The 111,835-nt window shown below is 53.1% G+C and overlaps 1 protein-coding gene across 1 annotated transcript; it reads left to right on the forward strand.

Moving 5' to 3' along the window:
- The first annotated feature begins 13,279 nt into the window (after nucleotides 1-13,279).
- LOC121277393 (complement component C6-like) lies at nucleotides 13,280-91,631 on the forward strand. The gene is made up of 17 exons (XM_041186805.1): nucleotides 13,280-13,471; nucleotides 13,953-14,112; nucleotides 16,280-16,424; nucleotides 28,129-28,270; nucleotides 30,644-30,776; nucleotides 31,128-31,328; nucleotides 32,506-32,746; nucleotides 33,796-33,918; nucleotides 37,342-37,505; nucleotides 41,264-41,489; nucleotides 44,916-45,087; nucleotides 50,030-50,153; nucleotides 67,493-67,625; nucleotides 72,221-72,412; nucleotides 78,653-78,734; nucleotides 86,576-86,817; nucleotides 91,213-91,631. The coding sequence occupies exons 1-17, from the start codon at nucleotides 13,326-13,328 to the stop codon at nucleotides 91,368-91,370; spliced, it is 2,784 nt and encodes a 927-aa protein (XP_041042739.1). The 5' UTR covers nucleotides 13,280-13,325; the 3' UTR covers nucleotides 91,371-91,631.
- Nucleotides 91,632-111,835: the final 20,204 nt, after the last annotated feature.

Consider the following 111,835-nt stretch of genomic DNA (forward strand, 5'->3'; position numbering starts at 1 on the left):
TCAGTACTGATCCTCTGACACTGCAGCACTCTCTCAGTACTGACCCTCTGACAGTGCAGCACTCCCTCATTACTGACCCTCTGCCCGTGCAGCACTCCCTCACTACTGACCCTCTGACAGTGCAGCACTCCTTCAGTACTGACTCTCTGACAGTGCAGCACTCCCTCAGTACAGACTCTCCGACACTGCTGACTCCCTCAGTACTGAACCTCTGACACTGCAGCACTCTCTCAGTACTGTCCCCTGACAGTGCAGCACTGCCTCAGTACTGCCGCTCTGACACTGCAGCACTCCCTCAGTACTGACCCTCTGACAGTGCAGCACTCCCTCAATACTGACTCTCCGACAGTGCAGCACTCCCTCTGTACTGACCCTCTGACAGTGCAGCACTCCCTCAGTATTGACCCTTTGACAATTCAGCACTCCCTCAGTACTGACCCTCCGACAGTGCAGCGCTCCCTCAGTACTGACCCTCCGACAGTGCAGCTCTCCCTCAGTACTGACCCTTTGACAGTGCAGCCCTTCCTCAGTACTGGCCCTCTGACACTGCAGCACTCCCGCAGTACTGTCCCTCTGACATTGGAGCACTCCCTCAGTACTGACCCTCTGACACTGCAGCACTCCCCTAGTACTGCCCCTCTGACACTGCAGCACTCCCTCAGTACTGACCATCTGACACTGCAGCCCTCTCTCAGTACTGACCCTCTGACACTGCTGCCCACCCTCAGTACTGACCATCTCACACTGCAGCACTGCCTCAGTACTGACCCTATAACACTGCAGCGCTCCCTCAGTACTGACCCTCTGACTGTGCAGCTCTCCTTCAGTACTGACCCTCTGACACTGCAGCACTCCCCCAGTACTGACCCTCTGACATTGCTGCACTCCCTGAGTACTGACCATCTGACAGTGCAGCTTTCCCTCAGTTCTGACCATCTGACACTGCAGCCCTGTCTCAGTACTGACCGTCTGACTCTGCTGGACTCCCTCAGTACTGACCCTCTGACAGTGCAGCTCTCCCTCAGGACTGACCCTCTGACAGTGCAGCACTCCCTCAGTTCAGACCATGTGACAGTGCAGCACTCCCTCAGTACTGACCCTCTGACACTGCGGCACTGCCTCAGTACAGACGTTGTGACAGTGCAGCACTCCCTCAGTACAGACCCTCCGACACTGCTGACTCCCTCAGTACTGAACCTCTGACACTGCAGCACTCTCTCAGTACTGTCCCCTGACAGTGCAGCACTCCCTCAGTACTGACCCTCTGACAGTGCAGCCCTCCCTCAATACTGACTCTCCGACAGTGCAGCACTCCCTCTGTACTGACCCTCTGACAGTGCAGCACTCCCTCAGTACTGACCCTCTGACAATGCAGCACTCCCTCAGTACTGATCCTCTGACAGTGCTGCTCTCCCTCAGTACTGACCCTCTGACACTGCAGCACTCCCGCAGTACTGTCCCTCTGACATTGGAGCACTCCCTCAGTACTGACCCTCTGACACTGCAGCACTCCCCTAGTACTACCCCTCTGACACTGCAGCATTCCCTCAGTACTGACCATCTGACACTGCAGCCCTCTCTCAGTACTGACCCTCTGACACTGCTGCCCTCCCTCAGTACTGACCGTCTGACACTGCAGCACTCCCTCAGTACTGACCCTCTGACTGTGCAGCACTCCCTCAGTACTGACCCTCTGACAGTGCAGCTCTCCCTCAGTACTGTCCCTCTGACACTGCAGCACTCCCTCAGTACTGACCCTCTGACAGTGCAGCTCTCTCTCAGTTCTTACCTTCTGATTCTGCAGCCCTCTCTCAGTAATGACCCTCTGACACTGCTGGACTCCCTCAGTACTGACCCTCTGACAGTGCATCTCTCCCTCAGGACTGACCCTCTGACAGTGCACCACTCCCTCAGTACAGACCATGTGACAGTGCAGCACTCCCTCAGTACTGATCCTCTGATACTGCGGCACTGCCTCAGTACAGACCTTGTGACAGTGCAGCACTCCCTCAGTACTGACCCTCTGATACTGCAGCACTGCCTCAGTACTGACCCTCTGACAGTGCAGCAAACCCTCAGTACTGACCCTCTGACAGTGCTGCACACCCTCAGTACTGACCCTCTGACACTGCTGCACTCCCTCAGCACTGACCGTCTGACACTGCAGCATTTCCTCAGTACTGACCCTATGACACTGCAGCACTCCCTCAGTATTGACCCTCTGACAGTGCCGCACTCCCTCAGTACTGACCCTCTGACAGTGCAGCAATCCCTCAGTACTGGCCCTCTGACAGTGCAGCACTCCTTCAGTACTGATCCTCTGACCGTGCAGCACTCCCTCAGTACTGACCCTCTGACTGTGCAGCACTCCCTCAGTACTGACCCTCTGACACTGCGGCACTGCCTCAGTACAGCCCTTGTGACAGTGCAGCACTCCCGCAGTACTGACCCTCTGATACTGCAGCACTGCCTCAGTACTGAACCTCTGACGCTGCAGCACTCTCTCAGTACTGTCCCCTGACAGTGCAGAACTGCCTCAGTACTGCCCCTCTGACACTGCAAAACTCCCTCGGTACTGACTCTCTGACAGTGCTGCACTCCCTCTGTACTGACCCTCTGACTGTGCAGCACTCCCTCAGTACTGACCCTCTGAAAGTGTAGCACTCCCTCAGTACTGATCCTCCGACAGTGCAGCACTCCCTCAGTACTGACCCTTTGACAGTGCAGCACTCCCTCATTCCTGACCCTCTGACACTGCAGCAGTCCCACAGTACTGTCCCTCTGACATTGAAGCACTCCCTCAGTACTGAGCGTCTGACACTGCAGCACTCACTCAGTACTGCCCCTCTGACACTGCAGCACTGCCTCAGTCCTGACCCTCTGACAGTGCAGCACTCCCTCAGTACTGAACCTCTGACAGTGCATCACTCCCTCAGTACTGATCCTCTGACACTGCAGCACTCTCTCAGTACTGACCCTCTGACAGTGCAGCACTCCCTCATTACTGACCCTCTGACCGTGCAGCACTCCCTCACTACTGACCCTCTGACAGTGCAGCACTCCCTCAGTACTGACTCTCTGACAGTGCAGCACTCCCTCAGTACAGACTCTCCGACACTGCTGACTCCCTCAGTACTGACCCTCTGACTGTGCAGCTCTCCTTCAGTACTGACCCTCTGACACTGCAGCACTCCCCCAGTACTGACCCTCTGACATTGCTGCACTCCCTGAGTACTGACCATCTGACAGTGCAGCTTTCCCTCAGTTCTGACCATCTGACACTGCAGCCCTCTCTCAGTACTGACCCTCTGACTCTGCTGGACTCCCTCAGTACTGACCCTCTGACAGTGCAGCACTCCCTCAGTTCAGACCATGTGACAGTGCAGCACTCCCTCAGTACTGACCCTCTGACACTGCGGCACTGCCTCAGTTCAGACCATGTGACAGTGCAGCACTCCCTCAGTACTGACCCTCTGACACTGCGGCACTGCCTCAGTACAGACGTTGTGACAGTGCAGCACTCCCTCAGTACAGACCCTCCGACACTGCTGACTCCCTCAGTACTGAACCTCTGACACTGCAGCACTCTCTCAGTACTGTCCACTGACAGTGCAGCACTGCCTCAGTACTGCCCCTCTGACACTGCAGCACTCCCTCAGTACTGACCCTCTGACAGTGCAGCCCTCCCTCAATACTGACTCTCCGACAGTGCAGCACTCCCTCTGTACTGACCCTCTGACAGTGCAGCACTCCCTCAGTACTGACCCTCTGACAATGCAGCACTCCCTCAGTACTGATCCTCTGACAGTGCTGCTCTCCCTCAGTACTGACCCTCTGACACTGCAGCACTCCCGCAGTACAGTCCCTCTGACATTGGAGCACTCCCTCAGTACTGACCCTCTGACACTGCAGCCCTCTCTCAGTACTGACCCTCTGACACTGCTGCCCTCCCTCAGTACTGACCGTCTGACACTGCAGCACTGCCTCAGTACTGACCCTATGACACTGCAGCACTCCCTCAGTACTGACCCTCTGACTGTGCAGCACTCCCTCAGTACTGACCCTCTGACAGTGCAGCTCTCCCTCAGTACTGTCCCTCTGACACTGCAGCAATCCCCCAGTACTGACCCTCTGATACTGCAGCACTCCCTCAGTACTGTCCCTCTGACAGTGCAGCTCTCTCTCAGTTCTTACCTTCTGATTCTGCAGCCCTCTCTCAGTACTGACCCTCTGACACTGCTGGACTCCCTCAGTACTGACCCTCTGACAGTGCATCTCTCCCTCAGGACTGACCCTCTGACAGTGCAGCACTCCCTCAGTACTGACCCTCTGACAGTGCAGCACTCCCTCAGTACTGATCCTCTGATACTGCAGCACTGCCTCAGTACTGACCCTCTGACAGTGCAGCAAACCCTCAGTACTGACCCTCTGACAGTGCTGCACACCCTCAGTACTGACCCTCTGACACTGCTGCACTCCCTCAGCACTGACCGTCTGACACTGCAGCATTTCCTCAGTACTGACCCTATGACACTGCAGCACTCCCTCAGTATTGACCCTCTGACAGTGCCGCACTCCCTCAGTACTGACCCTCTGACAGTGCAGCAATCCCTCAGTACTGACCCTCTGACAGTGCAGCACTCCCTCAGTACTGATCCTCTGACCGTGCAGCACTCCCTCAGTACTGACCCTCTGACTGTGCAGCACTCCCTCAGTACTGACCCTCTGACACTGCGGCACTGCCTCAGTACAGCCCTTGTGACAGTGCAGCTCTCCCTCAGTACTGACCCTCTGATACTGCAGCACTGCCTCAGTACTGAACATCTGACGCTGCAGCACTCTCTCAGTACTGTCCCCTGACAGTGCAGAACTGCCTCAGTACTGCCCCTCTGACACTGCAAAACTCCCTCGGTACTGACTCTCTGACAGTGCAGCACTCCCTCTGTACTGACCCTCTGACAGTGCAGCACTCCCTCATTCCTGACCCTCTGACACTGCAGCACACCCACAGTCCTGTCCCTCTGACATTGAAGCACTCCCTCAGTACTGAGCCTCTGACACTGCAGCACTCCCTCAGTACTGACCCTATGACACTGCAGCACTCCCTCAGTACTGACCCTCTGACTGTGCAGCACTCCCTCAGTACTGACCCTCTGACAGTGCAGCACTCCCTCAGTACTGTCCCTCTGACACTGCAGCAATCCCCCAGTACTAACCCTCTGATACTGCAGCACTCCCTCAGTACTGACCCTCTGACAGTGCAGCTCTCTCTCAGTTCTTACCTTCTGATTCTGCAGTCCTCTCTCAGTACTGACCCTCTGACACTGCTGGACTCCCTCAGTACTGACCCTCTGACAGTGCATCTCTCCCTCAGGACTGACCCTCTGACAGTGCAGCACTCCCTCAGTACAGACCATGTGACAGTGCAGCACTCCCTCAGTACTGATCCTCTGATACTGCGGCACTGCCTCAGTACAGACCTTGTGACAGTGCAGCACTCCCTCAGTACTGACCCTCTGATACTGCAGCACTGCCTCAGTACTGACCCTCTGACAGTGCAGCAAACCCTCAGTACTGACCCTCTGACAGTGCTGCACACCCTCAGTACTGACCCTCTGACACTGCTGCACTCCCTCAGCACTGACCGTCTGACACTGCAGCATTTCCTCAGTACTGACCCTATGACACTGCAGCACTCCCTCAGTATTGACCCTCTGACAGTGCCGCACTCCCTCAGTACTGACCATCTGACCGTGCAGCACTCCCTCAGTACTGACCCTCTGACAGTGCAGCTCTCCCTCAGTACTGCCCCTCTGACACTGCAGCACTGCCTCAGTCCTAACCCTCTGACAGTGCAGCACTCCCTCAGTACTGACCCTCTGACAGTGCAGCACTCCCTCATTACTGACCCTCTGACAGTGCAGCTCTCCCTCAGTACTGACCCACTGACACTGCAGCACTCCCTCAGTACTGATCCTCTGACACTGCAGCACTCTCTCAGTACTGACCCTCTGACAGTGCAGCACTCCCTCAGTACTGACCCTCTGACAGTGCAGCACTCCCTCAATACTGACTCTCCGACAGTGCAGCACTCCCTCTGTACTGACCCTCTGACAGTGCAGCCCTCCCTCAATACTGACTCTCCGACAGTGCAGCACTCCCTCTGTACTGACCCTCTGACAGTGCAGCACTCCCTCAGTACTGACCGTCTGACAGTGCAGCAATCCCTCAGTACTGACCTTCCGACAGTGCAGCACTCCCTCAGTACTGACCCTTTGACAGTGCAGCACTCCCTCAGTACTGACCCTCTGACACTGCAGCACTGCCTCAGTTCTGACCCTCTGACAGTGCAGCACTCCCTCAGTACTGACCCTCTGACAGTGCTGCACACCCTCAGTACTCACCTTCTGACCATGCAGCACTCCCTCAGTACTGACCCTCTGACAGTGCTGCACTCCCTCTGTACTGATCCTCTGACCGTGCAGCACTCCCTCAAAACTGACACTCCGACAGTGCAGCACTCCCTCCGTACTGGCCCTCTGACAGTGCAGTACTCCTTCAGTATAGACCCTCCAACAGTGCGTATCTCCCTCAGTACTGACACTTCGACAGTGCAGCACTCCCTCAGTACTGACCCTCTGACACTGCAGCACTCCCTCAGTACTTACCCTGTGACAGTGCAGCACTCCCTCAGTACTGACCCTCTGACAATGCAGCACTCCCTCAGTACTGACACTCCGACAGTGCAGCACTCCCTCAGTACTGTCCCCTGACAGTGCAGAATTGCCTCAGTACTGCCCCTCTGACACTGCAGCACTCCCTCGGTAATGACTCTCTGACAGTGCAGCTCTCCCTCAAAACTGACACTCCGACAGTGCAGCACTTCCTCTGTACTGACCCTCTGACAGTGCAGCACTCCCTCAGTACTGACCCTCTGACAGTGCAGCACTCCCTCAGTACTGCCCCTCCGACAGTGCAGCACTCCCTCAGTACTGACCCTTTAACAGTGCAGCTTTCCCTCAGTACTGACCCTCTGACACTGCAGCACTCCCTCAGTACTGTCCCTCTGACATTGAAGCACTCCCTCAGTACTGAGCCTCTGTCACTGCAGCACTCCCTCAGTGCTGCCCCTCTGACACTGCAGCACTCCCTCAGTACTGACCCTCTGACATTGCAGCACTCCCTCTGTACTGACCCTCTGACAGTGCAGCACTCCCTCAGTACTGACCCTCTGACAGTGCAGCAATCCCTCAGTACTGACCTTCCGACAGTGCAGCACTCCCTCAGTACTGACCCTTTGACAGTGCAGCACTCCCTCAGTACTGACCCTCTGACACTGCAGCACTCCCGCAGTACTGTCCCTCTGACATTGGAGCAGTCCCTCAGTATTGACCGTCTGACACTGCAGCATTTCCTCAGTACTGACCCTATGACACTGCAGCACTCCCTCAGTATTGACCCTCTGACAGTGCCGCACTCCCTCAGTACTGACCCTCTGACAGTGCAGCAATCCCTCAGTACTGACCCTCTGACAGTGCAGCACTCCCTCAGTACTGATCCTCTGACCGTGCAGCACTCCCTCAGTACTGACCCTCTGACTGTGCAGCACTCCCTCAGTACTGACCCTCTGACACTGCGGCACTGCCTCAGTACAGCCCTTGTGACAGTGCAGCTCTCCCTCAGTACTGACCCTCTGATACTGCAGCACTGCCTCAGTACTGAACATCTGACGCTGCAGCACTCTCTCAGTACTGTCCCCTGACAGTGCAGAACTGCCTCAGTACTGCCCCTCTGACACTGCAAAACTCCCTCGGTACTGACTCTCTGACAGTGCAGCACTCCCTCTGTACTGACCCTCTGACAGTGCAGCACTCCCTCATTCCTGACCCTCTGACACTGCAGCACACCCACAGTCCTGTCCCTCTGACATTGAAGCACTCCCTCAGTACTGAGCCTCTGACACTGCAGCACTCCCTCAGTACTGACCCTATGACACTGCAGCACTCCCTCAGTACTGACCCTCTGACTGTGCAGCACTCCCTCAGTACTGACCCTCTGACAGTGCAGCACTCCCTCAGTACTGTCCCTCTGACACTGCAGCAATCCCCCAGTACTAACCCTCTGATACTGCAGCACTCCCTCAGTACTGACCCTCTGACAGTGCAGCTCTCTCTCAGTTCTTACCTTCTGATTCTGCAGTCCTCTCTCAGTACTGACCCTCTGACACTGCTGGACTCCCTCAGTACTGACCCTCTGACAGTGCATCTCTCCCTCAGGACTGACCCTCTGACAGTGCAGCACTCCCTCAGTACAGACCATGTGACAGTGCAGCACTCCCTCAGTACTGATCCTCTGATACTGCGGCACTGCCTCAGTACAGACCTTGTGACAGTGCAGCACTCCCTCAGTACTGACCCTCTGATACTGCAGCACTGCCTCAGTACTGACCCTCTGACAGTGCAGCAAACCCTCAGTACTGACCCTCTGACAGTGCTGCACACCCTCAGTACTGACCCTCTGACACTGCTGCACTCCCTCAGCACTGACCGTCTGACACTGCAGCATTTCCTCAGTACTGACCCTATGACACTGCAGCACTCCCTCAGTATTGACCCTCTGACAGTGCCGCACTCCCTCAGTACTGACCATCTGACCGTGCAGCACTCCCTCAGTACTGACCCTCTGACAGTGCAGCTCTCCCTCAGTACTGCCCCTCTGACACTGCAGCACTGCCTCAGTCCTAACCCTCTGACAGTGCAGCACTCCCTCAGTACTGACCCTCTGACAGTGCAGCACTCCCTCATTACTGACCCTCTGACAGTGCAGCTCTCCCTCAGTACTGACCCACTGACACTGCAGCACTCCCTCAGTACTGATCCTCTGACACTGCAGCACTCTCTCAGTACTGACCCTCTGACAGTGCAGCACTCCCTCAGTACTGACCCTCTGACAGTGCAGCACTCCCTCAATACTGACTCTCCGACAGTGCAGCACTCCCTCTGTACTGACCCTCTGACAGTGCAGCCCTCCCTCAATACTGACTCTCCGACAGTGCAGCACTCCCTCTGTACTGACCCTCTGACAGTGCAGCACTCCCTCAGTACTGACCGTCTGACAGTGCAGCAATCCCTCAGTACTGACCTTCCGACAGTGCAGCACTCCCTCAGTACTGACCCTTTGACAGTGCAGCACTCCCTCAGTACTGACCCTCTGACACTGCAGCACTGCCTCAGTTCTGACCCTCTGACAGTGCAGCACTCCCTCAGTACTGACCCTCTGACAGTGCTGCACACCCTCAGTACTCACCTTCTGACCATGCAGCACTCCCTCAGTACTGACCCTCTGACAGTGCTGCACTCCCTCTGTACTGATCCTCTGACCGTGCAGCACTCCCTCAAAACTGACACTCCGACAGTGCAGCACTCCCTCCGTACTGGCCCTCTGACAGTGCAGTACTCCTTCAGTATAGACCCTCCAACAGTGCGTATCTCCCTCAGTACTGACACTTCGACAGTGCAGCACTCCCTCAGTACTGACCCTCTGACACTGCAGCACTCCCTCAGTACTTACCCTGTGACAGTGCAGCACTCCCTCAGTACTGACCCTCTGACAATGCAGCACTCCCTCAGTACTGACACTCCGACAGTGCAGCACTCCCTCAGTACTGTCCCCTGACAGTGCAGAATTGCCTCAGTACTGCCCCTCTGACACTGCAGCACTCCCTCGGTAATGACTCTCTGACAGTGCAGCTCTCCCTCAAAACTGACACTCCGACAGTGCAGCACTTCCTCTGTACTGACCCTCTGACAGTGCAGCACTCCCTCAGTACTGACCCTCTGACAGTGCAGCACTCCCTCAGTACTGCCCCTCCGACAGTGCAGCACTCCCTCAGTACTGACCCTTTGACAGTGCAGCTTTCCCTCAGTACTGACCCTCTGACACTGCAGCACTCCCTCAGTACTGTCCCTCTGACATTGAAGCACTCCCTCAGTACTGAGCCTCTGTCACTGCAGCACTCCCTCAGTGCTGCCCCTCTGACACTGCAGCACTCCCTCAGTACTGACCCTCTGACATTGCAGCACTCCCTCTGTACTGACCCTCTGACAGTGCAGCACTCCCTCAGTACTGACCCTCTGACAGTGCAGCAATCCCTCAGTACTGACCTTCCGACAGTGCAGCACTCCCTCAGTACTGACCCTTTGACAGTGCAGCACTCCCTCAGTACTGACCCTCTGACACTGCAGCACTCCCGCAGTACTGTCCCTCTGACATTGGAGCAGTCCCTCAGTATTGACCCTCTGACCGTGTAGCACTCCCTCAGTACTGACCCTCTGACAGTTCAGCACTCCCTCAGTACTGACCCTCTGACAGTGCAGCACTCCCTCAGTACTGACCCTCTGACAGTGCAGCACTCCCTCAGAACTGACCCTCCGACAGTGCAGCACTCCCTCAGTACTGGCCCTCTGACAGTGCAGCACTCCCTCAGTACTGACCCTCCGACAGTGCAGCACTCCCTCAGTACTGACCCTCTGACACTGCAGCTCTCCCGCAGTACTGTCCCTCTTACATTGGAGCACTCCCTCAGTACAGACCCTCTGACCGTGCAGCACTCCCTCAGTACTGACCCTCTGACAGTGCAGCACTCCCTCAGTACAGACCCTCCGACACTGCTGACTCCCTTACGACTGAACCTCTGACACTGCAGCACTCTCTCAATGCTGTCCCCTGACAGTGCAGCACTGCCTCAGTACTTACCCTCTGACACTGCAGCACTCCCTCAGTACTGACCCTCTGACAATGCAGCACTCCCTCAGTACTGACCCTCTGACACTGCAGCGCTCCCGCAGTACTGTCGCCCTGACATTGGTGCACTCCCTCAGTACTGACCCTCTGACACTGCAGCACTCCCCTAGTACTGCCCTTCTGACACTGCAGCCCTCTGTCAGTACTGACCCTCTGACACTGCTGCCCTACATCAGTACTGACCGTCTGACACTGCAGCACTGCCTCAGTACTGACCCTATGACACTGCAGCACTCCCTCAGTACTGACCCTCTGACTTTGCAGCACTCCCTCAGTACTGACCCTCTGACAGTGCAGCTCTCCCTCAGTACTGACCCTCTGACACTGCAGCACTCCCCCCGTACTGACCCTCTGACACTGCTGCACTCCCTCAGTACTGACCCTCTGACAGTGCAGCTCTCCCTCAGTTCTGACCATCTGACACTGCAGCCCTCTCTCAGTACAGACCCTCTGACACTGCTGGACTCCCTCAGTACTGACCCTCTGACACTGCTGGACTCCCTCAGTACTGACCCTCTGACAGTGCAGCTCTCCCTCAGGACTGACCCTCTGACAGTGCAGCACTCCTTCAGTACAGACCATGTGACAGTGCAGCACACCCTCAGTACTGACCCTCTGACACTGCGGCACTGCCTCAGTACAGACCTTGTGACATTGCAGCACTCCCTCAGTACTGACCCTCTGACAGTGCTGCACTCCCTCAGTACTGACCCTCTGACAGTGCAGCACTCCCTCAGTACTGACCCTCTGACAGTGCTGCACTCCCTCAGTACTGACCCTCTGACACTGCAGCACTGCCTCAGTACTGACCCTCTGACAGTGCAGCACTCCCTCAGTACTGACCCTCTGACAGTGCTGCTCACCCTCAGTACTGACCCTCTGACAGTGCTGCACTCCCTCAGCACTGACCGTCTGACACTGCAGCACTTCCTCAGTACTGACCCTATGACACTGCAGCACTCCCTCAGTATTGACCCTCTGACAGTGCCGCACTCCCTCAGTACTGACCCTCTGACAGTGCAGCTCTCCCTCATTACTGACCCTCTGACACTGCAGCACTCCCTCTGTACTGATCCTCTGACACTGCAGCACTCTCTCAGTACTGACCCTCTGACACTGCAGCACTCCCTCAGTACTGACCCTCTGACAGTGCAGCACTCCCTCAGTACTGACCCTTTGACAGTGCAGCACTCCCTCAGTACTTACCCTCTGACACTGCAGCACTCCCTCAGTACTGTCCCTCTGACATTGAAGCATCCCTCAGTACTGAGCCTCTGACACTGCAGCACTCCCTCAGTACTGCCCCTCTGACACTGCAACACTCCCTCAGTACTGACCCTCTGACAGTGCAGCTCTCCCTCAGGACTGACCCTCTGACAGTGCAGCACTCCCTCAGTACGTACCATGTGACAGTGACGCACTCCCTCAGTACTGACCCTCTGACACTGCGGCACTGCCTCAGCACAGACCTTGTGACAGTGCAGCACTCCCTCAGTACTGACCCTCTGACACTGCAGCACTGCCTCAGTTCTGTCCCTTTGACAGTGCAGCACTCCCTCAGTAATGACCCTCTGACAGTGCAGAACTGCCTCAGTACTGCCCCTCTGAGACTGCAAATCTCCCTCCGTACTGATTCTCTGACAGTGCAGCACTCCCTCAAAACTGACACTCCGACAGTGCAGCACTCCCTCTGTACTGGCCCTCTGACAGTGCAGTACTCCTTCAGTATAGACCCTCCAACAGTGCGTCTCTCCCTCAGTACTGACACTTCGACAGTGCAGCACTCCCTCAGTACTGACCCTCTGACACTGCAGCACTCCCTCAGTACTTACCCTGTGACAGTGCAGCACTCCCTCAGTACTGACCCTCTGACAATGCAGCACTCCCTCAGTACTGCCCCTCTGACAGTGCAGCACTCCCTCAGTACTGACCCTCTGACAGTGCAGCACTCCCTCAGTACTGACCCTCTGACAGTGCAGCACTCCCTCAGTACTGACCCTCCGACAGTGCAGCGCTCCACAGTCCTGACCCTCGACAGTGCAGTACTCCCTCAGTAGTGACCCTCCAACAGTGTAGCACTCCCTCATTACTGACCCTCCGACAGTGCAGCACTCCCTCAGTACTGACCCTCCGACAGTGTAGCATTCCCTTTGTACTGAACCTTTTAGCAATGCAGCTCTCCCTCAGATCTTAACCTCTCACAGTGCTGCACTCCCTCAATAGCAATCCTCTGACAGTGCAGAACTCCCTCAGTACTGACCCTCTGATGTTGCAGCACTCCCTCAGTACTGACCCTCTGACGGTGCAGCACCTCCTCAGGATTGCGCCGCATTGAGTTTCTCTCCTCAGTTCCCTGGACTGTGATTTGACTTCTCGATTTTCTGACTCGGCGCTGAGATTATTGCGCACTGGGTTCTCACCTTTCACCTTCTGATGCGATGCTCTGTGTTTAATCTCTGCCCACTTGTATTTCAGAATTCCTTGGAGGAAGTCAGCCTATCTCCAGCTCCTTCCACCAGACGATGGGCCCTCATCGACATGTTCTCACTCTGTATCTCCTCTGCCTCTCCATAGCCATGAGCCTGGCCTGTTTCTGTGAGAAGTATCCATGGTCTCAATGGTCAACCTGTTCCCTGACCTGCGGGGGGGGCCAAACCCGTCGGTACAGGTTAGTGCCCCATCGGAATTTGACATCGGTTTGGAAAACTCTCCATCTTGGATAGGGCGAGTGTTAGGGTGCAGAGTGGACTGGTAAGAGGGGTGAGAGAGAGTGATGTGGGAGGGGAAGGAAGGAAAGGGGGGTGTAGGAGGGAGAAGGGAGGGGAGGGAGGGAGGAGAGAAGATGGGGACGGTTGGTGTGGGGTTGAGTAAGGGTGAGGTAGGGGTTGAGGGGTGTGGGCAGAGTGTTGTGAGAGGAGGGGTGGGAGGTCAGGGATGTGGTAGCAGAATGCAGGGGTTCCGGGGGTTTGGGACAGTGTGATTTTGGCGGGGGCGGCGCGGACTTGGAGGGAGGGTTGGGAGGGGAGGTGATGCGGAAGTGCAGGGGGAGAATGGGGGACAGTTGCTGTGAGGGGTAATTGTGGGGGGAAGGGGTGGGAGAGCCGCAGTAATCCGATTAATAACCCAGTCTCTCACCTTGTTTCGCTCAGAAAGTTTAATATGGACGAATATTACCACAAGTTTAACTGCGAAAACATCTGCACTCCCCGTGTGCAACAGGAGGAGTGTAACACCCAGGGGTGCAGCACCCCCTGTCAGATCGGCGACTGGTCAAGCTGGTCAACATGTGACCCCTGTGTCAAGAAACAGGTACACCCAGACTTTTCGAAACCCTGTTTTCCTCTTATCAGGTGGGGGGAAGAGGAGAGGGGAGGGAGAGAGGCAGTGGGGAGGGAGGGTGGGGTCTAGACGCAGGGTGATTAGAGGGGGGGTGGTGGATGAAGAGGGATGGCCTAGAGTAGAAGGAACTTAGGGGCATCGGGAGGTGAGGGGAGAATGGGGGAGAAGGGTAAGGGAGGGGCAGAGGAAGGTGAGGGGGAGAGAGAGAAGGGGTGTGGACGACTGCATGGGTGTGTTGAAGGGAGAGGCAGTGAGAGGGGCAGCAGAGTGAGAGGAGGGGGGATGGAGTCGAGGAGGCACTGTGGAGCGGTCAGGAGGCAGAGGGGAGGTTGGGGGCTGGGGTGAGGGGGGCAGGAGAGATTGGGGGAGGGCGAGGGGTGAGAGGCGACAACAGTTCTCAGTGTGTCTGGACTGGTCAAGGACTCTGGTTTCCTTGAAAGCAGGATCGAGTGACACTGAGAGGACAGCCGAGAGAGAACCTGCTATACTGCCAGCGGTAGAATAGTGCTTGATATAAAAGCCAATTCAGTTCGAGTCACTGTCTTGAGAAGGGAGCCAATAGGAACACAATGCTCAGGAATTAAGACCTTCTGGAGTGCAGGTCATACCCCAGGATTGGAACCCCCAGAAATGGCCACTGCCTCCCCCTGCCCTAGTATTCCATCTCTCCCAGCCTCTCCCATGCCAGGGGCTCAAGGGGTTTCCTGGTACTAGAGCTCCATAACCCCCTCTGGCATTGCTGGACTCCATATGGGAAGGCTGCAGAGCGATACTGACCCTCTGACACTGCAGCACTCCCTCAGTACTGACCCTCTGACAGTGCAGCAAACCCTCAGTACTGACCCTCTGACAGTGCAGCACTCCCTCAGTACTGACCCTCCGACAGTGCAGCACTCCCTCAGTACTGACCCTCTGACACTGCAGCACTCCCTCAGTACTGACCCTCTGACAGTGCAGCACTGCCTCAGTACTGACCCTCTGACACTGCAGCACTCCCTCAGTACTGACCCTCTGACAGTGCAGCACTCCCTCAGTACTGACTCTCTGACAGTGCAGCACTCCCTCAGTACTGACCCTCTGACAGTGCAGCACTCCCTCAGTACTGACCCTCTGACAGTGCAGCACTCCCACTGACCCTCTGACAGAGCCACTCTCCCTCAGTACTGCCGCTCTGATAGTGCAGCACTCCCTCAGTACTGACCCCCTGACAGTGCAGCACTCCCTCAGTACTGACCCCCTGACAGTGCAGCACTCCCACAGTACTGACCCCCTGACAGTGCAGCACTCCCTCAGTACTGACCCTCTGACAGTGCAGCACTCCCACAGTACTGACCCCCTGACAGTGCAGCACTCCCTCAGTACTGACCCTCTGACAGTGCAGCACTCCCTCAATACCGACCCTCTGACAGTGCAGCACTCCCTCAGTACTGACCCTCTGACACTGCAGCACTCCCTCAGTACTGACCCTCTGACAGTGCAGCACTCCCTCAGTACTGACCCTCTGACAGTGCAGCACTCCTTCAGTGCTGACCCTTCGACAGAGCAGCACTCCCTTAGTACTGACCCTCTGACAGTGCAGCACTCCCTCAGTACTGACCCTCTGACAGTGCTGCACTCCCTCAGTACTGACCCTCTGACAGTGCAGCACTGCCTCAGTACTGACCCTCTGACAGTGCAGCACTCCCTCAGTACTGCTCTGGGAATGTCAGTCTATATTAGTGCTCAAGTTCTGATGTAGGATTTGGACCCTTGGTGTTCTGACTGGTGGGTAGCTGTGGTCCCTCTGAGTCCTTACTGACATTACACTTAAGTAGATAGACTGTCACTTTGTTTTTAGAGGTCCCAGATGCCCTGTTGGCCCCGTTGAGCTGTTATCAGCCCACTCTGCCACAACGGTGATGCAAAACCTTTTAAAACCTCAATGGGCCAAGAGCAGTTGTAATGGGTGTACAAGCAGGGAGCTGGCTGGATCCAGCAGTATCTGTGCCTGAGTGAATTGAAGGACTGTAAGGTCTCTCTATGGGTTTGCCTCCTGTGAATTGCAACCAGCATGGAGTTGAGGGGCTGAATAGCCTCCGTCTGTGCTATAATGATTCTACTGACTGCTCTGTAACTGTCCTTCCCCGGGGATCTTTAGTTTCGTTACAGGGCTCTGCTGAAGCCAGCCCAGTTCGGAGGCCGATGTGAGGAAACAGAGATGACCAGTGACAGGCCGTGTCTACCCAACAAACTCTGCAACATTCGGCAAGCAGACTGCGTCAATATGTTCCGCTGTCAGAATGGTAAAAATATCCTCATTCAGCAATACTTCACATAGCACAGAAAGTTGCTATTGGCCTATTCTCTCCATGCTGGTTCTTTGAAAGAGCTACCCAGTTAATCCTGATGTCTACCATTTCTTTCTTTATTCATTCATGGGATGTGGGCTTCACTGGCTGGGCCAGCATTTATTGCCCATCCCTAGTAGCCCTTGAGAAGGTGGTGATGAGCTGCCTTCTTGAACTGCTGCAGTCCATGTGGTGTAGGTACACCCACAGTGCTGTTAGGGAGGGAGTTCCAGGATTTTGACCCAGCGACAGTGAAGGAACAGCGATATATTTCCAAGTCAGGATGGTGAGTGACTTGGAGGGGAACTTCCAGGTAGTGGTGTTCCCATCTATCTGCTGCCCTTGTCCTTCTAGATGGTAGTGGTCATGGGTTTGGAAGGTGCTGTCTAAGGAGCCTTGGTGAGTTCCTGCAGCACATCTTGTAGATGGTACACACTGCTGCTACTGTGCGTCGGTGGTAGAGGGAGTGAATGTTTGTGGATGTCAAGCTTCTTGAGTGTTGTGGGAGCTGCACTCATCCAGACAAGTGGGGAGTCTCATAGGACAAGGGCAACAGATAGATGGGAACACCACCGCCTGGAAGTTCTCCTCCAAGCCACTCCCCATCCAGACTAGGAAATACATGCCATTCCTTTACTGTCACTGACTTGTGCCTTGTAAGATGGTGGACAGGCTTTGGGGAGTCAGGCGTGAGTTACTCACCGCAAGATTCCTCTGACCTGTCTTGTAGCCACAGTATTTATATGTCTAGTCCAGTTCAGTTTCTAGTCAATGGTAACCCCCATTCGGGTCCCCTAAGGGACATATCTGCTAGACTGGGTCTGAGGTGAGGAACCAACAAGAGGGAAAAACATACGTGACCTCATCCTCACCAACCTGCCTGCTGCAGATGCATCTCCCCATGACAGTATGGGCATGAATGACCACCGCACGGTCATTGTGGAGATGAGGTCCCGCCTTCACATTGAGGATACCCTCCATCGTGTTGTGTGGCACTACCACCGTGCTAAATTTTGAACATATCTAGCAATTCAAGATGGGCATCCATGAGGCTCTGTGGGCCATCAGCAGAAGCAGAACTGTACTCAAACACAATCTAACCTCATGGTCCGGCATATGCCCCACTCTACCATTACCATAGAAACATAGAAAATAGGAACAGGAGTAGGCCATTCGGCTCTTCGATCATCCAACTCAATAGCCTGCTCCCGCTTTCTCCCCATATCCCTTGGTCCCTTTCACCCCAAGAACTATATCTAACTCCTTCTTGAAAACATACAATGTTTTGGTTTCAACCACTTTCTGTGGTAGTGAATTCCACTGGCTCACCACTCTCTGGGTGAAGAAATTTCTCCTCATCTCAGTCCTAAATGGTCTACCCCATATCCTCAGACTGTGACCCCTGGTTCTGGACTCCCCCACCATCAGGAACATCCTTCCTGCATCTACCCTGTCTAGCCCTGTTAGAATTTTATAGGTTTCTATGAGATCCCCCCTCATTCTTCTGAATTCCAGCGAATATAATCCTAACCGACTCAATCTCTCCTCATATGTCAGTCCTGCCATCTCAGGAATCAGTCGGGTAAACCTTCGCTGCACTCCCTCTATAGCAAGTACATCCTTCCTCAGATAAGGAATATTCCAAGTGTGGTCTCACCAAGCCCCTGTACAATTGCAGCAAGACATCCCTGTTCCTGTACTCGAATCCTCTCGCTATGAAGGCCAACATACCATTTGCCTTCTTTACCGCCTGCTGCACCTGCATGCTTACCTTCAGCGACTGGTGTACAAGGACACCCAGGTCTCGTTGCACATTCCCCATCTCAATTTATAGCCACTCAGATAATAATCTGCCTTCCTGTTTTTGCTACCAAAGTGGATAACCTCACATTTATCCACATTATACTGTATCTGCCATGCATTTGCCCACTCACTCAGCTTGTCCAAATCACACTGAAGCATCTCTGCATCCTCCTCACATCTCACCCTCCCACCCAGCTTTGTCTCATCTGTAAATCTGGCGATATTACATTTAGCTCCCTCACCTAAATCATTAATATACACTGTGAATGGCTGGGGTCCCAGTACCAATCCCTGCAGTACCCCAATAGTGACTGCCTGCCATTCGGAAAAAGACCCATTTATTCCTACTCTTTGTTTCCTGTCTGCCAACCAGTTTTCTATCCATCTCAATACACTACCCCCAATCCCATGTGCTTTCATTTTACACGCTAATCTCTTATGTGGGACTTTGTCGAAAACCTTCTGAAAGTCCAAATAAACAACATCCACTGGCTCCCCCTCATCAACTCTACTAATTACATCCTTGAAAATTTCCAGTAGATTTGTCAAGCATGATTTCCCTTTCGTAAATCCATGCTGACTCTGTCTGATTCTGCCTCTGTTTTCCATGTGCTCAGCTATTAAATCTTTTATAATGGACTCTAGAATTTTCCCCACTACCGACGTCAGGCTGACTGGTCTATAATTCCCTGTTTTCTCTCTACCTCCCTTTTTAAATAGTGGGGTTACATTAGCTACCTTCCAATCTGTAGGAACTGTTCTATAGTCTATAGAATCTCGGAAGATGACCACCAATGCATCCACTATTTCTAGGGCCACTTCCTTAAATGCTCTGGGATGTAGATTATCAGGCCCTGGGGATTTATCTGCCTTCAATCCCATCAATTTCCCCAACACCATTACCCTACTAACACTGATTTCTTTCAGTTCCTCCCTCTCCCTAAATCCTGTGTTCCCCAACATTTCTGGTATGTTATTAGTGTCCTCCTTTGTGAAAACAGAACCAAAGTATGTACTAACTATTGCAGAGAAGGTTGTTGAAGGGTCATTCGGACTCAAAACGTTAACTGTGTCCCTCTTCGCAGATGCTGCCAGACCTGCTGAGTTTTTCCAGGTATTTTTGTTTTCGTTTTGGATTTCCAGCATCCTCATATTTTTGCTTTTACCAGAATATGTATCTAGTTGGTCAGCCATTTCTTTGTTCCCCATTATAAATTCCCCTGTTTCTGACTGTAAGGGACCTACATTTGTCTTCACCAATCTTTTTCCCTTCACATACCTATAGAAACTTTTACCGTCAGTTTTTATGTTCCCTGCAAGCTTACTCTCGTACCCCATTTTCCCCTTCTTAATCAATCCCTTGGTCCTCCTTTGCTGAATTCTAAACTGTTTCCAATCCTCAGGTCTGTTGTTTTTTCCGGCCAATTAGTATGCCTATTCCTTGGATCTAATACTATCTCTAATTTCCCTTGTAAGCCATGGTTTGGCCACCTTTCCTGTTTTACTTTTGCACCAGACAGGAATAAACAATTGTTGCAGTTCACCCATGCGCTCTTTGAATGTTTGCCATTGCCTATCCACCGTCATCTCTTTAAGTAACGTTTCCCAATCCATCATAGCCAACTCGCGCCTCATACCATCGTAGTTTCCTTTATTAAGATTCAGGACCCAAGTCTCAGAATCAACTACGTCACTCTCCATCTTGATGAAGAATTCTATCATATTATGGTCGCTCATCCCCAAGGGGCCTCGCACAACTAGATTGTCAATTATTCCTTTCTCATTACACAATACCCAGTCTAGGATGGCCTATTCTCAAGTTGGTTCCTCAATGTATTGGTCCAGAAAACCATCCCGTATACACTCCAGGAATTCCTCCACTATGGTATTGTTATTAATTTGATTTGCCCAATCTATATGCAGATTAAAGTCACCCATAATTACAGATATTCCTTTATTGCATGCGTCTCTAATTTCCTGTTTAGTGCCATTCCCAACATCACCACTACAGTTTGGGGGTCTATAGACAACCCCCACTAACGTTTTTTGCCCCTTAGTGTTTTTCAGCTCTACCCGTACAGATTCCACATCATCGGAGCTAATATCTTTCCTCACTGTTATGTTAATTTCCTCTTTAACCAGCAATGCAACTCCACCAACTTTTCCTTTTTGTCTGTCCTTCCTAAATACTCAATACCCCTGGATGGTCAGTTGGGATCCCTGGTCACTCTACAGCCATGTCTCCGTAATCCTGACTATATCATACCTGTTCACACTTATTTGCGCGGTTAATTCATCCACTTTATTGTGAATGCTCCTCACGTTAAGGCACAATGCCTTAAGGCTTGTCTTTTTAACATTACTTGTCCTGTTCCCACTATTTTTCACTGAGGCCCTGTTTGATTCTTGCCCTTGATTTCTCTGCTTATCACTTTTCTTATTCCCCTTTCTGTCTTTTGTTCTTGTCTTTGATTACCCTCCTCTGACTCCTCGCATAGGTTCCCACTCCACTGCCATTTTAGTTTAAACCCTCCCCAGTCACTCTTGCAAATGTTCCCCTAGGACATCAGTCCCAGTCCTGCCCAGGTGTAACCCGTCCAGTTTGTATTGGTCCAACCTCCCCCAGAACCGGTCCTAATGTTCCAGGAATCTGAAACCCTCCCCTTCACACCATCTCTTCAGCCACGTATTCATCTGATATATCCTGCTATTTCCACTCTGACTGGCGCGTGGCACTGGTAGTAATCCTGAGATCACTACCTTTGAGGTCCTACTTTTCAGCTTACTTCCTAACGTCCTATATTCTGCTTTTAGGACCTCATTCCTTTTTTTACCTATGTCATTTGTTCCAATGTGTACCGCAACCACTGGCTGTTCACCCTTTTCCTTCAGAATGTCCGCTAGCTGCTCTGAAACACCTTTGACTCGCAGCAGGGAGGCAACATACCATCCTGGAGTCTCAGTTGCAGCCACAGAAACGCCTATCAATCCCCCTTACAATTGAATCCCTTATAACTATTGCATTCCCACACATTTTACTCCCCCCCTTTGCAGCAGAGCCAACTGTAGTGCAATGAATTTAGTTGTTAATGCTTTCCCCTGTGAGGCCATTCCCCCAACAGTATCCAAAGCGGTATATCTGTTTTGCAGGGGAATATCCACAAGAGATTTCTGCACTGCCTGCCTGGTCCTCTTGCTCTGCCTGGTGGTCACCCATTCCCTTCCTGCCTGTGGACTCAGCCTGCAGTGTGACCACCTCTCTCTACATGCTATCCATGATACTCTCCACCTCGTGGATGCTCTACAGTGTCCCCAGCCGCCTCTCCAACTCCGAAACACGGGCTTCCAGGAGCTGCAGCTAGAGACACTTCCCAAACACATGCTGGCCCTGGGCGCTGGAAATGTTCCCTTCTTCCCACATAGAGCAGGAGGAGCATACCACGGCTTTGAGCTCTCCTGCCATGACTCACCCCTTTAAATTAAATTAAACCTTTTAGAAGATACTTAATATCAAATAATATCAGTTACTCTAGGGCCCTTCTTCCCTGCTCCTCATTGTTACAGAATATAGCCCTTACAAACAATGAACCACAAAATAAGACTTTAAAAACTATAAGTGATAAAAGTGGTAAATACTTACCCGACCATACTCACAGTACTCAAAGGATCACCCTGTTTCCTCCTCACCAAACTCCCTCAGTCACCAAATTCCAACTTAAACATTCTACTACAGCCCAAAGCAGCACTCCAGTGCAGACAAAGTCAGCACTATAAGAAGGCCTGTTTTTGTGTTCTCTGAAAACCTGTTTAAGCCAGTTATCTAATTAACCATCAAGCCAAGGGATCAACCCTGGTTTAATGAAGAGTGCAGGAGGACATGCCAGGAGCAGCACCAGCCATACCTAAAAATGAGGTGTCAAGCTGGTGAAGCTATAACACAGGACTACTCGCGTGCCAAACAGCATAAGCAGCAAGTGATTAGACAGAGCTAAGTGATCTCACAACCAATAGATCAGATCTAAACTCTGCAGTGCTGTCACATCCAGTCATGAAAGGTGGTGGACAATTCAACAACTCACTGAAGGAGGGTTCTCCACAAATATCCCCATTCTCAATGATGTAGGAGCCCAGCACATCAGTGCAAAAGATAAGGCTGAAGCATTTGCTACAATCTTCAGCCAGAAGTGCCAAGTGGATGATCGAACTCGGCCTCCTCCAGAGGTTCCCAGCATCACAGGTGCCAGTCTTCAGCCAATTCGATTTACTCCATGTGATATCAAGAAACAGCTGAAGGGAATGGATACTGCAAAGGCTATGGGCCCTGACAATATTCCAGCAATAGTACTGAAGACTTGTGCTCCAGAACTTGCCGCACCCCTAGCCAAGCTGTTCCAGTACAGCTACAACACTGGCATCCACCCGGCTATGTGGAAAATTGCCCAGGTATGTCCTGTACACAAAAAGCAGGACAAATCCAACCCAACCAATTACCGCCCCATCAGTCTACTCTCGATCATCAGTAAAGTAATGGAAGAGGCCATCAATAGTGCAATTAGCAGGACTTGTTTAGCAATAACCTATTCACTGATGCCCAGTTTGGGTTCTGCAGGGGTCACTCAGCTCCTGACCTCATTACAGCCTTGGTTCAAACATGGATGAAAGAGCTGAACTCCCGGGGTGAGGTGAGAGTGACTGCCCTTGACATCAAGGCAGCATTTGACTGAGTGTGGCATCAAGGAGCCCTAGCACAACTGGAGTGAATAGGAATCAGGGGGAAAACTCTCCACTGGTTAGAATCATAACTAGCACAAAGGAAGATGATTGTGGTTGTTGGAGGTCGGTCATCTTAGCTCCAGGACATCACTGCAGGAGTTCCTCAGGGTAGTGTCCTAGGCCCAACCATCTTCAGCTGCTTCATCAATGACCTTCCTTCCATCATTAGGTTAGAAGTGGGCATGTTCGCTGATGATTGCATAATGTTCAGCACCATTCATGACTCCTCAGATACTGAAGCAGTCCATGTTCAAATACAGCAAGACCTGGACAATATCCAGACTTGGGCTGACAAGTGGCAAGTAACATTCACACCACACAAGTGTCAGGCAATGACCATCTCCAACAAGAGAGAATCCAACCATCGCCCCTTGATGTTCAATGGCATTACCATCACTGAATCCACTACTATTAACATTCTGGGGTTTAGCATTAACTGGAAACTGAACTGGACTAGCCATATAAATACTGTGGCTACAAGAGCAGGTCAGAGGCTGGGAATCCTGTGATGAGTAACTCACCTCCTGACTCCCCAAAGCCTGTCCACCATCTACAAGGCACAAGTCAGGAGTGTGATGGAATACTCCCCACTTGCCTAGATGAGTGCAGCTCCCACAGCATTCAAGAAGCTTGACACCATCCAGGACAAAGCAGCCCCACTTGATTGACTCCCCATCCACAAACATTCACTCCCTCCACCACTGACACACAGTAGCAGCAGTGTGTGTACCATCTACAAGATGCACTGCAGGAACTCACCAAGACTCCTTGGACAGAACCTTCCAAACCCATGACCACTACCATTTAGAAGGACAAGGGCAGCAGAAAGATGGGAACACCACCACCTGGAAGTTCCCCTCCAAGCCTCTCACCATTCTGAATTGGAAATATATTGTCATTCCTTCACTGTCACTGGGTCAAAATCCTGGAACTCCCTCCCTAACAGCACTGTGGGTGTACCCGCACCACATGGACTGCAGCGGTTCAAGAAGGCAGCTCACCACCACCTTCTCAAGGGCAATTAGGGATGGGTAATAAATGCTGGTCCAGCCAGCGACACCCATGTTCCCTTAAGGAATTTTTTAAAATCAAATGTTCGTATGAACAAATAATAAAAAACTCAAAACCATCTCCTCTGAGCAGGATGTGTTGTTCACAAGCCTGACCACCAGATTCACCCTTGCCCATGCTTTAGTGCCAGTCTTGTGCTTGCCTTTGCCTGTCCTTGTGCCTCTAGTTGCTGGAGGAGCACTGACGTTCGCTGGTGGAGACTGCAGATGGACTGTACCAACTGAGGATAGGCAGCAGCTGGCTGGTTGACAGACTCGTCTTCTTAGGCAGGCCCTCTGCATTGAGGATGACTACTCCGATTCATTGTGCTCTGAGATGGTGCTAAGTCCAGTGTGTGATCTGCAGTCTCTTGTCATGTGTGGAACAGGTTGTGCTTGAAGGGTTGGTAGCTGGGTTCTGTGGAGCTTTGAGGGCTCCCTCCAAAGCCTTGACTTCACCTCTGCACATTCCCAATAAAGTCTCTCGATGTGTCTCCCCAAATGGACCTTCACCATTTTGGCCGGTCACAAGCCAGGTTCTCCCATGGGGAGTTCTCTCAGTTCTCTCAGTTCCTTTGCCTCCGTCGCATCTGTTCTGATGATGCCGCTTTCCAAACTGGCACTTCTGACATGTCTTCCTTCTCCCTTAACCGAGCTTTCCCCCCACTGTGGTTGACAGGGCCCTCAGCTGTGTCTGGCCCGTCTCCCCTCACACCTTCCCCTCCCTCCCAGAACCATGTTAGGGTCCCCCTTGTCCTCACTTTTCACCCCACCAGCCTCCGCATTCAAAGGATCATCCACCGCCATTTCCGCCAACCTCAGCATGATGCCACCACCAAACACATCTTCCCTTCACCCCCAACTGTCAACATTCCATAGGGACCATTCCCTCCTGGACACCCTGGTCCACTCCTCCATCACCCACAACACCTCATCCCCCTCTCACGGTACCTTCCCATGTAACCACAGAAGGTGCAACACCTGCCCCTTTACCTCTACCCCCCACCACCACCCCCCCCCCCCACTGCCCCCATCTCCCCACTGTCCAAGGGCCCAGACACTCCTTTCAAGTGAAGCAGCATTTCACTTGCACTTCCCTCAACTTAGTCTACTGCATTCGCTGCTCCCAATGCAGTTTCCTCTACATTAGAGAGACCAAACACAGACTGGGCGACCGCTTTGCGGAACACCTTCGGTCTGTCCGCAAGAATGACCCAGACCTCCCTGTCGCTTGCCATTTCAACACTCCACCCTGCTCTCTTACCCACATGTCTGTCCTTGGCCTGCTGCATTGTTCCAGTGAAGCTCAACGCAAACTGGAGGAACAACACCTCATCTTCCGACTAGGCACTTTACAGCCTTCCGGACTGAATATTGAATTCAATAATTTTAGATCATGAACTCCCTCCTCCATCCCCACCCCCTTTTTTAATCCCCTTTCTTCTACATTCATTTTTATTTTTTATCCACTTAATTTTATCTTTATTTTTATTCATTTATCTGTGGTTTTATCCCCTTTTTATCCCATTTTTATCCTTTTTTTACCTTAGTTCACAACATCTTTGTCAATCCCTCCTTTGTCCCCACCAATTGTTGGCCTTCTATCCAGCTCCACTGGCCCCACCCTCCCCTAAACAGTATAAATTTCATCGCATTTCTACTTCTCTTCAGCTCTGAAGAAGGGTCATATGGACATGAGATGTTAACTTTGTTTCTCTCTCCACAGATGCTGTCAGACCTGCAGAGTTTTGCCAGCATTTTCTGTTTTTGTTTCAGATTTCCAGCATCTGCGGTATTTTGCTTTTATCTCCCATGGGGATGTTTGACCTCCTCAGGGATGCTTTAAGGACTTTCCTAAAGTGTTTGTGCTATCCTCCAGGGAGTCTGCTACTGCGATTGAGTTCCAGTTAGAGCAGTTGCCTCAGGAGATGTTGGATATGTCCGTCACACCCATGAAGAGTGATCCCCTGACATGGAAATTCAATGCGACTGATTGTACGGCCAATGAAACGCTGTCCCTGCCTCTGGCATTTCTCCAGCTGGAGGTACAAAGTGCAAACCCATAGGGGTGGGTAGGGTCTTCTGTGGAGATACTTACTCCAGCTCCCCCTCCCTCTGCATGGGATTCACCAAGCCCCTGTCTGCAGCCTCTCATTAGTTATGGTGCAGACCCAGGGACAGTGCAGCCGCAGCCCCTGTACCTCTTGGAGAGTTGAGTGACCCAGCCCTCTGCACCTTTGGGATGGGTGCACCAGCTCACATCAATAAACACTCCACAGCGGGAGTGATTCTGAAAGCAGTGCCTCTGCAAACTGGAAGGATGGCCCTTTAAATATCGCTGGCGGAGGGAGCTGGGGCTCCCTTGGGCATATTCAGTGGCGAGTGATTTGCAGAGGTGTTCATTGAAGCTGTGCAGTGAAAGTTATGAAAACCTTATGCCAAAAGAGCTGGAATGGCAGACTGATGTCACTACCTGAGGGCTCCTGAAAGTCTCAGACACACCCACACTCACTCCCTTACCCTTTGTGAAGATCCAACAACTCCTCACCCGTTACCACTCATATCTGAGCCTAGGTAGGCTCTCTGCAGACAATTCTGCCTTGGCCGATTACACCGGTCCCGATCTCACCCATTTTGCTGCGTAGATTGTGCCCAGGATCGCGAACCAGTGGGCATGGATTTACAGTAATTGGCAAAAGAAGCAAAAGCAATGAGGAAAAACATTTTCACGCAGTGAGTGATTGGGATCTGGAAGGTGCTGTCTAAGGAGCCTCGGTGAATTTCTGCAGTGCTCTTGTAGATGGTACACACTGCTGCTACTGTGTGTCGGTGGTGGAGGGAGTAGATGTTTGTGGATGTGGTGCTAATCAAGCGGGCCTGCTTTGTCCTGAATGGTGTCCAGCTTCTTGAGTGTTGTGGGAGCTGCACTCATCCAGGCAATTGAGGAGTATTCCATCACACTCCTGACTTGTGCCTTGTAGGGGAGTCATGAATGGTGCTGAACATTGTGCAATCATCAGCGATCATCCCCACTTCTGACCTTATGATGGAAGGAAGGTCATTGATGAAGCAGCTGAAGATGGTTGGGCCGAGGACACTACCCTGAGGAACTCCTGCAGTGATGTCCTGGAGCTGAGATGACTGACCTCCAACAACCACAACCATCTTCCTTTGTATGACTCCAACCAGTGGATGGTCTTCCCCCTGATTACCATTGACTCCAGTTTTGCTAGGGCTCCTTGATGCCACACTCAGTCAAATGACACCTTGATGTCAAGGGCAGTCACTCTCACCTCATCTCTGCTGTTAAGCTCTTTTGGGACATGGAATGCGCTGCCTGAGAGTGTGGTGGAGGCAGATTCAATTGAAGCATTCAGAAGGGAATTAGACTGTTATCTGTAAAGGAAGAACATGCAGGGTTACAGGGAGAAGGTGGGGGAATGGAACGAAGTGAATTGCTCATTTGGAGGGCTGTTGCAGGCATGATGGACCTTCTGTGCTGTAAGAATTCTCTGATTCTGTGATTCTGGTTGGGGGCAGTGACCCTGTTTGATTATTCCCTAAACCTTCACCCCAGAATATCGCTTATTGGGAGCAGCTAAATCAACCTGATAGCTACACTTTCCAGAGTCAAACTCTTTCACACTCTCCCCTCCTCCCTTCTCCAAATCCTTCTTCCTCTCCCCTCTACCCTCTACCTGTCCTCCAATCCTTCCTCCTCTACCTTCCACCCTCTGGTCTTCCCCTCCTCCCTCTACTCTCCCTCCACCCCTTCTGCCCACACTCCCCGTCCTCCACCCTCCATCTCCCTCTCTGATCTCTACCCTCTCCTGCCCCTACCATCCTCCCTTCCCCTTCACCCAACCCTATCTCCCCTCCCACCATTCCACCCCACCCTCTACATACACCCACCCTCCTCCTTCTTCCCTGCCCTCCTCCACCCCCCTCCTTATCCCCTCCCCTCTCCACCACCCTCTGCCCATCCCCAACCCCCTCCAATCCCCCTCCTTCTCCCATCCCCCACTGTATTTCAGGACGCTGTATCGCCCATGATCTGGAATGTAATGGGGAGCACGATTGTGGAGATGGTTCGGATGAGGAAGGATGTAGGAAGCAGGATTTGCCATGCCCCCGTGAGATTGAACCCCTCCCTGGAGCCCACCTCATCGGCAGCGGGTAGGAAAGAGTCAGGGGTCGGGATTGGCTTGGGTCAGAGATTGGGTGTGAGAGTGGTTCTGGGGTCAAGGGTGGGCATGGATCTGTGGTTGAGGTTGGACGTGGGTCAGGGACTGGGTGTGAGAATGGTTCAGGGGTCAAGGATGGGCGTGGGTCAGGAGTCGAGGGTGGGCGTGAGTCAGGGATTGGATGTGGGAGTGGGTCCAGGGTTAAGGGTTTGTGAGTGAGGCATTGGGGGCTTGGGTCAGTGGTTGGGACAAGTGGTTCAGGGGGTTAAGGGCAGGAATTGGTCAATGGTCAAGGGAGCATGGGTCTGGTTGGGAGTGGGAGTGGGTCGGGATAGGAGTGGGCCGAAGTCAAGGTCGATGTGGTTTATCAGATTGAGGAGCTTAGGCTCAGGGGCAGTCAGTGGGATGCAGGGTGTTGATGGTGGCTGGCATGGGTGGTGCCAGGTGCTGCCACCTTGGGCTGTAGCAGTAATGGGAATCCTCCAAACAGCAGGGGTTTGAGGGGGAACGTCCGTTTTACTTGGCAGCATGGAGAGAGTGTCCCCCTGCGTGGGGCGGAACAGTGGGAGAATCTGCCCAGGCTTCGAGCTGGGTTCAACAGGAGTCGGCATGAATGATGGAGAGAAAGAGGGAGAGAGAAAGAGAGGACGGAGGGACTGCGGTTGGGGAAGTAGGAGGGGGAGGGAAAAGGGGGATGGCGAAGGATGAGGTGGTGTGGGTGAAGGGTTGAGGGGGAGGGTTGTGGGGTGGGATCTGTGCACGGGCAAGGGGAGGAGGTAGATGTGGGGGATGGCGTGTATTTAGGGCAGGGGTTGAGTGCAAGTCGATGTGGCTGGCGGAGTTGGGAGGGGGAATGATGTGAGGCAAGTGGTGAGGGGGAGGGGTTGGCATGGGGTCAGGTGCGGCACATGGGGAGAGGGAATGGGAGAGGAGTTGATGATAAGATGGGTGTGGTTGTTGGTGGGGGAAGGGATAGGTGCAGGGAGTGGGTATTGTGGGTGTGGGAGTGAGTGGTGTGGGAGAGGGGTTGGGTGTGGAGGAGAGTCAGAGTGTGGGGGGAGTGGAGGGTTTGGGTGAAGGGGAGGGGTGGGTGTGGGGAAGGTGAATTTGGGTAAGGGGGAGAGGTGGGTGTGGGGAGTGGGTGGTGTGCGGAGGGGTGGATGGGGGGGGGCAAGTGAGGGTGTGGGGGAGAGTAAGCGTGTGGGTGAAGAATAGGGTGTGGCTGAGGAGTGAGGGATGGAGGATTGGCAGGCCCGCTGATGGATGGACCCTGGGCCAGTGTCCAGTCAGTCCTGGGGAGTGAAAAGGGAAGATGGTGGCGTAGTGATAATGCCACTGAGGACAGGGGTTCAAATCTCACCACAGCAGCTGGTCTCAGTAATGGTGACCATGAAACTATTGTTGATTCATGTCAAGGATTGTTGCAAAAACCCACAAATGCCTTTTTGGAGAAAGGAAATGTGCTGTCCTTAGCTGGTCTGCCCTACGTCTGACTCTAGACCCACAGCAATGTGGCTGACTCCTAACTGCCCTCTGGAATGGCCCAGCAAGCCACTCAGTTCAAGGGCATTTAGAGATGGACAACAAATACTGGCCTTGCCAGTGACGCCCACATCCTGTGAATGAATAAAGAGAGAGAATGGTGACCTGGGCAGTGAGCGACCTCAGGATATTGTGCTGAGTGAGGAAGTTAGCTAATGTTTATTGACAATGTGACAGTGGCCAGAATCGCTACTCCCTCAGCTGTCAATATACAGGTTTCCACCCTTTGGGCCCTTGATTCTGGAGAAGGCTCGCTGCTGGTTATTTAGGTTTCGTGTTGTTGCTGAACTTTAGCGGGGTTTTACTATTATTGTGTCCTCTCGTCTTACTATTACCTTGATGAGGCTCTGCTTCCCTATAACAGACTTGAGATAATCAGTATAGTTTAACTTGAAACCATTTATTTAGAACTATTTACAAGGAGCTCGGGGGTCACAGCCTATTCTGGGCGTAGCTCTCTCAGAGCCTTCAGGTCACCTGACTCCTGATGTCACTTGTACATCATTGATATCATCGTGGTCTCATTAAAACGACCATTAACCCATTGCTCTACAATGTAAATGCCAGTTAGATACTTAATATACGGGACTCCCCTAAAGGAAGAGACACGGGGGGGGGGGGTCTTGCTGGCTGTCCAGCAGTGAGTGAGACTGCCTCCTGGGATAAATTCTGCCCAATATTTCAGGTTAATGACAATTCATCACAGCTGATAACCGTATCCAGAACTGGAACAGTGAGCATTACCATAACTGACATAAGCCTAGATATAAAACCTCCAGGTAAGCAGCAATGCAGTAATCAGCCATGTCTCTCTACTCTGCAGGTACAATGTGTTGGCAGGGGAGATGGGAGGTGAAGTCCTCAACAACACACACTATGGTAGAGACTGCAGGACCATATCAAACATTTTCAAACGCTACCGAGTCTCCAGCAACCTGGAGAACATCACCTTAGAGGTACAAAACCCCAGGAATGGTGCCTATGTTAAACCGGGATAGATCCTGACTGAGGGATTGGAATTGGAGTCTCCATTCTCCATTAATTTGGGATAAATTCTAACCGAGGGATTGGAATTGAATTTTCCCTCCCTCTCCATTAATTTGGGATCAATCCTAACCAAGAGATTGGAGTTTGAGTCTCCCGATCTCCATTAATCTGGGATGGCTACTGGCTGAGGGATTGGAATTGGAGTCTCCCTCCCTCTCCATTAATTTGGGATCAATCCAAACTGAGGGATTGGAATTGAAGCCTCCCAGTCCCCAGCAATTTGGGATCAATCTTAACTGTGGGATTTCTTTTCCACTCAGGTGACTAATTTGGAAGACGATGTCACTGAGAATTTCTATCCTGATGCCTCAGACTATGAATCAAAGGTCTCATCCTCATCAAAACATTACAGTGATCACACGAGTTCCTTTAACATCCCGATCCTCTTTGGACGCAAAAAATCAAAGAAATCTGTACGGACATCCAGCTTCAGGGAGGTGATCAAGGCATCAACACAGAAGGTACCTTGGGAATACAACCAGAGAAAATTACCCAACTAGAGAACAGAATCTGTTCAGTATCTAACCCCGTGCTGTTCCTGTCCTGGGAGTGTTTGATGGGGATGGTGTAGAGGGAGATTTACTCTGTATCTAACCCCGTGCTGTACCTGTCCTGGGAGTGTTTGATGGAGACAGTGTAGAGGGAGCTTTACTCTGTATCTAACCCCGTGCTGTACCTGCCCTGGGAGTGTTTGATGGGGACAGTCTAGAGGGAGATTTAATCTGTATCTAACCCCGTGCTGTACCTGTCCTGGGAGTGTTTGATGGGGACAGTGTAGAGGGAGATTTACTCTGTATCTAACACCGTGCTGTACCTGTCCTGGGTGTGTTTGATGAGGACAGTGTGGAGTGAGCTTTACTCTGTATCTAACCCCGTGCTGTACCTGTCCTGGGAGTGTTTGATGGGGACAGTGTAGAGGGAGCTTTACTCTGTATCTAACCCCGTGCTGTACCTGTCCTGGGAGTGTTTGATGGGGACGGTGTAGAGGGAGATTTACTCTGTATCTAACCCCGTGCTGTACCTGTCCTGGGAGTGTTTGATGGGGACAGTGTAGAGGGAGATTTACTCTGTATCTAACCCCGTGCTGTACCTGTCCTGGGAGTGTTTGATGGGGACAGTGTAGAGGAAGCTTTACTCTGTATCTAACTCCGTGCTGCACCTGTCCTGGGAGTGTTTGATGGGGACAGTGTAGAGGGAGGTTTACTCTGTATCTAACCCCGTGCTGTACCTGTCCTGGGAGTGTTTGATGGGGACAGTGTAGAGGGAGCATTATTCTGTATCTAACCCCGTGCTGTACCTGTCCTGGGAGTGTTTGATGGTGACAGTGTAGAGGGAGATTTACTCTGTATCTAACCCCGTGCTGTACCTGTCCTGGGCGTGTTTGATGGGGACAGTGTAGAGGGAGCTTTACTCTGTATCTAACCCCGTGCTGTACCTGTCCTGGGAGTGTTTGATGGTGACAGTGTAGAGGGAGATTTACTCTGTATCTAACCCCGTGCTGTACCTGTCCTGGGCGTGTTTGATGGGGACAGTGTAGAGGGAGCATTACTATGCGTGTGAGAGCTATGGTGGGCATTGGTGGGCCTTGCATGTTTTGTGGGTTCCGCAGCTGATGGCTCTTTTTTTGGTTCTGTTCAGGATTCCGCGTTTGTCCGAGTGCATAAAACAATTGCAGTGTCAGAGTTCAGGATGAAGGAAACAGACCTTCATGCCTCTGAGACCTTTCTGGAAGCTGTGAGCAGCCTGCCGTTGGAGTACAATTATGCTATGTACAGCTGGATATTCCAGGATTTCGGAACTCATTACTTCGCCTCTGGGAAGACGGGTGGTGTTTATGATGTCCTGTATCAGTATGACAGGAATGCAATACAGAGTTCCGGTACACAACCTCAGGAGTCAGCTGGGCGGGGTGGGGGGCGGTGGTGGGGCGGGGAGTGGAGACTGGGGAGCTGCAGAGTTTGTGGGATATAGGGTGAGGGAAGTGGAGACAGGAGTGAGATATTGGGTATGGGCAGCAGAAACAGGGTGGGAGAGAGGGCTTTTTATTCATTCACGGGATGCGGGCTTCACTGGCAAGGCCAACATTTATTGCCCATCCCTAATTGTCCTTGAGTAGGTGCCTTCTTGACCCAATCTGGCTCACTACCAACTTCTCAAGGGTAATTAGGGATGGGTGATAAATGCTGGCCCAGCCAATGATACCTATATCCTATGAAAGCATATATAGAACATCAGGGAGAGGGGGAACCTACCCTGGATACTTTGTTCGAGGAGACAGTCCATACCCCTTGTTTTATTTATCCATTATCCAGCCTGCATTGGATGTGGGCTTTACTGGTAAGCCCAGCAATGATAGCCTATCCTGAACTGAGTGCCCTTTCAGAGGGCAGTTAAGAATCAACCGAATTGGGCCAATCACTTAGGACTGAGCTGAGGAGAAATTACTTCACTCAAAGGATTGTGAATCTCTGGAATTCTCTACCCCAGAGGGTTGTGGATACTCCATTGGTGAACATATTTAAGGCCGGGACAGACAGGTTTTTGGTCTCTCAGAGGATTAAGGGATATGGGGAGCGGGCAGGAAAATGGAGCTGAAACCCAAGTTCAGTCATGATCAGGTTGAATGGCGGAGCAGGCTCGATGGGCCGTGTAGTCTGCTCCTGCTCCTATTTCCACAGTCCACCTCTCACCTTCTCTCTGTGTCTCTTGCTCCATTCTCCATTTCTTCTCCGCTCTTCTTGTTTCTCCTCCTTCCCCAACATCCACACCCCCCCAGTGTTTCTCCCCTTCCTTCGCCAATCTTCCCCTCTCTTCCTGTCTCCCTCCTTCTGGCCCTCTCACATTCTGACTCCGACCTGCTTTACTGGAGGTCACCAGGCTGTGCCTCATATTTCTGCCATATTTTATGTTGACCTCACCTCTCCACAGGTCTGACACAAGCAGATATGTCAGAGTGTGTGAAAATCGAGACAAGAATACGTGTGCTCTTTGTCAAGGTCAAGAAAACCAGGACAAAATGTACAGACAACAGCATGACCATCAACACAAAAGGTAAGGAGAACAATGTCATAGGTCAGTCATAACACTCTTTCCTCTGACTCAGAAGGTCAGGGGTTCAAGCCCACTCTGAGAGTTGAGCACCAAATCTAAATTGTCCCACCCAGTGCAATATTGAGGGAGTGCTGCACTGTCAGAGGGTCAGTACTGAGGGAGTGCTGCACTGTCAGAGGGTCAGTACTGAGGGAGTGCTGCACTGTCAGAGGGTCAGTACTGAGGGAGTGCTGCACTATCAGAGGGTCAGTACTGAGGGAGTACCGCACTGTCAGAGGGTCAGTACTGAGGGAGTGCTGCACTGTCAGAGGGTCAGTACTGAGGGAGTGCTGCGCTGTCGGAGGGTCAGTACTGAGGGAGTGCTGCACTGTCAGAGGGTCAGTACTGAGGGAATGCTGCACTGTCGAAGGGTCAGTACTGAGGGAGTGCTGCACTGTCGGAGGGTCAGTACTGAGGGAGTGCTGCACTGTCGGAGGGTCAGTACTGAGGGAGTGCTGCACTGTCGGAGGGTCAGTACTGAGGGAGTGCTGCAGTGTCAGAGGGTCAGTACTGAGGGAGTGCTGCACTGTCGGAGGGTCAGTACTGGGGGAGTGCTGCACAGTCGGAGGGTCAGTACTGAGGGAATGCTGCACTGTTGGAGGGTCAGTACTGAGGGAGTGCTGCACTGTCGGAGGGTCAGTGCTGAGGGAGTGCTGCACTGTCGGAGGGTCAGTACTGAGGGAGTGCTGCACTGTCGGAGGGTCAGTACTGAGGGAGTGCTGCACTATCAGAGGGTCAGTACTGAGGGAGTGCTGCACTGTCGGAGGGTCAGTACTGAGGGAGTGCTGCACTGTCGGAGGGTCAGTACTGAGGGAGTGCTGCACTGTCGGAGGGTCAGTACTGAGGGAGTGCTGCACTGTCGGAGGGTCAGTTCTGAGGGAGTGCTGCACTGTCGGAGGGTCAGTACTGAGGGAGTGCTGCACTGTCGGAGGGTCAGTACTGAGGGAGTGCTGCACTATCAGAGGGTCAGTACTGAGGGAGTGCTGCACTGTCGGAGGGTCAGTACTGAGGGAGTGCTGCACTGTCGGAGGGTCAGTACTGAGGGAGTGCTGCACTATCAGAGGGTCAGTACTGGGGGAGTGCTGCACTGTCGGAGGGTCAGTACTGAGGGAATGCTGCACTGTCGGAGGGTCAGTACTGAGGGAGTGCTGCACTGTCGGAGGGTCAGTTCTGAGGGAGTGCTGCACTGTCGGAGGGTCAGTACTGAGGGAGTGCTGCACTGTCGGAGGGTCAGTACTGAGGGAGTGCTGCACTATCAGAGGGTCAGTACTGAGGGAGTGCTGCACTGTCGGAGGGTCAGTACTGAGGGAGTGCTGCACTGTCGGAGGGTCAGTACTGAGGGAGTGCTGCACTATCAGAGGGTCAGTACTGAGGGAGTGCTGCACTGTCGAAGGGTCAGTACTGAGGGAGTGCTGCACTGTCGGAGGGTCAGTACTGAGGGAGTGCTGCACTGTCGAAGGGTCAGTACTGAGGGAGTGCTGCACTGTCAGAGGGTCAGTACTGAGGGAGTGCTGCAGTGTCAGAGGGTCAGTACTGAGGGAGTGCTGCACTGTCGAAGGGTCAGTACTGAGGGAGTGCTGCACTGTCGGAGGGTCAGTACTGAGGGAGTGCTGCACTGTCGAAGGGTCAGTACTGAGGGAGTGCTGCACTGTCAGAGGGTCAGTACTGAGGGAGTGCTGCACTGTCGGAGGGTCAGTACTGAGGGAGTGCTGCACTGTCAGAGGGTCAGTACTGAGGGAGTGCTGCACTGTCAGATATTCTATCTGTTGCATGAAACTTAAAATTAGACCACCCCTGCCCTATCAGGTGGGGGCAAAAGACCCCATGACAGTCTTTGACATCTAAGGGGGAATTATATTCTGTGCCCTGACCAATATTTATCCCTCAACCAGCCTCACTAATACAGATAATCATCTCATCACCACATTACTTTTTATGGGAGCTTGCTGTGCACGCTTGCTGTTGCATTTCCTACCATACAACAGTGACTGAATTTCAAAATTACTTCATTGACACTGAAGAACATCCTGGCGGTGTGAAAGGTGCTATAAAAATGCAACTGTTTCTTGTTTGCAATGAAGGAACAAAAAGGAATTTGCTCCCCAAGGTTATCCTCGCTGTCCACTCTGTCCTGTTCCCTGAATATAATCATTTACTAGATGTGGGTGTCGCTGGGGGGCCAGCATTTATTGTCCATCCCTAATTGCCCTTGAGGTGTTGGTGATGAGCTGCCTTCTTGGGAGTGTTTGGGATTGAGAACGTACAGTCCCAGCCTCTCTAGTATTCACCCTCATCTCCACCCATCATATGTGACTGTGATACACTGGAAATCCAAAGCAGGGGCTGGATGTGTATGGGGATAGGAAGCGGTCACAATAGGTCAACCCCAGACCAATACTTTCAACCTCATCAAAGGTCACAGTGTCAGGGGTCAACCCCACGGGCTACAACTGGACCCTTGGCAGCCATAGGCGGTCCCGGTGACTGGGCTGTGGGTGGGGAAAGGGAGACTCACCATCAATACCCTTCCCTCTTTTTGTATGACACATACCTGCCCACTCAAGGTGGCCTGGGCAAGCACCAATAAGTGGTCTCCTTCTCCTCCCATGGCTTCATCCCTAACTCTCCCTGGCAGGGTGGGTAGGAGTAGATGAGAACAGACAATGAGTTTCTGGCCACTGAATAGGTGAACTTGACATATACCCAATACTATGCTTAAAGTACACCTGATATTGGGCCTGAAGTACGCCGATATTGAGCCTGAAGTGCACCGATATTGGGCCTGAAGTACACCCAATATTGGGTCTGAAGTACACCCAATATTGGGTCTGAAGTACACCCAATATTGGGTCTGAAGTACACCCAATATTGGGTCTGAAGTACACCCAATATTGGGTCTGAAGTACACCCAATATTAGACCTGCAGTACACCCAATATTGAACATGAAATACATCCAATTTGGGCCTGAAGCACACCTGATATTGAGACTGAACTACACCTAATACTAGGCCTGAAATACACCCAGTATTCTGTACAACCTGATCTTAGGCCTGAAGTACATAAATGCTGGGTCTAAAACACACCCAATGTTAGGCCTTAGGATATTGGGCCTGAGGTATACCCAATATTGGGCCTGACGTACATCCCACATTGAAACTGGGCTTGAAGTACACCCCATATTGCATCTGCAGCACACCCAATATTAGGCCTGAAGTATACCTGATATTGGGCCTCAATTGCATCTGATATGGGACCTGCAGTACATCCAATATTTGGCCTGAAGTACACCAATGTTAGGCCTGAAGTACACCCAATATTGGGGCAGAAGTGCACCCAGCAGTGGGCCTGCAGACACTCAGGCCTGTGATTTGTGTTGTGCTCAGGTTCGATTCTCGAAGCTGCGGAGAAGTCAGTATCCATGGTACGAGGAGGCCGGGCAGAGTATGCTGCAGCACTCTCCTGGCAGAAAGGCAAAAACTTCCCCACAGGCCAATACAAGCAATGGGTGGAGTCAGTCCGGGACAATCCAACAGTGGTGGACTTCAAGGTGAGTAAATACCATCCCGACTGCTCCAACTCCTGTCCCTGGCCCTCGATTATTCACCTGGGACTGTCACCTTCGACCTCCTGACCCCTTCCGCCATTCACCTGGGACTGTGACATAGTTTGTATTAAATTTAAATCCTTTCCATATGCCTGTTCAGATCTCTGTGGGTGGGGTGGGGTGGGGTGGGGACTGAATGCTCTTGGGAGGGACAGACTGAGATAGCCCAGTGGATGTTTTGAATTTACATTTCACGGTGGTAACTTACATAATTGATAAAAACAAAAAAACTGCGGATGCTGGAAATCCAAAACAAAAACAGAATTACCTGGAAAAACTCAGCAAGTCTGGCAGCATCGGCGGAGAAGAAAAGAGTTGACGTTTCAAGTCCTCATGACCCTTCGACAGAACTAGTTCTGTCGAAGAATCATGAAGACTTGAAACGTCAACTCTTTTCTTCTCCGCCAATGCTGCCAGACCTGCTGAGTTTTTCCAGGTAATTCTGTTTTTACTTACATAATTGAGTTCCTTAAAACTGGTGATATGTGGGCTGCTGGCGTGTCCTACAGACTCCACTGGGTCACTAATGTCCTTCAGTAAAGAGGATTTGCCATCCTTACCCATCCTGGCCTCCATGTGTCTCCAGTCCAACACCACCTGGTTCGCTCTTAATAACCTCTGGAAAGGCTGAGCAAGTCACTATAGAGAAACAACCAGCACTCTCAGAGGGCAAGCAATTGTCAATAAATTAACCAGAGACAACTGTCCCTTTTTTTTTATGCATTCATTGTGGGCGTTGCTGGTTAAGCCAGTATTTATTGCCCATCCCTAATTGCCCTTGAGAAGGTGGTGGTGAGCTGCCTTCTTGAACCGCTGCAGTCCAGGTGTTGTAGGTACACCCACAGTGCTGTTAGGGAGGGAGATCCAGGATTTTGACCCAGCGACAGTGAAGGAACGGCGATATATTTCCAAGTCAGGATGGTGTGTGACATGGAGGGGGAACTTCCAGGTGGTGGTGTTCCCATCTATCTGCTGCCCTTATCCTTCTAGATGGTAGTGGTCGTGGATTTGGAAGGTGCTGTCTAAGGAGCCTTGGTGAATTTCTGCAGTGCATCTTGTAGATGGTACACACTGCTGCTACTGTGCGTCAGTGGTGGAGGGAGTGAATGCTTGCAGATGTGGTGCCAATCAAGCCGGCTGCTTTGTCCGGAATGGTGTCATTGAGAGTTGTGGCAGCTGCACTCATCCAGGCAAGTGGAGAGTATTCCATCACACTCCTGACTTGTGCCTTGTAAATGGTGGACAGGCTTTGGGGAGTCAGGAGGTGAGTTACTTGCCACAGGATTCCTATCCTCTGACCTGCTCTTATTGCCATGTATTTATATGGCTAGTCCAGTTCAGTTTCTGGCCAATGGTAACCCCTAAAATGTTGATAGTGGTGAGTTCAGTGATGGTAATGCCATTGAACATCACGAGGCGATGGTTGGATTCTCTCTTTTTGGAGATGGTCATTGCCTGGCACTTGTGTGGTGTGAATGTTACTTGCCACTTGTCAGCTCAAGCCTGGATATTGTTCAGGTCTTGCTGCATTTGGACATGGACTGCTTCAGTGTCTGAGGAGTCACGAATGATGCTGAACATTGTGCAAACATCAGCGAACATCCCCACTTCTGACCTTATGATGGAAGGGAGGTCATTGATGAAGCAGCTGAAGATGGCTGGGCCGAGGACACTACCCTGAGGAACTCCTGTGGCGATGTCCTGGAGCTGAGATGACTGACCTCCAACAACCACAACCATCTTCCTTTGTGCTAGGTATTACTCCAACCAGTGGAGAGTTTTCCCCCTGATTCCCATTGACTCCAGTTTTGCTGGGGCTCCTTGATGCCACACTCAGTCAAATGCTGCCTTGATGTCAAGGGCAGTCACTCTCACCTCAGCTCTTTTGTCCATGTTTAAACCAAAGCCTCTTGATAGCCCTGTTGATGACCCCTTCCATTACTTTGATGATCGAGAGTAGACTGATAGGGCGGTAATTGGCTGGGTTGGATTTGTCCTGCTTTTTGTGTATAGCGCACATCTAGGCCATTTTCCACTTAGCCGGGTAGATGCCAGTGTTGCAGCTGTACTGGAACAGCTTGGCTAGGAGCACAGCAAGTTCTGGAGCACAAGTCTTCAGTACTATTGCTGGAATATTGTCAGGGCCCATAGCCTTTGCAGTATCCAGTGCCTTCAATCATTTTTTGATATCATGTGATGTGAATCGAGTTGGCTGAAGACTGGCATCTGTGAGGCTGGGGACCTCCGGAGGAGGCTGAGATGGATCATCCACTCGTCACTTCTGGCTGAAGATCGTTGTGAATGCTTGAGCCTTATCTTTTGCACTGATGTGCTGGGCTCCCCCATCATTGTGGATGGAGGTATCTGTGAAGCAACATCCTCCAGTGAATTGTTTAATTGTCCACCACCATTCACGACTGGATGTGGCAAGACTGCAGAGCTTAGATCTGATCCATTGGTTGTGTGGTCACTTAGCTCTATCACTTGATGCTTATTCTGTTTGGCGCTCAAGTAGTCCTGTGTTATAGCTTCACCAGGTTGACACCTCATTTTTAGGTATGCCTGGAGCTGCTCCTGGCATGTCCTTCTGCACTCTTCATTGAACCAGGGTTGATCCCCTGGTTTGATGGTAATGGTAGAGTGGGGATATGCTGGGCCATGAGGTGACAGATTGTGTTCGAGTACAATTCTGCTGCTGCTGATGGCCCACAGCACCTCATGGATGCCCAGTCTTGAGTTGCTAGATCTGTTTGAAATCTATCCCATTTAGCACGGTGGTAGTGCCACACAACATGATGGAGGGTATCCTCAATGTGAAGACGGGACCTCATCTCCACAAGGACTGTACAGTGGTCACTCCTACCCATACTGTCATGGACAGATGCATCTTGGCAGACAGATTGGTGAGGCTGTGGTCAAGTATGTTCTGTTGACGAGTCATACGGACTCAAAATTTTAACTGTTTCCCTCTCTACAGATGCTGTCAGACCTGCTGAGTTTATCAAGGTATTTTTGTTTTTGTTTTGTTTTTCCCTCTTGTTGGTTCCCTCAGCACTTGCCGCACACCCAGTCTAGCTGCAATGCCATTTAGGACTCAGCCAGCTCCGTCTTTGTCGGTGCTACCCTGTGCTACAATAACTGGACTGGAATCCACTTAAACAGATTGGCTTCCGTGATCTGGTAGTTCTCTCAGTTTCTCACAGTCTCCTTTAGTCTCTCTGTCACTCAGTCTGTCTCACTTGCTCTCTCTTAGTCTCTCACTCTCTTCCAGTGTTTCAAGCTCTCAGTCTCACCCTCCCATAGTTGCTCTCATTCTCTCAGTCTCTTTCCCCCTCCCAGCCTCAATCTCTCTCAGTCAGTCTCTCTCTCTCAGTCTCACTCTCTCAGTCCCTCTCTCATTCCGTCTCACTCTCAATCCCTCTAACTCTCATTCTTTCTCACTCACTCTGTCTCAGACTCCCTCACTCACTCCCAGGCACTCTCACAATCTCTCATTCTGTCTCAGTCTCTCTCACTCTCTTTCGGTTTCTCTCAATCTTATTCTCTCTATGTCTCTCTCACTGTCTTTCTCAGTCTCACTCTCTCTGCCTCTCCCAGCCTCTCAGTCTATCTCACTCCCTCTCTCACTCTTTCCCAGTCAGTTTATCCCACCCTCTCAGTCTCAGACGTTCTCAGCTCATCTCAGTGACTTGATCCTGCAGCTCCGGCCCATTCTGGGATTGGTGAAGGGGATACCTTGTGCTGTCACCAAGCGCCACCACCTGGAACAAGCCATGATGGAGTATATGGAAAACTTTGACGCATGCCGATGTTCTCCTTGCCCAAATAATGGCAAAACCGTCATGGTTGAAAACAGCTGTATGTGTATCTGCAAGGCCGGGACCTACGGAGACAGCTGTGAGCGTCGGACACCAGACTATCACTCAAGTAAATATTCAAGTGAATATTTAATGCTGCACTAATACCTCCCTATCCTACCCATGGGTTACCATGGCAACACAGCTAGTTATAGGGCTGGGGAAGTTCCTCAGGTCTGTTTCGAAGACTCATCCACTGTTGCATGCTTCCCTGATTCAGAATGGACATTAGGAAAAGGAGCAGGAGGAGGCCACTCGGCCCCTCACATCTGCAGATCCGCCGCCATTCAATATCACCACGGCTGATCTCGTCCCTCATCTCCACCTTCCCACACTATCCTCAAAGCCCCTAAGTCTTCTGGAGCCCAAAAATCTGTTAACTCCAAACTTGAATATAATCATTGACTGGGCATCTACAACCCTCTGGGGTAGAGAATTCCAAAAAAAATTGACCCTCTGAGTGAAGTAATTTCTCCACATCTCGGTCCTGAATGATCGGCCCCTTATCCTGAGACTGTGCCCCCCCTACTCCCCCCGGGTACCGTGTTCCCCACCCAGCGGAAACAATCTCTCGGTGTCTACTCTGTCAATCCCCTTCAGAATCTGCTAGGTCTCAATCGGATCACCTCTCATTCTTCTAAACTCTAGGGGGGATACAGACAAAATCTGCTCGATCTCTCTTCATAGGACAACCCCCCCCCCTCACCCCAGGAATCAGCCTGGTGAACCTTGGTTGCATTCCCTTCATGGCAAGTAAGTGTTTCCTTCGGTAAGGAGACAAAAACTGAACACTCGCTAAGTTTGGAGATGGAGTAGGTTATTTAGCCCCAGCCTGTTCTATCATTCAGTGAGCTTAGAATTGATCTGAGAGCTAAATCCATATGCATGCCCTGGCCCCATATCCCTTCATACTTTTGGTGAACAAAACCTATCAATCTCAGACTTAAAACTAACGATTGATCTACCATCAATTGCTGTCTGCAGAAGATAGTTTCCACCATCCTTTGTTTGTGGAAGTGTTTCCTAATTTCATTCCTAATGGCCCATCTCTAGAGTTTAGATAACGCCCTCTGGCCCTAGAGTCTCCAACCAGTTGAAAAAGGTTTCTCTCCATCTAGCCTATTTGTTCCCCTCAATATCTTGAAAACTTCCTTTCTCTTTTATTCATTTTACAGGATGTGGGCGCAGCTGGGCCCAGCATTTATTGCCCATCCCTTGTTGCCCTTGAGAAGGTGGTGGTGAGCTGCCTTCTTGAACCGCTGCAGTCCAGGTGGTGTAGGTACACCCACCGTGCCGATAGTAAGGGGGAGTGGTAGTTTTGTGGTAATGTCGCTGGATGAGTAACCCAGAGGCCCAGGCTAATGCTCTGGGGACATGGGTTCAAATCCCACAGCAGCAGCTGGTAGAATTTAAATTCTGGAATAAACTTAGCCCCAGTAATATCACCTGTTGCTGATTGTCATAAAAAAAAAAGCCCATCTGGGTCACTAATGTCCTTTAGGGAAGGAAATCTGCCGTCCTTATGCAGTCTGACCTACATGTGACTCCAGACCCATAGCAGTGTGGTTGACTCCTAACTGCCCCCTGAAATGGCCCCAGCAAGACACAAGGGTAATTAGGGATGGACAACAAATGCTGGCCTTGCCAGTGATGCTCATATTCCCATGAAAGAATAAAGAGAAAAACGCCTCAATCAAATCTCCCCTTAACCTTTAAATTCCAGGAGTATAACCCTAGTTTGTGTAGTCTCCCCTTGTAAGTCGACCCTTGGAGCCCCGCTATCATTCTGGGAAATCTATGCTGCACTCCAAAACAATATATCCTAAGGTGTGGGACCCAGAACTGCTCAAAGTAACTCCAGGTGTGGTCTAACCAGGGCTTTGTACAGCTGAAGCCTAACTGCTACCCCCTTGTATTTTAGCTCTCGAGATGGAAAAGCCAGAATTCCACAAACATTTTAACGGAAGAGCATAAGTAATAGGAGCAGGAATAGGCCACTCAGCCCCTCCTGCCTAGTCCAACAGTCAATACGATCATGGCTGATCTGATTGTGGCCTTAACTCCACTTCCCTGTCTGTCCCCCATAACCTTTAGCTCCCTTATCAATCGAAATTCTGTCTAACGCAGCCTTGAGTAGATTCAATGACCCAGCCTCCGCTGCTCTTTGGGAAGGAGAATTCCAAAGACTAACAACCCTCTGAGAGAAGAAATTTCTCCTCATTCGTCTTAAATGGGAGACCTATTATTCTGAAACTGCGCCCCCTGGTACTGGATTCCCCATGGGGGGGAAATATCCTCCCAGCATCTACCCTGTCAAGCCCTCTCAGAATCACATTTGTTTCAGTAAGGTCACCTCTCATTCTTCTAAGCGCCAATGAGCATAAGCCCAACCTGCTCAGCCTTTCTGCACAAGACAACCCTTCATCCCAAGAATGAACCTAGTGAACCTTTCGGAACTGTTTTCAATGTAAACATGTCCCTTCCTAAGTAAGTGGGGAGATGGTGGCGAAGTGGTAATGTTGCTGAGCTAGTAACCCCAGAGGCCCGGGTTAACGCTCTCGGGACATGGGTTCAGTTAATCTATTCATACCTTTTCACAGTCTTATGCTTCTATCTAAGCTACACTACTTACAAAGCTGCCTATCTGTGTCATTGGCAGACTTGGATATGTGTCTTTCTATACCATCACCTGAGTACAGTTAGTAGTTGAGGCTGCCACACAGATCATTGCGGGACACTGTCAATGAGTGTACCTGGGCATTATCCCTACTCCCTGCCTCTTGCCAGTCAGCCAGTTTCCGAGCCGGGTCAATCATTTGTTCTCAGTTCCATGAGCTTCAACTGCAGCTAACAGTCTCTCACGAGGGACTTTATCAAATGCACACCGTAACACTCCAGCTGGGGCCACAATAAGTTTTAAGCTGCGGAAATTAGAAATGAGTTTTCAGGTGCAGGGATCGCAATTCACAACTGCGCCGAGTCCCAGTCCCGTTGACACAGTCAGCGCTGCCCCCTCATTTTCCTGATTGTTAGTGTTCAGCTGAGTGTGACCCGCGTTGTTTATCTGGCTTCACCCTCAACAGGAGGCCCAGCGTGTCAGGCCAGAGCCTGCTCCAGCCTCACCTCCGGCTCTTAAAGGCAGTCTGTCCCTCTTAAAGGGGGGAGGGTGGGGTGGGAGGGTTGCACTGACTGAAAGGAATCTGCTGGGTGTCTGTGCTGCAATTGGCTGGAAGGAGCTGCACCCAGAAGGGAGCAACAGGCCAGAGAGAGCGCTCCCAGCTTCTTAGATGCAGTGTAAGAGATTCAAATTGGAAATGCTCAAGAGGCCAGCTCCAGCAGCACCACAGAGCCAAATTTTGGGGCCCTTTTACTCACATACCTCCATCTCTTTGTAATAAGGTTAATTAGCATTTACTGTTCTAACTACCTGCTGCACCTGCATGTTAAATTGTTTTCGTTGTCTCTGACTATCTCTGTATTTGTATCCTCCCTCAAGCCTTACAGGATGGTTCTTGGAGCTGCTGGTCCCCATGGACTTCCTGTGACGCCTCCCATCGTAGGAGAAGGACTCGGCACTGCAACAATCCCGCTCCACGTGATGGAGGCAAGCTGTGTGAAGGACCATCACAGGAGGAGAAACACTGTGTCATCTCCCTGTTTGGTGATGGGTACGGACATCCCCTAGGTGAAGGGTCGAGGATCATGGGCGCAGGAAAGCGGGGCAGGCCGGAGGTTGAACAAGTTACGTCGGGAAGCAGCGAGTAGATGACAGCTTGGGTGGGAGAGGGGTTTCCCTCGGCCATTTGGAGGCGGGTTTGGAGATGGAAATGCTGGGAAAACAGTGAACCCATCAGCTGGACTTCTTGCCCACCTCTTTCCCCTTGGGTAAAACGCACAGCCAATCAGAACAATTAAAATGCCAAAAAGGAGACATTCTATGGACGCAGTGGCTCTTTCTTGATATGTCAGCACCGCAGCAAGACAAGGAAGGTGAGGGTCCAATGGGCAGGCAGTGATGTTTCAAGCTGCCACCATCTAAAGGGGGGACCCAGCAACCAATGGGAATAACATGGTGTAAGGGTAGCACCAATGGGAGCAGATACTTGAAGTAAGTACCTTGTATAGCTGGCAGCAAGAGGATTGGTGTCACCCCATTGAGGCACCTTGAGAACTGTGGCTGTGTTGACCCAGGGACACACCCCGAGGCTGGCCCTCTTCCTCCTGCCTTCCTCTGGAAAGAGCACCAGCCTCCGTGCCCTCGCAGCTTCCACCAGGACCTTACACTGCCGCGTCGGTGAGTTGTGGTCGCTGCCCTGAATCTCCCGGCACCCCATCTTCCTCCTCTTTTTGCTTCCTTAACTTTGACACCCACACTGCGCAGTGCTGCCCCTGTGCATGGCTGCTGGCTTTCCTGTTGGGTCATCGTCCCTCATTCAGGCATCTTGACCACTCTCACCTGCCCACCCTGCCACTTCCTGAGGCTGGCTCCCACAAAATTCACCGGAGGACCTGCTATTCAGGAGGGTCAAGCTGACGGTCGGAATTTGGTCCCAGCACTCAGACAGAAAGATGAGTCTGTAAAATTCCGGCCCCAAGCCCCTGGGATGTAGGAGAGTTCGAGAGCGGGGGACAGGGGAATTGCAGGTTGAGATCCTGGGACATTGCTGGTCTGGACTGAGGGAGGACGATGGAGGTTTCCATCAGGAAGAGGAATTGTTTCAGAGGGAACTCCGAGGGTAGTGGCTTAGACAAATAGGGAGAAAGACAAAGGTACATATGAGGCCTGTGATCCACCTTCCTGTTTACAGGCCTGTCACCCACCGAGTGTTGAGACTAGATGTGAGACAGGGTCAGTGTCAACAACAATACAAACATATGAGCAAGGGGCAGGAGCAGGCCATTCGGCCCCTCGAGCCTGCTCCGCCATTTAATAACATCACGGCTGATCTGATGGTAACCTGAAATCTGCATCCTGCCTACTCCCGATAACCTTTCACCCCCTTGCTTACCAAGAATCTATCCATCTCTGCCTTAAAAACATTCAAAGACTCTGCTTCCACCACCTTTTCAGGAAGAGAGTTCCAAGGACTCACCACCCTCTAAATGAAAAAAATTCACATCATCTCTGTTTTAAATGGGTGACCCCTTATTTTTAAACAGTGACCCCTAGTTCTAGATTCTGCCACAAGAGGAAACATCCTTTCCACATCTGCTCTGCCAAGACCCCTCAGGATCTTATGTTTCATTCAAGTCGCCTCTTACTCTTCTAAACTCCAGTCCTGTCCAACCTTTCCTCATAAGACAACCCACCCATTCCTAGTATTAGTCTGGTAAACCTTCTCTGAACTGCTTTCAATGCACTTACACTTTCCTTAAATAAGGAGACCAATTCTGTATACAGTGCTCCAGACGTGGTCCCGCTAGTACTACTGAAGCATAATCTCTCTACTTTTGTATTTAATTCCCCTCGCAATAAATAATAACACTCTATTAGTTTTCCTAATTACTTGCTGTACCTGCATTCTATCCTTTTGTGATTCATGCACTAGAACACCCAGATCCCTCTGCACCCTGCAGCGCTGCCATCTCTCACCATTTAGATAATATGCTTCTCTTTTACTCTTCTTACCAAAATGGACAATTTCACATTTTCCCACATTATCTTCCATTTGCCAGATCTTTGCCCACTCACTTAACCTGTCTATATCTTTTTGTAGTCTTTTTATGTCCTGTTCACAATTTACTTTCCTACCTACCTTTGTGTCATTTTCAAATTTGGCATCCCACCCGTCCTTTCACCCAAGTCATTATATATAACAACTCTCTGCTTCCTGTTAGCCAGCCAATCTTCTGTCCACTTCAATATGTTACCTCCTACACCATGAGCTTTTATTTTCCACAATAACCTTTGAAGTGACACTTTATCAAATGCCTTCTGGAAATCTAAGTACAGGACATCCATTGGTTCCCCTTTATCCACAGCACATGTTACTTCCTCAAAGAACTCCAATAAGTTGGTTAAACGTGATTCCCCTTTCACAAAATCATGTTGACTCTGCCTAATGACCTTGAGCTCATCCAAGTGCCCTGCTATAACTTCTTTAATAATGGCTTCTAACATTTTCCCTATGACAAATGTTAAGCTAACTGGCCTGTAGTTTCCCTTTTTCTGTCTCCATCCCTTTTTGAATAATGGAGTTCCATTTGCTATCTTCCAATCTATTCGGACCTTCCCTGAATCTAGGGAATTTTGGAAAATTAAAACCAATGCATCAACTATCTCACTAGACACTTCTTTTAAGTCCCTAGGATGAAGTCCATCAGGACCCAGCCTCTTGTCAACTTATATCTATAACACCTTTAACATAATAAAATGTCCCAAGGCACTTCACAGGAGCATTGTCAAACAAAATTTCATACATCTCATGGTGTGTGTTATCAAACAAAATGTGACACCGAGGCACATGAGGAGATACCAGGTCAGCTGACCAAAAGCTTGGTCAGAGAGATAGGTTTTAAGGAGCGTCTTAAAAGAGGAAAGCAAGTCAGAGAGGCGGAGATGTTTGGGAAGGGAATTCCAGAGCTTGGGACTCAGGCAACTGAAGGCATGGCCACCAATGGTGAAGCAATTATGATTTGGGAATGCACATGAGGCCAGAATTATGGAATACTGTGTAGAGTTTTGGTCTCGTTATTTAGAAAAATGATATAATTGCTTTAGAAGCAGTTCAGAGGAGGTTCACTCAACTCATTCCTGGAATGAAGGCGCTGTCTTATGAAGGTTGATCAGGTTGGGCCTATACCCATTGGAGTTTAGAAGAATGAGAGGTGGTCTTATTGAAACATGGAAGACCCTGAGGGGACTCGATGGGGTAGATACTGGGAAGATGTTTCAACTCGTGGGAGAAACTAAAACCAGGGGACCTCGTTTAAAAATAAGAGGCATCCCTTTTAAGACAGAGATGAGGAGAACCATTTCCTCCCAAAGGTCATTGCTGTGTGGAATTTTCTTCCCCTAAAAGTAGAGGAGGCTGGGCCTTTGATTCTGTTCAAGGCTGCATTAGATAGATTTTTGATAGACAAAGGAATCAAGGGTTATGGGGGCAGATAGGAAAGTGGAGCTGAGACCACAATCAGATCAGCCAGAGCACGCAATTTGGTTAAATGTGTGTACGTAGAGTTCGGAGGAGTTTTAATCCTGCGTGTGTATACACAAAGTGGGAGAAGGCTATTAATCCAAAGTGTGTGTGTGCAGAGTGGGAGAGGAGCATTAATCCCGAGTGTGTGTACACGCTGTGGGGAAGGTATATTAATCCTGAATGCGTGTAGACAGAGTGGGAATATTAATCCATAGTGTGTGTATATACGGTGTGAGTGAATTTTATTAATCCCGAGTGTGTGTACACAGCGTGCAAGAAGGGTATTAGTCCCAAGTGTGTGTACACAGTGTGGGAGAGGAATATTAATCCCAAATGTGTAAACATGGTGGGGCTATTAATCCTGAGTTTGTGTAAATGGTATGGGAGAGCCGTATTAATCCAGAGTGTGTGTACACAGAATGGGAGCCGAGTATTAATCCCAAATCTGTGAACACAAAGTGGGAGAAGAGTATTAATCTTGAGTGTGTGAACACGGTGTGGGAGAACAGTATTAATCCTGAGTGTGTGTACACAGTGTGGGAGGAGAGTATTAACCCCGAGTGTATGAACACAGAGTGGGAAAGGAGTATTAATCTCATGTGTGTGTATGCAGAGTATTAATCAGGAGGGTGTGTACACAGAGTAGGAGCAGAGTATTAATCCGGAGTGTGTGTTCACAGAGTGGGAGAGGAGTATTATCCTGATAGTGTGAACACAGAGTGGAAGAACAGTATTAATCCCAAATGTGTGTACACAGTGTGGAAGGAGTATTAATCCCAAATGTGTGAACACATAGTGGGAGAAGAGTATTAAACCCGAGTGTGTGTACACAAAGTGGGAAAGGAGTATTAATCTCAAGTGTGTGTACGCAATGTGGGAGTTTTAATCCGGAGTGTGTGTACACAGAGTAGGAATGGAGTATTAGTCCAGAGTGTGTGTACACAGAGTGGGAGAGGAGAATTAATTCTGATTGTGTGAACACAGAGTAGGAGAAGAATATTAAACCCGAGTGTGTGTACACAGAGTGGGAGAGGAGAATTAATCCTGATTGTGCGAACACAGAGTAGGAGAAGAATATTAAACCCGAGTGTGTGTACACAGAGTGGGAGAGGAGAATTAATCCTGATTGTGTGAACACAGAGCAGGAGAAGAATATTAAACCCGAGTGTGTGTACACAGAGTGGGAGAGGAGACTGTGTCCTGAGCTTCTAATCACTCACTATCACTGAAGCAAGTCTAAACAACCTAGCTTTGGTCCTAAACAGCTGAACTGGGATGAGATAGACGCAGAAAGTGCTGGAAATACTCAGAAGGTAAGGCAACTACTATAGAGAGAGAAACAGAGTTGACATTTAAAGTTGAATATGACTCTTCTTCAGAGCTGCGATTAGGGAGTTAGTTGGCTTCTCACTGATTGACATGGTCAATGGTAGATTGAACTGACTTCGTCCTTTCCCTGCTCTTTCTGCAGAAGCACTCTGTGTATTAATGACCATGAGGAGAGGAGAGAGATTGAGGATCCCGAGAATCCTAACCCCTCTGATGGCTCCATTTACTGTCCCAAACCAGAGGCGCCTGTCAATGGCTTCCTGAGGGTAAGCGAGTCTCTCTGAATTCATTCATATCATTTCTCCCACAGTCAACATACCACAGAGTTTACTTTACTTTCATTAGATTCTTTCATGGGATGTGAGCATCGCTGGTAAGACCAGCATTTGTTCCCATCCCTGAATGCCTTTGAGAAGGTGGTGGTGAGATAATTCTTGACCTGCTGAAGGCCATGTGGAGATGACAGCAGAGTGGTTATGTCATTGGACTAGTAATCCAGAGGCCCATGCTTATGATCTCAAGTCATGGGCTCAAATCCCAGTACACAGCTGGTGTAATTCAATAAAACATCTGGAAATGAAAGCAACATCAGTAATCAATATCATGAAACTATCACTGATTGCTGTACAAACCCATCTGGGTCACTAATGTCCTTTAGGGAAGGAAATCTGCCGTCCTTACCTGGTCTGGCCTACATGTGACTCCAGATCCACAGCAATGTGGATGATTCTTAACTGCCCCCTGAAATGGCCGTGCCAACTACTCAGTTCACGGGTAATTAGGGATGGGCAACAAATGCTCCCACATCCCATGGAAGAATATAAATAAATGTGGTGTAGGTATACCCACAGCGCTGTTAAAGAGGATTTTGACACAGTAACAATAAAGGAAGGGCAATATAATTTCAAGCCAGAATGCTGAGTGACTTGGAGGGGAACTTCCAGGTGGTGATGTCCCCATCTATCTGCTGCTCTTGTCCTTCTAGATGGTAGTGGTCGTGCGTTCGGAAGGTGCTGTCTAAGGGTCCTTGGTGAATTCCTGCAGTGCATCTTGTAGATGGTACACACTGCTGCTACTGTGTGTCGATGGTGGAGGGAATGAATGTTTGTGGATGTGGGGCCTGTCAAGCGGGCTGCTTTGTCCTGGATGGTGTCAAGCTTCTTGATTGTTGTGGGAGCTGCACTCATCCAGGCAAGTGGAGAGTATTCCATCACACTCCTGACTTGTGCCTTGTAGATGGTGGACTGGCTTTGGGAAGTCAGATGAGTTACTCATCACACATTTCCTAGCCCCTGACCTGCTCTTGTAGCCACTGTATTTATATGGCTAGTCCAGTTCAGTTTCTGGTCAATAGTAACCCTCAGGATGTTGATAATGGGGGATTCAGTGATGGTAAATCCATTGAATATCAAGTGGTGATGGTTGGATTCTCTCTTGCGGGAGATGGTCATTTTCTGATACTTGGGTGGCACAAACGTTACTTGCCACTTGTCAGTCCAAGCCTGGATATTGTTCAGGTCTTGCTGCATTTGGACATGGGCTGCTTCAGTATCTGAGGAGTTGTGAATGATGCTGAACATTGTGCAATCATCAGCGAACATCCCCACTTCTGACCTTATGATGGAAGGGAGGTCATTGATGAAGCAGCTGAAGATGGTTGGGCCGAGGACAGTACCCTGAGGAACTCCTGCAGTGATATCCTGGAGCTGAGATGACTGACCTCCAACAACCACAGCCATCTTTCTTTGTGCTAGGTATGACTCCAACCAGTGAAGTGTTGGCCCCCTGATTCCCATTGACTCCAGATTTTCCTGGGGCCCCTGATGCCACACTCGGTCAAATGTTGCCTTGATGTCTCTCACCTCACCCCGGGAGTTCAGCTCTTTAGTCCATATTTGAACCAAGGCTGTAATGAGGTCAGGAGCTGAGTGGCCCTGGTGGAACCCAAACTGGGCATCAGCGAGCAGGTTATTGCTAAGTAAGTGCTGTTTGATATCACTGTTAATGACCCCTTCCATTACTTTACTGATAAACGAGAGTAGGCTGATGGGGCGGTAATTGGTTGGGTTGGATTTGTCCTGCTTTTGGTGTACAGGACAAAACTGGCAATTTTCCACCTAGCTGGGTAGATGCCAGTGTTGTAGCTGTACTGGAACAGCTTGGCTAGGGTGCAGCAAGTTCTGGAGCACAAGTCTTCTGTACTATTGCTGGAATATTGTCAGGGCCCATAGTCTTTGCAGTATCCAGGGCCTTCAACTGTTTCTTGATATCACATGGAGCAAATTGAATTGGCTGAAGACTGGCATCTGTGATGCTGGGAACCTCTGGAGGAGGCCGAGATGGATCATCCACTCGGCACTTCTGGCTGAAGATTGTTGCGAATGCTTCATCCTTATCTTTTGCACTGATGTGCTGGGCTCCCCCATCACTGAGGATGGAGATATTTGTGGAGCCTCCTCCTCTAGTGAGTTGCTAAATTATCCACCACCATTCAAAACTGGATGTGACAGCACTGCAGAGCTTAGATCTGATATTTGATTGTGGGATCACTTAGCTCTATCTATCACTTGCTGCTTATGCTGTTTGGCACCAAGTAGTCCTGTGTTATAGCTTCACCAGGTTGATACCTCATTTTTAGGTATGAACAAAGAACAAAGAAAAGTACAGCACAGGAACAGGCCCTTTAGCCCTCCAAACCTGTGCCGATCATATTGCCCGTCAACTAAAACATTTTGCACTTCCAGGGTCCGTATCCCTCTATTCCCATCCTATTCATGTATTTGTCAAGCTGCCTCTTAAACACCACGATCGTACCTGCTTTCACCACCTCCTCTGGCAGCGAATTCCAGACACTCACTACCCTCTGCGTAAAAAACTTGTCCCGCACATCTCCTCTATATTTTTCTCCTCTCACTTTAAATCTATGTCCCCTAGTAATTGACTCTTCCACCCTGGGAAAAAGCTTCTGACTATCTATTCTGTCCATGCCACTCATCATTTTGTAAACTTCTATCAAGTCACCTCTCAATCTCCGTCGCTCTAGTGAGAACAATCCGAGTTTCTCCAACCTCTCCTCATAGCTACTAACCTCCAGACCAGGCAGCATCCTGGTAAACCTCCTCTGCACCCTCTCCAATGCCTCCATATCCTTCTGGTAATGTGGCGACCAGAATTGCACGCAATATTCCAAGTGTGGCCTAACCAAGGTTCTATACAGATGCAGCATGACTTCCCAGCTTTTATACTCAATACCCCTGCCAATGAAGGCAAGCATGACATATGCCTTCCTGACTACCTTATTCACCTGCGTTGCCACTTACAGTGACCTGTGGACCTGTACACCCAGATCCCTCTGCCCGTCAATGCACTTAAGGGTTCTGCCATTTACTGTATAATTCCTGCCTGTATTAGACCTTCCAAAATGCATTACCTCGCATTTGTCCAGATTAAACTCCATCTGCCATTTCTCCGCCCAAGTCTCCAACCGATCTATATCCCGTTGTATCCTTTGACAATCCTCTTCACTATCTGCAACTCTTCCAACCTTACTGTCATCTGCAAACTTACTAATTAGCCCAGTTACATTTTCCTCCAAATCATTTATGTATACTACAAACAGCAAAGGTCCCAGCACTGATCCCTGTGGAACTCCACTGGTCACAGCTCTCCATTCAGAAAAGCACCCTTCCACTGCTGCCCTCTGTCTTCTATGACCAAGCTAATTCTGTGTCCATCTTGCCAGCTCACCTCTGATCCCGTGCGACTTTACCTTTTGTACCAGTCTGCCATGAGGGACCTTGTCAAAGGCCTTACTTAAATCCATGTATATAACATCCACTGCCCTTCCATCGTCTATCATCTTTGCCACTTCCTTGAAAAACTTGATCAAGTTAGTGAGACACGACCTCCCCTTGACAAAACTATGCTGCCTCTCACTAATACACCCATTTGCTTCCAAATGATAGTAAATCCTGTCACGAGGAATCTTCTCCAATAATTTCCCTCCCACTGACGTAAGGCTCACCAGCCTGTAATTTCCTGAATTACCCCTGCTATCCTTCTTAAACAATGGAACAACTTTGGCCATTCTCCAGTCCTCTGGGACCTCACCCATAGCCAGTGAGGATACAAAGATTTCTGTCAAGGCCCCAGCGATCTCCTCCCTTGCCTCCCTCAGTACTCTGGGGTAGATCCCATCTGGCCCTGGGGACTTATCCACCTTAATATTCTTCAAGATGCCTAACACCTCCTCTTTTTTGATCTCAATATGATCCAGGCTATCTACACACTCTTCCCTAGACAAATCGACCACTAAGTCCTTCTCTTTGGTGAATACTGATGAGAAGTATTCATTTAGTATCTCTCCCATTTCTTCTGGCTCCACACACAGATTCCCACCTCCGTCCCTGAGTGGGCCTACCCTTTCCCTGGCTACCCTCTTACTTTGTACATATGTATAAAAGGCCTTGGGATTTTCCTTAATCCTGGTTGCCAATGACTTTTCATGACCTCTTTTAGCCCTCCTGACTCCTTGCTTAAGTTTCTTCCTACTTTCCTTATATTCTCCACGGGCTTCATCTGTTCCCAGCCTTCTAGCCCTTATAAATGCTTCCCTTTTCTTTTTGACTAATCTCACAATATCCTTCGTTATCCAAGGTTCCTGAAACTTGCCATATTTATCTTTCATCCTAGCAGGAACATGCCAGTCCTGAATTCTTATCAACTGACGTTTGAAACCCCCCACATGTCAGTTGTTGATTTGCCCTCAAACATCCGCCTCCAGTCTAGATTCCTCAGTTCCTGCCTAATATTGTTATAATTAGCCTTCCCCCAATTAAACACCTTCCCGAGGACTCCTGCTATCCTTACACACCAGTACCTTGAAACTTTTGGTCACTTTTCCCTGGTGCTGCTCCTGGCGTGCCCTCCTGTACTCTTCATTGAACCAGGGTTGATCCCCTGGCTTGATGGTAATGGTAGAGTGGGGGATATACCGGGCCATGAGGTGACAGATTGTGTTTGAGTACAATTCTGCTGCTGCTGATGACCCACCACACCTCATGGATGCCCAGTCTTGAGTTGCTAGATCTGTTTGAAATCTATCCCATTTAGCACAGTGGTAGTGACACACAACATGATGGAGGGCATCCTCAATGTGAGGGTGGAACTTCATCTCCACAATAACTGTGTGGTGGTCACTCCTACCGATACCGTCATGGACAGATGCATCTGCAGCAGGCAGGTTGGTGAGGATGAGGTGAAGTATGTTTTTCCCTCTTGTTGGTTCCCTCACCACCTGCTGCAGACCCAGTCTAGCAGCTATGTCCTTTAGGACTTGGCCAGCTCGGTCTGTAGTGGTGCTACCGAGTCACTCCTTGTGATGGACATTGAAGTCTCCCACCCAGAGTACATTCTGTGCCCTTGCCACTGTCAGTGCTTCCTCCAAGTGATGTTCAACATGGAGGAGCTCTGATTCATCAGCTGAGGGAGGGCGGTATGTGGTAATCAGCAGGAGGTTTCCTTGTCCATGTTTGACCTGATGCCGTGAGACTTCATGGGGTCTGGAGTCAATGTTGAGGACTCCCAGGGCAACTCCCTCCTGACTGTATACCACTGTGCCCCCACCTCTACTGGGTCTGTCCTGCCGGTGGGATAGGACATACCCAGGGATGGTGATGGTGGTGTCTGGGACATTATCTGTAAGGTATGATTCTGTGAGGATGACTCTGTTAGGTTGCTGCTTGACTAGTCTGTGAGACAGCTCTCCCAATTTTGGCACTAGCTCCCAGATGTTAGTAAGGAGGACATTGCAGATTTGACAGGCCGGGTTTGCTGTCGCATTTCTGGTGCCTCAGCTGATGCCGGGTGGTCCAAACAGTTTCATTCCTTTTTATTGTCTTTGTAGCAGTTTGGTACAACTGAGTGTCTTGCTAGACCATTTCAGAGGGCAGTTAAGAGTCAACATCATTGCTGTGGGTCTGGAGTCACGTGTAGGCCAGACCAGGTAAGGACAACAGATTTCCTTCCCAAGGGGGCATTAGTGACCCAGATGGGTTTTTGTGACAATCGGCAATGGTCATTATTTTTCACCCAGAGGGTGGTGGGAGTCTGGAAGGGCAGTAGAGGCAAAAACTTTCAACTCATTCAAGAGGTGTAAGCAAATCAAGTTCCGTAACTCGGCTATGGACCAAACGCTGGAAAGTGGGACGAGGCTGAGTGGGTCGTTTTTTGGCCGGTACAGACATGATGGGCCAAGTGGCCTCTTTCAATGCTGTAAAATTTCTCTGATTCTATTAGAGCTTTAATTCCAGATTTTTTTTTGATTGAATTCAAACTCTACAGTTTGCTGTGTTGGGATTTGATCCCAGGTTCCTGGAGCAATTAGCTTGGGCACCTGGAACATTAGCCCAGAGACAATACCACTACACCACCGCTTCTCCCAAGGTTACAGGGTAAAAACTGAAAATGCTGGAACCAATAAGCAAGTCTGGCAACGTTCGGTGGTGAGAGAAACAGGAAAAGCTGGAACTTTACTGGAGACGGTAACCCCATCTCCCGGCTGAGTGAGTCCCAGCTCTGCTTGGCCAGATCGCTCTGAGCTGATTTTACAATGTCGGCGAGGGGAGACACCACCCCTCTCTAGGAGCGAGCCCCACCACCCAAGCGTTGCCAGCCATTTGAATGGCTGACAGCTCTCCAGTCGCAGTGCCGCTCCAGTGGTCACTGCCAGGACTGCAGGCGGTAGATGCAGGAAGGATGTTCCCGATGGTGGGGGAGTCCAGAACCAGGGGTCACAGTCTGAGGATATGGGGTAGACCATTTAGGACTGAGATGAGGAGAAATTTCTTCACCCAGAGAGCGGTGAGCCTGTGGAATTTGTTACCACAGAAAGTAGTTGAGACCAAAACATTGTATGTTTTCAAGAAGGAGTTAGATATAGCTCTTGGGGTGAAAGGAGTCAAAGGGTATGGGGAGAAAGTGGGAGCAGGCTATTGAGTTGGATGATCTGCCATGAGCATAATGAATGGTGGAGCGGGCTCGAAGGGCCGAATGGGTGGGGAGGGTGCGGGGGGTTTGGGTGGGGGTGGGTGGGGGGGGATGGTGCGGGGGGTTTTGGGTGGGGGTGGGTGGGTGGGTGGGTGGGCGGGGGGGGGAGGGTGCGGGGGGTTTGGGTGGGGGTGGGGGTGGGGGCTGGGTGGGTGGAGAGGGAGGGTGCGGGGGTTTGGGTGGTGGTGGGGGTGGGTGGGGGGGTTGGGGATGGTGCGGGGGGTTTGGGTGGGGGTGGGTGGGTGGGGGGGTTGGGGAGGGTGCGGGGGGTTTGGGTGTGGCTGGGTGGGGGGGGGGTTGGGGAGGGTGCGGGGGGTTTGGGTGGGGGTGGGTGGGTGGGGGGGTTGGGGAGGGTGCGGGGGGTTTGGGTGGGGGTGGGGGTGGGGGCTGGGTGGGTGGAGAGGGAGGGTGCGGGGGGTTTGGGTGGTGGTGGGAGTGGGTGGGGGGGTTGGGGATGGTGGGGGGTTGGGGTGGGGGCTGGGTGGGTGGGGGGTTGGGGAGGGTGCGGGGGGTTTGGGTGTGGCTGGGGGTGGGGGGGGGGGGTGGTGGGGAGGGTGCGGGGGGTTTGGGTGGGGGTGGGGTGGGTGGGGGGGGGGTGGTGGGGAGGGTGCGGGGGGTTTGGGTGGGGGTGGGTGGGTGGGGGGGGGGGTTGGGGAGGGTGCGGGGGGTTTGGGTGGTGGTGGGGGTGGGTGGGTGGGGGGTGATGGGGAGGGTGCGGGGGGTTTGGGTGGGGGTGGGTGGGGGGTTGGGGATGGGTGGGGGGGTTTGGGTGGGGGTGGGGGGTGGGGGGGGGTGGGGGAGGGGGCGGGGGGTTAGGGAGGGGAGGGGGTGTGGTGGGGGGAGGGTGCGGGGGGGTATGGGAGGGGGTGGGGTGGGTGGGGGGGTGGGGGGGGTGGGGAGGGGTGGCGGGGGGTTTGGGTGGGGGTGGGGGGTGGGGGAGGGAGCTGGGGTTTTGGGTGGGGGTGGAGGTGGGGGTGTGGGTGGGTGGGGGAGGGTGCGGGGGTTTGGGTGGGGGTGGGGGTGGGAGGGTGGGGGGGTTTGGGTGAGGGGGGTTGGGGTGGGGGTGGGTGGGTGGGTGGTGGGAGGGTGCGGGGGGTTTGGGTGGGGTGTGGGGTGGGTGGGGATGGGTGCGGGGGGTTTGGGTGGGAGGGTAGGGTGCGTGGGGGGGGTGGTGGGGAGGGTGCGGGGGTTTGGGTGGTGGTGGGGAGGGGCGGGGTTGGTGGGGTGGGTGCGGGGGGTTTAGGGTGTGGGTGGGTGGGGGGGGCTGGGGGGTGGAGAGATGGTGCGGGGGGTTTGGGTGGTGGTGGGGGTGGGTGGGTGGGGGGGTTGGGGATGGTGCGGGGGGTTTGGGTGGGGGTGGGTGGGTGGGGGGGTTGGGGAGGGTGCGGGGGGTTTGGGTGGGGGTGGGTGGGTGGGGGGGTTGGGAGAGGGTGCGGGGGGTTTGGGTGGGGGTGGGTGGGTGGGGGGGTTGGGGAGGGTGCGGGGGGTTTGGGTGGGGGTGGGTGGGTGGGGGGGTTGGGGAGGGTGCGGGGGGTTTGGGTGGGGGTGGGTGGGTGGGGGGGTTGGGGATGGTGCGGGGGGTTTGGGTGGGGGTGGGTGGGTGGGGGGGGTGGTGGGGAGGGTGCGGGGGGTTTGGGTGGGGGTGGGTGGGTGGGGGGGTTGGGGAGGGTGCGGGGGGTTTGGGTGGGGGTGGGTGGGTGGGGGGGTTGGGGAGGGTGCGGGGGGTTTGGGTGGGGGTGGGTGGGTGGGGGGGTTGGGGAGGGTGCGGGGGGTTTGGGTGGGGGTGGGTGGGTGGGGGGGTTGGGGAGGGTGCGGGGGGTTTGGGTGGGGGTGGGTGGGTGGGGGGGTTGGGGAGGGTGCGGGGGGTTTGGGTGGGGGTGGGTGGGTGGGGGGGTTGGGGATGGTGCGGGGGGTTTGGGTGGGGGTGGGTGGGTGGGGGGGGTGGTGGGGAGGGTGCGGGGGGGTTTGGGTGGTGGTGGGGGTGGGTGGGTGGTGGGGAGGGTGCGGGGGGTTTGGGTGGTGGTGGGGGTGGGTGGGTGGGGGGGTTGGGGAGGGTGCGGGGGTTTGGGTGGGGGTGGGTGGGTGGGGGGGTTGGGGATGGTGCGGGGGGTTTGGGTGGTGGTGGGGGTGGGTGGGGGGGGTGGTGGGGAGGGTGCGGGGGGGTTTGGGTGGGGGTGGGTGGGTGGGTGGGTGGTGGGGAGGGTGCGGGGGTTTGGGTGGTGGTGGGGGTGGGTGGGGGGGGTTGGGGAGGGTGCGGGGGTTTGGGTGGGGGTGGGGTGGGTGGGGGGGTTGGGGATGGTGCGGGGGGTTTGGGTGGTGGTGGGGGTGGGTGGGGGGGGTGGTGGGGAGGGTGCGGGGGTTTGGGTGGGGGTGGGTGGGGGGGTTGGGGATGGTGCGGGGGGTTTGGGTGGGGGTGGGGGTGGGTGGGTGGTGGGGAGGGTGCGGGGGGTTTGGGTGGTGGTGGGGGTGGGTGGGTGGTGGGGAGGGTGCGGGGGGTTTGGGTGGGGGTGGGTGGGTGGGGGGTGGTGGGGAGGGTGCGGGGGGTTTGGGTGGGGGTGGGTGGGTGGGTGGGTGGGGGGTGGTGGGGAGGGTGCGGGGGGGTTTTGGCTGGGGGTGGGGTTGGGGGCTGGGTGGGTGGAGAGGGAGGGTGCGGGGGTTTGGGTGGTGGTGGGGGTGGGTGGGTGGGGGGGTTGGGGAGGGTGCGGGGGTTTGGGTGGGGGTGGGTGGGTGGGGGGGTTGGGGATGGTGCGGGGGGTTTGGGTGGTGGTGGGGGTGGGTGGGGGGGGTGGTGGGGAGGGTGCGGGAGGGTTTGGGTGGGTGGGGGGGTGAGTGGTGTGCCATAAAGTTCCAGCCATTGCTTCAGGCTGATGATCTTCGCTCAGAACTGGAAAAGTTCTGAAATGTGGAGAGGGTCTGAAGGAAATGAAAGGGTGAAGGGTGGGTCAAAGCAGGCCAGGGAAAGCCTGTGGTCAGCTGGAGACCAGGAGAGGTTAAATACAAGGCAAGAACTGCATTTATGTAGTGCCTTCACAACCACCAAAAGTCTCAAAGGTTTTACAGCGTTGAAGCACTTTATGAAGTGTGGTCAGTGTTGTAATGCAGGAAAACCCAGCAGCCCAATGTGTGCACAGCAAGAACCCACAAACAGCAATGTGATGATGATCTGATAATCTGTTTTTTGTGATGTTGATTGAGGGATAACTATTGGCTAGAACACTGGGGGGATCTCCCCTGCCCTTCTCCTTGCAGTGGTATTGTCACCAGAGGCCCAGGGTAATGCTCTGGGGACCCTGGTTCGAATCCTGCCACGGCAGGTGGTAGAATTTGAATTCAATAAAAAATCTGGAATATAAAGTCTAATGGTGACCATGAAACCATTGTCGATTGTTGTAAAAACTCATCTGGGTCACTAATGTCCTTTAGGGAAGGAAATCTGCCATCCTTACCTGGTCTGGCCTACATGTGACTCCAGACCCACAGCAATGTGGGTGACTCTTAAATGCCCCTGAAATGGCCTAGCTAACCACTCAGTTCAAGGGCAGTTAAGGATGGGCAATGAATGCTGGCCCAGCCAGAGATGCCCACATCCCATGAACCAATTAAAGAAAACAACAGTGTTACGGGATCTTTTACATTCATATGAGTGAGCAGTTTAACATCTTATCCAAAAGACAATGCTGCACTCCCTCAGAACTGTACTGGGAGTGTCAGCCGGCATTTTTAGGCTCTACCCTTGGAGTGGGATTGTACCAGAACCTCATGATTCAGAGGAAAGCATGTCAGCTGATGATGGAACAAAGAGTGTTATAATAGGAATAGGAAGAAAATTGTGGTAATATGACAGATATTTAATTCCCTTTAAACCCTTACCCGATCTCTCCCACTGCTAAGAACTCTATATAACTGTGACCATGGTGGTGAGGTGACTATGGTGGTGCGGTGACTATGGTGGTACGGTGACAATGGTGGTGCAGTGACTATGGTGGTGTGGTGACTATGGTGGTGTGGTGACTATGGTGGTGCAGTGACTATGGTGGTACGGTGACAATGGTGGTGAGGTGACTATGGTGGTGCAGTGACTATGGTGGTACGGTGACAATGGTGGTGAGGTGACTATGGTGGTGTGGTGACCATGGTGGTGTGGTGACTATGGTGATGAGGGGATTATGCTGGTGCGGTGACTATGGTGGTGCAGTGACTATGGTGATGCGGTGACTATGGTGGTGCAGTGACCATGGTGGTGCGGTGATTATGGTGGTGAGGTGATTATGGTGGTGAGGTGATTATGGTGGTGAGGTGACTATGGTGATGCAGTGACCATGGTGGTGTGGTGATTATGGTGGTGAGGTGATTATGGTGCTGAGGTGATTATGGTGGTGAGGTGATTATGGTGGTGCAGTGACCATGGTGGTGCGGTGATTATGATGGTGAGGTGATTATGGTGGTGAGGTGACCATGTTGGTGCGGTGACTATGGTGGTGCGGTGACCATGTTGGTGTGGTGACTATGGTGGTGCGGTGACTATGGTGGTGAGGTGACTATGGTGGTGCGATGACTATGGTGGTGAGGTAATTATGGTGGTGAGGTGATTATGGTGGTGAGGTGACCATGGTGGTGCGGTGATAATGGTGGTGCGGTGATAATGGTGGTGCGGTGATTATGGTGGTGCAGTGACTATGGTGGTGCAGTGACCATGGTGGTGAGGTGATTATGGTGGTGAGGTGACCATGGTAGTGCGGTGATTATGGTGGTGAGGTGATTATGGTGGTGCGGTGACTATGGTGGTGCGGTGACTATGGTAGCGCTGTTACCATGGTAGTGTGGTGAATATGGTGGTGCAGTGATTATGATGGTGAGGTGACCATGGTGGTGCAGTGACTATGGTGGTGCGGTGACTATGGTGGTGCGGTGACTATGGTGGTGCGGTGACTATTGTAGTGCGCTGACTATGGTGGTGCGGTGATTATGGTGGTGCGGTGACTATGGTGGTGCGGTGATTATGGTGGTGTGGTGACTATGGTGGTGTGATGACTATTGTGGTGCGGTGACTATGGTGGTGCGGTGACTATGGTAGCGCTGTTACCATGGTAGTGTGGTGAATATGGTGGTGCAGTGATTATGATGGTGAGGTGACCATGGTGGTGCAGTGACTATGGTGGTGCGGTGACTATGGTGGTGCGGTGACTATGGTGGTGCGGTGACTATTGTAGTGCGCTGACTGTGGTGGTGCGGTGATTATGGTGGTGCGGTGACTATGGTGGTGCGGTGATTATGGTGGTGCGGTGACTATTGTAGTGCGCTGACTGTGGTGGTGCGGTGATTATGGTGGTGCGGTGACTATGGTGGTGCGGTGATTATGGTGGTGTGGTGACTATGGTGGTGTGGTGACTATTGTGGTGCGGTGACTATGGTGGTGCGGTGATTATGGTGGTGAGGTGACTATGGTGGTGCGGTGATTATGGTGGTGAGGTGACTATGGTGGTGTGGTGACTATTGTGGTGCGGTGACTATGGTGGTGCGGTGACTATGGTGGTGCGGTGATTATGGTGGTGAGGTGACTATGGTGGTGTGGTGACTATTGTGGTGCGGTGACTATGGTGGTGCGGTGACTATGGTGGTGCGGTGACTATGGTGGTGCGGTGACTATAGTGGTGAGGTGATTATGGTGGTGAGGTGATTATGATACTGGAATGATAACCAGAGGCCTGGCTTTAATCCAGAAGATCTGAGTTGAAATCTACCATGGCACACTCTGAGAATTAAAATTTACTTTAGAAAGATCAGGAAATGAAAAACTGGCCTGTGTAAAAGTGAGCATGGAGCTGCTGGATTCTTATTAAAATCCAACCAGTTCACTAATATCCTTTAAGGAAGCAGACCTGCTGCTCTTACCCGGTCCCTGCATCTCTGTGTGACTCCAGTCCCACAGATTTGCCTCTTGACCTGGCAAGCCCTCAGCGGAACCCCACGGTTCAAGAAGGCAGCTCATTAACCCCTACTCAGGGCAACTGGGGATGTTCAATAACCGCCGGCCTTGACAGTGACAACCACCCTGTGAAAGAATGACATTAACAAATTGTCTAGAATCTCAGGAGTTCCCAATGTTAATGGTTCTAGTGTCTTTAACCGCCCCACCCCCCCACCACCCCCGCAGGCAAGGTAAGTCAATTCCGTCCAAATTATTGCAAATGTAGAGTTTCTACTAAAAGAGAGTTCCAAGCATTAAAGGAATTTAGGCCGGAATCGACGGCTCCCATTGGTGTCAGGTGTCAGGTGTCATGGTGGGTATGAGTGGACAATATGACAAGAAGGCCAAAAATTGGTTCTGCACTGTTGTGAAACCAGCCGGCGATTGTTCCATGGCGGCCGAGTTTCCCACCGTCCAGCCTGGGATTTCACTTTGAAGCACTTGATCTCATCATTGGGCCCCCTCGCCGGAATCATCCCCCCCACATCACGTTTACCACCCTCGACAGCACGACTTCAGAATGTCATGATCTCCAACTCCTTGGAAAGGCCTGAACCTCAAGGGGAACTCGGAGGTGAGCGCACACAACCTCGCACAGCACTCGCGAGTATCGCCTGTGGGACATTGAGGAAGAGGCTCCGCACATTCTGGTGTGTGGGGCGGGTGGGGGGGGGCCACAGGCAAGTCACTTTCCCCTGGCTGGTGGTAAGGGCTCCCGTGTGGGGGTGAGGCCGAGGAGGGGGAAGGCAGCACAGACTGAGGGAAGTACACAAGCACCTGCTGGGACGGGGGGTGGGTGGAGGGGGGTTGGCGGGGGGTGGGGTGGGGGGTAGGTGGTGAGGGAAGCGGCCACACGTTTGGAAAACCTAGTTAAAAGTGAGCATTCTCCCTCAGCAGCAGCTCCATTGACAGGCCTGGAGTCAGAGCCTCTGAAGCTTTTCTGTCCACTCGAGCAACGTAAAAACACGAAAGAGCCACCAAACACTCTGGAACTGTCACCCCCTCGGGCTCAGACTGCAAATTAACGTGTGTTTTAGGGAGCAGCAGAGCAATTGGCCGACTGGACGCGTTGTAGAATCCCCCTGGTGAAAGCTGGTCATGGAGCAGTCCCTGGCGGACACGCTCAGAGCTCCTTGCAATGTCTTTATTAATGTTTGGACTGGTGCCCATCATGGTCCAAGCTAACAGGGCAGCCTTGCAGTGTGGGTTAGGAGAATGTCTGGGCCTGAGCTGAGGGCACAGCCTGCAGTCCAATGGGCAAAGCTGCTGCCAATCGGTCAGGTGGAGAGGGGCGGAGGTGGGCGGGGTTTCAGACAGCCAATGAGCACACGGCACACTGGCCATCCAAGTGGTGACCAGCACTCTCTGGGATGCATGAAGGGGCCTTGAGACTTGACCAAGAGAGGTCCTTAGGACGCCTATTCTAACCCACGTTAACTCTCTCTTTGATCCTGCAGGAGGAGGACATCAGGATCATGGAGCTTGGTGATTTATCAGGATGCCTCATGGTTTACAGGGAGCAGAGAAGAAGAGAGTGACAGAGGCTCCTGACTCAGCAAAGGGAGGAGCACCTCCCTCAAGGTGAAGGGGTGACAGGGCCTGCTGTACACGCAGCTGAAGATCCACAGTGAGCCCTCACTCATAGTCTCCTCGCTAGGCCCAGAGTCTACAGACGGTGCCTGTCATTCCTGCAGATGACTGAGAACCAGTGTCTCTGAAGACAGCGCATGTCTAGGGAACTGGTTAGTCACATCTGCCACCTGCTGCAGGATTTGGCCCCACGGGGACATGGAGGGCATCCACTGCCAGTGGCTGTGAGAGTGACAGCGGTGCTCAGTTTTTACCCCAGTGGCTCCTTCCAGGGCTCCACAGGTGACGTGTGTGGGATCTCACAAGCCTCCACCCACAAGCATATCCAGGAGGTCACGGATACCACCTTTACAAAAACTTTGTGCATTTTGCCTGGGACCGGGACAGCCAGGATACAAGAGCGATTGGATTTGCCCAGATCTCAGGTTTCCCACAGGTGCAGGGGGCCATCGACTGCCCTCATGTGGCTCTCCGATCTCCGTGGCAACACACGGTCGACTACATCAACCACAAGGGCTTCCATTCGCTGAATGTGCAGTTGGTTTGTGAGCACCACAAACACATCCTGTAGGTCTGCGCACGGTTCCCAGGGAGTGTCCACGACTCCTACATTCTCAGTCAGTCTCAGATCCCTGGAGTCTTCCAGGGTCCACAGAGGCTGCAGGGTGGGCTCCTCGGGGACAAGGGCCACCCACAGAGGCTGTGGCTGATGACACCCGTGTGGGGGCCTCAGACTGCAGCAGAGCGATGGGATAATGAGGCTCATGCTGCAAACCGGACTTTGGTGGAGCAAACGATAGGCATATTGAAAATGAGGTTCCGGTGCCTCAACAGGTCTGGTGGAGCACCGCAGTACGGTCCCCAGAGGCTTTCACACATCACTGTAGCTGTGCTGCGTGCCACACAACCTGGGGGGAGGACCTGACTGAGGATGAGTTGGAGGAGCTGCACCTATCCTCAGATATCGAAGGGGATGAGGGTGATGAGGTCCTCAAAGGCGAGAACATCAACAACGAGGTCATTGCAATGGCCGGATGAGGCAGGCACGCTCGAGAGACCCTCATAGCTGCAAGATCCATGGAGGGTGATGAGTGCTGCCCTGACATCCTCACCTTGCACCTGTGAACAGTTGACTCCTGTGTGGCTGATGGCAGCACACGCACCCTCAGTGCTCAGGCTCCTGTCATCGAGACGCAGCGGAGGCCCTAATAGTCACTCGATTGCAGGAGGATGATGATGACATGTAGTGAGGACACTCCATAGACCTTCACACAGCCTCTGAGAACGTCTGCCTCCACACCATCCAGGAGGTGTCCCAGGACCGTGTCACTGAATCGGGGTCTGCACTGTTCTCAGCTTTTGGGGCCATGTCTTCAGCGGAGCACCGGAATCTTCACTGGGCTGGACGCAGTGAGAAGTGTGCGCACGGCTGCAGTTTAAACGTGGTGCCCGGAGTGAAGTCACAGTGTGGTGAGCCAATCAGAGGCCGGCCACCAGTGATGCAGCATGTTTCACGTGACTGCGTAATTTATGAGGCGGGAAGGGTGTGAAAATCCGTCATTGCTGCCGGCGGGTGAAACGCCTTTTCTCATTCCCACTTCAGCACTTAGTTCATATCCTGGACATCTCTGCCCTCAGTCTTAGCCTGGGTCCCTCAAATAAAAATGCCCTCTTCCAGGAGTCTCAAAGGTAACAAGGTTATCTTAGGATGGGGCATACATTGCGGCCTACCTTGGTAGACCAGCCTGTTTGATAGGTTATCAATACCAGCTCTTCGAAATCTAACCATGACTTCTAGACTAAGGTGCTTGTGTGAGGATTATCGAGATCATGGATACTTTAGACTACACCTCTTGTATGCTTCAATTATAATTGATGCCAGTCATTAATTACAGCTTATACTTGAGGTTATAGGTAGTAACTAAAGATTACAGGCGATTTTGATTTCCACCTTATCAGCAAAGTTCAGATCTTCAAACAGTATATGAAAGAAAATTATACCCTCAGAATCCAGTATGGTTATATTGGCTTTTGCAATGGGCAGCATGGTGGCACAGTGGTTAATGCTGCTGCCTCACCGCTCCAGGGACCCGCGTTCAATTCTGATCTTGGGTGTCTGTCTGTGTGGAGTTTGCACGTTCTCCATGTGTCTGTGCAGGAGCTCTGGTTTCCTCCCAAGGTCCAAAGATGTGCTGGTTCGGTGGATTGGCTGCAGTAACTTATTTCCCTGTGAGTGTGTGTGTGTGTGTGTGTGTGTGCCCGGTGATTGGCTGGCGTCTTGTCCTGGGTGTACCTTGTGTAGTGCCCATCTCCTGTTGGAACAGGTTCTGACTCCCTGTGACCCTGAATTGGATGAAGTGGCTCTGAAAAAGCGGCGAGTTTTTGAAGTATCTCTGGGAAGGAATTCAACCCTTTTGTGTCTCAAGATGGCTGAATGCTGACTGCTCTGTTTTTGCCAGCCCTGTGTCTATTTTAAAACTAAGCTCACTGAGCTTAGAAAAGGATTCAATTGTCCTTTGTCTTTTGAGAAAAATACTCCTTGTCAAACTTTAAAAAGGTTTTCAGACAAAAAGGCCTCCTGCATTTCTAGTTGACTGCCTTCCGCAGATATATAGACAATTCAAGGACTCTTTGTTTGCTCCTGGACTTATCATCCCAGCAACAATTCCAACCCTGTAGCCAAAATTTTTAACATCAACCTGTTTGCCTAATTGTTTTTTCCCATGAATGATAATTGTTAAATCTTAAATTTTGCATCAAATTTATTAATTTCTTTACACCAACACCCTCCAATCACTGGGATTTTCCTTGGGGTCGGTGGGAGAGAGAGAAAGAGAGATTGAGAAAGAGGTCATAGTGATTAATTAACAATTCCAGTAAAGCATTATGCCAGTACCAGGATGCAAACAAGAGACAATTTATTCCTTGTCTGATAACTGTCATGTTGCTGTGACGTGTGTAATTTGGGCAATGCAGACTAACACACAGTCTCTGTTACAGGTATCCAAACAACGTTACCAGGTGGCAGAAATGCTTGAGATTATCTGCTTCTCAGGTTATGAGCTGAGTGGATATCAGTTCTATCGCTGCCTTCCTGATGGTACCTGGCACAAGGAAGACGTGGAATGTCAACGTGAGGTTCCTCTTATAGCGAGTTCTTTCCTTTTTTTTATTCATTCATGGGATGTAGGCTTCGCTGGCTGGGCCAGCATTTATTACCCATCCCTAATTGCCCTTGAGAAGGTGGTGGTGAGCTGCCTTCTTGAACAGCTGCAGTCCATGTGGTGTAGGTACACCCACAGTGCTGTTAGGGAGGGAGTTCCAGGATTTTGACCCAGTGACAGTGAAGGAACGGCGATATATTTCCAAGTCAGGATGGTGTGTGACTTGGAGGGGAACTTCCAGGTGGTGGTGTTCCCATCTATCTGCTGCCCTTGTCCTTCTAGATGGTAGTGGTGGTGGGCTTGGAAGGTGCTGTCAAAGGAGCCTTGGTAAATTTCTGCAGTGCATCTTGTAGATGGTACACACTGCTGCTACTGTGTGTCAGTGGTGGAGGAAGTGAATGTGGTGCCAATCAAGCGGGCTGCTTTGTCCTGGATGGTGTCAAGCTTCTTGAGTGTTGTGGGAGCTGCACTCATCCAGGCAAGTGGGGAGTATTCCATCATACTCCTGACTTGTACCTTGTAGATGGTGGACAGGCTTTGGGGAGTCAGGAGGTGAGTTACTCGTTGCAGGATTCCTAGCCTTTGACCTGCTCTTGTAGCCACAGTGTTTATATGGATAGTCCAGTTCAGTTTCTGGTCAATGGTAACCCCAGGATGTTAATAGTGGGGGATTCAGTGATGGTAATGCCATTGAACATCAAGGGGCGATGGTTGGATTCTCTCTTGTTTGAGATGGTCATTGCCTGAAACTTGTGTGGCATGAATGTTACTTGCCACTTGTCAGCCCAAACCTGGATATTGTCCAGGTCTTGCTGCATTTGGACATGGACTGCTTCAGTATCTGAGGAGTCACGAATGGTGCTGAACATTGTGCAATCATCAGTGAACATCCCCACTTCTGACCTTATGATGGAAGGAAGATCATTGATGAAGCAGCTGAAGATGGTTGGGCCTAGGACACTACCCCGAGGAACCCTGTAGTGATGTGCTGGAGTTAAGATGACTGACCTCCAACAACCACAACCATCTTCCTTTGTGCAAGGTATGATTCCAACTAGTGGAGAGTTTCCCCACTGATTCCCTTTGACCCCAGTTTTGCTAGGGCTCCTTGATGCCACACTCGGTCAAATATGGCCTTGATGTCAAGGGCAGTCACTCTCATCTGACCTTGGGAGGTCAGCTCTTTTGCCCATGTTTGAACCAAGGATACAATGAGGTCAGGAGCTGAGTGGCCCTGGCAGAACCCAAACTGGGCGTCAGTGAGCAGGTTATTGCTAAGCAAGTGCCACTTGATAGCACTGTTGATGACCTTCCATTACTTTACTGATGATGGAGAGTGGACAGCTGAGGTGTTAATTCGCTGGGGTGGATTTGTCCTGCTTTTTGTGTACAGGACATACCTGGGCAATTTTCCACACAATGAGGTAGATGCCAGTGTTGTAGCTGTACTGGAATAGCTTGGCTAGGGGCACGGCAAGTTCTGGAGTACAAGTCTTCAGTACTATTGCTGGAATATTGTCAGGGCCCATAGCCTTTGCAGTGTCCTGTGCCTTCAGTCGTTTTGTGATATCATGTGGAGTGAATCGAATTGGCTGAAGACTGGCATCTGTGATGCTGGGAACCTCCGGAGGAGACTGAGATGGATCATCCACTCAGCACTTCTGGCTGAAGATTGTTGAAAATGCTCCAGCCTTATCTTTTGCACTGATGTGCTGGGCTCTCCCATCATTGAGGATGGGGATGTTTGTGGAGCCTCCTCCTCCAGTGAGTTGTTTATCACGACTGGATGTGGCAGGACTGCAGAGCTTAGATCTGATCCGTTGGTTGTGGAATTGCTTAGCTCTGTCTATCACTTGCTGCTTATATTGTTTGACCTGCAAGTAGTCCTGTGTTATAGCTTCACCAGGTTGACACCTCATTTTTAGGTATGCCTGGTGCTGCTCCTGGCATGCCCTCCTGCACTCTTCATTGAACCAGGGTTGATCCCCTGGCTTGATGGTAATGGTAGAGTGGGGGATATGCCGGGCCATGATGTTACAGATTGTGTTTGAGTTCAATTCTGCTGCTGCTGATGGCCCACAGCACCTCATGGATGCCCAGTCTTGAGTTGCGAGATCTGTTTGAAACCTAACCCATTTAGCACGGTGGTAGTGCCACACAACACGATGGAGGGTATCCTCAATGTGAAGTTTCCACAACGACTCTGCGATGGTCACTCCTACCGATACATGGACTGCAGCGGTTCAAGAAGGCAACTCACCACCATCTTCTCAACAGCAACTAAGGATGGGCAATAAATGCTGGCTCCATGATCTCATCCCCTCTATCTTTGTCATGTAGCATTCAAACCCTCTAAGATATCTGCACTCATCTGGTTCTCTCATCTTGTCCATTCCCGATTTTAATTGCTTCACTGTTGCTGGCCCTGCTTCCAGCAGTTGGGCCCCAATCTCTGGAATTCCCTCCCTATACCTCTCCATCTCTCCACCTCACTCTCCTTCTTTAAGATACTTAAAACTTGCCTCATTGACCAAGCTTTAGGAGATCCAACCTAATAGCTTGTTAAGGACAGGAGGGGGATAATTTAAACAGCACTGATTTCTCTTCCCTCCAGCCATCCATAAGCAGAAAGGTGTTATGATTTGCTTCCCCCTTTATAAACGGGGGCATATTTCCCAAGCCCTTGGTTTTGGTGTGACCCAAGTTTCTATTTACAACCCCACAGCAAACATGGGATATGATGAACTCAAAGGGTTAGTTTATTTGCACACACTCAAAACATGGGAGTGGGGTCACAATAGACAAATTTCTTTGCATTCATACAGCAAGAGAGGGAAAAGAGAGTAACGATTTAAGGTGCAGGTGATGTTAACTTCACACATTGAGATGAGCATGCAGAGATGATTCAGTCTTGTAGGCGATGACACAGAGCATCCAGCAGAAGCATAGTAGATGGGATCAGGTATCCAACCTGGACCAAAGCTCCTTGCCTGTGAGGCTGCTAGTTAGATGGTAAACAGCAGACTGAGTTTTGCAGTTCAGCAAGGCAATATTACTGGTTGCACAAGCCTGAGACCCAAGTTACATGACTCCCACCCTCCATACTGTCTTTGACAAAGGACGTGTATTCCCTCATCTGGGTCCCCGAGATTGTTAAATATCTCAACTATTAAGAATTGAAAGAAATGTTGCGGGGCCCTTTGTCTTAGCAGGTGAGCAGACTCCTGTTGGCCAGCCTGGGTTATGAGATACAGATGGCCTTTGTAAAATTCTCTTTGAATTTGGTCTGTGTAGCCCACAGCAGGGTCATTAGTGGCTCTTTTGGGATAACGATATGCAAGTTTACCTGATACTGCCAGGTCGCTTCTTTTGTTCGAGGTCACAAACAGACATAGATTCAGCCATTTTAGGTCTTTGTCCAGTTTGAAATTTTTAAAGATAGCAATAATCATATCTATATATATTTTATAAAATGAATATACAGTGTGAGGTCTTAGTCCTTCACAATCTTCTTATGTGGCCCGGTGTCATACTTAATTTTACAATGCACCTGTGAAGGGCTGTTTTGCTATTTTAAAGATGCAATAGAAATATAAATGGTAAGTGTAATCTGTTTTAGTGATGTTGGTTGAAGGATAAGTATTGGCTCAGACACCAGGGAGAACTCCCACGCTCTTCTCCAGAATAGTGCTAAGGAAATGTTTACATTTACCTTAGAGGGTAAGTGGGGTTTCAGTTTAAGATCCCATCTGAAAAACATGGTCTCAGACAGTGCAGCGCTCCTTCAGTACTGCACTGGGAGTGTCAACCTGGGTTATGTGCTCAAGTCTCAGGAGTAGGACCAGAACTGGAGACCCAGGGATGAGAGTGTTCACGCACTGAGCTGCAGCTGATACCATGACAGGCAAATCTGTTGAATCTCCGCGATGGTTGCTCCATGCCTCTGATTGAGATATGATCCCAACCTCCAGTCAGCCGCTGAGCGGAGATCGCCTGATGATCCTGTGCTGAACTGGCCTGTCACTCGCCAGTACTGGGCTGCAGAAAACTGACCTGGTCCTTCTCGAGCTGACCCTCAGCTTCTCCATCCTCCAATCCCGAGAGCAACCTCACGCCAGTCCCACAGTCTCACTGACCCTCCATCAGACCCCAAGAGACTGCCTCAGTGGTCCTGAGGCCAAGTGGCTATGGGACTGGCCTAGTAATTAAGAGCTTTTTCAGTTGAAATCCCACCGTTTCTTGGTCGACAGTTTAATTTAGTAAAATCTGGCAAATTCTGGGCTGGCACCAGATAGAATAGGAAGAGGAACAGTTCCTCGAGACTGTTGCGCCATTCATGGCTGAACTGTAACAGATGCACCTTTGCTCAATACTCCACGATATTTTGCAGAAATAGCAAACTCAGCTTTTAAATTTTCAATATCCCCCACCCCCCACCAGGCTTTTTGGGGATAGAGTTCCAAACTCCCACTCCCCTTTCCCAAACGGCCCCCTCCCCCTCCTCTCCCTCATCCCAGCGCACTCTAACAGCATGAATAGTTAATGCCTTCTCTTTGTGTTGTAGGGAAGGTCTGCACCCGGCCAGCTGCCTCCAGCCCAGCGACGCTACAACCATTCAAGGTGGAGTATGACATTGGCGAGTCCGTTCATGTGAAATGCCCGCCCAGGATGGTACCGGTGGGGCAGGCTCAATACGAGTGTGGACCCGGCCTCACCTGGGAACCCGATCTTCCCCAGGACATCCACTGCAAGCCTGGTAAGAGCCTGTAACGGGGCCAGTGTTCCCCTGGAATGTCCCCCTGTTAACCTCAGCACAGAGCCCGGTCAGTGGGACCAACATCAGGAAACCCGCTGCTTTTTAAAACACAAGGGGAAGCGCTTCAATAAGGTGAACAGCTAGTCTAAATCCCGACGCTACATAGGAACCTAGGACTTAGGAGCAGGAGTGGGCCTTTGAATGTGACCATAGTTTAGCCCCAGTCATCCTGTTTCTGATAAGGACTCTCTTCTATCGCAGTCTGCAGTATGCAGGCCAACCAAGGGCTTAATTAATCAGCCATTGATTCATGTCAACACACCAGGGGGTGAGAGTACAGATGTGAGGACGTCTCCCTCAACTCACAGACAGAATGGCCGCCTGGCAAAAGGACAAATGGAATAGAGGATGTGAAACTGATGCTACAGGAATGCAGAGCGATACGAGACGCTCAGTGCACCGGACACACAGCTTCCTGCACAGCTGGGGCTGTGAGCGACCAGGAGAGGAGGGATAGGGGGCAAAGACTGCAGCTGTGAGAGTAGATGAATATTCTGGAGCACTGATGGATCAGCTTGGTTGGATCAGACAGTATTTATATATGAACATCCATTCTAGAGGCTAAACGGGTAGATCAGAAAAGCAGGAAGTACAGGAGTGCAAGCACCAACCCCCGGAGAGCCCCACTACAAACTTTCCTTCAGTCCGAGAAACAACTGTTCACCGCCAGTCTCTGCTTCCTGTCACTTAGCCAACTGCATATCCCTGCTGCTACTATCCCTTTAATCCCATGGGCTTCAACTTTTCACGCAAGTCCGTTGTGCAGCACTTTATCAAATGTCTTTTGGAAGTCTGTACACCACATCAACAGCATTACCCTCATCAACCCTCTCTGTTAGCTCTTCAAACAACTCAATCACAGAATCATGGAATTTTAACAGCACAGCAGGAGGCCATTTGGCCTATCATGTCTGCACTAGCTCTCCAAATGAGCATTATGACCTAGTGCCATTGCCCTGCCTTTTCACCATAGCCTTGCACATTGTTTCTATTCAAATAATCATCTAATGTCCTCTTGAATGCCTCGATTGAACCAGCCTCCACCACACTTCCTGGCCGTGCATTCCAGACTCGAACCACTCGCTGTGTGAAAAAGCTTTTTCTCACCTCGCATTTGCTTCTTTTGCAAATCACTTTCAATCTGTGTCCTCTCGCTCTTGATCCCTTTATGAACGGGAACAGCTTCTCCCCATCTACTCTGTCCAGCCCCCTCATGATTTTGAACATTTCTTTCGAATCTCCTCTCAGCCTTCCCCTCTCCAAGGAGAACAGTCCCAACATCTCCAATCTTTCTTTGTAACTGAAGTGTCTCATTCCTGGAACCATTCTTGTAAACTTATTCTGCACTCTCTCCAATGTGTTCATATCCTTCCTATAGTGTGGTGCCCAGAACTGTACACAATACTGCAGCTGAGGTCTAACCAGTGTCTTATATAAATTCAGCATAACCTCCCTGACTCATCATGTACATCATGTACTCTATGCCTCTCTAAATAAAGCCCAGGATACTATTTGCTTTATTAACTGCTCTCTTCACCTGCCCTCTCAGCTTCAATGATCTATGAACATATACACCCAGGTCTTTCTGCTCCTGTACCCCATTCAAAATGTCACCCCTTATTTTATATTGTCTGTCTGTGTTCTTCCTACCAAAATGCATCACCCCACACTTCTCTGCATTGAACTTCATCTGCCACCTATCTGCCCACTCCACCAACTTGTCTATGTCCTTTTGAAGTTCTACACTGTCCTCCCCACAGTTCACAACACTCCCAAGCTTCATATCATCTGCAAACTTTGAAATTGTCCCCTGGGCAGCACAATCTAGATCATTAATATATATCAGGAAAAGCAAGGATCCCAATACCGACCCCTGGGGAACTCCACTACAAACCTTCCTACAGCCTGAAAAATATCCATTGACCATTACTCTCTGCTTCCTATTTTTCAGCCAATTCTGTATCCACATTGTTACTGTCCCTTTTATTCCATGAGCAACAACTTTTCTCACCAGTCTGTTTTATGGCACTGTGTCCAATGCCTTTTGAAAGTCCATGTACACAATATCAACAGCATTACCCTCATCAACCTTTTCTGTTACCTCTTCAAAAAACTCCAGCAAGTTAGTTAACTACAATTTCCCCTTTAGAAATCCATGCTGGCACTTCCTTATCAACACATATTTTTCCATGTGACTACTAATTCCATCCCTAATAATTGTTTCTAGAACCTTGCCCACCACAGGAGTTAAACTGACTGGTCAGTAATTGCTTGGCCTATCCTTACAACCTTCTTTGAACAAGGGCGTAATGTTTGCAATCTCCAGTCCTCTGGCATCTCCTCTGAGTCTAGGAAGACTGAAAAATTATGGCGAGTGTCCCTGCAATTTCTATTCTCACTTCTTTCAACATCCTTGGATGCATCTCATCCGTTCCCGGTGCCTTGTCAACTTTAAGTACCGACAGTCTATTCAACACTTGCTCCTTATCAATGTTGAACCCTTCTAGTAACAGAGTTTCCTCATCTGTCACCATGGCCTGGGTAGCATCTACCTCCTTGGTAAAGACGGATGCAAAGTATTCATTTAATACCTCAGCTATGGCCCCTTCGTCCATGTGTAAATTCCTTTTGGATCCATAATCGGCCCTACTCCTCCTTTTACCGCCCCCCCACCCCCTGCCAATGCTATTTATATGCCTATAGGAGACTTTGGGATTCCCCTTTATCTTAGCTGCCAGTCTTATCTCATAATCCCTCTTCACTTCTCTAATATGCTGAACCTTCTGTATTCCTCTTGGTTCTCAATTGTATTTTCTACCTGACACCTGACATAAGTGCACTTTTTCATTTTTATCTTAATTTCTATCTCCTTTTTCATCCAGGGAGCTCTGGATTTGTTTGCCCTACCATTCCCATTTTTTTTGATGATAGCCCATTGTTCCCCTACAGTTTTTCCTGCCAATCTTTCTTTCCTATGTGACCCAGCTCCATTCTTGCCCCATGGAAGTCGGCTCTTGTCCAGTTAATTATTTTTACTCTGGGTTGCCTTTCGTCCTTTTCTATCATCATCCTAAAACGTACAATACAATGATCACTGTCTCCTAAATGTTCCTCCACTAACACTTGATCTACTTGGCCCACCTTATTTCCAAGAACCAGGTCCAACAGTGTGTCTTTTCTTGTTGGATTGGACACATACTGCTGTAGAAAATTCTCCTCAACACAATCTAGGAACTCTTGCCCCTCTCTGCCCTTTACACTATCGCTGTCCCAGTCTACATTCGGGTAATTAGACTCACCCGTTATAACTACTCTATAATGTTTGCATCTCTCTGTAATTTCCCTGCAGATTTGTTCTTCTACATCCTTCTCACTAGTTGGTGGTCTATAGACTACACCGAGCAATGTAATTACACCCTTTTTGTTCCTTAGCTCGAGCCAAATTGATTCTGTCCTTGGGACATCCTCTTTCTCCAGTACTTCAACGCTCTCCTTAACCAATACCACCGCCCCTGCCATCTCCCCCCCCCTCCCCAGAGCCAGTCCCAGTGCCCCAGGAATCTAAAGCCCTCCCTCCTGCACCATCTTTCCAGCCACGCATTCATCTGCCTTATCCTCCTATTCCGGTACTCACTGGCACGTGGCACTGGGAGTAATCCGGAGATTACTACATTTGAGGTCCTGCTTGCTAATTTTCTGCCTAGCTCCCTAAATTCTGATTGCAGGACCACATCCCCCTTCCTAACTAAATCATTGGCACCAATGTGGACCACAACCTCTGGCTGTTCACCCTCCCCCAGAAGAATGTCCTGCAGCTGCTCCGTAACATCCTTGACCCTGGTGCCAGGGGGGGGCAATGCATCATCCTAGAGTCACGTCTACAGCCACAGAAATATCTGCCTGTTCCCCTAACCAATGAATCCCCTATCACTATAGCTTATCCTTTCTTCTTCCTCCCCTCCTGTACAGCTGAGCCGCTCATGGTGCCACAAACTTGGCTCTGACTGCCAATGTCTTAATTCTACTTCCCTTATGTTAACTTTATTCTACTTTGGATTATTTATATTACTTTGGTTAATTGGCTCTAAATTCCCCTCATTCCTGGCGCTTCTCAGTTAAATCCAAGTATAGCAACTTCTTTAAAAAATTACACATTTCTAATTTACTCACCAGGCCTTACTTGCCAAGGCCACCACACTTCCTTGAGGAAAGGTAGAAAAGGAAAAGAGCACCTCCTCCCTGAACTCCCTCAGTCACCAAACTCTAACTGAAGCACTCTACTGCAGCCGAAAACAATGCAGCAGTGCAGACAAAAGAAGATTCACTAAAGAGTAATGGGGTGCTTTAGAAACAGGTGGGGTGGAATTGCAAATGAAAGTACGAAAATGTCAGACTTGCTGATAATATTCACTTTGTGTCAGTCTTCGAAGGATAGGACAATATACCTTACATTGCAGAGGAACTAGTAACCAATCTAGGACCGAAAATCACTGAAGTTAATAGCAAGCCTTAGAGAAAATGAAGACTGACAAATCCCCATTTTCAGATGGTTTTCACCCCAGGATTTTAAAGGAAAAAGCTGAGGAAGTTATAGAGGTTTTAGCCCTAATGCTAACATATGAATCAGGAGCAGCAGTAAGCCTTTCAGCCCCTTGAGCCTGCTCCACCATTCAATAAGATCATTGCTGATCTGATTGTGACCTCAGCATCACTTCCCTGCTCACCCCCCTATACTCTTTGACTCCCTTGTTAGTCAAGAATCTATCTATCTCTGCCTTAAAAATATTTATTAAGCTTGATTCTTCTGCTTTCTGGGGAGGAGAGTTCCACAGACTCGTGACCTTCTGAGAGAAATATTTATCCTCAATTCTGTCTCAAATAAGAGACTCCTTATTTTTAACTGTATCCCCTAGTTCTAATCTCTCCCAAAAGGGAAACATCCTCTCAGCATCCACCCTATCAAACCCCCTCAGGACCTTTATATGTTTGAACAAGATCATCTCTCAACCTTCTAAACTCCAATGGATAGAGGCCTAACCTGTCCAATCATTGAACTAGTCCAATGCATTCGTTGCTCCCAATGCAGTTTCCTCAAACACAGACTGGGTGACCGCTTTGCAGAACACCTTCGGTCTGTCCGCAAGCATGACCCAGACCTCCCTGTCGCTTGCCATTTCAACACTCCACCCTGCTCTCATGCCCACATGTCTGTCCTTGGCCTGCTGCATTGTTCCAGTGAAGCTCAACGCAGACTGGAGGAACAGCACCTCATCTTCTGACTAGGCACTTTACAGCCTTCCGGACTGAATATTGAATTCAACAACTTCAGACCATGAACTCTCTCCTCTATCTTCACCCCTGTTTTAATCCCTTTTTAAAATTTATTTTTATTTTTTATTCACTTGTTTTCATTTTTATTCATTGATTCAATGGTTTGTCCTTTGTTTCAGCCCCTTTTTAAGTCCCTTTTTCTGGCCTTTTCCCCCAAAACACCACCCCCTTCCCTCCACACCCCCAATAGTGCCATGTTACTCGTTCCACGTTGCTCTTTCACAGAGTGCTGACGATTGTTCTGCTATTATCACGTCCTGCTTTATCTTTATGCCACTATCAGCACCTTCTTTAGTCTTCACCACTACCATTGACACCTTTGTCAATCTCTCCTCAGCCCCTACCTATCGCTGGCCTTCTATTCAGCTTCACCTGCTCCAACCCCCCTTCCCCCTCCCCCTTACACAGTATAAGATGCATCACATCTACTTCCCTTCAGCTCTGAAACCAGCTTATATTTCAACTCTTTCTTGGACTTGAACGCAAGTTCTGTCGAAGGGTCATGAGGACTCGAAACGTCAACTCTTTTCTTCTCCGCCGATGCTGCCAGACCTGCTGAGTTTTTCCAGGTAATTCTGTTTTTGTTTTGGATTTCCAGCATCCGCAGTTTTTTTGTTTTTATCTCTGAAGAAGAGTTATATGGGCTCAAAACTCGGTTTTTCTCTCTCCACAGACGCTGCTGGACCTGTTGCGTTTTCCCAGCGTTTTCTGTTTTTGTTTCAGATTTCCAGCATCCGCAGTATTTTGCTTTTATCTCCAGCTCATTGGTATCCCCTTGGTTAATCACATACTGCCTCGGGTCAGCCTGCAGCTGTCTCTGTAACCCCATGTAACGGTTTTGTTCTTTAGTTATCGATGCCAGTGTCTGCCAGCCAGGAAAGAAAGTGAGTGAAGACCAATGTGTTTGTATGTCAGCAGATCAGGACTGTGGGTAAGTTATAGTCTGGACGTTTGCTGCTGACTCCCAGCGGCCAGACCTGACTTGTGTGGGAGCTTGTGTCTTTGCTATGAGTCTTGTTACATGTGTCTATGTCAATGCTTTTTCTCATCTGTGCGTTTGTTGTCTCTCTATCCGAGTCTCTTTTTTGTGTGTTATGCATTTCTCTGACTGGCTGTTTGAGCTAGTATGCATTATGTGGGTGATTTTCTCTGTGCGTGTGTGTGTGTGTGTGTGTGTGTGTGAGTCTGTGTGTGTGTGTGTGTGTGTGTGTGTGTGTGTGAGTCTGTGTGTGTGTGTGTGTGTGTGTGTGAGTGTGTCTGTGTATGTGTGTGTGTGTGTGTGTGTGTGTGGGTGATTTTCTGTGTGCGTGTGTGTGAGTATGTGTGTGTGTTTGTGTGTGTGTGTGTACGGGTGTGTGTGTGTGTTTGTGTCTGCGGGCGTGTGTGTGTGTCTGTGTGTGTTTGTGTGTGTGTGTGAGTGTGTGGGTGATTTTCTGTGTGCGTGTGTGTGAGTATGTATGAGTGTGTGTGTGTGTGCGGGCGTGTGTGTGAGTATGTGTGTGTGTGAATGTGTGTGTGTGTGTGTCTGTGTGTGTGTGGGTGTCTGTGTGTGTCTGTGGGTGTGTCAGGTAGTAAGTTAAAATGTTAAAAATCTGAAACCTAGCCCCAACACGCCTCCAACCCACCTACTTCTGGTTTTAAAGGAAGCTGGAGAGGAATGGGAATCAACACGCTCCCATCGAGGCAGCTTGGCAGATTACGTATTATAATAAAGCTCTGTGTCTTATACTTAGCCAATGTTTGTATCTGTTTCTGTGTCTATAGCGACACTATTGTCCCTGAATTTTTGTGGTTCTTCCAACCTTACAGTTGACTGCTCAGGCAAATCGGCCAGGCGGACTTTACATTTTCATCAAACCTCACCCAAGGGCGGGATGGAATCTCCATTATGAAATAAAATAATAATAAATACCTGTAGACAGCATTTTATCAGCTTTATATTCAGGTCATTGATTGTGACGCATGGACATTTCTTTCAGCTTTTAAAACCTTTATTTGGGCATTTCCAGCTCTGCAGCTCCCTGAGGTAACGCTCTCTGTCTGTCTGCCCGCAGGGAGCTCTCTCTCTGTCTGTCTGCCCGCAGGGAGCTCTCTCTCTGTCTGTCTGCCCGCAGGGAGCTCTCTCTGTCTGCCCGCAGGGAGCTCTCTCTCTGTCTGCCCACAGGGAGCTCTCTGTCTGCCCACAGGGAGCTCTCTCTCTCTCTGTCTGCCCACAGGGAGCTCTCTCTCTGTCTGTCCGCAGGGAGCTCTCACTGTCTGCCCGCAGGGAGCTCTCTCTCTGTCTGCCCGCAGGGAGCTCTCACTGTCTGCCCGCAGGGAGCTCTCTGTCTGTCTGCCCGCAGGGAGCTCTCTGTCTGTCTGCCCGCAGGGAGCTCTCACTGTCTGCCCGCAGGGAGCTCTCTGTCTGTCTGCCCGCAGGGAGCTCTCACTGTCTGCCCGCAGGGAGCTCTCTCTCTGTCTGTCTGCCCGCAGGGAGCTCTCTCTGTCTGTCTGCCCGCAGGGAGCTCTCTCTCTGTCTGTCCGCAGGGAGCTCTCTGTCTGTCTGCCCGCAGGGAGCTCTCTGTCTGCCCGCAGGAAGCTCTCTCTGTCTGTCTGCCCGCAGGGAGCTCTCTCTGTCTGTCTGCCCGCAGGGAGCTCTCTCTGTCTGTCTGCCCGCAGGGAGCTCTCTCTGTCTGTCTGCCCGCAGGGAGCTCTGTCTGTCTCTCTGCCCGCAGGGAGCTCTCTCTGTCTGTCTGCCCGCAGGGAGCTCTGTCTGTCTCTCTGCCCGCAGGGAGCTCTCTCTGTCTGTCTGTCTGCAGGGAGCTCTCTCTGTCTGTCTGCCCGCAGGGAGCTCTCTGTCTGTCTGCCCGCAGGGAGCTCTCTGTCTGTCTGCCCGCAGGGAGCTCTCTGTCTGTCTGCCCGCAGGGATCTCTCTCTCTGTCTGCCCGCAGGGATCTCTCTCTCTCTGTCTGCCCGCAGGGATCTCTCTCTCTGTCTGCCCACAGGGAGCTCTCTCTCTCTGTCTGCCCACAGGGAGCTCTCTCTCTCTGTCTGCCCGCAGGGATCTCTCTCTCTCTGTCTGCCCGCAGGGAGCTCTCTCTCTGTCTGCCCACAGGGAGCTCTCTCTCTCTGTCTGCCCGCAGGGAGCTCTCTCTCTCTGTCTGCCCGCAGGGATCTCTCTCTCTCTGTCTGCCCGCAGGGAGCTCCCTCTCTCTGACTGCCCACAGGGATCTCTCTCTCTGTCTGGCCGCAGGGATCTCTCTCTCTCTGTCTGCCCGCAGGGAGCTCCCTCTCTCTGACTGCCCACAGGGATCTCTCTCTCTGTCTGGCCGCAGGGATCTCTCTCTCTCTGTCTGCCCACAGGGAGCTCTCTCTCTCTGTCTGCCCACAGGGATCTCTCTCTCTCTGTCTGCCCACAGGGATCTCTCTCTCTCTGTCTGCCCACAGGGATCTCTCTCTCTCTGTCTGCCCACAGGGAGCTCTCTCTCTGTCTGGCCGCAGGGATCTCTCTCTCTCTGTCTGCCCACAGGGATCTCTCTCTCTCTGTCTGCCCACAGGGATCTCTCTCTCTCTGTCTGCCCACAGGGATCTCTCTCTCTCTGTCTGCCCGCAGGCAGCTCTCTCTGTCTGCCCACAGGGATCTCTCTCTCTCTGTCTGCCCGCAGGGAGCTCTCTCTCTCTGTCTGCCCACAGGGAGCTCTCTCTCTGTCTGCCCACAGGGAGCTCTCTCTGTCTGCCCACAGGGAGCTCTCTCTCTCTGTCTGCCCGCAGGGAGCTCTCTCTCTCTGTCTGCCCACAGGGATCTCTCTCTCTCTGTCTGCCCGCAGGGAGCTCTCTCTGTCTGTCTGCCCGCAGGGAGCTCTCTCTGTCTGTCTGCCCACAGGGATCTCTCTCTCTCTGTCTGTCCGCAGGGAGCTCTCTCTCTCTGTCTGCCCACAGGGATCTCTCTCTCTCTGTCTGCCCGCAGGGAGCTCTCTCTGTCTGTCTGCCCACAGGGAGCTCTCTCTCTCTGTCTGCCCGCAGGGAGCTCTCTCTCTCTGTCTGCCCGCAGGCAGCTCTCTCTGTCTGCCCACAGGGATCTCTCTCTCTCTGTCTGCCCACAGGGAGCTCTCTCTCTCTGTCTGCCTGCAGGCAGCTCTCTCTGTCTGCCCACAGGGATCTCTCTCTCTCTGTCTGCCCACAGGGAGCTCTCTCTCTCTGTCTGCCCACAGGGAGCTCTCTCTCTCTGTCTGCCCGCAGGGATCTCTCTCTCTCTGTCTGCCCACAGGGATCTCTCTCTCTCTGTCTGCCCACAGGCAGCTCTCTCTGTCTGCCCACAGGGAGCTCTCTCTCTCTGACTGCCCACAGGGATCTCTCTCTCTCTGTCTGCCCACAGGGATCTCTCTCTCTCTGTCTGCCCACAGGGATCTCTCTCTCTCTGTCTGCCCACAGGGAGCTCTCTCTCTCTGTTTGCCCACAGGCAGCTCTCTCTGTCTGCCCACAGGGATCTCTCTCTCTCTGTCTGCCCACAGGGATCTCTCTCTCTCTGTCTGCCCACAGGGATCTCTCTCTCTCTGTCTGCCCACAGGGAGCTCTCTCTCTCTGTTTGCCCACAGGGTTCTCTCTCTCTCTGACTGCCCACAGGGATCTCTCTCTCTCTGTCTGCCCACAGGGTTCTCTCTCTCTCTGACTGCCCACAGGGATCTCTCTCTCTCTGTCTGCCCACAGGGATCTCTCTCTCTCTGTCTGCCCACAGGGATCTCTCTCTCTCTGTCTGCCCACAGGGAGCTCTCTCTCTCTGTTTGCCCACAGGCAGCTCTCTCTGTCTGCCCACAGGGATCTCTCTCTCTCTGTCTGCCCACAGGGATCTCTCTCTCTCTGTCTGCCCACAGGGATCTCTCTCTCTCTGTCTGCCCACAGGGAGCTCTCTCTCTCTGTTTGCCCACAGGCAGCTCTCTCTGTCTGCCCACAGGGATCTCTCTCTCTCTGTCTGCCCGCAGGGAGCTCTCTCTCTCTGTCTGCCCGCAGGGAGCTCTCTCTCTCTGTCTGCCCGCAGGGAGCTCTCTCTCTCTGTCTCCCCGCAGGGAGCTCTCTCTCTCTGTCTGCCCGCAGGGAGCTCTCTCTCTCTGTCTCCCCGCAGGGAGCTCTCTCTCTCTGTCTGCCCACAGGGAGCTCTCTCTCTCTGTCTGCCCGCAGGGAGCTCTCTCTGTCTGTCTGCCCACAGGGAGCTCTCTCTCTCTGTCTGCCCGCAGGGAGCTCTCTCTGTCTGTCTGCCCACAGGGAGCTCTCTCTCTCTGTCTGCCCACAGGCAGCTCTCTCTGTCTGCCCACAGGGATCTCTCTCTCTCTGTCTGCCCGCAGGGATCTCTCTCTCTCTGTCTGCCCACAGGGAGCTCTCTCTCTCTGTCTCCCCGCAGGGAGCTCTCTCTCTCTGTCTGCCCACAGGGAGCTCTCTCTCTCTGTCTGCCCGCAGGGAGCTCTCTCTCTCTGTCTGCCCGCAGGCAGCTCTCTCTGTCTGCCCACAGGGATCTCTCTCTTTCTGTCTGCCCGCAGGGATCTCTCTCTCTCTGTCTGCCCGCAGGGAGCTCTCTCTCTCTGTCTGCCCGCAGGGAGCTCTCTCATGCATCACCCACCATCGCTGCCCCCCACCCCCCCTCCAAACCACCACCACCACCACACCACCCCCCCCACAACCAACCCCCACCTTGGCAGTGCTGGACATTTCAGTATGAGCCTCATGCTGGCCAGTCAACATGAAATCGCAGTCGGGAGCAAATCGTGGTCAGTAATCTGTTTCCTAACTGCTCTCGGGCCGACCGATCGTGCCTGTCTACCAAGGGTAAAATTCAGCCCTATGTATCTGTGTGTTTCTGTGTGCAGCTGGCTGTCTGTATGTGTGTGTACATGTCTGCCTGTGACTGTGTTTATGTGTACATGTGTGCGTGTGTGTGTGTGTATGCGTATGTATGTGTGTGTATCTCTGTGTGAGTGCGTATGTCTGTGTTTATGTGTGTGTGTGTGTGTATATATGAGCGTGTCTGTGTACGTGTGTGTTTGTATATGTGTGTGTGTCTGTGAGTGTGTGTATGTGAGTGTGTGTGTGTGTGTATATGTGTGAGTGTGTGTAAGTGTCTGCGAGTGTATGAGTGTGTGTGAGTGTCTGTGAGTATCAGTATGTGTGTAGGTGTGTGAGTATCTGTGCATGCATGTATCTGTGTGTGTGTATGTGTGTGTGTGTATATGTGTCTGCGTGTGTGTGTGTGTTTGTATGTGTGAATGTGTGTGGGTTTGTGTGTGTGTGCATATGTATGTGTGTGTGTGTGCGTGTGTATGTGTGTGTGTATGGGTATGTGAGTGTGTGTGTGTGCTTCTGTGGATGTGACTATGTGAGTGTGTGTATGTCTGCGTATGCGTGTGTATGTATGTGTGTGTATGGGTATGTGAATGTGTGTGTGTGTGTTTCTGTTGATGTATGTGAGTGTGAGTATGTGTGTATGTCTGTGTGCATATGTGTGTGTATGTGTGTGAGTATCTATGAATGTGTGTGTGTGTATGTGTGTGAGTGTCTATGAATGTGTGTTTGTGTATGTGTGAGTGGCTGTGAGTGTGTGTGTGTGATTGTGTGTGTGTGTGGATTGAGGATTGGTTAACACACAGGAGACAGAGAGCCGGGATTAATGGGTCTTTTTCAGGTTGGAAAGACATAACTAGTGGAGTGCCACAAGGGTCAGTTCTAGGGCCTCAATTATTTACTATCTATATTAATGACTTGGAGGAGGGGGCAGGGCGTAATTTATCCAAATTTTCTGACAATACAAAAATAGGTGGGAGGGCATGTTGTGATGACATAAGGAATCTGCAAGGGGATGTAGACAGGTTGAGTGAGTGGGCAAAATCCTGGCAGATGGAGTTTAATGTCAGAAAGTGTGAGGTCATGCACTTTGGTAGGAAGAATCAAAAGGCAGACTGTTATTTAAATGGAGAGAGACTCCAAAAAGTGCAGCACAGAGGGATCTGGGTGTTCTTGTGCATGAATCACAAACATTTAGCATACAGGTGCAGCAAGTAATTAAGAAGGTAAATGGAATTTTGACCTGTATTGCGAGGGGGCTGGAGTTTAAAAATAGGGAGGTCTTGTTACAACTGTACAGAGTGTTGGTGAGGCTGCACCTGGAGCACTGTGTACAGTTTTGGTCTCTGTATTTAAGAAAGGATATACTGGCAGTGGAGGCAGTTCAAAAGAGATTCACTAGGCTGATTCCTGGGATGAAGGGGTTGGCTTATTAATAATGGCTAAACAGGATAGACCTTTATTCATTAGTGTTTAGAAGAATGAGAGGTGATCTCATTGAAACGTACAAGATTCTGAAGGGGCTTGACAGGGTAGATGTTGAGAAGATGTTTCCACTAGTGGGAGAATCTCGAACTATGGGACATAGTTACAGAATAAGGGGACACTCATTTAAAACTGGGATGTGAAGGAATTTCTTCTCTCAGAGGGCAGTGGATGTCTGGAATTCTCTATCCCAGAGAGTGGTGGAGGCTAGATCACTGAAAGTATTTAAAGAGGAGGTAGACAGATTTTTGAAACATCAGGGAGTTGAGGGCTGTGAGGAGCTGACATGAAAGAGGAGCTGAGGCCTGGGGCAGATCAGCCATGATCTTATTGAATGGTGGGGCAGGCCTGAGGGGCTGAATGGCCTACTCCTGCTCCTATTTCTTATGTTTCTGTGTTGGTGTATATAATGCTGTGTTTGTGTTATTTGTGTCTGTGTCAGTGTATACAGGGCTGTATTGTGTTTGTCTATGTGCCTGTGTCGGTGCATACAGGCTGTGTCTGTATATGTGTCTGTGTAAGTGTGTCAAGGCTGAGTTTGTGTATGTGTCTGTGTCAGTGTGTACAGGCTGTGTTTGTGTACGTGTCTGTGTCATTGTGTACAGGCTGTGTTTGTGTATGTGTCTGTGTCAGTGTGTACAGGCTGTGTTTATGTCTGTGTCTGTGTCAGTGTGTACAGGCTGTGTCTGTATATATGTCTGTGTAAGTGTGTCAAGGCTGTGTTTGTGTATGTGTCTGTGTCAGTGTGTACAGGCTAATTTTGTGTATGTGTCTGTCAGTGTATACGGGCTGTGTTTGTATATGTGTCTGTGTCAGTGTGTACAGGCTGTGTTTGTGTATGTGTCTGTGTCAGTGTGTACAGACTGTGTTTGTGTCTGCATATATGTCTGTGTCAGTGTGTACAGACTGTGTTTGTATGTGTCTGTGTCAGTGTGTACAGGCTGTGTTTGTGTCTGCATATATGTCTGTGTTAGTGTATACAGGCTGTGTTTGTATATGTGTCTGTGTCAGTGTGTACAGGCTGTGTTTGTGTACATGTCTGTGTCAGTGTGTACAGGCTGTGTTTGTGTACATGTCTGTGTCAGTGTGTACAGGCTGTGTTTGTGTACATGTCTGTGTCAGTGTGTACAGGCTATGTTTGTATATGTGTCTGTGTCAGTGTGTACAGGCTGTGTTTGTGTCTGTGTCTGTGTCAGTGTGTACAGGCTATGTTTGTATATGTGTCTGTGTCAGTGTGTACAGGCTGTGTTTGTGTCTGTGTCTGTGTCAGTGTGTACAGGCTATGTTTGTATATGTGTCTGTGTCAGTGTGTACAGGCTATGTTTGTATGTGTGTCTGTGTCAGTGTGTACAGGCTGTGTTTGTGCATGTGCCTGTGTCAGTGTGTACAGGCTGTGTTTGTGTACATGTCTGTATCAGTGTGTACAGGCTCTGTTTGTCCCTCACTAACACTCTTCACTATCTGCTGTTGTATTTGTAGTGCTGCTGATCCTGCAGAGTTGTGTGCATACGATGTTGCTGCTCGGACCCTTCTCAGTACCTCGATCTGTGCCTATTTAGCAAACAGATGTGAAGGGCGGGACCTGCAACTGGTGAAGGAGGGGCAGTGTGAGGAGTCTGACCAGCTATGGGCAGCGGACCGAGCCCGTCTGTCCCTCTCCAGCTCCAGGAGGGAGCTCTGTGCATTCATGGACTCATGTTATGACTGGGAGAGGTGTAAAGGTAATGGTGAAGATTGCTACACCCTTGTGCCTGGATGAGCTGTATATCGGAGAGTGGTCCCTCTGGTGGGTGAATGGGGGGGGGATGCGCATGCTGGGTGGTGATGTTTCAGTTCCGCCCTCCTCCCTCTCTATGTAAATTCTATAGGGTAGGTGTGTGCTGACTCCATTCCGCACCAACCCCCATGTGCATCTCAAGCCCTATGGCAGCTTGGCTCTGTTGGTAACACAGTGCCTCGTGTATTCTCTCCCCTCAGCGACCTTCCTGTTTAACAGCCTTTTCCTGAGCATTCCTTGCTGTAACATGCTGGAGATTCTCCACACTTGCTGGCCACAGATTCAGAGTGTTCATCCTATACCTACCGTAGCATTATCACAGCCAGAGCATGATTGGATTCTGATTCCAATACCTCGTATTGAAATTCACAGTAGAATCCCAGAATCACACAGTGCAGAAGAGGCTCTTCGGCCCATCAAGTCTGTACCGACATGTGAGAAACACCTGACCTACCTACCTAATCCCATTTACCAGCACTTGGCCCATAGCCTTGAATGTTATGAGGTGCCAAGTGCTCATCCAGGTACTTTTTAAAGGATGTGAGGCAACCCGCCTCCACCACCCTCCCAGGCAGCGCATTCCAGACCCTCACCACCCTCTGGGTAAAAAAGTTTTTCCTCACATCCCCCCTAAACCTCCTGCTCCTCATCTTGAACTTATGCCCCCTCGTGACTGACCCTTCAAGTAAGGGGAACAGCTGCTCCCTATCCACAATCTCCATGCCCCTCATAATCTTGTACACCTCCATCAGGTCGCCCCTCAGTCTTCTCTGCTCCAATGAAAACAACCCAAGCCAATCCAACCTCTCTTCATAACTTAAATATTTCATCCCAGGCAACATCCTGGTGAATCTCCTCTACACCCCCTCCAGTGCAATCACATCCTTCCTATAATGTGGTGACCAGAACTACACACCGTACTCCAGCGGTGGCCTCACCAAGGTTCTATACAACTCCAACATGACTTCCCTACTTTTGTAATCTATGCCTCAATTCATAAAGACAAGTGTCCCATATGCCTTTTTCACCACCCCACTAACATGCCCCTCTGCCTTCAGAGATCTATGAATACACACGCCAAGGTCCCTTTGTTCCTCAGAACTTCCTAGTGTCATGCCGTTCATTGAATACTTCCTTGTCAAATTACTCCTTCCAAAGTGTATCACCTCACACTTTTCAGGGTTAAATTCCATCTGCCACTTATCTGCCCATTTGACCATCCCGTCTATATCTTCCTGTAGCCCAAGACACTCAAACTCACTGTTAACCACCCGACCAATCCTTGTGTCATCCGCAAACTTACTAATCCTACCCCCCACATAGTCATCTATGTCGTTTATATAAATGACAAATAATAGGGGACCCAGCACAGATCCCTGTGGTACCCCACTGGACACTGGTTTCCAGTCACTAAAGCATCTTTCTGTCATCACCCTCTGTCTCCTACAACTAAGCCAATTTGGAATCCACCTTATCAAATTACCCTGTATCCCATGTACATTTGTCTTCTTTATAAGTCTCCCATGTGAGACCTTGTCAAAGGCTTTGCTGAAATCCATATAAACTACATCAACTGCACTACCCTCATCTACACAACTGGTCAACTCCTCAAAAAATTCAATCCTCCCTTTGACAAAGCCATGCTGACAATCCCCGATCAAACCTTGCCTCTCCAAGTGGAGATAGATTCTCTCCTTCAGAATTTTCTCCAATAGTTTCCCCACCACTGACGTGAGACTCACTGGCCTGTAGTTCCCTGGCTTATCTCTACAACCCTTCTTAAATAGCGGAACCACATTAGCTGTTCTCCAGTCCTCTGGCACCTCCCCCGTGGCCAGAGAGGAATTAAAAATTTGGGTCAGAGCCCCTGCGATCTCCTCCCTTGCCTCCCTCAGCAGTCTGGGACACAAATCATCAGGACCTGGAGATTTGTCCACTTTTAAGCCTGCCAATACCTTGTCACTCCCTATATCAATTTGATTAAGAACCTTGCAGACTCTCTCCCTGAGTTCGATACCTTCATCCTCATTCTCTTAGGTGAAGACGGATGTGAAGTATTTGTTCAACACTCTAGCGATGTCCTCTGGCTCCACCCATAGATTGCCCCCTTGGTCCCTTATGGGCCCTACTCTTTTCCTGGTTATTCTCTTCCCATTGATATACTTATAGAATATCTTGGGATTTTCCCTACTTTTACCAGTCAGAGCTTTCTCATATCCCCTCTTTGCTCTCCTAATTACTTTCTTAAGCTCCACCCTGCACTGTCTGTACTCCACTAATGCCTCCGTTGATTTGCTTCCCTTGTACCTGCTAAAAGCCTCTTTTCCTTCTCATCGTATCCTGAATATCTCTGGTCATCCATGGTTCTCTGGGCTTGCTACTCCTTCCTGTCACCCTAGACAGAACATGTTGAGCCTGTACCCTCCCAATTTCCTTTTTGAACACCCCCCACTGCTCCTCTGCAGATTTCCCCACAAATAGCTGTTCCCAGTCTACCTTGGCCAGACCCTGCCTTATTTTACTAAAATCCACTGTCCCCCAATACAAAACATTTTTTTTGCAACTTGTCTATTTCTTTGTCCATAACAAACTTAAACTGTACCATGTTGTGGTCACTATCGCTAAAATGCTCCCCCACCAACACCTCAGCCACCTGTCCGGCTTCATCCCCCAGAATTAGGTCCAGCAATGCACCGTCCCTTGTTGGACCCTCTACATATTGACCTAAAAAGTTCTCCTGTACACATTTCACGAAATCCACTCCACCCAGGCCCTTATCACTATGTCTATCCCAATTAATATTGGGAAAGTTGAAATCACCTAATATAATTACCTATTTTTATTGTTTTTTACACACCTCCACAAATTGTGCACATATTTGTTCCTCAATTTGCCGTTGACTATCTGGGGGTCTATAATAAACACCTAATAATGTGGCTGCCCCTTTTTTATTTCTAAACTCTACCCACAAAACTTCATTCGATGCACCCTCCAAGATATCATCTCTCCTTACTGCAGTAACTGACTCCTTAACTAATAATGCAACGCCTCCTCCTCTTTTACCCCCTCCCCTGTCTCACCTAAAGATTCTATATCCCAAAATGTTGAGCTGCCAATCCTGCCCCTCCCTCAACCACATCTCAGTGATGGCTATTATATCACAATTCCACATGTCAATCCTCACCCTTAACTCATCCGTTTTACCTGTAATACTCCTGGCATTAAAGTAGAGGCCATCCAGCCTTGCCTTACTCCCCTGAAACTTTAATGCAGCTGTACTCCCTCTGACTTGATTGTTTTACTGTATTATGATGTGCCCCTATTCTGCTAACATTCTGTGTCCCCTCCCCCTGCCGAATTAGTTTAAACTCCTCCCAACAGCACTAGCAAACCCGCCCGCAAGAATGTTAGCCCCGCTGTGGTTCAGATGAAGACTGTCCCACTTGTACAGGTCCCACCTTCCCCAGAACCGGTCCCAGTGATCCAGGAATCTAAAACCCTCCCTCCTGCACCAACTCTTAAGCCACGTATTCATCTGCTCTATTCTCCTATTTCTGAGCTCACTAGCACGTGGCACTGGGAGTAATCCAGAGATTACAACCCAAGAGGTCTTGCTTTTTAGTCTACTGCCTAACTCCCTGAATTCTTGATGCAAGACCTCATCCCTCTTTCTACCTATGTCATTAGTACGAACATGTACCATGACCTCTGCCTTATCACTCTTTCCCTTCCGGATGCCTTGCACCCATTCAGTGACATCCCGGACCCTTGCACCAGGGAGGCATATCCCAAACATTCCGGATATCCCAAAGCATTCACCAGACAAATAATTGTCACATTTGTCTCTGCTGTGATGTAGGAAGCACGGCTGTCAATTTGTGCACAGCAAGCTCCCATAAACAGTAAGGTGATAACAATCAGAGAATCTGTTTTTGTGATGTTGGTCGAGGGATAAATATTGGCCAGGACAACAGGGATAACTCCTTTGAAATAGTGCTATGGGATCTTTTATATCCACTGGAGAGGGCAGACAGGCCACTGTTTATAATTTCATATGTGAAACACAGCACCTCCAACAGTGTAGCACCCCCTCCATACTGTGCTGGAATGTTAGCCTAGATTTTTGTGTCCAGTTTTCTGGGGTGGGTCTTGAACCTCCAACCTTCTGAGTCAAAGATACGAGTGCTACCCACCGAGCCACAGATGATACATCAATTGTGGGTCCAGTACAGTTGGTGCTGTCTTTTTTCAACTTTCTACATTAGCAGGAGTGAGGTGCAGCAAGGATCCTGTCTCATTCTAATGCTGATCTTCCCTTTCCCTTTCCCTTTCCCCTCAGCGTCGAAGTGCACATGCCTGCTCCCCAACCAATGCCCTCAGGAAGATCCGAAGGATTATTGTGTTGTTTTCCGGTCCAGGGAGATGAGAGTCAGCCTTTGTATGCTGGGAGCGATGAAATGCAAGAAGATTAATTTTCAAATGTGTACACCCTCTTAGACAACTCCCCAGACCCCTGTGCATTGAGGATTTCAACTGTGCATCAGTTATATCACAGAATGAGAGACCTTGCAAAGTAATAGGAACATAGGAACACAAGGAGACCACTGGGCACCCTCAAGCCTGTTCCACCAGTAAGATATATAGCAAACCATGTCTTCCTATCATTACTGTACTGCATACTTGTACTGAACTGTCTACTATCTGTTTAAAGTACGATTTTTTACTTCAAAATAAACTACAGGTTGAGATTCTAAAGCATCACAATAGTTGGTGAACTATTTGCTGTGACCATGGGGGGCCTGATCGATTTGGGAATGTACCATGAGCTGAAATCTTCAACGTAGAAACTGAGGAAGGTGCATCACTGTCAAACACTCCTTGGTCCATCAGTCCAACTCCAGACTCAGTTGGAAACAGCTTACCGGGCTCCGTGAAAAAAAAACAACTTATATTTATATAGCGCCTCTGACATGATGAAATGTCCCGAGGTGCTTCACAGGAGCAGTATAAAACAAAGCCATACCGAGATACTTGAGGGAAATTGGGTCCGATGATCGAAAGCTTGGTCAAAGAGGTGGTCTTAAAGAATAAAAATAAAACAGAAAGTGCTGGGAAAACTCAGCAGGTCTGGCAACACCTGTGGAGAGAGAAGAACAGAGTTAAACATTTCGAGTCCCTATAAGTCTTTATTCAGAGGTAGGTTTTAAGGAGTGTCTTAAAGGAGGAAAGCAAGAGTAGAGAGGAGGGAATTCCAGAGCCTGGGTCCAGGTAGCTGAGGGCAATGATGGGGCAGTTAAAATCGGGGATGCACAAGAGGCCAGAATTAGTGGGACACAGAGATCTCAGAGGGTTGTGGGGCTGGAGGAGATTCCTGAGGTCAGGTAGGGCAAGGCCATGGGGGATTTGAAATCAACAATAAATAAGAAATGTCATTGATTCCAGAGCGTGTGCTGATTACAAACATAAAATCACCATTCATTCCCTTAAAATCTTGCTTTCTTAAATATCTCCTAGTATTCTGCTCCCATGGAAACTGCCCCACGACCTCTGACACCCCCCCACCACCCCCCCGCCTCACCAACTCACATCGTAGAAGCTGGCTTCAGTCTATCTATTGGCTGCGCTTTGTTGCTGTGTCACCTGAACTCTACACAACACAATCATACCCAGCACCCAAATCAATTAGTTACCTCCTGGAATCTGTGCTCTATCCTCTGAAATGCTTTCAATAAGCTCACCAAGGCTCCTTAGACAGCACCTTCCAAACCCATGACCGCTACCATCTAGAAGGACAAGGGCAGCAGATAGATGGGAACATCACCACCTGGAAGTTCCCCTCCAAGTCACTCACCATCCTGACTTGGAAATATATCCCAGTTCCTTCACTGTCGCTGGGTCAAAATCCTGGAGCTCCCTCCCTAACAGCACTGTGGGTGTACCTACACCACATGGACTGCAGCGGTTCAAGAAGGCAGCTCACCACCACCTTCTCAAGGGCAACTAGGGATGGGTAATAAATGCTGGGCCCAGCCAGCAAAGCCCACATCCTGTGAGCAAATAAAATGCAGCTCGTCATCAACGGCCAAGATCCCTCTCTTGCTTCTGTCCTGTAATCCGGAATTTAATTAATTTACATTTCCTTCTCTACTCTAAGTCCCTTGGATTTTTCCTTGTTAAATGCCATTTACTCCCACTGGCCCCTCAACCAAGCATGTCCATCTCCACGCTGTTTGGACCGTGTGATGTTGAGAGTGTGAACTCATGTGGATTCACTCTGTTCAAGGATGATTCCTAGCCGCTGTGATCATCGTGATCTCTAACCTCTTCCTGGGCAGCTTCTGTTGACCATGAGCCAGCTCCACTGTGTCCTGGGGCCGAATCGACCCAGATTTGCACCAAGTGCGGTAGTGGGCAGGAGAAGCCAGCGTTTACCCGCCCTCCACAATGGCGGCTCCTCACGCCCTATCTTCCCGACCCTGCCGGGTACATTATGCATTCCCGGGATACACGCCATTTCCGATGGCGGGTGGGCGGGCCCCGATTTGCCCACCACCCTGTCACCTCGCCACTTCACCACGTCTCTCAGTGCCTCCAGCCCAGGGATGCTGCAAATAAAACACGGCCCCGAAAGGGAGGACCACTCCAGCCCTCGGGCTTAGTGACACGTTCCTTGGGTGCCCTTTGGACGCTCGGACTGGAAACGTTAACTCTGTTTCTCTCTCCCCAGATGCTGCCAGACTGCGCTGAGTTTTGCCAGCACTTTCTGAGATTAAGCTGGGCTGTTCACAAGCTCGGTGTCACATTGGATCCCAAAATTAGTTTCTGACCTCATATTCATGTCATGACTAAGGCGGTTTATTTCCACTCGGTACATCCCCCTGAGTTCACCCCTGTCTCAGCTCATCTGCTGCTGAAACCCTTATCCGTTCCTTTGTTAGACCATAAGACCATGAGAGATAGGAGCAGAAATTAGGCCATTCGGCCCATCGAGTCTGCTCCACCATTCAATCATGGCTGATAAGTTTCTCAACCCCATTCTCCCGCCTTCTCCCCATAACCTTTGATCCCCTTACCAATCAAGAACCTATCTATCTCGGTCTTAAATACACTCAATGACCTGACCTCCACAGCGTTCTGTGGCAATGAATTCCATAGATTCACCGCTCTCTGGCTAAAGAGGTTTCTCCTCATCTCTGTTCTAAAAAGTCTTCCCTTTACTCTGAGGCTGTGCCCTCAGGTCCTAGTCTCTCCTACTAATGGAAACATCTTCCCCACTTCCACTCTATCCAGGCCTTTCAGTATTCTGTAAGTTTCACTCTGTGTTCTCTCTGGACTCAATTATTCCAACACACTCCTGGCTGCTCTCCCACATTCTACCCCCCGTAAACTTGAGGCCATCCAAAACTCAGCTGCCCGTGTCTTAACTCACAGAAAGTCCCGCTCCCCCTCACCCCTGTGCTCACTGACCTTCATTGGCTCCCAGTCAAACAGCGCCCTCATTTTAAAATCCTCATCCTTGTTTGCAGATTGCTCTGTGACCTCCCCCTCCCTATCTCTGTGATCTCCAGCCCCTCAACCCTCCGAGATCCCTTCGCTCATCTGATTCTAGTGTCTTGTGCATCACTGATTTTAATCGCTCTATCATTGGTGGCTGTGCCTTCAGTTACGTAGGCCACAAGCTCTGAACTTCCCTCCATACACCTCTCAGCCTCCTTACCTCACTTTCCTTCTCTCAAATACTCCTTAAAACCCAGATCTTCAACCAAGCTTTTGGTCGTCTTTCCTGATGTCCCCTCATGTGGTCTCAATGTCATACTCTATTTTATTATGTTCCTTCGGAAATGCCCTGGGACATTTTATTGTGCTAAAGACGCTATATAAATATAAGCTGTTGTTGTTTTGAAACGTAGTCACTGTTGTGATGCAGGAAACAAAGCAGCCAGTTTGTGCACAGCAAGATCCCACAAGCAGCCGTGTTTCATGACCAAATAAGTGATTTTAGTTGATGGATAAATATTGGCCAGGACACCAGGCAAAACTCCCCTACTCTTCTATGAAATAGTGTTCCCGAATCTCTTACATCCACACGAGAGGGCAGATGGAGGTTTCAGTTCAATGCCTTATCTGTCAGTGCGGCACTCCCTCAGCACTGCACCCAAATTTCAGTCTTGATTTTCGTGCTCAAGTGTCTGGGGTGGGATTTGCACATACGACCTTCTGACTCTGAGGTGAGTGTGTTACCCACTGAGTCACAGCTGTACAATCACCTCGTTCCTAACTGAGGCCGGATATGGCCGTGAGCTTCGATGTCCCAAACGCACTGTTACAACTGGTCCCGGGGTGAGGCCCACCCCCACCCCATCCCACCCCAAATTGTTAACTTCCTGAACGGGGACCCCAATTTTGTTTTGCTCCCCGGGTGAGGAGGAATGAACTGGCTCCCTTTATTTGTTCAACCCCCTAGGTTGGTTGCAACAAGGTTAATTTAAAAGGGATCCCTTCCCCCCATGGATACCTTTCCCCAGCCCAAATATATTTATGTTTTAGAAGGAGCCAATTTAACCAGGCTATCTTTAGTCAAAGGCAGAGTGAGTTAATTAGTTACTAAAAACCCGAGAAAAATATAATAAAAATGCAACACACACAGGTCAGAAATGAGAATTTGAGTCCAAATAACAGTTGAAGAAGATAAACGAATCAGTCTTTGGCTTGTCCGTGAGGGGTGGATGGTGAAAGGTTGCCGCCGTTAAGTTGGGCGATTCCGGTGGAGCTGAGTTTGGCAGTTTATCGGTTGGTTTGGAGACACTTGGGTTCTGCAGGTTGGCAGAAGAAGCCGCCCTGTTTCCTCTATGATTGTGGCTTGGCTGATCCGTGCCTCCAGCAACAGAGGGAGGGAGAGAGACTTGGCCTGTAGCTGCAGGAGCGACTAGTTGGTCTTCCTGTGCTATCACTCTCGCAGCACACTAACTCACCAGCACTGCTCTGCAGCTAGCCTTTTTACCTATTTTTCCCTGTGTATTAAAAAAATTCACTTCCTGCCTGGAGAGTCTGTTTTTGTTTTAGATCTCCGACCATTTCGCACATTCTGAGATATGGATCAACAGGAGGTGGATTTTTGGATCTCTGCTGAGATGTGCAAATCAGTCTTTTGTCTCGGCAACCACAGGAGATTAAAGTTCAGTCTTTTGCATCTTTCCCATCTCCCTTTAAAGTGTCTCTGCTTGAAGAAGGCCACGGCACTTTTTCAGGTGTGACATTCCATGTTCTCTCAGAACAGGTCTCTCATGTCTAATCCACATAGGAATATTCCAGAAAGTGGTCACTTCACATTATCAGCCATCTCTTGCTCAGCGTCCTTGCTTGTATTTCTTCACAAACACACACATCTCCCTTAAAAAGTTCAAAATGCCCATAAGTAATTTGTGACAGTAATCGGCTTTTCTTGACAACACACATGCCAGGAGCAAGGCCAGCCAAGCACCTTTCTTGGAGGCGGCTTCCTAATTGGCCACCTCAGCTCTCATTGTCCTATCAGAGGTGGCTGAAGGAGTCCCGACGCTGTTGGACCAATCAGAGGGCTGGCAGCTCAGCAGCTGTGCAGGCCTCACCTGGAGAAGACTGAGGGGCGACCTGATGGAGGTGTACAAGATTATGAGGGGCATGGTCAGGGTGGATAGGGAGCAGCTGTTCCCCTAAGTTGAAGGGTCAGTCACGAGGGGGCATAAGTTCAAGATGAGGGGCAGGAGGTTTGGGGGGGATGTGAGGAAAAGCTTTTTTACCCAGAGGGTGGTGATGGTCTGGAATGCGCTGCCTGGGAGGGTGGTGGAGGCGGGTTGCCTCACATCCTTTAAAAAGTACCTGGATGAGCACTTGGCACCTCATAACATTCAAGGCTATGGGCCAAGTGCTGGTAATTGGGATTAGGTAGGTAGGTCAGGTGTTTCTCACGTGTCGGTGCAGACTCGATGGGCCAAAGGGCCTCTTCTGCGCTGTGTGATTCTGGGATTCTGGAGAGCTGAGACCTGGACACGGAGATACCCCTGGGGCGCACAGGTCAATAAAGAATTCAGAGGGGAGAAGTCGCTTGGCCTCTCGGCAGGGAGGGACATGCCTCTGGGTGGATCCCTGGCTCTGTGATTGAGGGATGGATCTTCCTGTCCTGATGGCCTCAGGCCTGTCACGGGGACCCTGCCCCCACTGAGCCGCTGGTCCCCACAGGAGTAGGGGAGACACTCGCCACCAGGAAAATGGTAGTGAGGCCACAAAATCCTCAGGAATTAGCTGTGAACTTGCCAACTCCATGGTACAGGTCACATCCGAGGCCACATCTGGGAAAGGTGCCCGATGGTGACAATCCTCTGGGGAGCCATCCTGATGTGGATGCTTCTATTTTCCTGGCAACCCAACCTTCCTCCTTGCATCTCTGCTCCCCCCTCCCCCATCACCCCCCCCATCTCCCCACCTCCCCCTCTCCACCTCCCCACCTCCCCACCTCCCCCTCTCCACCTCCCCACCTCCCCACCTCCCGCTCTCCACCTCCCCACCTCCCCCTCTCCACCTCCCCACCTCCCCACCTCCCCCTCTCCACCTCCCCACCTCCCCACCTCCCCCTCTCCACCTCCCCACCTCCCCACCTCCCCCTCTCCACCTCCCCACCTCCCCACCTCCCCCTCTCCACCTCCCCACCTCCCCACCTCCCCCTCTCCACCTCCCCACCTCCCCCTCTCCACCTCCCCACCTCCCCACCTCCCCCTCTCCACCTCCCCCTCTCCACCTCCCCCCTCCACCTCCCCCTCTCCACCTCCCCACCTCCCCACCTCCCCCTCCCCACCTCCCCACCTCCCCCTCTCCATCGCCCCACCTCCCCACCACCCCCTCTCCACCTCCCCCTCTCCACCTCCCCACCTCCCCCTCTCCACCTCCCCACCTCCCCCTCTCCATCTCCCCACCTCCCCCTCTCCACCTCCCCACCTCCCCACCTCCCCCTCTCCACCTCCCCCTCTCCACCTCCCCCTCTCCACCTCCCCCTCTCCACCTCCCCCTCTCCACCTCCCCACCTCCCCCTCTCCATCTCCCCACCTCCCCACCTCCCCACCTCCCCCTCTCCACCTCCCCCTCTCCACCTCCCCCTCTCCACCTCCCCCTCTCCACCTCCCCCTCTCCACCTCCCCACCTCCCCCTCTCCACCTCCCCACCTCCCCCTCTCCATCGCCCCACCTCCCCCTCTCCACCTCCCCACCTCCCCACCTCCCCCTCTCCACCTCCCCACCTCCACCTCCCCATCTCCCCCTCTCCATCTCCCCACCTCCCCACCTCCCCCTCTCCATCTCCCCACCTCCCCATCTCCCCCTCTCCACCTCCCCCTCTCCACCTCCCCACCTCCCCCTCTCCACCTCCCCACCTCCCCCTCCCCCTCCCCACCTCCCCCTCTCCACCTCCCCCTCCCCATCTCCCCCTCTCCACCTCCCCCTCTCCACCTCCCCACCTCCCCACCTCCCCCTCTCCACCTCCCCCTCTCCACCTCCCCCTCTCCATCTCCCCACCTCCCCCTCTCCACCTCCCCCTCTCCACCTCCCCACCTCCCCCTCTCCATCTCCCCCTCTCCACCTCCCCACCTCCCCCTCTCCACCTCCCCCTCTCCACCTCCCCACCTCCCCACCTCCCCACCTCCCCCTCTCCACCTCCCCACCTCCCCCTCCCCACCTCCCCCTCTCCACCTCCCCACCTCCCCCTCCCCACCTCCCCCTCTCCACCTCCCCACCTCCCCCTCTCCATCTCCCCACCTCCCCACCTCCCCACCTCCCCCTCTCCACCTCCCCCTCCCCACCTCCCCACCTCCCCCTCTCCACCTCCCCCTCTCCACCTCCCCACCTCCCCCTCTCCACCTCCCCCTCTCCACCTCCCCCTCTCCACCTCCCACCTCCCCACCTCCCCACCTCCCCCTCTCCACCTTCCCCTCTCCACCTCCCCACCTCCCCCTCTCCACCTTCCCCTCTCCACCTCCCCCTCTCCACCTCCCCACCTCCCCACCTCCACCTCCCCACCTCCCCCTCTCCACCTCCCCCTCTCCACCTCCCCCTCCCCACCTCCCCACCTCCCCCTCTCCACCTCCCCCTCTCCACCTCCCCCTCTCCACCTCCCCACCTCCCCACCTCCCCACCTCCCCCTCTCCACCTCCCCACCTCCACCTCCCCACCTCCCCCTCTCCACCTCCCCCTCTCCACCTCCCCCTCTCCACCTCCCCACCTCCCCACCTCCCCACCTCCCCCTCTCCATCTCCACCTCCCCCTCTCCACCTCCCCACCTCCCCACCTCCCCCTCTCCATCTCCACCTCCCCCTCTCCATCTCCCCACCTCCCCCTCTCCACCTCCCCCTCCCCACCTCCCCCTCTCCATCTCCCCACCTCCCCCTCTCCACCTCCCCACCTCCCCCTCTCCACCTCCCCACCTCCCCCTCTCCACCTCCCCCTCTCCATCTCCACCTCCCCCTCTCCACCTCCCCACCTCCCCCTCTCCACCTCCCCACCTCCCCACCTCCCCCTCTCCATCTCCCCCTCTCCACCTCCCCCTCTCCACCTCCCCACCTCCCCCTCTCCACCTCCCCACCTCCCCACCTCCCCCTCTCCATCTCCCCACCTCCCCCTCTCCACCTCCCCCTCTCCACCTCCCCACCTCCCCCTCTCCATCTCCCCACCTCCCCCTCTCCACCTCCCCACCTCCCCCTCTCCATCTCCCCACCTCCCCCTCTCCACCTCCCCCTCTCCATCTCCCCACCTCCCCCTCTCCACCTCCCCACCTCCCCCTCTCCACCTCCCCCTCCCCACCTCCCCCTCTCCATCTCCCCACCTCCCCCTCTCCATCTCCCCACCTCCCCCTCTCCACCTCCCCACCTCCCCACCTCCCCCTCTCCACCTCCCCACCTCCCCCTCTCCATCTCCCCACCTCCCCACCTCCCCACCTCCCCCTCTCCACCTCCCCACCTCCCCACCTCCCCCTCTCCACCTCCCCACCTCCCCACCTCCCCCTCTCCACCTCCCCACCTCCCCCTCTCCACCTCCCCACCTCCCCACCTCCCCCTCTCCACCTCCCCCTCTCCACCTCCCCCCTCCACCTCCCCCTCTCCACCTCCCCACCTCCCCACCTCCCCCTCCCCACCTCCCCACCACCCCCTCTCCACCTCCCCACCTCCCCCTCTCCATCTCTCCACCTCCCCCTCTCCACCTCCCCACCTCCCCACCTCCCCCTCTCCATCTCCCCCTCTCCACCTCCCCACCTCCCCACCTCCCCCTCTCCACCTCCCCCTCTCCACCTCCCCCTCTCCACCTCCCCCTCTCCACCTCCCCCTCTCCATCGCCCCACCTCCCCACCTCCCCATCTCCCCCTCTCCATCTCCCCACCTCCCCCTCTCCATCTCCCCACCTCCCCATCTCCCCCTCTCCATCTCCCCACCTCCCCACCTCCCCCTCTCCATCTCCCCACCTCCCCCTCCCCACCTCCCCCTCTCCACCTCCCCCTCTCCACCTCCCCACCTCCCCCTCTCCACCTCCCCACCTCCCCCTCTCCACCTCCCCACCTCCACCTCCCCACCTCCCCCTCTCCACCTCTCCACCTCCCCACCTCCCCCTCTCCACCTCCCCACCTCCCCCTCTCCACCTCCCCACCTCCACCTCCCCACCTCCCCCTCTCCACCTCTCCACCTCCCCACCTCCCCCTCTCCACCTCCCCCTCTCCACCTCCCCCTCTCCACCTCCCCACCTCCCCCTCTCCACCTCCCCCTCTCCACCTCCCCACCTCCCCCTCCCCACCTCCCCCTCTCCATCTCCCCACCTCCCCCTCTCCACCTCCCCCTCTCCACCTCCCCACCTCCCCCTCTCCATCTCCCCCTCTCCACCTCCCCACCTCCCCCTCTCCACCTCCCCCTCTCCACCTCCCCACCTCCCCACCTCCCCCTCTCCACCTCCCCACCTCCCCCTCTCCACCTCCCCCTCCCCACCTCCCCCTCTCCACCTCCCCACCTCCCCCTCTCCATCTCCCCCTCTCCACCTCCCCACCTCCCCCTCTCCACCTCCCCCTCTCCACCTCCCCACCTCCCCCTCTCCACCTCCCCCTCTCCACCTCCCCACCTCCCCCTCTCCACCTCCCCCTCTCCACCTCCCCACCTCCCCCTCTCCATCTCCCCCTCTCCACCTCCCCACCTCCCCCTCTCCACCTCCCCCTCTCCACCTCCCCACCTCCCCACCTCCCCCTCTCCACCTCCCCCTCTCCATCTCCCCACCTCCCCCTCTCCACCTCCCCACCTCCCCCTCTCCACCTCCCCCTCTCCACCTCCCCACCTCCCCCTCTCCACCTCCCCCTCTCCACCTCCCCACCTCCCCACCTCCCCCACTCCATCTCCCCACCTCCCCCTCTCCACCTCCCCACCTCCCCCTCTCCACCTCCCCACCTCCCCCTCTCCACCTCCCCCTCTCCACCTCCCCCTCTCCACCTCCCCACCTCCCCACCTCCCCCTCTCCATCTCCCCACCTCCCCCTCTCCACCTCCCCACCTCCCCCTCTCCACCTCCCCACCTCCCCCTCTCCACCTCCCCCTCTCCACCTCCCCCTCTCCACCTCCCCCTCTCCACCTCCCCCTCTCCACCTCCCCACCTCCCCCTCTCCACCTCCCCACCTCCCCCTCTCCACCTCCCCCTCTCCACCTCCCCACCTCCCCACCTCCACCTCCCCACCTCCCCCTCTCCACCTCTCCACCTCCCCACCTCCCCCTCTCCACCTCCCCACCTCCCCCTCTCCACCTCCCCCTCTCCACCTCCCCCTCCCCACCTCCCCACCTCCCCCTCTCCACCTCCCCCTCTCCACCTCCCCCTCCCCACCTCCCCACCTCCCCCTCTCCACCTCCCCCTCCCCACCTCCCCACCTCCCCCTCTCCACCTCCCCCTCTCCACCTCCCCCTCCCCACCTCCCCACCTCCCCCTCTCCACCTCCCCCTCTCCACCTCCCCACCTCCCCCTCTCCATCTCCACCTCCCCCTCTCCACCTCCCCCTCTCCATCTCCACCTCCCCCTCCCCACCTCCCCCTCTCCACCTCCCCACCTCCCCCTCTCCACCTCCCCCTCTCCATCTCCACCTCCCCCTCTCCACCTCCCCACCTCCCCCTCTCCACCTCCCCACCTCCCCACCTCCCCCTCTCCACCTCCCCCTCTCCACCTCCCCCTCTCCATCTCCACCTCCCCCTCTCCACCTCCCCACCTCCCCCTCTCCACCTCCCCCTCTTCACCTCCCCACCTCCCCCTCTTCACCTCCCCACCTCCCCCTCTCCACCTCCCCACCTCCCCACCTCCCCCTCTCCATCTCCCCACCTCCCCCTCTCCACCTCCCCCTCTCCACCTCCCCACCTCCCCCTCTCCACCTCCCCCTCTCCACCTCCCCACCTCCCCCTCTCCACCTCCCCACCTCCCCACCTCCCCCTCTCCATCTCCCCACCTCCCCCTCTCCACCTCCCCCTCTCCATCTCCCCACCTCCCCCTCTCCACCTCCCCCTCTCCACCTCCCCACCTCCCCCTCTCCACCTCCCCCTCTCCACCTCCCCCCTCCACCTCCCCCTCTCCACCTCCCCACCTCCCCACCTCCCCTCCCCACCTCCCACCTCCCCCTCTCCACCTCCCCCCTCCACCTCCCCCTCTCCACCTCCCCACCTCCCCACCTCCCCCTCCCCACCTCCCCACCACCCCCTCTCCACCTCCCCACCTCCCCCTCTCCATCTCCCCACCTCCCCCTCTCCACCTCCCCACCTCCCCACCTCCCCCTCTCCATCTCCCCACCTCCCCACCTCCCGCTCTCCACCTCCCCACCTCCCCACCTCCCCCTCCCCACCTCCCCACCACCCCCTCTCCACCTCCCCACCTCCCCCTCTCCATCTCCCCACCTCCCCCTCCCCACCTCCCCACCTCCCCACCTCCCCCTCTCCATCTCCCCCTCTCCACCTCCCCCTCTCCACCTCCCCCTCTCCACCTCCCCACCTCCCCCTCCCCACCTCCCCCTCTCCACCTCCCCACCTCCCCACCTCCCCACCTCCCCCTCTCCACCTCCCCCTCTCCATCTCCCCACCTCCCCCTCTCCACCTCCCCCTCTCCACCTCCCCACCTCCCCCTCTCCACCTCCCCCTCTCCACCTCCCCACCTCCCCCTCTCCACCTCCCCACCTCCCCACCTCCCCCTCTCCATCTCCCCACCTCCCCCTCTCCACCTCCCCCTCTCCATCTCCCCACCTCCCCCTCTCCATCTCCCCACCTCCCCCTCTCCATCTCCCCACCTCCCCCTCCCCACCTCCCCCTCTCCACCTCCCCACCTCCCCCTCTCCACCTCCCCCTCCCCACCTCCCCCTCTCCATCTCCCCACCTCCCCCTCTCCATCTCCCCACCTCCCCCTCTCCACCTCCCCACCTCCCCCTCTCCACCTCCCCCTCCCCACCTCCCCCTCTCCATCTCCCCACCTCCCCCTCTCCACCTCCCCACCTCCCCCTCTCCACCTCCCCCTCCCCACCTCCCCCTCTCCATCTCCCCACCTCCCCCTCTCCATCTCCCCCTCTCCCCCTCCCCACCTCCCCCACCTCCCCCTCTCCACCTCCCCACCTCCCCCTCTCCACCTCCCCACCTCCCCCTCTCCACCTCCCCACCTCCCCCTCTCCACCTCCCCACCTCCCCCTCTCCACCTCCCCACCTCCCCCTCTCCACCTCCCCACCTCCCCCTCTCCACCTCCCCCTCCCCACCTCCCCCTCTCCATCTCCCCACCTCCCCCTCTCCACCTCCCCCTCTCCATCTCCCCACCTCCCCCTCTCCATCTCCCCCTCCCCACCTCCCCTCTCCATCTCCCCACCTCCCCCTCTCATCTCCCCCTCTCCACCTCCCCACCTCCCCCTCTCCATCTCCCCACCTCCCCCTCTCCATCTCCCCCTCCCCACCTCCCCCTCTCCATCTCCCCACCTCCCCCTCTCCATCTCCCCCTCTCCACCTCCCCACCTCCCCCTCTCCACCTCCCCACCTCCCCCTCTCCATCTCCCCACCTCCCCCTCTCCATCTCCCCCTCTCCACCTCCCCCTCTCCACCTCCCCACCTCCCCCTCTCCACCTCCCCACCTCCCCCTCTCCACCTCCCCCTCTCCACCTCCCCACCTCCCCTCTCCACCTCCCCCTCTCCACCTCCCCCTCTCCACCTCCCCCTCTCCACCTCCCCCTCCCCACCTCCCCCTCTCCACCTCCCCCTCTCCACCTCCCCACCTCCCCCTCTCCACCTCCCCCTCTCCACCTCCCCCTCTCCACCTCCCCCTCTCCACCTCCCCCTCTCCACCTCCCCCTCTCCACCTCCCCCTCCCCACCTCCCCCTCTCCACCTCCCCCTCCCCACCTCCCCCTCTCCACCTCCCCACCTCCCCCTCTCCACCTCCCCACCTCCCCCTCTCCACCTCCCCCTCTCCATCTCCCCACCTCCCCCTCTCCACCTCCCCCTCTCCACCTCCCCCTCTCCACCTCCCCACCTCCCCCTCTCCACCTCCCCCTCTCCACCTCCCCCTCTCCACCTCCCCCTCTCCATCTCCCCACCTCCCCTCTCCACCTCCCCCTCTCCATCTCCCCAAATCCCCACCTCCCCCTCTCCATCTCCCCACCTCCCCCTCCCCACCTCCCCCTCTCCACCTCCCCACCTCCCCCTCTCCACCTCCCCCTCTCCACCTCCCCCTCTCCACCTCCCCCTCTCCACCTCCCCCTCTCCACCTCTCCATCTCCCCACCTCCCCCTCCCCACCTCCCCACCTCCCCCTCCCCACCTCCCCCTCTCCACCTCCCCCTCTCCACCTCCCCCTCTCCACCTCCCCCTCTCCACCTCCCCACCTCCCCCTCTCCATCTCCCCACCTCCCCCTCCCCACCTCCCCCTCTCCACCTCCCCCTCCCCACCTCCCCCTCTCCACCTCCCCACCTCCCCCTCTCCCCCTCCCCACCTCCCCACCTCCCCCTCCCCACCTCCCCCTCCCCACCTCCCCCTCCCCACCTCCCCCTCTCCATCTCCCCCTCCCCACCTCCCCACCTCCCCCTCCCCACCTCCCCCTCCCCACCTCCCCCTCCCCACCTCCCCCTCTCCACCTCCCCACCTCCCCACCTCCCCCTCTCCATCTCCCCCTCTCCACCTCCCCCTCTCCACCTCCCCCTCTCCACCTCCCCCTCTCCACCTCCCCACCTCCCCCTCTCCATCTCCCCCTCTCCACCTCCCCACCTCCCCCTCTCCACCTCCCCCTCTCCACCTCCCCACCTCCCCACCTCCCCCTCTCCATCTCCCCACCTCCCCCTCTCCACCTCCCCCTCTCCACCTCCCCCTCTCCACCTCCCCACCTCCCCCTCTCCACCTCCCCACCTCCCCCTCCCCACCTCCCCCTCTCCACCTCCCCACCTCCCCACCTCCCCCTCTCCACCTCCCCCTCCCCACCTCCCCCTCTCCACCTCCCCCTCCCCACCTCCCCACCTCCCCCTCCCCACCTCCCCCTCTCCACCTCCCCCTCCCCACCTCCCCACCTCCCCCTCTCCACCTCCCCACCTCCCCCTCTCCACCTCCCCACCTCCCCCTCTCAACCTCCCCACCTCCCCACCTCCCCCTCCCCACCTCCCCCTCTCCATCTCCCCACCTCCCCCTCCCCACCTCCCCCTCTCCACCTCCCCCTCTCCACCTCCCCCTCTCCATCTCCCCACCTCCCCCTCCCCACCTCCCCACCTCCCCCTCTCCACCTCCCCCTCTCCACCTCCCCCTCTCCACCTCCCCACCTCCCCCTCTCCACCTCCCCCTCTCCACCTCCCCCTCCCCACCTCCCCCTCTCCACCTCCCCCTCTCCACCTCCCCCTCTCCACCTCCCCTCCCCACCTCCCCCTCTCCACCTCCCCCTCCCCACCTCCACCTCCCCACCTCCCCCTCTCCACCTCCCCCTCCCCACCTCCCCCTCTCCACCTCCCCCTCTCCACCTCCCCACCTCCCCCTCCCCACCTCCCCCTCTCCATCTCCCCACCTCCCCCTCCCCACCTCCCCCTCTCCACCTCCCCCTCTCCATCTCCCCACCTCCCCCTCCCCACCTCCCCCTCTCCATCTCCCCACCTCCCCCTCCCCACCTCCCCCTCTCCACCTCCCCACCTCCCCCTCTCCACCTCCCCCTCTCCACCTCCCCCTCTCCACCTCCCCCTCTCCACCTCCCCCTCTCCACCTCCCCCTCCCCACCTCCCCCTCTCCACCTCCCCCTCTCCCCCTCTCCCCCTCCCCACCTCCCCCTCTCCACCTCCCCCTCTCCCCCTCTCCACCTCCCCACCTCCCCACCTCCCCACCTCCCCCTCTCCACCTCCCCCTCTCCACCTCCCCCTCTCCACCTCCCCCTCCCCACCCTCCCCCTCTCCACCTCCCCCTCTCCACCTCCCCCTCTCCACCTCCCCACCTCCCCACCTCCCCTCTCCACCTCCCCCTCTCCACCTCCCCCTCTCCACCTCCCCACCTCCCCACCTCCCCCACCTCCCCACCTCCCCACCTCCCCACCTCCCCACCTCCCCACCTCCCCACCTCCCCACCTCTCCACCTCCCCACCTCCCCACCTCCCCACCTCCCCACCTCTCCACCTCCCCACCTCCCCACCTCCCCACCTCCCCCTCTCCACCTCCCCCTCCCCACCTCCCCACCTCCCCACCTCCCACCTCCCCACCTCCCCACCTCCCCACCTCCCCACCTCCCCACCTCCCCACCTCCCCACCTCCCCCTCTCCACCTCCCCCTCTCCACCTCCCCCTCTCCACCTCCCCTCTCCACCTCCCCCTCTCCACCTCCCCCTCCCCACCTCCCCCTCTCCACCTCCCCCTCTCCCCCTCTCCCCCTCCCCACCTCCCCCTCCCCACCTCCCCACCTCCCCACCTCCCCCTCTCCCCCTCTCCCCCTCCCCACCTCCCCCTCTCCACCTCCCCCTCTCCCCCTCTCCCCCTCCCCACCTCCCCCTCCCCACCTCCCCACCTCCCCACCTCCCCCTCTCCACCTCCCCCTCTCCACCTCCCCCTCTCCACCTCCCCCTCCCCACCTCCCCCTCTCCACCTCCCCCTCTCCACCTCCCCCTCTCCACCTCCCCACCTCCCCACCTCCCCCTCTCCACCTCCCCCTCTCCACCTCCCCCTCTCCACCTCCCACCTCCCCACCTCCCCACCTCCCCACCTCCCCACCTCCCCACCTCCCCACCTCCCCACCTCCCCACCTCCCCACCTCCCCACCTCCCCACCTCCCCACCTCCCCACCTCCCCACCTCCCCCTCTCCACCTCCCCCTCCCCACCTCCCCACCTCCCCACCTCCCCACCTCCCCACCTCCCCACCTCCCCACCTCCCCACCTCCCCACCTCCCCCTCCCCACCTCCCCCTCTCCACCTCCCCCTCCCCACCTCCCCCTCTCCATCTCCCCACCTCCCCCTCCCACCTCCCCTCTCCACCTCCACCTCCCCCTCTCCACCTCCCCACCTCCCCCTCCCCACCTCCCCCTCTCCACCTCCCCCTCCCCACCTCCCCCTCTCCATCTCCCCACCTCCCCCTCCCCACCTCCCCCTCTCCACCTCCCCACCTCCCCACCTCCCCCTCTCCACCTCCCCACCTCCCCCTCTCCACCTCCCCACCTCCCCCTCTCCACCTCCCCACCTCCCCCTCTCCACCTCCCCCTCTCCACCTCCCCACCTCCCCCTCTCCACCTCCCCCTCCCCACCTCCCCACCTCCCCACCTCCCCACCTCCCCCTCTCCACCTCTCCCCCTCCACCTCCCCACCTCCCCCTCTCCACCTCCCCCTCTCCACCTCCCCCTCTCCACCTCCCCACCTCCCCACCTCCCCCTCTCCACCTCCCCACCTCCCCACCTCCCCCTCTCCACCTCCCCACCTCCCCCTCTCCACCTCCCCACCTCCCCCTCTCCACCTCCCCCTCCCCACCTCACCCTCTCCACCTCCCCACCTCCCCCTCTCCACCTCCCCCTCCCCACCTCCCCACCTCCCCCTCTCCACCTCCCCCTCCCCACCTCCCCACCTCCCCACCTCCCCACCTCCCCCTCTCCACCTCCCCACCTCCCCACCTCCCCCTCTCCACCTCCCCCTCTCCACCTCCCCCTCCCCACCTCCCCACCTCCCCCTCTCCACCTCCCCCTCTCCACCTCCCCACCTCCCCCTCTCCACCTCCCCCTCTCCACCTCCCCCTCTCCACCTCCCCACCTCCCCCTCCCCACCTCCCCCTCTCCACCTCCACCTCCCCCTCTCCACCTCCCCCTCTCCACCTCCCCACCTCCCCCTCTCCACCTCCCCCTCTCCACCTCCCCACCTCCCCCTCTCCACCTCCCCCTCTCCACCTCCCCCTCCCCACCTCCCCCTCTCCACCTCCACCTCCCCCTCTCCATCTCCCCACCTCCCCCTCCCCACCTCCCCCTCTCCACCTCCACCTCCCCCTCCCCACCTCCCCCTCTCCACCTCCCCACCTCCCCCTCTCCACCTCCCCCTCTCCACCTCCCCCTCCCCACCTCCCCACCTCCCCCTCCCCACCTCCCCCTCTCCACCTCCCCCTCCCCACCTCCCCCTCTCCACCTCCCCCTCTCCACCTCCCCACCTCCCCCTCCCCACCTCCCCACCTCCCCCTCCCCACCTCCCCCTCTCCACCTCCCCCTCTCCACCTCCCCCTCCCCACCTCCCCCTCTCCACCTCCCCACCTCCCCTCCCCACCTCCCCACCTCCCCCTCCCCACCTCCCCCTCTCCACCTCCCCCTCTCCACCTCCCCCTCTCCACCTCCCCCTCCCCACCTCCCCACCTCCCCCTCCCCACCTCCCCACCTCCCCCTCCCCACCTCCCTACCTCCCCACCTCCCCTCTCCCCACCTCCCCCTCTCCACCTCCCCCTCTCCACCTCCCCCTCTCCACCTCCCCCTCTCCCACCTCCCCCTCTCCACCTCCCCACCTCCCCCCCTCCCCCTCTCCACCTCCCACCTCCCCCTCCACCTCCCCACCTCCCCCTCTCCACCTCCCCACCTCCCCCCCTCCCCCTCTCCACCTCCCACCTCCACCTCCACCTCCCCACCTCCCCCTCTCCACCTCCCCACCTCCCCACCTCTCCACCTCCCCACACCCCCCCCCTCCCCCACCCTACTTCATCTCCAAGATCCAAACTTCAATCCGGAGCAAGGGGACAGCAAACTGACCGGCTCCGTAGGCCGACTGGGTCTGTCCAAAGGCACGGATCAGCATCAGAGGCTGCACGTGGCACTCGGTGCTCCACAGCACGGCCTGCGCAGCATCATCACTGACACGGCGATTGCAACTGAGGCCAGTTACCTCTCCCGGCACATCCATGCCAGTTACCATGGAGAGTGCCAAGTACACTCATCATGTGCCCATGTACCAGGATTCGCCTCCTGAGCTGGAGCCGTGGACACAGCTGGAGGGAGAGGTTGAAGGGGAGAGTGGGAAATTGGAGGGGGAGATTGGAGGAAGGAGAGTGGAGGGGAGAGTGGAGCTGGGAGGGGATGAATGGAGGGGAGAGTGTGGGGGGTGGGAGGGAGGTTGGAGGAGGGAGAGTGGAGGCAGGGGGAGGAGAATGGAAGAGGGAGAATAGAGAAGGGAGGAGTGGAGTCAAGGGGAGAGGGTGGAGGAGGCAGAAGATAGTGGAGGGGAGAGGGGAGGGGGAGGGTGGAGGGGAGGGGAGAATGGAAGAGGGAGAATAGAGAAGGGAGGAGTGGAGTCAAGGGGAGAGGGTGGAGGAGGCAGAAGACACTAGAGGGGAGAGGGGAGGGGAGAATGGAGGAAGGAGAGTTGAGGGAGGGAGAGTGGAGTGGGGGAGAGTGGAAGGAGGGAGAGTGGAGCAGAGGGAGAGTGGAGGGGGAGGGGAGCAGAGGGAGAGTGGAGGGGGAGGGCGAGTGGAGGGAGAGTGGAGGGGAGGGCTAGTGGAGGGGAGGGGAGCAGAAGGAGAGTGGAGGGGGAGGGGAGCAGAGGGAGAGTGGAGGGGGAGGGCGAGTGGAGGGAGAGTGGAGGGGAGGGCTAGTGGAGGGGAGGGGAGCAGAAGGAGAGTGGAGGGGGAGGGGAGCAGAGGGAGAGTGGAGGGGGAGGGCGAGTGGAGGGAGAGTGGAGGGCAGGGGAACAGAGGGAGAGTGTAACAGAGGGAGAGTGGAGGGGAGGGCAAGTGGAGGGGAGGGAGAGTGGAGGGAGAGTGGAGGGCAGGGGAGCAGAGGGAGAGTGGAGGGGAGGGCGAGTGGAGGGGAGGGCGAGTGGAGGGAGAGTGGAGGGCAGGGGAGCAGAGGGAGAGTGGAGGGGAGGGCGAGTGGAGGGGAGGGAGAGTGGAATGGAGGGAGATTGGAGGGGATTGGGTAATTGGAAACAGTAATAATGGTAACTCAGTGTCTGGGACACTCTCCCCGTGTGATAGGAATCTGTCTGTAATGGATTTATTTTGAAATGCAGATCTCCACATGGGGTGAAGAATTTCAATCGAAGGTTCTGCTCCGAAGAGCGGGACAGAGACACCGGAACAGGCTTTGAGTTATTGCCTCTTTCCCAATGCTGAGCAGGAACATTCTCTCTGTAACTTCCAGGAAGCTGTGTTTGGACTGGGGCCTGGGTTTGTTGATGGGAACCAGATGGAGAAGGTCAGGAGCGAGGGCTTCATGGGATATTCACTCTGATATCAGAAATATGTCAACAAGGAGAGTCTTTAAAGGGAATGTCGGCTATTTGCTTTTTTAAAGGCAATGTCAGTTATTTCTGATAACCAGTCCAGCTGATATTGTGGATTATCCACACCAGCTAAAAGCGACATGTATTCATACACAGGGACCCATTCACTACAGACAATAGGGAATATGTCCAAACTTTTCTATTACCCTGGATTTGGGGAGCCAAGGCAAGGCTTCAGCCAATCAGAGCTGACTTGCCAACCAAGCAGCATCCTTTACTCCTGAGTATAGATATTTGGACTGCTTGAAACTTGGCATTCTTGCATTTGTCCTAATGAGTGTAAGATGAAAAGCTTCAGTCACATGTCTCTCTTTTCAATGTCAGTCCTATTCTTTGTCCCTTCCACAGGCCTGAGCCTAGATAGTGTCGGCAGCTGTTTGACCATGGGAGGCTTCACAGTCAATGCTCACCCAATGCCTCCCTGTCCAGCAGGAGCCAATCAATATTCAGCAGATTTGGGGGCCTCGGCTGGTTGTTCATCTCCCTTAGCCAGTGACTCTGAGGCCAATTCCTGGGGCTGCGAATGCACGTGAGTTGAGAGCATCTAACTTAACCCCACCCCCAGGTTAAACCTAGGCCTTACCTGATCTGTGGAGCGGAGGGGGGAGGGAGAATGGAGGAGGGAGGGAGGAGAGGAGGGAGAGTGGAGGTGGGGGAGGGGAATGGAGGGGAAAGTCCCCTCAAGCAGTGCATCCAGCTGATCAGCCACAGATGCCAGTTCATCCCCCACCCAGGAACAGGTCATTTCGGACACGGAGAGAAACGAGGCTTCAGGGGGTCAGATCGAGCATTAGCTTGTTCAGACGCTCAGCCTGTCGAGTATATTCAAGGTTGAGATCAATAGATCCTTGGAATCTAGGGAAATCCAGGAATATGGAGATCAGGTGGGAAGTTGGATTTAAAGTAGGAGATCATCCATGCTTGTATTAAATGACAGAACAGGCTTGAGGGGCTGAATGGTCTACTCCAACTCCTATTTCTGCTGTTCCTCAGGACTGAAAGGCCTAGTGGCGGAATTCAGTTGACGTGTCTTAATTTCAGTCAGGAGCCCAGGAGGTCCTCGGCTGGTTGGAGGTGACGATAGACGGATGGGGAAGAGGAATTAAGGAGACAATTAGCAGGGTGAGAATAAGAGTCTGGAGTTCTCTCTGCCTTTGGCGATAGTGTTGGTGTAAAGAGCAGTTTCAGTTGATGTGCTCCAGCCCAGGGGGGTCT

The sequence above is a fragment of the Carcharodon carcharias genome, chromosome 4, assembly GCF_017639515.1.
Source record: "Carcharodon carcharias isolate sCarCar2 chromosome 4, sCarCar2.pri, whole genome shotgun sequence".
In the NCBI taxonomy this organism is placed as follows: Eukaryota; Metazoa; Chordata; class Chondrichthyes; order Lamniformes; family Lamnidae; genus Carcharodon; species Carcharodon carcharias.

Coding starts and splice junctions, on each gene's coding strand:
- LOC121277393 (XM_041186805.1), top strand. CDS start 13,326: ATGGGCCCTCATCGACATGTTCTCACTCTGTATCTCCTCTGCCTCTCC. Junction 45,088..50,029: donor ATCTCCCTGTTTGGTGATGG/GTACGGACATCC, acceptor CTCTTTCTGCAG/AAGCACTCTGTGTATTAATG. Junction 67,626..72,220: donor GGAAGACGTGGAATGTCAAC/GTGAGGTTCCTC, acceptor TTTGTGTTGTAG/GGAAGGTCTGCACCCGGCCA.